The sequence below is a fragment of the Thunnus albacares genome, chromosome 16 (assembly GCF_914725855.1).
Source record: "Thunnus albacares chromosome 16, fThuAlb1.1, whole genome shotgun sequence".
NCBI lineage: Eukaryota > Metazoa > Chordata > Actinopteri > Scombriformes > Scombridae > Thunnus > Thunnus albacares.
The window spans coordinates 30,244,426-30,388,604 of NC_058121.1; the positions used below are offsets into that span (position 1 = coordinate 30,244,426).

Sequence of the window (144,179 nt, forward strand, 5' to 3'; positions counted from 1 at the left end):
CGAGTAGACTCTTCCTCAGACAGACGACACAGAGACACTGAGGAACCAAGAGACCAGAACCTAAACCCAGCATACAGAGGCTGAGTGAATGTGGTGTTGAAGGTGTGGAGGTGGATCAGTGTGTCAGAGGAGACTCTGTAGAAGGACAGAGTGCCAGCAGGACAGTCCACATACACTGCTACTCTGTTAGAGACAGAGGAGGAGGAGGAGGAGGAGGAGGGGATGAATGTTTCTCTGCTATTGTGAATGACAGAGTAACGATCATCAGAGCAGTTCAGACTCCAGGACTGATCATTAAATCCAAACCTACAGTCAACACTGCCTCCTTTCCTGCTGATTCCTCTGTAAGTCACTGATATATAAACTCCTCTTCTCCACTCGACCTCCCAGTAACAGCGACCAGTCAGACCATTTCTACACAGCAGCTGAGGCCAGTAGTCAAATCTGTCTGGATGATTAGGATATGACTGATTCTCTCTCACATATGTCACCTTCCTGTTGTTGTCAGACAGTTTGAGGTTTCTGTTTACTGTGTTTGTGTCCAGTGTGAGTTCACAGAAATCTGATGAAGAGAAGAAGAAACAACACAGCAGCAGTTTATCATCTGACACACCTGATGGATTTATTCTCTGTTTAAGTTCTGATCTGTTGTTCATTTCTATAAAGTTTAATGACACATTTTGTCAGTAATGTTTTAATGAATAAAAACCACAAAGACCAACTTTGTATTTAAAGAGAAACTGACTGTGTGCTGTTTAGTTGTCATGAATCAAATTAAATCCACACTTACACTTCTTCAGACCAGGTTTTAACCACTGCTCTCCACCATGGTCCAACCTGGAGGAAGAAACACAGTCAGAATGATTTTCTATCCAACATGAGTCCTAACTGCTGTTCAACATGAAGCAGTGTTCCTCAGTTTGTCAGAGTGACACAGAAACAGGCTGCAACTCATCTGTCTCAACTGTCTGCTGGATTCTTTCACTGAAGTCTGAGAGGAAAAGACGTGAAGAGGAAGATGTGATGTACAAATATGTCCTCAGACATGATGAATCAGAATATTAAATATTGACCTCTGCATGTTGTGCTGAGGATAGAGCCAGTCATGACTTCAATATTAAAGGAGACTTTACTTCAAGGTCAGCAAAACACGGCCAGCAAAATAACCGCTGAAGTTTAGCGCTACCAGCTAGCCACTCCTTGCGAACATAATTTTCCTCATTGAATGTCTGAATCCCTCCTTTTTTCCTCTCCATACGCAGCTCTAGTTTGGGTGTTGGCCTGCCGTCAGATATAATTTTGAGTTGCTGCTGTAGTGGTAGTTTAGTAAAATTGTTTTTTACTAAAAACTCCAAATCTCCACCCTCTATAACTACACTTGCTAATGTTGCTAACGGTGATATCAAATGGCTAACGGTTATCAATGACGTTGATAACATGCTATGATTTGATTGGTGAGCGGCCAAAGGTTGGCTGGCTTCCCTTGGTATAGTCCTGACTAATCACAGATTGGCAGTGGCACGAGGGTAGCCTCATCTGATTGGCTAATCCTTCAATTCTTTTTTCACCAAGGGATGCCAATTTCAGTCTGGCCTCCCCACGGACATGACATTAGTCTACAGTAGAAGTGCAATATAGTGTTTCACCACACATTCACCACATAACATTTAGAGGGGCGCTGTTTCACTCATTGTAAAATACTCAATGAGAAATGGGGAAGAGATGACAACAACAGCACAGAATAACCGAAACTGTTGTAAGGTTTAAAAGTGGAGTTAATTTATACATTCAAGTTAATTCACAAAATATGTATTTACAATGTTTACACAGTTAATTATTTATATATTGATGCTGTATTATTTATATATTTACGGGTTCAAATATTTTCATCAGCATCCTGTGAAGGTTGAAACAGTATTGAATCTGCTTCTGTGGTTTTACCTCATTACAGTTGGATCTGCCTCAGTCTAGCCTATGATTGGTTGGTTTAGTCACATGTGCAAAAGACGAGGAAGTGTTGTTGTTATGTCTCTGATGCCGGGAGCTAGAGTAAAGTGCTGCTTAAAAAGTCACCTGTCTCCATCCTGCTATTTTCTCTCATGAAGAGTGTCAAATTACCACCTACCGAACCCTCACGTTACATTTGGTGGCAGCGTGGTGCTATTTTGGTGGTTTGACGCATTTGGTGAGTTTTATTCCCCTAAACGGCGGATATCGTCACTTTTTGCTAGCGGGATTTTTTTTGCCACTGTTTGAGAGCAGCGGATGAACTGTAAACGGAAGTTTTGGAGATATTAAGGACTTTACCTGTTTCTTTTCTACATTTTCACGCTTTTTGTGATTTTTGAGCCGGATATTTTTCTCCTACAATGTCGGCTGATGAAGGTGAATCTGTGCATGAGCCGCAGCCTGCTCCCGCGCAACATCAAAGGTCAGGGGACGATGTCACGAGGTCCAGCGCTGCACATGTAGCCCCACATACTGTCTCCAGCGCCTTAAAAATTGACCTTCCACCAGTTTTTAAAGGAGATGGGACAGAATCTTTCACAAGTTGGGCTCGACGTTTTGAAGTTTCAGTGCAGGCTATGACTCAACCAGATGCAGATTTATCTACACTGATGGCCTCCATCCTCCCAACTCGCCTGGCGGATGCTGCATTTCTGTACTGGGACAGCTTGCCCCCTTTAACCCAGAAGAACTATGGTTTAGTCAAAGACAAACTCAGGGATGTTTTTGGGCCAAAATACTCCCTGCCCTTCTTCCAAACAAATGTGAATGCTCGCCCGTGTAAACCAGGTGAGAGTTTGGATGTGTACAGTGCTGACATCACTCGTCTTGTGCTTGAAGCCTTTCCCAGCTATGACCACAATGCAATAGAAGGCGAAAAATTCTGCCGCTTTGTAGCTGGCTTGGACCCCGCCTTACAATCAAAGATTCATGAGATGGGTGCAGACAACCTTGATGATGCCCTGCTTATTGCCAGCCGCTGTGAGAGAGCACGTGCAGCGCTGCAACTGACCACTGCAGGATCCCCATACACTCTGCCTTCAGAACAAGTAGCTATGGTACGTCCTAACCCTGTTAATGACAAACTCCTGCAAGCAGTTGAGCAGCTGACTCTTACTGTGACTAACTTGAAACATGAAGTACAGCATTTACAAGAAAAACACAGTTATCTTGCTCAGCGTTTGGACTCCAGACCTGACAGATCCCCCTCCTGTGATACTCGTTACAGTGCACGCAGCTCCTCTCCCTCACCTTATCATACCAGACAGCACCCCAGAGACTATTACTCGCCTGAGCAGTATTACAGGCATGATTCAGAGTCCCACTATGAACATTGTCCTCCACCCCCTGTGCATCAGAGACGCAGTGAGCGTTGCAACAAGGACGAACGTGACCGGTATCACTCTCCGTCACGCCCATCCTATCAGTACACCAGGTATGGTCGTCATGACAATGACACTAACGGATACAGACGCAGTCCTAGTCCAGCTCCACAGAGAAACAGAGATGGAAGTCCACACACTAGGAGCAGTGTTCGATTCCAGTCACCTGAAAGACCTGCACACTCCAGCTCCAACCGACAGGGAAACTTCCATTAGCTGCTGTTGAGGGGCAAACAGCAGCTACTGCATCACAGCTCCAGGATGATTCCCCACAGTCAATGCTGGACGGCAGTGACTCACAAACTGATAACTCTGTCTCTTCCAACATCTTTGCTATTGTTGAGGGCATTGAAGTGTGTGCATTAATTGACTCAGGCTCATTTGTCTCCATTGTGAGCGAAGATTTTCGAAACTCTCATCCAGCTTTAAAGAAACGCCCTCTGACAGCCTCCTCTCTGCCAGCTCGTGCAGTCAATGGACAACGCCTGGACATCCTAGGCAAGTTAACCATTGGAATCAGACTTGGAAAACAGGTATGGCAGCAGGAATTTGAAGTTCTCAGGGGTGCTTTCCAGCCAGTCATATTGGGCTGGGATTTTCTAGAAAAACACCATGCCCTCCTTGATCTCAAACAAAAAGTACTGCAACTATGGGACATGAAAATTCCCCTATTGCCCAAAGGACATGAAGTGGCCGCTTGCTGTAATGTGTCTGTGCTAGCACCCACTACGATACCAGCTATGAGTGAAACCCTTATCACAGCTTGTGTGTCAGCAGCTACACCCGCCTCACCTATGCCAACTGATTATTGTGGCGTTCTCATGCCCAACCCATCCTGTGCCATCATTGTGGCACACTCTCTCAGTGAAGTTCAAAATGGCACCACTGTGGTTCGACTCCTCAACCCTTCCAGAGATGACATTGAGCTGCATCCTGGACAACATCTTGGTGAGTTTCATTCTGCCTCATCTGTTGACATCGTACCAGTTGAAGAGACATGTTGTGCAACATCTCCGGTACACGATGAAGCTCCTCCAACTGTACAGATTGATGAACAAAACCTGTCAACCTCTCAAGTTCAGTCACTGAAATTATTGCTTCACAAGTACTCAGCAGTATTCAGTACACACTCAGAGGACAGAGGTCGAACAGGCATAATCAGGCATCACATTCGCACTAACGAGGCCATGCCAATTAAACAGCGAGCCTACAGAGTAACACCAGAACAGAGAGCAGAAATACAGACTCAAGTTCAAAACTTGTTAAAAGCAGATGTCATTGAAGAAAGCTACAGTCCTTGGGCTGCGCCAGTTGTTTTGGTGCGCAAGAAGAACGGCACATGGCGTTTCTGCCTGGACTATAGGAAACTCAATGCAGTGACAATCAAAGATTCACACCCTCTTCCCAGGGTCGACGACGCACTGGATGCACTATCAGGCTCTGCCTGGTTCTCCACAATGGATCTTCAGCATGGATACTGGCAAGTTGAGCTGGAAGAGAAAGACCGTGAAAAAACAGCGTTTACGACAGGCAGCGGACTCTATCACTTTAAAGTTATGCCGATGGGACTCACAAATGCTCCAGCCACATGCCAACGTTTAATGGAGATGGTACTTTGAGGTCTCCCCTGGAAAACCTGCCTTGTCTATTTGGACGATGTTCTCATTTACAGCCGCTCCTTCAGTGAACATCTCGAGCACCTGGAAGAAATACTCTCCAGATTCCAGTCAAGTGGCCTCAAGTTAAATCCATCAAAATGCAGTCTTGTCAGAGACCAAGTGACCTTTTTGGGCCATGTTGTATCCAAAAACGGCATTCAGCCAGACCCACGAAATGTGAAAAGTGTTCAGGACTGGCCTGTTCCACATTCAGCAACTGAAGTCAGAGCATTCTTGGGACTTTGTTCATACTACCGCAAGTTCATCAAGAGCTTTGCACATCACAGTGTTTCACTACATGCACTCACTGAGAAGAATGCACTCTTCCAATGGACTTCTCAGTGTCAGGATGCATTCACTTACCTGAAACATGCTCTTTCAAGCCCACCAGTGGTTGCATTTCCTGATTTCACGTTACCATTCTCCCTCTACACAGATGCTTCAGGCTCTGCTATTGGTGCTGTGCTTGCTCAGAGACAGGGACATCAAGAGAAAGTAATTGCATATGCCAGCCATGTTCTAACCAAAGCAGAAAGGAAATGGTCAACCTATGATAGAGAACTCTGGGCTATTGTCTGGGCTGTACGTCATTTTCGCCACTATCTCTACAAACAGCCCTTTAGTATTGTCACAGACCACAAACCTCTCTTGGGTCTCAGAAAAATACCCATTGACAATGACAGAACTGGTCGTCGCGCACGTTGGGCTCTTGAGCTTGATCCTTTTGAGTGGACTGTAATTCACAAGGATGGCCGCAGCCACCTCAATGCAGATGCACTGTCACGTCGCCCTGCTGACACCAGATACACAGAGCAGAGCACCTCCTGCACCGCTCCTCCCAGTCCACATCCTGATGAGAGACACTCAAGCCCTGTAAGTACATCTTGTCCTATCAGTTCTGTATGTCACCACAGCTCTTGCAGTACTGATCCAAAACCTGTTCCTTGTAATGAGACTTTGCCACAGCCTTCTGGTCCAGACTTACAGTGTGCTACACAAGCTGTCTCCTCCACATTTGTGCTGCAACTCCCTGAAGAAGATCTTAGAAAGGAACAGCAACAAGATTTCATACTGTCAGAGGTCATTAAATGGACAGTCAAAGGTCAGAAACCACCATACTGGTGCATGAAAAAACGCACGCCTGCTGAAAGAACACTTTGGCAAGAGTACCACAGACTTACCTTTCATAATGGCTTGCTCTGTCGTGAAGTTTTCAACGCATCCACTAAGTCAATGTTGCACCAAGTCGTTGTCCCTCAAGCCTTAAAAGACACTGTTTTACAGCTGCTGCATGGAAATCCAGTAACTGGTCATCTGTCTGCAGATAAAGTCCTGAAACGTGCTCAGCAACTGTGCTACTGGCCATTCATGTCACGTGACATAAAGATGTGGTGCAAGCAATGTACGCCATGTGATGCAAGACGGAGTCCTACACCTCACCACAGGGCTCCGATGAAGACAATTGTTGCTACGGAGCCATTCCAAAAGGTCGCAGCTGATATACTTGAGCTTCCCATCACAAGTCGTGGCAACAGGTATGTGCTTGTTGTTCAAGATTATTTCTCAAAGTATGTCAACCTCTATGCCATTCCGGACCAGCGCTCCACAACAGTTGCAAAATGCCTGTTTGAAAGCTTCATATGTGAACATGGTATTCCAGAAACGCTGCACACAGATCAAGGACGTCAATTTGAGTCTGACTTGGTGAAACACCTGTGTCAACTGCTGGGCGTCCAGAAAACACGCACCAGCCCATATCATCCTCAATGTGATGGCATGATTGAGAGATTCAATAGAACACTCATTGATCAGTTAGCCAAGTTGCTTCTTCAGCAGCCTGGTGAATGGGATGACTGTCTCAACCAAGTCGCTTTGGCTTACAACACCAGCCCTCACTCTACAACAGGTTTCACTCCATTCTTCCTCACACACGGTCATGAGGCCAGGATGCCTGCAAACCTGCTGTTGCCTAACAACACACCATCTCCATCTACTCCAGGTTCTCCTGCTGACTATGTTGCACAGTTGACCCGGAAACTTCGGTCAGCTTTCAGTGTGGCTTCATGGAACAGAGACTGTGCCCATAACCAACAGAAACAACAGTATGACAGAAGTGTCAAACACACTCCCTATGTCTCTGGAGACCTTGTGTGGTTAAGTGACCCCACTACATCAAAACAGAAACTCGCTCCTCACTGGAAAGGCCCCTTTGAAATATTGGAGTGCCTTGGATCTGATGTGGATTCTCCTGGAGTGACATACAGGATTCACTATCTCCTGGACCAGTCTGACAAGTCTCAGATCGTCCATTACAATCGTCTCAGACCTTACAATGCTCCTGTGCCGGATCATGGACAAAAGACACCTGATTGTGACTCACCATTGCAGCCTCAACTCCCCTGCTTGACTGCATTGTCAGGTGCTTTGCCCTTTAAACCTTCAAGGTCTGCAGCACCAAAGAGCTACAATTTACCTGACTGCAGCAGTGCCCCTTCAGTGGCCCCTCGGATCTCCCAGCCCCAGCCTCAGCCCCAGCCCCAGCCCCAACACCAACCCCAGCCCCAGCCCCAGCCCCATTCTCAGCCCCATTCTCCCCCATCCCCTGCCCCTTGGACTCAGTGTTTCACTGCTCCCCCTTCTACCACTCTGGGTCACTCTGATTCTTCACTGCGCCCCAGCAGGCGTCAGGTTAAACCTCCCAGATACCTTATGGACTATGTTTTGAAGTGAGACTGTTGCTTTGTTTTGCCCAGTAGCAGTTACTTGTTTTGTTTCCTTATATGAAACGGGGATGTTTCTTTTGTGAGAGGGGGAGGAAATGTAAGGTTTAAAAGTGGAGTTAATTTATACATTCAAGTTAATTCACAAAATATGTATTTACAATGTTTACACAGTTAATTATTTATATATTGATGCTGTATTATTTATATATTTACGGGTTCAAATATTTTCATCAGCATCCTGTGAAGGTTGAAACAGTATTGAATCTGCTTCTGTGGTTTTACCTCATTACAGTTGGATCTGCCTCAGTCTAGCCTATGATTGGTTGGTTTAGTCACATGTGCAAAAGACGAGGAAGTGTTGTTGTTATGTCTCTGATGCCGGGAGCTAGAGTAAAGTGCTGCTTAAAAAGTCACCTGTCTCCATCCTGCTATTTTCTCTCATGAAGAGTGTCAAATTACCACCTACCGAACCCTCACGTTACACTGTTAAACAAAGTGTTTTTATTGAAATGACAACTGCAGTCTAAAAAAGCAGGGGAAGCCTGGCTTCCTTTGGCTTCTGGGAGAAAACACCACTGATAAGAGACAGACTCTCTGGATTCCTAAGTTTGTAAGAGCGGACCCTCGGCCTGCAGAACTGACCTTTGTAACCCTCCAAGTGGGGGTTCGATCAGTGAAGCTCAACAGACTCAGGAAGACCTCCTTGAAACCATTTCGATAAGTTCAATTACGACACGAACTAAAAGTATGAAATGACCCTAAAGGCCACTTGGACCGGAGGAAAACAGCTCCCACCTTATAGATGGAAGACAGGCTCTTATCAACAAAGCCATAAACTAATCCACATTCCTGAGGACTTTGTGAAGCCCCCTTTGCAAATCTGAGGCAAACCTGAAATTCATGTAAATTAAATGTCTAATCATTATGCAACTTATATCATGTTATTTGTCGTGTAAATACAAGAAGAATGGTATAACTTTCATATATGTATGACTATCTACTAAAGAGATATAAGACTTCAGGTCAGACTACAGGTAACAATACTGCCCTCTATTGACAAGAGTTAAATTTCCTTATGTGAAGAGTTAATGAATGTTTAATAACCATGTATTTGTACTTTAAGTGTTTAACTTGTGATCTATTAACCTCATAGACAATCATATTTTAGTAGTTAAATTAGACGAGTAGTTTGGCTCAAAGATTGAAGTTTCTAAAATAATAGGAATGTAAAGATAATATTTGAAGGATCTGAGTTTAAAGTTTTCTTTTATTGTTAAACAATAGTCACATTGAATGCTTTTATATTATGAAGTAAGAGTTATGTCAACTTATATTTAAATATGTTTCTGAAAGTAATCTAATCACATAAGTGTTGCAGAACTTTATTTCCTTTCACTTTATTAAACTTTATTTCAGTAGATGGTTTAATATGTGTAGATAGTTTGAGAAAGTTGAACTAATGAGGGTTGTATGCTTAGACATCATGAAGTGTTAATATGAAGGTTAATGTTTGTTATTAGAAGAACTGACTTATCATGAATTGCGTAAACTGCTCAGCTGTTTCTTTAATGGTTTTATAAATATGATACAAGCTGACAGGACCGTTATTAATCAGAAATATCATGAATGCTTGGACATTATGACAGGAATGTGTTTACAGCTTAATGTGAAATAATAGGCAACAGTGACTTGAAGGGTGAGTTTTTGCATGTAAAAACTCAGAATTAGATTTTCCCAAATTCCTTTACTTCAGGAGACGCAGGCTGCAGACCACCAGCCACACCTAAAGCCCCTAGTACAAAGAAATTAAATATTCATCAATAATTCGGCGCGAACCCCTTTAGAACATCCCTAAAACTCCTCCCATCTTATTCTAACTTATAAAAACAGCCTCAAAGAGATTCCTCTTTGAGGGTGTTTTTAAAGAAGAAGAAGAAGAAGAAGAAGAAGAAGAAGAAGAAGAAGAAGAATGCTTGAAACTGAACCTGCTCTCTGAGAGCAATATTGAAAACCAGAAGTGAAGCCGGCCTAAAGACTCTTTCAGAGCAGCCTGAAACAGCCTGATTCTTTACCGGCATTCAACGCCTCTGCATCCACTGAGATGCGCCACAGCCCACAGCTGATCCGGACTCTTCCACTGCAACACCACTGGTGATGCTGCACCAACAACGCTGGACCTGCCAAGATGACGCCTCTACCTCGACGACACACCTCAACAGTAAGGCATAACATGGCTTTGTGATCAAGGGTTGATGTCGAATAACGTTAAAATGAAAGAATTTATTTAGAGAAGTTGAATTAGCTTTTCCCCTCAGCATTCCCCGGTACCACACGTTAAGCCTCGAGTCACGCACTTCGAGCCACTCTTGCTGAATAACTTTCTTTATTAATTTTTATCATTCTTAGGCCTTATTTATTTTACTTTCTTTTTATTTATTATGTTCTGTATATTATCTGTATATATTATATTATCTATGCTTTATCATGTATCCTCAAGACGTTTAGCTATTAATAAATGTCTTCATTTATCCTAAAAGTGTTTGGTTGTTTCTTTGAGCTGCAGTAAACAGAGGTCACTGTTTGGGACAAGAACTTACGACTGTAAGACTGATTCACTGATTAAACTGAACAAGAGTTAGTGCTTCCTCCTGGCACTAATAAATCCTAACCAAAAAGGAGGTGGTGCCCTAATGACGAGGTAATTCATTAATAAAGTATTAACGCTCCTACAACACCATGAGAACATGAAAGTTTAACAAAAGAATAACTTTATGTCAACTTACTAGCTTTTTCCAGAGGTTTCACTCACATTACATAACCTTCACACTATTACATCCATGATCAAGAATGAACTTTTATGTTCAGCATAAAAGTTCTTTACCTGAGAGTGTCCACCTATCTGTCCATACCTGAGAGTAACCAACTGTCTGTCCATACCTGAGAGTAACCAACTGTCTGTCCATACCTGAGAGTCTCCAGTCTCCAGTGTGGATCCTTCAGTCCAGCAGACAGAAGTTTTTCTCCTGACTTTCCTGGATGATTGTAGCTCAGGTCAAGCTCTCTCAGATGGGAGGGGTTGGAGTTCAGAGCTGAGGCCAGAGAAGCACAGCCTTCCTCTGTGACCAGACATCCTGACAGACTTGAAATATAAAAAGATTGATAACACAATGTTTTTTAATCATAAGTACCAGAGCCCTACAGATGTTGTGCAGAATAATTGACATTGATCTGAATATAAAGCAGCATGCAAATAATCAACTGTAAAAATCTCTCTCAGAGTCAGCTTTATTCTCATTGTTCAAGATAACAAAATTATAGATGCTGTATCCTGACCTGAGAGTTTCCAGTGTGCAGTGTGGACTCTCCAGTCCAGCAGACAACAGCTTGACTCCTGAATTTTGCAAGTTGTTGTTACTCAACTCCAGCTCTCTCAGACTAGAGGACTGGGAGCTGAGAACTGAGGACAGAGCTGCACAGCTTCTCTCTGAGAGGTTACAGCCACTCAGCCTGAAGAAGAATGAGTGATTAACATAATAAAGAAATGTTATTTCCCTTCCATAAAATATTAAAGGTTTGTTGATATTTTTGGCTGAACCTGCCATGGACCAACCCTATAACCCAGAATGTCTATCACTGACTTACTGACTGAGTGATGAAGTAGCAGTCACATGTCACTCTCGGCGCAGCCCCAAAATAAGTTTTAAAAACACACATTTACCAAGCACCTCACATGGAGGCTCTGACACCAACAGGAGCACAAACCCATGGATAGATCAAGGACGTCAATTTGAGTCTGACTTGGTGAAACACCTGTGTCAACTGCTGGGCGTCCAGAAAACACGCACCAGCCCATATCATCCTCAATGTGATGGCATGATTGAGAGATTCAATAGAACACTCATTGATCAGTTAGCCAAGTTGCTTCTTCAGCAGCCTGGTGAATGGGATGACTGTCTCAACCAAGTCGCTTTGGCTTACAACACCAGCCCTCACTCTACAACAGGTTTCACTCCATTCTTCCTCACACACGGTCATGAGGCCAGGATGCCTGCAAACCTGCTGTTGCCTAACAACACACCATCTCCATCTACTCCAGGTTCTCCTGCTGACTATGTTGCACAGTTGACCCGGAAACTTCGGTCAGCTTTCAGTGTGGCTTCATGGAACAGAGACTGTGCCCATAACCAACAGAAACAACAGTATGACAGAAGTGTCAAACACACTCCCTATGTCTCTGGAGACCTTGTGTGGTTAAGTGACCCCACTACATCAAAACAGAAACTCGCTCCTCACTGGAAAGGCCCCTTTGAAATATTGGAGTGCCTTGGATCTGATGTGGATTCTCCTGGAGTGACATACAGGATTCACTATCTCCTGGACCAGTCTGACAAGTCTCAGATCGTCCATTACAATCGTCTCAGACCTTACAATGCTCCTGTGCCGGATCATGGACAAAAGACACCTGATTGTGACTCACCATTGCAGCCTCAACTCCCCTGCTTGACTGCATTGTCAGGTGCTTTGCCCTTTAAACCTTCAAGGTCTGCAGCACCAAAGAGCTACAATGTACCTGACTGCAGCAGTGCCCCTTCAGTGGCCCCTCGGATCTCCCAGCCCCAGCCTCAGCCCCAGCCCCAGCACCAACACCAACCCCAGCCCCAGCCCCAGCCCCAGCCCCATTCTCAGCCCCATTCTCCCCCATCCCCTGCCCCTTGGACTCAGTGTTTCACTGCTCCCCCTTCTACCACTCTGGGTCACTCTGATTCTTCACTGCGCCCCAGCAGGCGTCAGGTTAAACCTCCCAGATACCTTATGGACTATGTTTTGAAGTGAGACTGTTGCTTTGTTTTGCCCAGTAGCAGTTACTTGTTTTGTTTCCTTATATGAAACGGGGATGTTTCTTTTGTGAGAGGGGGAGGAAATGTAAGGTTTAAAAGTGGAGTTAATTTATACATTCAAGTTAATTCACAAAATATGTATTTACAATGTTTACACAGTTAATTATTTATATATTGATGCTGTATTATTTATATATTTACGGGTTCAAATATTTTCATCAGCATCCTGTGAAGGTTGAAACAGTATTGAATCTGCTTCTGTGGTTTTACCTCATTACAGTTGGATCTGCCTCAGTCTAGCCTATGATTGGTTGGTTTAGTCACATGTGCAAAAGACGAGGAAGTGTTGTTGTTATGTCTCTGATGCCGGGAGCTAGAGTAAAGTGCTGCTTAAAAAGTCACCTGTCTCCATCCTGCTATTTTCTCTCATGAAGAGTGTCAAATTACCACCTACCGAACCCTCACGTTACACTGTTAAACAAAGTGTTTTTATTGAAATGACAACTGCAGTCTAAAAAAGCAGGGGAAGCCTGGCTTCCTTTGGCTTCTGGGAGAAAACACCACTGATAAGAGACAGACTCTCTGGATTCCTAAGTTTGTAAGAGCGGACCCTCGGCCTGCAGAACTGACCTTTGTAACCCTCCAAGTGGGGGTTCGATCAGTGAAGCTCAACAGACTCAGGAAGACCTCCTTGAAACCATTTCGATAAGTTCAATTACGACACGAACTAAAAGTATGAAATGACCCTAAAGGCCACTTGGACCGGAGGAAAACAGCTCCCACCTTATAGATGGAAGACAGGCTCTTATCAACAAAGCCATAAACTAATCCACATTCCTGAGGACTTTGTGAAGCCCCCTTTGCAAATCTGAGGCAAACCTGAAATTCATGTAAATTAAATGTCTAATCATTATGCAACTTATATCATGTTATTTGTCGTGTAAATACAAGAAGAATGGTATAACTTTCATATATGTATGACTATCTACTAAAGAGATATAAGACTTCAGGTCAGACTACAGGTAACAATACTGCCCTCTATTGACAAGAGTTAAATTTCCTTATGTGAAGAGTTAATGAATGTTTAATAACCATGTATTTGTACTTTAAGTGTTTAACTTGTGATCTATTAACCTCATAGACAATCATATTTTAGTAGTTAAATTAGACGAGTAGTTTGGCTCAAAGATTGAAGTTTCTAAAATAATAGGAATGTAAAGATAATATTTGAAGGATCTGAGTTTAAAGTTTTCTTTTATTGTTAAACAATAGTCACATTGAATGCTTTTATATTATGAAGTAAGAGTTATGTCAACTTATATTTAAATATGTTTCTGAAAGTAATCTAATCACATAAGTGTTGCAGAACTTTATTTCCTTTCACTTTATTAAACTTTATTTCAGTAGATGGTTTAATATGTGTAGATAGTTTGAGAAAGTTGAACTAATGAGGGTTGTATGCTTAGACATCATGAAGTGTTAATATGAAGGTTAATGTTTGTTATTAGAAGAACTGACTTATCATGAATTGCGTAAACTGCTCAGCTGTTTCTTTAATGGTTTTATAAATATGATACAAGCTGACAGGACCGTTATTAATCAGAAATATCATGAATGCTTGGACATTATGACAGGAATGTGTTTACAGCTTAATGTGAAATAATAGGCAACAGTGACTTGAAGGGTGAGTTTTTGCATGTAAAAACTCAGAATTAGATTTTCCCAAATTCCTTTACTTCAGGAGACGCAGGCTGCAGACCACCAGCCACACCTAAAGCCCCTAGTACAAAGAAATTAAATATTCATCAATAATTCGGCGCGAACCCCTTTAGAACATCCCTAAAACTCCTCCCATCTTATTCTAACTTATAAAAACAGCCTCAAAGAGATTCCTCTTTGAGGCTGTTTTTAAAGAAGAAGAAGAAGAAGAAGAAGAAGAAGAAGAAGAAGAACGCTTGAAACTGAACCTGCTCTCTGAGAGCAATATTGAAAACCAGAAGTGAAGCCGGCCTAAAGACTCTTTCAGAGCAGCCTGAAACAGCCTGATTCTTTACCGGCATTCAACGCCTCTGCATCCACTGAGATGCGTCACAGCCCACAGCTGATCCGGACTCTTCCACTGCAACACCACTGGTGATGCTGCACCAACAACGCTGGACCTGCCAAGATGACGCCTCTACCTCGACGACACACCTCAACAGTAAGGCATAACATGGCTTTGTGATCAAGGGTTGATGTCGAATAACGTTAAAATGAAAGAATTTATTTAGAGAAGTTGAATTAGCTTTTCCCCTCAGCATTCCCCGGTACCACACGTTAAGCCTCGAGTCACGCACTTCGAGCCACTCTTGCTGAATAACTTTCTTTATTAATTTTTATCATTCTTAGGCCTTATTTATTTTACTTTCTTTTTATTTATTATGTTCTGTATATTATCTGTATATATTATATTATCTATGCTTTATCATGTATCCTCAAGACGTTTAGCTATTAATAAATGTCTTCATTTATCCTAAAAGTGTTTGGTTGTTTCTTTGAGCTGCAGTAAACAGAGGTCACTGTTTGGGACAAGAACTTACGACTGTAAGACTGATTCACTGATTAAACTGAACAAGAGTTAGTGCTTCCTCCTGGCACTAATAAATCCTAACCAAAAAGGAGGTGGTGCCCTAATGACAAGGTAATTCATTAATAAAGTATTAACGCTCCTACAACACCATGAGAACATGAAAGTTTAACAAAAGAATAACTTTATGTCAACTTACTAGCTTTTTCCAGAGGTTTCACTCACATTACATAACCTTCACACTATTACATCCATGATCAAGAATGAACTTTTATGTTCAGCATAAAAGTTCTTTACCTGAGAGTGTCCACCTATCTGTCCATACCTGAGAGTAACCAACTGTCTGTCCATACCTGAGAGTAACCAACTGTCTGTCCATACCTGAGAGTCTCCAGTCTCCAGTGTGGATCCTTCAGTCCAGCAGACAGAAGTTTTTCTCCTGACTTTCCTGGATGATTGTAGCTCAGGTCAAGCTCTCTCAGATGGGAGGGGTTGGAGTTCAGAGCTGAGGCCAGAGAAGCACAGCCTTCCTCTGTGACCAGACATCCTGACAGACTTGAAATATAAAAAGATTGATAACACAATGTTTTTTAATCATAAGTACCAGAGCCCTACAGATGTTGTGCAGAATAATTGACATTGATCTGAATATAAAGCAGCATGCAAATAATCAACTGTAAAAATCTCTCTCAGAGTCAGCTTTATTCTCATTGTTCAAGATAACAAAATTATAGATGCTGTATCCTGACCTGAGAGTTTCCAGTGTGCAGTGTGGACTCTCCAGTCCAGCAGACAACAGCTTGACTCCTGAATTTTGCAAGTTGTTGTTACTCAACTCCAGCTCTCTCAGACTAGAGGACTGGGAGCTGAGAACTGAGGACAGAGCTGCACAGCTTCTCTCTGAGAGGTTACAGCCACTCAGCCTGAAGAAGAATGAGTGATTAACATAATAAAGAAATGTTATTTCCCTTCCATAAAATATTAAAGGTTTGTTGATATTTTTGGCTGAACCTGCCATGGACCAACCCTATAACCCAGAATGTCTATCACTGACTTACTGACTGAGTGATGAAGTAGCAGTCACATGTCACTCTCGGCGCAGCCCCAAAATAAGTTTTAAAAACACACATTTACCAAGCACCTCACATGGAGGCTCTGACACCAACAGGAGCACAAACCCATGGATACAAACAAATGCAGTAGATCCATTTTACCAGCCTGCACTGCAGCTAGCAGCTAATTAGCATGCCTAGAATTGCTCTGTCGTGCTGTGTGTGTGTGTGTAGCCTATAGACTGTATAAAAATAAGTTGTTGCAGTGGTGTTTATAGTTTGACAGCACTGTGCTGGGTAGGTGACGGGTGTGTTTACAGTGTTTTTGTGCTCTGAAAGACGTCACAGCGGAAGTCACAAGATGATAGACTGTTAGCTCAGCATGCTAATCCTACATTAACATATGAATAAGACCATATGTTTACAGACATCCGAAGATTGAAACAGATGAAAGAGAAAATAAAAATAATTAGAATAGTTACAATTGATGTTGAAATAAGTTATCTTTCAAATGAAACATCCCAAGATATGAGTGGAAAGTAATGTTCTTACAACTGCATTTATACCTTTTTTTTACTCAAATGTAGCTTAACCATGTCATGTGATATGCTACTTCAGTACCGTTTAACAACAAATATTACTGGGACCACCACAGAAAATTGCAGATGGACATTTAATATCCAGGAATTCACATTATAGACACTACCACTGACTATGACTGTAAAAGAATTGGCCACAGTTTCACACATTGACCATACACAGTGCATCCATATACCAGTACTAGTCTTGTTTATAATCAAATAGCGTATAAGTACTTTTCTAGTCATCCATCCACTTACAGAGCTTTATTTGAAGCTTTGACCACTGGCAGCAGCCTCAGAAGAGCCTCCTCTGAAGCAGAGTATTTCTTCAGGTCAAACACATCCAGATCTTTTTCTGATGATAGTAAGATGAAGACCAGAGCTGACCACTGAGCAGGAGACAGTTTATCTGTGGAGAGACGTCCTGAACTCAGGTACTGTTGGATCTCCTCCACTAGAGAACGATCATTCAGCTCATTCAGACAGTGGAACAGATTGATGCTTCTCTCTGAAGACAGATTCTCACTGATCTTCTTCTTGATGTACTCGACTGTTTCCTGATTGGTCTGTGAGCTACTTCCTGTCTGTGTCAGCAGACCTTGTAGGAGAGTCTGATTGGTCTGCAGTGAAAGACCCAGGAGGAAGCGGAGGAACAAGTCCAAGTGTCCATTTGGACTCTTTAAGGCCTCATTCACAGCACTCTGGTAGAGATGGTTTAGTTTAGGTTTGTCTTTAAAGACTTTAGAAAACTGGGTTGTTGTTTGTTCTTCTGCCAGCAGATTGACTCCAGAGTTGATGAATGTCAGATGGACATGAAGAGCAGCCAGAAACTCCTGAACGCTCAGATGGACGAAACAGAACACCTTGTTCTGGTACAGCCCACTCTCCTCTTTAAAGATCTCTGTGAACACTCCTGAGCACTTTGAGGCTGCTCTGATATCGATGCCACACTCTGTCAGGTCTGATTCATAGAAGATCAGGTTGCCTTTCTGCAGCTGCTCAAAAGCCAGTTTTCCCAGAGACTCAATCATCTTCCTGCTCTCTGGACTCCAGTGTGGATCTGTCTCAGCTCCTCCATCATACTTGACATTCTTCAGTTTCAACTGAACCACCAGGAAGTGGATGTACATCTCAGTCAGGGTCGTGGGCAGCTTTCCTCCCTCTCTGCTTTTCAACAGATCCTCCAGAACTGTAGCAGTGATCCAGCAGAAGACTGGGATGTGGCACATGATGTGGAGGCTTCGTGATGCCTTGATGTGGGAGATGATGGTGCTGGCCTGCTTCTCATCTCTGAATCTCTTCCTGAAGTACTCCTCCTTCTGTGGGTCAGTGAACCCTCTGACCTCTGTCACCATGCCGACACACTCAGGAGGGATCTGATTGGCTGCTGCAGGTCGTGTGGTTATCCAGAGGTGAGCAGAGGGAAGCAGTTTCCCCCTGATGAGGTTTGTCAGCAGCACATCCACTGAGGTGGACTCTGTAACATCAGTCAGGATCTCATTGTTGTGGAAGTCCAGAGGAAGTCGACACTCATCCAGACCATCAAAGATGAACACAACCTGGAACTCTTCAAACCTGCAGATTCCTGCTTCTTTGGTTTCAGTAAAGAAGTGATGAACAAGTTCCACCAAGCTGTACTTTTTCTCTTTCAGCATATTCAGCTCTCTGAAAGTGAATGGAAATGTGAACTGTATGTCCTGGTTGGCTTTGTCTTCAGCCCAGTCCAGAGTGAACTTCTGTGTTAAGATTGTTTTCCCAATGCCAGCCACTCCCTTTGTCATCACTGTTCTGATTGGTTCATCTCTTCCAGGTGAGGCTTTAAAGATGTCTTCTTGTCTGATTGTTGTTTCTGGTCTGTCTGGTTTCCTGGATGCTGTTTCAATCTGTCTGACCTCATGTTCATCATTGACCTCTGCAGTCCCTCCCTCTGTGATGTAGAGCTCTGTGTAGATCTGATTCAGGAGGGTTGGGTTTCCTGCTTTAGCAATCCCCTCAAACACACACTGGAACTTCTCCTTCAGGTTAGACTTGAGTTTATATCGACACTCTGCAGCACGAGTTCCTGAATGAACAAACAAATGAAATTAATCAGTTGATTCTACAGTAAATTGGTAGAATGTAAACATCAAACTGCTAATGTTTATATTTTCCTCCATTATGAAATCTATTCAGCTCATCAGTTGAGGACAAACAGTTTCTGACTGTTTTCAGTTCAGAAGAATTCATAGATCTGATGCAGATGTGTGCATCATATTAACAGCAGAGATTGAAATATAAACCTATCCCATGTTGCCTCCATTTCCTCTCCATCATGTTAAATCTGTTAAAATCCTCTTACTGCTCTGCAGACAATCAGCCAGCTCCTCCTGCTTCATTCTCCTCAGGAAGTGCAGTGTGATCTTCAGAAATGCCTCTCTGCTGCTCCTCCTCTGCTCTTCATCCTCACCGTCCAACACCTCCTCATCCTCACTCTGACTCTCTAAGCATTCTGGGTAATCTGGACTCAGAACCTTCTGGATCTTCTTCAGCTCGTTCTTCACAAAACTGATGATGTTCTCCTCCAGCAGCTGGAACAGAATAAAATGTAAATTTAACTGGTAGAAGTCAAAATCAGATCATCTGTGACAGACTGAAAAGCTGCTGGTCTACAGAGTGCAGCATGGAGACTGTTAGGACCAGAATGGTAGTTTAGTATTTAGTCTGTGGCTGTTGTAGTTAGCAGTAGTAGCTGTGTTTTACATTTACACACCATAAATATAGAGTCCAGGTGTGTTTGATGCTGCTGGACAGACTGACCACTGAGAACCTCTGAGCTCTGCTGATGAACTCTGTGAAGAAAAGATGAAGTCTTAGAATAAATAATGACATCAGTGTTAAAGGTGTTGTGTTCTATCACAGTGGATCCAGTTAAAACACTCAGCTGTTCTGTCTTACCTCTGATCATTTGTCTTTGTAAAGACTTTGTACCTCTGTTTTAAAAAGTGTTATACAGATAAAGTTTGTGTTTTTTAGGAAAGCGTCTGTAGGAGGAGTGTGTGTGTTTGTAGTTATGAGGACCTTGTGTGTAAAAACAGTATTAGTCACTGAGGTCAAGAATTAATTTTTACATCAATGATATGTCTTCTTATGAGAGTTGGATAATAACAGACACAAACATTTTACAGTCTGACCTCTGATCAGCAGACTGATGTCCATGTTTGAAGTCAATAGGTCGCTCCATAGACCAGTCACTCTTCATGGACACACAGCTGGGTTCAGGAGAATCTGGTCTCTGCTGATGGATCCTGATGGAAACAGAGAAATGATAAAAAGAAGTGTAACTTACAGTGTTGATCCTGAAGATTGTGTGTTTTGTGTTTTTGTGTTTTGACACATCAGGTGTGTTTACATAAAGCTGCAGTAAGAAACTGATCCACACAGCTACAACAAACTGGTATTGTTAGCGTGGCGAACTAGCTTAGAGACCACAGAGCCATCTCGATCTTGTCACACCCTGCCTGGACTTTGTGTGTTTTTTGGTCTTTTTATGTTCTTGTGTTCTTTGGGGTCTCCTGGTTTGCACTTCTGTTTAGTCCTTCTGTTCATATGGGTCTTGTTATATTTGGGTGGTGGGTTTGGACTGCCTTTTGTTGTTTAGCCTGGTGTGTTGTGTACTTAAGTTTAGGTTCATGGTGGTTCTTGGACAGGTTGGTGTGGGTTGTATTTAGAATATTGTGTTTTCTGGGTTTTAGTTTTGTTATTGTGTTTCCCTTGTGTGTTCATGTACTCCTCCTCACCTGCCCTGCTTCACCCTCGTTAGCCCTGCTCTGCTTCCTGTGTTTCCTCAGCCAATCACTCCCAGCCTGCCCTTGTGTCTCGTCACCTGTTCCCCATCCCTTGATTAGTTTAGTCTGTATTTAAGGTCTGGTTTTGAGTTGAGTCTTCCTGGGATCATTCGTTTAGTTTCGTCTGCTAGTTTTGTTCAGCTCTGTTTGCCTGTTCTTGACCATCCACAATTAAAGGAGATTTTCATCAAATCTGCATTCCGACCTCTGCGTTTGGGTCCACTCCTGCTTCCCCAACCTGACAGATCTGATCTTCCCTGGACACAGTCTGCTCACACATGATCTCCTGCTATGAAGCCTTTGACAGCAGGACACCAGGCCTCAGTGATGTTGGTGGAGACCAAGAAAAACAACATGACAGAGGCCTGTACTACAAAGAAAGTTCAACATACCCAGGATATCTTTTCATTACCTAGCTTCACTGAACCTAACATTAGCTGTCCAGATAACCAGTACTACGAAGCTGGTTATCAACTGCTCAGTCAACCCGGGGTTTTCCTGCTACGAGGGCGATCATGTGACAGAGGTGGAGTTTTTAATCATGAGTGACATCATCAGAACCATGAATGAAGTACTTCATGATATGAGATGAAACGATGAAACCAAAAACCTACAGAAAACTTCTGTTTTACCAACAGCCAAAGGTCATATTCAACAAAGTGAAATGTAAACGATCTTGTAATCATACAACAGAATAAGAAGATGTAGAAACACTAGCAATAATTTCTACATATTAAAAGTGGGCTATGGCTTAAAATACATGTAGGAATTATTATATATGACTTAAGTATAGAGAGAGTATTTTTTGCTATTTAGTTGGATGATGAGGAAACCATCTGAATATGTCACATAAAAAAACTTAAAAAGTAACATCAGACTGTTTCTGCTACTGAAGCAAAGAGTGTAAAAGTAGTTAATAACTGATGAGTCTATCTGACTGAAATGTTGCTTTATAATCATGGAGCCAATTAACAGTGTTGATTATTTCTTTTAATAAAAGACAAGCTTTGGTTTTTATTTCCAACTATCATCACACAGGTGTCTCATGTTATTCTGAGCTGCAGTGATAGAATCAGAGTGTAAAATCATCCACACTGTCAACTGTCACTCCAGGGATAAAGTCAACTTTGTACAATTAACACGCAGCTAAAATCATCATCAGGTGTTTAGTGTTTTGAACGATCTCTCCGTTTGTTAGAAGCTCTGTTTTAAAACCAGAGTGGAAACAGAAAGTCTGAAACTATAAAATGTTTCTACTGACCTATAATAATGTATATATTGTTCTTTTTTACTTGTCACTTTATTGTAACTCAGGACTTTTGTCCATGTCGGGATCCTGTAGGAATGATGACTCCATTGATCTGATTGGTCAGTGGTCGGAGTGTTGACAGGTTGTGATCCGATCATATAAAGTTAACTGCTCAGCATCAGTTACCATGGTGATGAACCCCGGTAAGAAGTGAACCGGCGACGTAGGACTGAAAACCCAGACTTAAACCTGAAGTTACCTCGATAACCCCAAATCCTGCTTCATAGTACAGGCCTCTGGTCACAATGTCAGTCACCAACAACAACCTGTAGTTAGTTTGAGTGACAGCTGCCATCTAGTGGTCGTAGTAACTGTGAGGTGGAGCAGTGGTGCAGTTCAGCTGATGTTTATATATGTGGACAGATTTCCTCATTCAGAGGAGGAGGCTGGATGGAGGCTTTAACCCAACAATGGACTTTGACACAGGAGACCATAACTACGATGGTTATGATGGTTGCCATGACGACAAAGGTGGTCTAACTTTAAGGAAGTAGTAACTTTAACCCACCACATGTTTCTCTATTCTTAAAAAAGTGCTTATTTTAACCCAAACCATCATCTTTCCTTAAACCTAACCAGACCTGAACCATGAAATATCATTATAGTTTAACAGTGATGTGTGACGGTTTTATAAAACACAGACAGATGATGTCGTCCTGCTGATTACTGCTGATAGAGACGCCAGATTAGAAAACACTGCTATGTGTCGTTCTGGAGTCACATGATCAAACCACTGGTTGTTTAATTTGGAGGAGTTGTAAAAACAGTATTAGTCACTGAGGTCAAGAATTAATTTTTACATCCATGATATGTCTTCTTATGAGAGTTGGATAATAACAGACACAAACATTTTACAGTCTGACCTCTGATCAGCAGACTGATGTCCATGTTTGAAGGCAATAGGTCGAACGATAGACCGGTCACTCTTCATGGACACACAGCTGGGTTCAGGAGAATCTGGTCTCTGCTGATGGATCCTGATGGAAACAGAGAGATGATTAAAAAAAAAAACAAGTGTAACTTACAGTGTTGATCCTGAAGATTGTGTGTTTTGTGTTTTTGTGTTTTGACACATCAGATGTGTTTACATAAACCTGCAGTAAGAAACTGATCCACACAGCTACACCAAACTGGTATTGTTAGCGTGGCGAACTAGTTTAGAGACCACAGAGCCATCTCGATCTTGTCACACCCTGCCTGGACTTTGTGTGTTTTTTGGTCTTTTTATGTTCTTGTGTTCTTTGGGGTCTCCTGGTTTGCACTTCTGTTTAGTCCTTCTGTTCATATGGGTCTTGTTATATTTGGGTGGTGGGTTTGGACTGCCTTTTGTTGTTTAGCCTGGTGTGTTGTGTACTTTAGTTTAGGTTCATGGTGGTTCTTGGACAGGTTGGTGTGGGTTGTATTTAGAATATTGTGTTTTCTGGGTTTTAGTTTTGTTATTGTGTTTCCCTTGTGTGTTCATGTACTCCTCCTCACCTGCCCTGCTTCACCCTCGTTAGCCCTGCTCTGCTTCCTGTGTTTCCTCAGCCAATCACTCCCAGCCTGCCCTTGTGTCTCGTCACCTGTTCCCCATCCCTTGATTAGTTTAGTCTGTATTTAAGGTCTGGTTTTGAGTTGAGTCTTCCTGGGATCATTCGTTTAGTTTCGTCTGCTAGTTTTGTTCAGCTCTGTTTGCCTGTTCTTGACCATCCACAATTAAAGGAGATTTTCATCAAATCTGCATTCCGGCCTCTGCGTTTGGGTCCACTCCTGCTTCCCCAACCTGACAGATCTGATCTTCCCTGGACACAGTCTGCTCACACATGATCTCCTGCTATGAAGCCTTTGACAGCAGGACACCAGGCCTCAGTGATGTTGGTGGAGACCAAGAAAAACAACATGACAGAGGCCTGTACTACAAAGCAAGTTCAACGTACCCAGGATATCTTTTCATTACCTAGCTTCACTGAACCTAACATTAGCTGTCCAGATAACCAGTACTACGAAGCTGGTTATCAACTGCTCAGTCAACCCGGGGTTTTCCTGCTACGAGGGCGATCATGTGACAGAGGTGGAGTTTTTAATTATGAGTGACATCATCAGAACCATGAATGAAGTACTTCATGATATGAGATGAAACCAAGAACCTACAGAAAACTTCTGTTTTACCAACAGCCAAAGGTCATATTCAACAAAGTGAAATGTAAACGATCTTGTAATCATACAACAGAATAAGAAGATGTAGAAACACTAGCAATAATTTCTACATATTAAAAGTGGGCTATGGCTTAAAATACATGTAGGAATTATTATATATGACTTAAGTATAGAGAGAGTATTTTTTGCTATTTAGTTGGATGATGAGGAAACCATCTGAATATGTCACATAAAAAAACTTAAAAAGTAACGTCAGACTGTTTCTGCTACTGAAGCAAAGAGTGTAAAAGTAGTTAATAACTGATGAGTCTATCTGACTGAAATGTTGCTTTATAATCCTGGAGCCAATTAACAGTGTTGATTATTTCTTTTAATAAAAGACAAGCTTTGGTTTTTATTTCCAACTATCATCACACAGGTGTCTCATGTTATTCTGAGCTGCAGTGATAGAATCAGAGTGTAAAATCATCCACACTGTCAACTGTCACTCCAGGGATAAAGTCAACTTTGTACAATTAACACGCAGCTAAAATCATCATCAGGTGTTTAGTGTTTTGAACGATCTCTCCGTTTGTTAGAAGCTCTGTTTTAAAACCAGAGTGGAAACAGAAAGTCTGAAACTATAAAATGTTTCTACTGACCTATAATAATGTATATATTGTTCTTTTTTACTTGTCACTTTATTGTAACTCAGGACTTTTGTCCATGTCGGGATCCTGTAGGAATGATGACTCCATTGATCTGATTGGTCAGTGGTCGGAGTGTTGACAGGTTGTGATCCGATCATATAAAGTTAACTGCTCAGCATCAGTTACCATGGTGATGAACCCCGGTAAGAAGTGAACCGGCGACGTAGGACTGAAAACCCAGACTTAAACCTGAAGTTACCTCGATAACCCCAAATCCTGCTTCATAGTACAGGCCTCTGGTCACAATGTCAGTCACCAACAACAACCTGTAGTTAGTTTGAGTGACAGCTGCCATCTAGTGGTCGTAGTAACTGTGAGGTGGAGCAGTGGTGCAGTTCAGCTGATGTTTATATATGTGGACAGATTTCCTCATTCAGAGGAGGAGGCTGGATGGAGGCTTTAACCCAACAATGGACTTTGACACAGGAGACCATAACTACGATGGTTATGATGGTTGCCATGACGACAAAGGTGGTCTAACTTTAAGGAAGTAGTAACTTTAACCCACCACATGTTTCTCTATTCTTAAAAAAGTGCTTATTTTAACCCAAACCATCATCTTTCCTTAAACCTAACCAGACCTGAACCATGAAATATCATTATAGTTTAACAGTGATGTGTGACGGTTTTATAAAACACAGACAGATGATGTCGTCCTGCTGATTACTGCTGATAGAGACGCCAGATTAGAAAACACTGCTATGTGTCGTTCTGGAGTCACATGATCAAACCACTGGTTGTTTAATTTGGAGGAGTTGTAAAAACAGTATTAGTCACTGAGGTCAAGAATTAATTTTTACATCCATGATATGTCTTCTTATGAGAGTTGGATAATAACAGACACAAACATTTTACAGTCTGACCTCTGATCAGCAGACTGATGTCCATGTTTGAAGGCAATAGGTCGAACGATAGACCGGTCACTCTTCATGGACACACAGCTGGGTTCAGGAGAATCTGGTCTCTGCTGATGGATCCTGATGGAAACAGAGAGATGATTAAAAAAAAAAACAAGTGTAACTTACAGTGTTGATCCTGAAGATTGTGTGTTTTGTGTTTTTGTGTTTTGACACATCAGATGTGTTTACATAAACCTGCAGTAAGAAACTGATCCACACAGCTACACCAAACTGGTATTGTTAGCGTGGCGAACTAGTTTAGAGACCACAGAGCCATCTCGATCTTGTCACACCCTGCCTGGACTTTGTGTGTTTTTTGGTCTTTTTATGTTCTTGTGTTCTTTGGGGTCTCCTGGTTTGCACTTCTGTTTAGTCCTTCTGTTCATATGGGTCTTGTTATATTTGGGTGGTGGGTTTGGACTGCCTTTTGTTGTTTAGCCTGGTGTGTTGTGTACTTTAGTTTAGGTTCATGGTGGTTCTTGGACAGGTTGGTGTGGGTTGTATTTAGAATATTGTGTTTTCTGGGTTTTAGTTTTGTTATTGTGTTTCCCTTGTGTGTTCATGTACTCCTCCTCACCTGCCCTGCTTCACCCTCGTTAGCCCTGCTCTGCTTCCTGTGTTTCCTCAGCCAATCACTCCCAGCCTGCCCTTGTGTCTCGTCACCTGTTCCCCATCCCTTGATTAGTTTAGTCTGTATTTAAGGTCTGGTTTTGAGTTGAGTCTTCCTGGGATCATTCGTTTAGTTTCGTCTGCTAGTTTTGTTCAGCTCTGTTTGCCTGTTCTTGACCATCCACAATTAAAGGAGATTTTCATCAAATCTGCATTCCGGCCTCTGCGTTTGGGTCCACTCCTGCTTCCCCAACCTGACAGATCTGATCTTCCCTGGACACAGTCTCCTCACACATGATCTCCTGCTATGAAGCCTTTGACAGCAGGACACCAGGCCTCAGTGATGTTGGTGGAGACCAAGAAAAACAACATGACAGAGGCCTGTACTACAAAGCAAGTTCAACGTACCCAGGATATCTTTTCATTACCTAGCTTCACTGAACCTAACATTAGCTGTCCAGATAACCAGAACTACGAAGCTGGTTATCAACTGCTCAGTCAACCCGGGGTTTTCCTGCTACGAGGGCGATCATGTGACAGAGGTGGAGTTTTTAATTATGAGTGACATCATCAGAACCATGAATGAAGTACTTCATGATATGAGATGAAACCAAGAACCTACAGAAAACTTCTGTTTTACCAACAGCCAAAGGTCATATTCAACGAAGTGAAATGTAAACGATCTTGTAATCATACAACAGAATAAGAAGATGTAGAAACACTAGCAATAATTTCTACATATTAAAAGTGGGCTATGGCTTAAAATACATGTAGGAATTATTATATATGACTTAAGTATAGAGAGAGTATTTTTTGCTATTTAGTTGGATGATGAGGAAACCATCTGAATATGTCACATAAAAAAACTTAAAAAGTAACATCAGACTGTTTCTGCTACTGAAGCAAAGAGTGTAAAAGTAGTTAATAACTGATGAGTCTATCTGACTGAAATGTTGCTTTATAATCATGGAGCCAATTAACAGTGTTGATTATTTCTTTTAATAAAAGACAAGCTTTGGTTTTTATTTCCAACTATCATCACACAGGTGTCTCATGTTATTCTGAGCTGCAGTGATAGAATCAGAGTGTAAAATCATCCACACTGTCAACTGTCACTCCAGGGATAAAGTCAACTTTGTACAATTAACACGCAGCTAAAATCATCATCAGGTGTTTAGTGTTTTGAACGATCTCTCCGTTTGTTAGAAGCTCTGTTTTAAAACCAGAGTGGAAACAGAAAGTCTGAAACTATAAAATGTTTCTACTGACCTATAATAATGTATATATTGTTCTTTTTTACTTGTCACTTTATTGTAACTCAGGACTTTTGTCCATGTCGGGATCCTGTAGGAATGATGACTCCATTGATCTGATTGGTCAGTGGTCGGAGTGTTGACAGGTTGTGATCCGATCATATAAAGTTAACTGCTCAGCATCAGTTACCATGGTGATGAACCCCGGTAAGAAGTGAACCGGCGACGTAGGACTGAAAACCCAGACTTAAACCTGAAGTTACCTCGATAACCCCAAATCCTGCTTCATAGTACAGGCCTCTGGTCACAATGTCAGTCACCAACAACAACCTGTAGTTAGTTTGAGTGACAGCTGCCATCTAGTGGTCGTAGTAACTGTGAGGTGGAGCAGTGGTGCAGTTCAGCTGATGTTTATATATGTGGACAGATTTCCTCATTCAGAGGAGGAGGCTGGATGGAGGCTTTAACCCAACAATGGACTTTGACACAGGAGACCATAACTACGATGGTTATGATGGTTGCCATGACGACAAAGGTGGTCTAACTTTAAGGAAGTAGTAACTTTAACCCACCACATGTTTCTCTATTCTTAAAAAAGTGCTTATTTTAACCCAAACCATCATCTTTCCTTAAACCTAACCAGACCTGAACCATGAAACATCATTATAGTTTAACAGTGATGTGTGACGGTTTTATAAAACACAGACAGATGATGTCGTCCTGCTGATTACTGCTGATAGAGACGCCAGATTAGAAAACACTGCTATGTGTCGTTCTGGAGTCACATGATCAAACCACTGGTTGTTTAATTTGGAGGAGTTGTAAAAACAGTATTAGTCACTGAGGTCAAGAATTAATTTTTACATCCATGATATGTCTTCTTATGAGAGTTGGATAATAACAGACACAAACATTTTACAGTCTGACCTCTGATCAGCAGACTGATGTCCATGTTTGAAGGCAATAGGTCGAACGATAGACCGGTCACTCTTCATGGACACACAGCTGGGTTCAGGAGAATCTGGTCTCTGCTGATGGATCCTGATGGAAACAGAGAGATGATTAAAAAAAAAAAACAAGTGTAACTTACAGTGTTGATCCTGAAGATTGTGTGTTTTGTGTTTTTGTGTTTTGACACATCAGATGTGTTTACATAAACCTGCAGTAAGAAACTGATCCACACAGCTACACCAAACTGGTATTGTTAGCGTGGCGAACTAGTTTAGAGACCACAGAGCCATCTCGATCTTGTCACACCCTGCCTGGACTTTGTGTGTTTTTTGGTCTTTTTATGTTCTTGTGTTCTTTGGGGTCTCCTGGTTTGCACTTCTGTTTAGTCCTTCTGTTCATATGGGTCTTGTTATATTTGGGTGGTGGGTTTGGACTGCCTTTTGTTGTTTAGCCTGGTGTGTTGTGTACTTTAGTTTAGGTTCATGGTGGTTCTTGGACAGGTTGGTGTGGGTTGTATTTAGAATATTGTGTTTTCTGGGTTTTAGTTTTGTTATTGTGTTTCCCTTGTGTTCATGTACTCCTCCTCACCTGCCCTGCTTCACCCTCGTTAGCCCTGCTCTGCTTCCTGTGTTTCCTCAGCCAATCACTCCCAGCCTGCCCTTGTGTCTCGTCACCTGTTCCCCATCCCTTGATTAGTTTAGTCTGTATTTAAGGTCTGGTTTTGAGTTGAGTCTTCCTGGGATCATTCGTTTAGTTTCGTCTGCTAGTTTTGTTCAGCTCTGTTTGCCTGTTCTTGACCATCCACAATTAAAGGAGATTTTCATCAAATCTGCATTCCGGCCTCTGCGTTTGGGTCCACTCCTGCTTCCCCAACCTGACAGATCTGATCTTCCCTGGACACAGTCTGCTCACACATGATCTCCTGCTATGAAGCCTTTGACAGCAGGACACCAGGCCTCAGTGATGTTGGTGGAGACCAAGAAAAACAACATGACAGAGGCCTGTACTACAAAGCAAGTTCAACGTACCCAGGATATCTTTTCATTACCTAGCTTCACTGAACCTAACATTAGCTGTCCAGATAACCAGAACTACGAAGCTGGTTATCAACTGCTCAGTCAACCCGGGGTTTTCCTGCTACGAGGGCGATCATGTGACAGAGGTGGAGTTTTTAAATACGAGTGACATCATCAGAACCATGAATGAAGTACTTCATGATATGAGATGAAACCAAGAACCTACAGAAAACTTCTGTTTTACCAACAGCCAAAGGTCATATTCAACGAAGTGAAATGTAAACGATCTTGTAATCATACAACAGAATAAGAAGATGTAGAAACACTAGCAATAATTTCTACATATTAAAAGTGGGCTATGGCTTAAAATACATGTAGGAATTATTATATATGACTTAAGTATAGAGAGAGTATTTTTTGCTATTTAGTTGGATGATGAGGAAACCATCTGAATATGTCACATAAAAAAACTTAAAAAGTAACATCAGACTGTTTCTGCTACTGAAGCAAAGAGTGTAAAAGTAGTTAATAACTGATGAGTCTATCTGACTGAAATGTTGCTTTATAATCATGGAGCCAATTAACAGTGTTGATTATTTCTTTTAATAAAAGACAAGCTTTGGTTTTTATTTCCAACTATCATCACACAGGTGTCTCATGTTATTCTGAGCTGCAGTGATAGAATCAGAGTGTAAAATCATCCACACTGTCAACTGTCACTCCAGGGATAAAGTCAACTTTGTACAATTAACACGCAGCTAAAATCATCATCAGGTGTTTAGTGTTTTGAACGATCTCTCCGTTTGTTAGAAGCTCTGTTTTAAAACCAGAGTGGAAACAGAAAGTCTGAAACTATAAAATGTTTCTACTGACCTATAATAATGTATATATTGTTCTTTTTTACTTGTCACTTTATTGTAACTCAGGACTTTTGTCCATGTCGGGATCCTGTAGGAATGATGACTCCATTGATCTGATTGGTCAGTGGTCGGAGTGTTGACAGGTTGTGATCCGATCATATAAAGTTAACTGCTCAGCATCAGTTACCATGGTGATGAACCCCGGTAAGAAGTGAACCGGCGACGTAGGACTGAAAACCCAGACTTAAACCTGAAGTTACCTCGATAACCCCAAATCCTGCTTCATAGTACAGGCCTCTGGTCACAATGTCAGTCACCAACAACAACCTGTAGTTAGTTTGAGTGACAGCTGCCATCTAGTGGTCGTAGTAACTGTGAGGTGGAGCAGTGGTGCAGTTCAGCTGATGTTTATATATGTGGACAGATTTCCTCATTCAGAGGAGGAGGCTGGATGGAGGCTTTAACCCAACAATGGACTTTGACACAGGAGACCATAACTACGATGGTTATGATGGTTGCCATGACGACAAAGGTGGTCTAACTTTAAGGAAGTAGTAACTTTAACCCACCACATGTTTCTCTATTCTTAAAAAAGTGCTTATTTTAACCCAAACCATCATCTTTCCTTAAACCTAACCAGACCTGAACCATGAAATATCATTATAGTTTAACAGTGATGTGTGACGGTTTTATAAAACACAGACAGATGATGTCGTCCTGCTGATTACTGCTGATAGAGACGCCAGATTAGAAAACACTGCTATGTGTCGTTCTGGAGTCACATGATCAAACCACTGGTTGTTTAATTTGGAGGAGTTGTAAAAACAGTATTAGTCACTGAGGTCAAGAATTAATTTTTACATCCATGATATGTCTTCTTATGAGAGTTGGATAATAACAGACACAAACATTTTACAGTCTGACCTCTGATCAGCAGACTGATGTCCATGTTTGAAGGCAATAGGTCGAACGATAGACCGGTCACTCTTCATGGACACACAGCTGGGTTCAGGAGAATCTGGTCTCTGCTGATGGATCCTGATGGAAACAGAGAGATGATTAAAAAAAAAAACAAGTGTAACTTACAGTGTTGATCCTGAAGATTGTGTGTTTTGTGTTTTTGTGTTTTGACACATCAGATGTGTTTACATAAACCTGCAGTAAGAAACTGATCCACACAGCTACACCAAACTGGTATTGTTAGCGTGGCGAACTAGTTTAGAGACCACAGAGCCATCTCGATCTTGTCACACCCTGCCTGGACTTTGTGTGTTTTTTGGTCTTTTTATGTTCTTGTGTTCTTTGGGGTCTCCTGGTTTGCACTTCTGTTTAGTCCTTCTGTTCATATGGGTCTTGTTATATTTGGGTGGTGGGTTTGGACTGCCTTTTGTTGTTTAGCCTGGTGTGTTGTGTACTTTAGTTTAGGTTCATGGTGGTTCTTGGACAGGTTGGTGTGGGTTGTATTTAGAATATTGTGTTTTCTGGGTTTTAGTTTTGTTATTGTGTTTCCCTTGTGTTCATGTACTCCTCCTCACCTGCCCTGCTTCACCCTCGTTAGCCCTGCTCTGCTTCCTGTGTTTCCTCAGCCAATCACTCCCAGCCTGCCCTTGTGTCTCGTCACCTGTTCCCCATCCCTTGATTAGTTTAGTCTGTATTTAAGGTCTGGTTTTGAGTTGAGTCTTCCTGGGATCATTCGTTTAGTTTCGTCTGCTAGTTTTGTTCAGCTCTGTTTGCCTGTTCTTGACCATCCACAATTAAAGGAGATTTTCATCAAATCTGCATTCCGGCCTCTGCGTTTGGGTCCACTCCTGCTTCCCCAACCTGACAGATCTGATCTTCCCTGGACACAGTCTGCTCACACATGATCTCCTGCTATGAAGCCTTTGACAGCAGGACACCAGGCCTCAGTGATGTTGGTGGAGACCAAGAAAAACAACATGACAGAGGCCTGTACTACAAAGCAAGTTCAACGTACCCAGGATATCTTTTCATTACCTAGCTTCACTGAACCTAACATTAGCTGTCCAGATAACCAGAACTACGAAGCTGGTTATCAACTGCTCAGTCAACCCGGGGTTTTCCTGCTACGAGGGCGATCATGTGACAGAGGTGGAGTTTTTAAATACGAGTGACATCATCAGAACCATGAATGAAGTACTTCATGATATGAGATGAAACCAAGAACCTACAGAAAACTTCTGTTTTACCAACAGCCAAAGGTCATATTCAACGAAGTGAAATGTAAACGATCTTGTAATCATACAACAGAATAAGAAGATGTAGAAACACTAGCAATAATTTCTACATATTAAAAGTGGGCTATGGCTTAAAATACATGTAGGAATTATTATATATGACTTAAGTATAGAGAGAGTATTTTTTGCTATTTAGTTGGATGATGAGGAAACCATCTGAATATGTCACATAAAAAAACTTAAAAAGTAACATCAGACTGTTTCTGCTACTGAAGCAAAGAGTGTAAAAGTAGTTAATAACTGATGAGTCTATCTGACTGAAATGTTGCTTTATAATCATGGAGCCAATTAACAGTGTTGATTATTTCTTTTAATAAAAGACAAGCTTTGGTTTTTATTTCCAACTATCATCACACAGGTGTCTCATGTTATTCTGAGCTGCAGTGATAGAATCAGAGTGTAAAATCATCCACACTGTCAACTGTCACTCCAGGGATAAAGTCAACTTTGTACAATTAACACGCAGCTAAAATCATCATCAGGTGTTTAGTGTTTTGAACGATCTCTCCGTTTGTTAGAAGCTCTGTTTTAAAACCAGAGTGGAAACAGAAAGTCTGAAACTATAAAATGTTTCTACTGACCTATAATAATGTATATATTGTTCTTTTTTACTTGTCACTTTATTGTAACTCAGGACTTTTGTCCATGTCGGGATCCTGTAGGAATGATGACTCCATTGATCTGATTGGTCAGTGGTCGGAGTGTTGACAGGTTGTGATCCGATCATATAAAGTTAACTGCTCAGCATCAGTTACCATGGTGATGAACCCCGGTAAGAAGTGAACCGGCGACGTAGGACTGAAAACCCAGACTTAAACCTGAAGTTACCTCGATAACCCCAAATCCTGCTTCATAGTACAGGCCTCTGGTCACAATGTCAGTCACCAACAACAACCTGTAGTTAGTTTGAGTGACAGCTGCCATCTAGTGGTCGTAGTAACTGTGAGGTGGAGCAGTGGTGCAGTTCAGCTGATGTTTATATATGTGGACAGATTTCCTCATTCAGAGGAAGAGGCTGGATGGAGGCTTTAACCCAACAATGGACTTTGACACAGGAGACCATAACTACGATGGTTATGATGGTTGCCATGACGACAAAGGTGGTCTAACTTTAAGGAAGTAGTAACTTTAACCCACCACATGTTTCTCTATTCTTAAAAAAGTGCTTATTTTAACCCAAACCATCATCTTTCCTTAAACCTAACCAGACCTGAACCATGAAATATCATTATAGTTTAACAGTGATGTGTGACGGTTTTATAAAACACAGACAGATGATGTCGTCCTGCTGATTACTGCTGATAGAGACGCCAGATTAGAAAACACTGCTATGTGTCGTTCTGGAGTCACATGATCAAACCACTGGTTGTTTAATTTGGAGGAGTTGTAAAAACAGTATTAGTCACTGAGGTCAAGAATTAATTTTTACATCCATGATATGTCTTCTTATGAGAGTTGGATAATAACAGACACAAACATTTTACAGTCTGACCTCTGATCAGCAGACTGATGTCCATGTTTGAAGGCAATAGGTCGAACGATAGACCGGTCACTCTTCATGGACACACAGCTGGGTTCAGGAGAATCTGGTCTCTGCTGATGGATCCTGATGGAAACAGAGAGATGATTAAAAAAAAAACAAGTGTAACTTACAGTGTTGATCCTGAAGATTGTGTGTTTTGTGTTTTTGTGTTTTGACACATCAGATGTGTTTACATAAACCTGCAGTAAGAAACTGATCCACACAGCTACACCAAACTGGTATTGTTAGCGTGGCGAACTAGTTTAGAGACCACAGAGCCATCTCGATCTTGTCACACCCTGCCTGGACTTTGTGTGTTTTTTGGTCTTTTTATGTTCTTGTGTTCTTTGGGGTCTCCTGGTTTGCACTTCTGTTTAGTCCTTCTGTTCATATGGGTCTTGTTATATTTGGGTGGTGGGTTTGGACTGCCTTTTGTTGTTTAGCCTGGTGTGTTGTGTACTTTAGTTTAGGTTCATGGTGGTTCTTGGACAGGTTGGTGTGGGTTGTATTTAGAATATTGTGTTTTCTGGGTTTTAGTTTTGTTATTGTGTTTCCCTTGTGTTCATGTACTCCTCCTCACCTGCCCTGCTTCACCCTCGTTAGCCCTGCTCTGCTTCCTGTGTTTCCTCAGCCAATCACTCCCAGCCTGCCCTTGTGTCTCGTCACCTGTTCCCCATCCCTTGATTAGTTTAGTCTGTATTTAAGGTCTGGTTTTGAGTTGAGTCTTCCTGGGATCATTCGTTTAGTTTCGTCTGCTAGTTTTGTTCAGCTCTGTTTGCCTGTTCTTGACCATCCACAATTAAAGGAGATTTTCATCAAATCTGCATTCCGGCCTCTGCGTTTGGGTCCACTCCTGCTTCCCCAACCTGACAGATCTGATCTTCCCTGGACACAGTCTGCTCACACATGATCTCCTGCTATGAAGCCTTTGACAGCAGGACACCAGGCCTCAGTGATGTTGGTGGAGACCAAGAAAAACAACATGACAGAGGCCTGTACTACAAAGCAAGTTCAACGTACCCAGGATATCTTTTCATTACCTAGCTTCACTGAACCTAACATTAGCTGTCCAGATAACCAGAACTACGAAGCTGGTTATCAACTGCTCAGTCAACCCGGGGTTTTCCTGCTACGAGGGCGATCATGTGACAGAGGTGGAGTTTTTAAATACGAGTGACATCATCAGAACCATGAATGAAGTACTTCATGATATGAGATGAAACCAAGAACCTACAGAAAACTTCTGTTTTACCAACAGCCAAAGGTCATATTCAACGAAGTGAAATGTAAACGATCTTGTAATCATACAACAGAATAAGAAGATGTAGAAACACTAGCAATAATTTCTACATATTAAAAGTGGGCTATGGCTTAAAATACATGTAGGAATTATTATATATGACTTAAGTATAGAGAGAGTATTTTTTGCTATTTAGTTGGATGATGAGGAAACCATCTGAATATGTCACATAAAAAAACTTAAAAAGTAACATCAGACTGTTTCTGCTACTGAAGCAAAGAGTGTAAAAGTAGTTAATAACTGATGAGTCTATCTGACTGAAATGTTGCTTTATAATCATGGAGCCAATTAACAGTGTTGATTATTTCTTTTAATAAAAGACAAGCTTTGGTTTTTATTTCCAACTATCATCACACAGGTGTCTCATGTTATTCTGAGCTGCAGTGATAGAATCAGAGTGTAAAATCATCCACACTGTCAACTGTCACTCCAGGGATAAAGTCAACTTTGTACAATTAACACGCAGCTAAAATCATCATCAGGTGTTTAGTGTTTTGAACGATCTCTCCGTTTGTTAGAAGCTCTGTTTTAAAACCAGAGTGGAAACAGAAAGTCTGAAACTATAAAATGTTTCTACTGACCTATAATAATGTATATATTGTTCTTTTTTACTTGTCACTTTATTGTAACTCAGGACTTTTGTCCATGTCGGGATCCTGTAGGAATGATGACTCCATTGATCTGATTGGTCAGTGGTCGGAGTGTTGACAGGTTGTGATCCGATCATATAAAGTTAACTGCTCAGCATCAGTTACCATGGTGATGAACCCCGGTAAGAAGTGAACCGGCGACGTAGGACTGAAAACCCAGACTTAAACCTGAAGTTACCTCGATAACCCCAAATCCTGCTTCATAGTACAGGCCTCTGGTCACAATGTCAGTCACCAACAACAACCTGTAGTTAGTTTGAGTGACAGCTGCCATCTAGTGGTCGTAGTAACTGTGAGGTGGAGCAGTGGTGCAGTTCAGCTGATGTTTATATATGTGGACAGATTTCCTCATTCAGAGGAAGAGGCTGGATGGAGGCTTTAACCCAACAATGGACTTTGACACAGGAGACCATAACTACGATGGTTATGATGGTTGCCATGACGACAAAGGTGGTCTAACTTTAAGGAAGTAGTAACTTTAACCCACCACATGTTTCTCTATTCTTAAAAAAGTGCTTATTTTAACCCAAACCATCATCTTTCCTTAAACCTAACCAGACCTGAACCATGAAATATCATTATAGTTTAACAGTGATGTGTGACGGTTTTATAAAACACAGACAGATGATGTCGTCCTGCTGATTACTGCTGATAGAGACGCCAGATTAGAAAACACTGCTATGTGTCGTTCTGGAGTCACATGATCAAACCACTGGTTGTTTAATTTGGAGGAGTTGTAAAAACAGTATTAGTCACTGAGGTCAAGAATTAATTTTTACATCCATGATATGTCTTCTTATGAGAGTTGGATAATAACAGACACAAACATTTTACAGTCTGACCTCTGATCAGCAGACTGATGTCCATGTTTGAAGGCAATAGGTCGAACGATAGACCGGTCACTCTTCATGGACACACAGCTGGGTTCAGGAGAATCTGGTCTCTGCTGATGGATCCTGATGGAAACAGAGAAATGATAAAAACAAGTGTAACTTACAGTGTTGATCTTGAAGATTGTGTGTTTTGTGTTTTTGTGTTTTGACACATCAGATGTGTTTACATAAACCTGCAGTAAGAAACTGATCCACACAGCTACACCAAACTGGTATTGTTAGCGTGGCGAACTAGTTTAGAGACCACAGAGCCATCTCGATCTTGTCACACCCTGCCTGGACTTTGTGTGTTTTTTGGTCTTTTTATGTTCTTGTGTTCTTTGGGGTCTCCTGGTTTGCACTTCTGTTTAGTCCTTCTGTTCATATGGGTCTTGTTATATTTGGGTGGTGGGTTTGGACTGCCTTTTGTTGTTTAGCCTGGTGTGTTGTGTACTTTAGTTTAGGTTCATGGTGGTTCTTGGACAGGTTGGTGTGGGTTGTATTTAGAATATTGTGTTTTCTGGGTTTTAGTTTTGTTATTGTGTTTCCCTTGTGTGTTCATGTACTCCTCCTCACCTGCCCTGCTTCACCCTCGTTAGCCCTGCTCTGCTTCCTGTGTTTCCTCAGCCAATCACTCCCAGCCTGCCCTTGTGTCTCGTCACCTGTTCCCCATCCCTTGATTAGTTTAGTCTGTATTTAAGGTCTGGTTTTGAGTTGAGTCTTCCTGGGATCATTCGTTTAGTTTCGTCTGCTAGTTTTGTTCAGCTCTGTTTGCCTGTTCTTGACCATCCACAATTAAAGGAGATTTTCATCAAATCTGCATTCCGGCCTCTGCGTTTGGGTCCACTCCTGCTTCCCCAACCTGACAGATCTGATCTTCCCTGGACACAGTCTGCTCACACATGATCTCCTGCTATGAAGCCTTTGACAGCAGGACACCAGGCCTCAGTGATGTTGGTGGAGACCAAGAAAAACAACATGACAGAGGCCTGTACTACAAAGCAAGTTCAACGTACCCAGGATATCTTTTCATTACCTAGCTTCACTGAACCTAACATTAGCTGTCCAGATAACCAGAACTACGAAGCTGGTTATCAACTGCTCAGTCAACCCGGGGTTTTCCTGCTACGAGGGCGATCATGTGACAGAGGTGGAGTTTTTAAATACGAGTGACATCATCAGAACCATGAATGAAGTACTTCATGATATGAGATGAAACCAAGAACCTACAGAAAACTTCTGTTTTACCAACAGCCAAAGGTCATATTCAACGAAGTGAAATGTAAACGATCTTGTAATCATACAACAGAATAAGAAGATGTAGAAACACTAGCAATAATTTCTACATATTAAAAGTGGGCTATGGCTTAAAATACATGTAGGAATTATTATATATGACTTAAGTATAGAGAGAGTATTTTTTGCTATTTAGTTGGATGATGAAGAAACCATCTGAATATGTCACATAAAAAAACTTAAAAAGTAACATCAGACTGTTTCTGCTACTGAAGCAAAGAGTGGAAAAGTAGTTAATAACTGATGAGTCTATCTGACTGAAATGTTGCTTTATAATCATGGAGCCAATTAACAGTGTTGATTATTTCTTTTAATAAAAGACAAGCTTTGGTTTTTATTTCCAACTATCATCACACAGGTGTCTCATGTTATTCTGAGCTGCAGTGATAGAATCAGAGTGTAAAATCATCCACACTGTCAACTGTCACTCCAGGGATAAAGTCAACTTTGTACAATTAACACGCAGCTAAAATCATCATCAGGTGTTTAGTGTTTTGAACGATCTCTCCGTTTGTTAGAAGCTCTGTTTTAAAACCAGAGTGGAAACAGAAAGTCTGAAACTATAAAATGTTTCTACTGACCTATAATAATGTATATATTGTTCTTTTTTACTTGTCACTTTATTGTAACTCAGGACTTTTGTCCATGTCGGGATCCTGTAGGAATGATGACTCCATTGATCTGATTGGTCAGTGGTCGGAGTGTTGACAGGTTGTGATCCGATCATATAAAGTTAACTGCTCAGCATCAGTTACCATGGTGATGAACCCCGGTAAGAAGTGAACCGGCGACGTAGGACTGAAAACCCAGACTTAAACCTGAAGTTACCTCGATAACCCCAAATCCTGCTTCATAGTACAGGCCTCTGGTCACAATGTCAGTCACCAACAACAACCTGTAGTTAGTTTGAGTGACGGCTGCCATCTAGTGGTCGTAGTAACTGTGAGGTGGAGCAGTGGTGCAGTTCAGCTGATGTTTATATATGTGGACAGATTTCCTCATTCAGAGGAGGAGGCTGGATGGAGGCTTTAACCCAACAATGGACTTTGACACAGGAGACCATAACTACGATGGTTATGATGGTTGCCATGACAACAAAGGTGGTCTAACTTTAAGGAAGTAGTAACTTTAACCCACCACATGTTTCTCTATTCTTAAAAAAGTGATTATTTTAACCCAAACCATCATCTTTCCTTAAACCTAACCAGACCTGAACCATGAAATATCATTATAGTTTAACAGTGATGTGTGACGGTTTTATAAAACACAGACAGATGATGTCGTCCTGCTGATTACTGCTGATAGAGACGCCAGATTAGAAAACACTGCTATGTGTCGTTCTGGAGTCACATGATCAAACCACTGGTTGTTTAATTTGGAGGAGTTGTAAAAACAGTATTAGTCACTGAGGTCAAGAATTAATTTTTACATCCATGATATGTCTTCTTATGAGAGTTGGATAATAACAGACACAAACATTTTACAGTCTGACCTCTGATCAGCAGACTGATGTCCATGTTTGAAGGCAATAGGTCGAACGATAGACCGGTCACTCTTCATGGACACACAGCTGGGTTCAGGAGAATCTGGTCTCTGCTGATGGATCCTGATGGAAACAGAGAGATGATTAAAAAAAAAAACAAGTGTAACTTACAGTGTTGATCCTGAAGATTGTGTGTTTTGTGTTTTTGTGTTTTGACACATCAGATGTGTTTACATAAACCTGCAGTAAGAAACTGATCCACACAGCTACACCAAACTGGTATTGTTAGCGTGGCGAACTAGTTTAGAGACCACAGAGCCATCTCGATCTTGTCACACCCTGCCTGGACTTTGTGTGTTTTTTGGTCTTTTTATGTTCTTGTGTTCTTTGGGGTCTCCTGGTTTGCACTTCTGTTTAGTCCTTCTGTTCATATGGGTCTTGTTATATTTGGGTGGTGGGTTTGGACTGCCTTTTGTTGTTTAGCCTGGTGTGTTGTGTACTTTAGTTTAGGTTCATGGTGGTTCTTGGACAGGTTGGTGTGGGTTGTATTTAGAATATTGTGTTTTCTGGGTTTTAGTTTTGTTATTGTGTTTCCCTTGTGTGTTCATGTACTCCTCCTCACCTGCCCTGCTTCACCCTCGTTAGCCCTGCTCTGCTTCCTGTGTTTCCTCAGCCAATCACTCCCAGCCTGCCCTTGTGTCTCGTCACCTGTTCCCCATCCCTTGATTAGTTTAGTCTGTATTTAAGGTCTGGTTTTGAGTTGAGTCTTCCTGGGATCATTCGTTTAGTTTCGTCTGCTAGTTTTGTTCAGCTCTGTTTGCCTGTTCTTGACCATCCACAATTAAAGGAGATTTTCATCAAATCTGCATTCCGGCCTCTGCGTTTGGGTCCACTCCTGCTTCCCCAACCTGACAGATCTGATCTTCCCTGGACACAGTCTGCTCACACATGATCTCCTGCTATGAAGCCTTTGACAGCAGGACACCAGGCCTCAGTGATGTTGGTGGAGACCAAGAAAAACAACATGACAGAGGCCTGTACTACAAAGCAAGTTCAACGTACCCAGGATATCTTTTCATTACCTAGCTTCACTGAACCTAACATTAGCTGTCCAGATAACCAGAACTACGAAGCTGGTTATCAACTGCTCAGTCAACCCGGGGTTTTCCTGCTACGAGGGCGATCATGTGACAGAGGTGGAGTTTTTAAATACGAGTGACATCATCAGAACCATGAATGAAGTACTTCATGATATGAGATGAAACCAAGAACCTACAGAAAACTTCTGTTTTACCAACAGCCAAAGGTCATATTCAACGAAGTGAAATGTAAACGATCTTGTAATCATACAACAGAATAAGAAGATGTAGAAACACTAGCAATAATTTCTACATATTAAAAGTGGGCTATGGCTTAAAATACATGTAGGAATTATTATATATGACTTAAGTATAGAGAGAGTATTTTTTGCTATTTAGTTGGATGATGAAGAAACCATCTGAATATGTCACATAAAAAAACTTAAAAAGTAACATCAGACTGTTTCTGCTACTGAAGCAAAGAGTGGAAAAGTAGTTAATAACTGATGAGTCTATCTGACTGAAATGTTGCTTTATAATCATGGAGCCAATTAACAGTGTTGATTATTTCTTTTAATAAAAGACAAGCTTTGGTTTTTATTTCCAACTATCATCACACAGGTGTCTCATGTTATTCTGAGCTGCAGTGATAGAATCAGAGTGTAAAATCATCCACACTGTCAACTGTCACTCCAGGGATAAAGTCAACTTTGTACAATTAACACGCAGCTAAAATCATCATCAGGTGTTTAGTGTTTTGAACGATCTCTCCGTTTGTTAGAAGCTCTGTTTTAAAACCAGAGTGGAAACAGAAAGTCTGAAACTATAAAATGTTTCTACTGACCTATAATAATGTATATATTGTTCTTTTTTACTTGTCACTTTATTGTAACTCAGGACTTTTGTCCATGTCGGGATGTTGTAGGAATGATGACTCCATTGATCTGATTGGTCAGTGGTCGGAGTGTTGACAGGTTGTGATCCGATCATATAAAGTTAACTGCTCAGCATCAGTTACCATGGTGATGAACCCCGGTAAGAAGTGAACCGGCGACGTAGGACTGAAAACCCAGACTTAAACCTGAAGTTACCTCGATAACCCCAAATCCTGCTTCATAGTACAGGCCTCTGGTCACAATGTCAGTCATTAACAACAACCTGTAGTTAGTTTGAGTGACAGCTGCCATCTAGTGGTCGTAGTAACTGTGAGGTGGAGCAGTGGTGCAGTTCAGGTGATGTTTATATATGTGGACAGATTTCCTCATTCAGAGGAGGAGGCTGGATGGAGGCTTTAACCCAACAATGGACTTTGCCACAGGAGACCATAACTACGATGGTTATGATGGTTGCCATGACAACAAAGGTGGTCTAACTTTAAGGAAGTAGTAACTTTAACCCACCACATGTTTCTCTATTCTTAAAAAAGTGATTATTTTAACCCAAACCATCATCTTTCCTTAAACCTAACCAGACCTGAACCATGAAACATCATTATAGTTTAACAGTGATGTGTGACGGTTTTATAAAACACAGACAGATGATGTCGTCCTGCTGATTACTGTTGATAGAGACGCCAGATTAGAAAACACTGCTATGTGTCGTTCTGGAGTCACATGATCAAACCACTGGTTGTTTAATTTGGAGGAGTTGTAAAAACAGTATTAGTCACTAAGGTCAAGAATTAATTTTTACATCCATGATATGTCTTCTTATGAGAGTTGGATAATAACAGACACAAACATTTTACAGTCTGACCTCTGATCAGCAGACTGATGTCCATGTTTGAAGGTAATAGGTCGAACGATAGACCGGTCACTCTTCATGGACACACAGCTGGGTTCAGGAGAATCTGGTCTCTGCTGATGGATCCTGATGGAAACAGAGAAATGATAAAAACAAGTGTAACTTACAGTGTTGATCTTGAAGATTGTGTGTTTTGTGTTTTTGTGTTTTGACACATCAGATGTGTTTACATAAACCTGCAGTAAGAAACTGATCCACACAGCTACACCAAACTGGTATTGTTAGCGTGGCGAACTAGTTTAGAGACCACAGAGCCATCTCGATCTTGTCACACCCTGCCTGGACTTTGTGTGTTTTTTGGTCTTTTTATGTTCTTGTGTTCTTTGGGGTCTCCTGGTTTGCACTTCTGTTTAGTCCTTCTGTTCATATGGGTCTTGTTATATTTGGGTGGTGGGTTTGGACTGCCTTTTGTTGTTTAGCCTGGTGTGTTGTGTACTTTAGTTTAGGTTCATGGTAGCACTTGGACAGGTTGGTGTGGGTTGTATTTAGAATATTGTGTTTTCTGGGTTTTAGTTTTGTTATTGTGTTTCCCTTGTGTGTTCATGTACTCCTCCTCACCTGCCCTGCTTCACCCTCGTTAGCCCTGCTCTGCTTCCTGTGTTTCCTCAGCCAATCACTCCCAGCCTGCCCTTGTGTCTCGTCACCTGTTCCCCATCCCTTGATTAGTTTAGTCTGGTATTTAAGGTCTGGTTTTGAGTTGAGTCTTCCTGGGATCATTCGTTTAGTTTCGTCTGCTAGTTCTGTTCAGCTCTGTTTGCCTGTTCTTGACCATCCACAATTAAAGGAGATTTTCATCAAATCTGCATTCCGGCCTCTGCGTTTGGGTCCACTCCTGCTTCCCCAACCTGACAGATCTGATCTTCCCTGGACACAGTCTCCTCACACATGATCTCCTGCTATGAAGCCTTTGACAGCAGGACATCAGGCCTCAGTGATGTTGGTGGAGACCAAGAAAAACAACATGACAGAGGCCTGTACTACAAAGCAAGTTCAACATACCCAGGATATCTTTTCATTACCTAGCTTCACTGAACCTAACATTAGCTGTCCAGATAACCAGTACTACGAAGCTGGTTATCAACTGCTCAGTCAACCCGGGGTTTTCCTGCTACGAGCGCGATCATGTGACAGAGGTGGAGTTTTTAAATAAGAGTGACATCATCAGAACCATGAATGAAGTACTTCATGATATGAGATGAAACCAAGAACCTACAGAAAACTTCTGTTTTACCAACAGCCAAAGGTCATATTCAACAAAGTGAAATGTAAACGATCTTGTAATCATACAACAGAATAAGAAGATGTAGAAACACTAGCAATAATTTCTACATATTAAAAGTAGGCCACAGCTTAAAATACATGTAGGAATTATTATATATGACTTAAGTATAGAGAGAGTATTTTTTGCTATTTAGTTGGATGATGAAGAAACCATCTGAATATGTCACATAAAAAAACTTAAAAAGTAACATCAGACTGTTTCTGCTACTGAAGCAAAGAGTGGAAAAGTAGTTAATAACTGATGAGTCTATCTGACTGAAATGTTGCTTTATAATCATGGAGCCAATTAACAGTGTTGATTATTTCTTTTAATAAAAGACAAGCTTTGGTTTTTATTTCCAACTATCATCACACAGGTGTCTCATGTTATTCTGAGCTGCAGTGATAGAATCAGAGTGTAAAATCATCCACACTGTCAACTGTCACTCCAGGGATAAAGTCAACTTTGTACAATTAACACGCAGCTAAAATCATCATCAGGTGTTTAGTGTTTTGAACGATCTCTCCGTTTGTTAGAAGCTCTGTTTTAAAACCAGAGTGGAAACAGAAAGTCTGAAACTATAAAATGTTTCTACTGACCTATAATAATGTATATATTGTTCTTTTTTACTTGTCACTTTATTGTAACTCAGGACTTTTGTCCATGTCGGGATCCTGTAGGAATGATGACTCCATTGATCTGATTGGTCAGTGGTCGGAGTGTTGACAGGTTGTGATCCGATCATATAAAGTTAACTGCTCAGCATCAGTTACCATGGTGATGAACCCCGGTAAGAAGTGAACCGGCGACGTAGGACTGAAAACCCAGACTTAAACCTGAAGTTACCTCGATAACCCCAAATCCTGCTTCATAGTACAGGCCTCTGGTCACAATGTCAGTCACCAACAACAACCTGTAGTTAGTTTGAGTGACAGCTGCCATCTAGTGGTCGTAGTAACTGTGAGGTGGAGCAGTGGTGCAGTTCAGCTGATGTTTATATATGTGGACAGATTTCCTCATTCAGAGGAGGAGGCTGGATGGAGGCTTTAACCCAACAATGGACTTTGACACAGGAGACCATAACTACGATGGTTATGATGGTTGCCATGACGACAAAGGTGGTCTAACTTTAAGGAAGTAGTAACTTTAACCCACCACATGTTTCTCTATTCTTAAAAAAGTGATTATTTTAACCCAAACCATCATCTTTCCTTAAACCTAACCAGACCTGAACCATGAAACATCATTATAGTTTAACAGTGATGTGTGACGGTTTTATAAAACACAGACAGATGATGTCGTCCTGCTGATTACTGCTGATAGAGACGCCAGATTAGAAAACACTGCTATGTGTCGTTCTGGAGTCACATGATCAAACCACTGGTTGTTTAATTTGGAGGAGTTGTAAAAACAGTATCAGTCACTAAGGTCAAGAATTAATTTTTACATCCATGATATGTCTTCTTATGAGAGTTGGATAATAACAGACACAAACATTTTACAGTCTGACCTCTGATCAGCAGACTGATGTCCATGTTTGAAGGTAATAGGTCGATCGATAGAGCTAGTTCTCTAGTTAAAAAGTTTGGTCTGTGGTGCTGGATCCTTGTGGTATTTTGACCAAAGCATACAGCATACATTTTATTATTATTTGTGTTAACTTGTGGAAAAGGGTATAATATGGCCCCTTGAAAATCTAAAAAAAAAGACCTTTAGATAAAATAACGCTGAAAAGAATTTTACATTTTAATGTTGATAACAGCTGCGTTAGGAAGAGAAAATCAATGACTGCTCTATTCTTACCATCGATCAGCTGAGGGGTGTTCATGTTTGAAGGTATCAGATCGATCCATAGACCGGTCACTCTTCATGGACACACAGCTGGGTTCAGGTCCAGCAGAGTCTGGTCTGTGCTGCTGCTCTGGGCTTCAACACAACACACACAGAGCTTTGAGTGTGAATAATGATGGTGGAGTGATGTGAGTGGAGAACAGTGATGGACAGTTAGAGATCCTCATCTCACCTCTGAGCTTTGGTCTGGCTGTCATGTTCCCCACACAGAGAGCTTTTAGAGGGAGGGACTCCCTCCTCTCTGTCCTCACACTGATCCATAGCAGAGAAACACCTTCACACAAACACAACAACAAGCTCATTCATTACAACAAGCTGCACATCACAGAGCCACACTGCTGTCTATCACACTGTCATTCTTTATTCTACCACCAGATGGAGCCAAAGTCAGTAATTACTTTAAGATTTCCACTGTGGATACATGTTGAAGAAACTGCATTAACTATATTCCTTTTTATACAGTTGTATTTTTGTCCACTAGAGACTCATATGCAGCAAGTTATAGTTCACTTCTGTTTAAAAACTGATGACATGATATATTTTTATTCAGCTGTGTGGCAGAAAGAAGAAAATACTCACCAGGTGAATTCAGATCCACATCTGGTCACAGAGTCGTTCTACCTTCACCTGTAGAGGAAACACAGAGAGAAGCTGCAGCTGATTCTCCTTCATCAGTCCTTCATCATCAATCTGAGGACGCTGTCACGCTCTCATAACTTCACAGTCAAAGTCCAAAACCATAAAGATGATATTAAACCAGTGAACCTTGCAGCAGAGTTCAGCTCCAAACACACAGGAGGAACCTGCCAAGACTCTCTGTGAGGACATTAAACAATCTCACAGTGCCGCAGTATTCTGATTTACCTGGAAACTGATGTTCATCTGTCCACAAACTAATGTCATTGTTGTCTGTCTGATGTGGACAAAAAGGAGCAAAACATGTGGAATATTTAAACAACTGAAAGCTTTAACCCTTCCTTCACCAAAATACATTATCTCCACTTTGTCATGAAACTGCTGCCCAGCAATACTGTTGCTGATGTATTTGCAGCAGATTTTACTGTTTTATGATCAATTAATTAACTGACTACAAAGCATTTATTTAAACAACATGATTTACTTTTAATGATATTTTTAAAGGTAAATATTTATTAATATAACATGTAAAAATCAGTATCATTGTACATTAACCCTTTAACACCCAGTGTCAGTTGTGTTCTGTACTTTATATTTGGGGAAAGTTTTCTGTTTGAGAATGACTGTAATGACCAAACACATGAATCTGATCTATTGATGAACATATTACATGTTTTATTCATTAATATTCATTAATATTTTCATTAAACCAGAAGTCTGAGCTGGATATTATTCTTCTCCATATTCTTATGTAAAATAGACTAATTATCTCGTTAATTAAGCATAATTAACAGACCACCACAAAGTGGAGCCTCAACATGAACCACAGAATTAAACAAACAAACATTTGAAGAGGTTGAATTTCAGTTTCAGCAAAACGAAGCTTTTCTTGTTTTTTCTGTAGTTTTGTTCATTCCACCAAAGCACAGAGTTTCAACAAGTTTAGACCTTTTTTGGACCAATAAGATGCAATTTAAGATCTATTTCACATCCAAACTGACAAAAAGTACAAAGGATATGAAGGAAAATCAAAGTCCCAGAATTACTTGTAAAGTTAATCAGTTAATTAACCTAATTTAAGTGTTTTCTACTGCGGTCAAACCAGCCGCCACGTTACTTCCTCCTGCGCAAACACGTGTTTTATTACGGTAATGAGGTTTTTCCACTTTGAGGAACTGAAAAATGCGTTGATAAAACACAGTTTGCTGTCGCTTTAAAAACAAACAAACAAACAAACTCTATTTATCGTTCTAAATACCAAACCAGTTTCACTGGCTCTGAATTTCCAGAATGTTTCACTGATGAATAAAACAGAATAAAATCCCTTCAAACATATTAAACACTAAAACAAGATGTTCAACTCAGAAGTTTATTGAAAGGAAACTGAATGTTTCTAATCACTAACTCAACTTCAGACACTCTACAGCAGTAAACTGATGCACATCAGCCTGCAGACCCGTATTTGATGAGATGTGGTCTCAGGGATCCCCATCAGGTTTCCATCAGGTTTTCATAATAAACTGAGTGTGAAACCTTGTTAAGAGACGTCAAACAGTTTCTATAAATTAAACAGTTTTACAAAACATCACAATATGATTTAGATCATTAAAGCTGGTTAAACAATGTTAAACCTGAGTTCTGCTGTTCTAAAACTCACAAAACCACCTTCAAAGTCTAACAACTCAACACAGAACAAACAGTCTGGATGAATGAAATGTCCTCACAACAACTATCGAACTCCAGTCCCACCAGTTTGTGTTACACACTGGTTCTAGTGGGAGTTATTCTCAATAGCACCACTAGCTAGATAGTTGTAATGTTATACAAGAATAAATAATCATAACTTCAAAAGCAGATTATTTAACCAACATTATCTCAAATCAAGCACTATTTTAATGCAGAAGGTGATTTTTGTTCCTCGAGACTTAAAAGGACCATTTTAGTGGAGACCAGATCTGACTGTGACCCCCCTCAGAGTAAACCTGCACCTCTCTGGATGAGACAATAATCATAATAATGAAAGCAGAGATCATTACACAGTGATGCGTCCTCATATTTAAAATTAATTCCATCTAAAGTCTGACTGGAACTGAAACTAAAGTAAAGTATTCTGTAGAGTCTGAACGACATTTAACTGTTAGTTAATCAGACTCTTTGGTTCTGTGAGGAGAAGCTTCGCTCTGATCCATCAATCAAATCTCTGATCTTTATCACTTGTTTTAGCAGTTAATGAGAATATTAATGATTATTGATATAAGCTGCTTAAATATACTCACCTGACTGACTGTACGATGATAGTTTATTTGCTCTAAATGAATAATAACGATGCATCGCTGCATTGATCAGGTTCCTACACATGTTGGTTTCGTTTTGTAGTTTTGTTGCCGCGTGATCAATATAAATACTTCACAAAAACACATTTAAAAGCGAGACTGAAGTTAATAAAAGTAATGTCCTTTTAAAACATTTTAAGGCCTAAAATTCAGATTATTGGACTTCAGACTTTTTAATGAACCCGGAAACCCTGAATGCAGCCAACAAATCAACATAACTCATCACTATAACAACCATCTCTACTGTTATCAAATCATTTTAACACAAACATGATGAAAACTGTTGGTTACGTTACCTTTAGATGCTGAAAATCATCTGAATCAAGCTGATGAGTGAAGATGACGTTAATCAGCAGCTTCAACAGGAAACTAACCAGAAGAGGAACAAACATGTAACTGACAGGAAGTTTTTTTTAAACCTTTATTTAACCAGGAAGTCTCTTGACATTAAAATCAGGGAGACCTGGTCATGATAACACAACATTAGAAGGTTACAAACATTATAAAATACAGCATGTCAAAAACAGATGAGATTTTTAAGTACTTAGGGTCTGTTGATTCTCAAACAGTCTCAACTCTCTGTATTCATCTTTAATCTGAAGTGTCTTTAAGGAAATCTGATCACAGAACAGCAGCTCTGAACTTTGGAACAAAGAATCTGGAACAAAAGTCAAATATTAACAGTTTGAATCTTTATCAGTTGGATCATAAAGTCTGATGTTTGTCTTTTATTCCAACAAGGAAATAAAAAGTGTTGAGATGCATTAATGCAGTCTGTTGTATCTCTGTGATATGTGCAAAAATAAATTGTTCTTTCTGTTCTTCATTATTATGATTCATTATTATAACATCTGTGTCCTCAGACACACTGGAGACAAACATTAAACTCTGTTTAACCAGTAAAACCATTGAAATGAAAAACCTCTTTTTAAGAGTCCTGGCTGAGAGCGGCAGCAACAACGATGATTACAGACAAACAACATAAAACACATAACACATAAATATATCATGTCTCATAAATACATCACAATATGAGAGTGAAAACACTGCAGTACAGTCATATAAAATATTACATCCTGAAGAAAACAACCCAACAGCTGTCTGGATAAAACTAAGAGAAATAAAATGAATAAAATCAACCTGAAACAACGACTCAATGAGACACATTCAGCTGTAAAATTCCTCTAAAACAGCAACACACAGATTGTGCAGCAATTATTTTAATTCCTGAGGAGGAAACAAGTTTTACTGTTTGAAAATCAAGTTGCAGAAGATTCATACACATAAAATAATAAATTAATAAATATGAGTCCTGGGAACAAAGAGCAGCTGTAACCCAAGAATGACTTTATAGAGGTTAAAGAGGAGCAGCCGACCCGGGTATAGAGCTCCATGATATACAGTATCCAGGGAATCTATACTGAGAAGTTGCATGTATGTACAGTTCATCCTGACAGCTAAACAAAGGAAGGAAAACATCCAGTCATGTCATGAGTCAAAGATAAAGTGTTTATAAGACAATAAAAACAACAGCAGGGATCCACTAGTTTCTTCTTAGAATATGTTAATACCATAAAACCTTTTTAGCATCAAGACGAGTTTTACGTCATGCAGAGGTTTTTGGACAGTGTTTAAAGTGAATTAAGTTTGGTGCAGTGCAGTAAATAACAGCATATCTGTGTAAAAATATTGACAAAGACAGTTTATATAAATACAGAACAACAGCGGTCCCAGGACTGATCCTTGAGGAACACCGTTAGAAACTAGAAGCCGTCAGTTTGGACTCACTGACAGATAACTGTCATCACTGTCTGGTTCAGTGAGCACTTCATGTCAGAGAAGCAGACGCCAAACCTGCTAAATGTAATTATGGAAATCACAAACCTCCTTAATACCACATGGTGAAAAGTACATTTACTCAAGTATTATGCTCACAGTTATGAGGTTCATGTACTTTACTTTAATATTCCCATTTTATGCAGCTGTGTACTTCACTGTACTGGTCATTCTACTACATTTATCTTACAGCTTGTTACTTTACAGGTTAAGATTTTACACACAATTTATACAATCAACAAACAAAATATGTGTTACTATAGATTAAACTATCCAGCAGTTGATCCACCTTGAACAGGCATTAAGTTATGTAGATAGATTGTACGGATGATATATCTGCACTTTTACTTTAGTACATGTTTGAATGCAGGACTTTTTCTTTAACAGAGTATTGTTAGTGTGGTATTAATACTCTATAATTTTATTTATAAAGCGCCAAATCACAACAAAAGTCATCTCAGGGCTCTTTCTACATAGAGCAGGTCTAGACTGAACTCTTTAATCTACAGAGACCCAACATTCCTCCATCAGCAGCAGGAAAACCTCCGTTTTTCCTCCAGCGGTCAGAGAAAACTACCACCATTGCCAATACCAACATTCTCAATTAGAGAAAGGATGAAAATAAGGCACAAAGGAGGTTTGAGTTTGAACCCAAATCACTAAATCCAAGATGTCTGAGATGAAATATGTATTCCAACAAAAGCAGGACACATCATCCTCCAGAGAAGTTTTTATAACTTATATTCTGAGACTAAAAACATGTTGAGTTGATCAGTTTGAACCTGTTAGAAAAGCAGCCGGTCGATGACTGAAAGTTGATGGAAACATGCAGACCAGCAGAGATCTGATGTTGTGTTTGAGTTCAGTGATGTTTTCAGTTGATCAGGTTTCTAATATTCAATTTGTTTTTGTGATAAAGTGGGTGAGAATACACCATTTGTCCCTACTTTCACCATCAATGCCACACAGCTTACAAATGTAACCATGCTTGTTAATTGTTTGTTTAGCGATGATCAATCTGTAACTTGCAGACTCATACTATCCCGGGTTTGTTTGTGGTTTGTTTGGTTACAGTTCACATACCAGCAACATTTTTGGTTAAAGTAAAACACAGACAAGTATTGTTAAGTTTAGTTATTGTTTATTGGGTTAAGTCAGCATTTCATAATTCAATTCTATTCTTTCTGTGCTAATTACCATACTCACCATGTGCTCCACAGACAAAAGGAAGAGGCACCCAACAATGGCCTGTATTTATACACTGGGTGACATCATTGGTGATGTCAACAATAATAATAATAATAGAAATGTTACTAATAATAATAATAGCAGGTGTGGGCATCAAGCAGGACCACATCAGCACAGGGTCTGCAGCCACAGTCCATGGAAGCCCGCAATCCATGACCAGGATCCACAGGTACCTGCAAGACAAAAGCAGAAAAACGAGGAAGAAGCAAAGTTAGTGACATGCATTGATGTTACATGAATGCATACAGATGGAGAGGAGGAGGAGGAGAGAGGAGCTCAGTGCATCATGGGAAGTCCCCCAGCAGTCTAGGCCTATAGCAGCATAACTAAGGGCTGATCCAAGGCGAGCCTGGTCGGCCCTAACTATAAGCTTTATCAAAAAGGAAAGTTTTAAGCCTACTCTTAAACATAGAGAGGGTGTGTGTGTGTGTGTGTGTGTGTGTGTGTGTGTGTGTGTGTGTGTGTGTGTGTGTGTGTGTGTGAGAGAGAGTGTGTGTGTGTTGGAGTCTCACCTGGAAAGCTATTACATGATCCCCCGAGGCTCCGCCCACATCGGAGTCACAGGTGTTCCATCGCTGTGATTGGCTGAGATGGCAGAACACCTGTGACTCAGATGTGGGCGGAGCCTCGAGGGATGATGTAATAGCTTTCCAGGTGAGACTCCAACACACACACACACTCACACAAACACACACAGAAGAACGTGTGTGTTTGTGTTGCACGTCAGTCGCCATGGTAACACAACATGAAGTCACACCAACAGACTCCATTAAACTTGATGCTGTCTGAAGTTTTTAATTAACTTCAAAGTATCAAGTTAAGTTCGTCTTGTTTTGCTTTTTCTTTATTTTATTGATCGTTGTGATTTTAACTTGTTGCTGTTATTGTGTCGACCGCAGGAGAAAAGATCCCAATAAACTAGTTTCCTGAAAGCTGAAATAAATAAAACATTGATGAAAACACTGCAGACTTGTTCAGCATCTGTAGTTTTATCACTGTGGAATATTTCATTACAGAGATTTGACGGTTAATAAATAGTGTGATGGTGTTTTATTAATGACCACATGGTGGAGCTGTTGGTGCCGTGATGTCTGCAGATTCTCATGGAGAACTTATGTACCGAGTTTCATTTGATTAAAGACAACAGAACTGCAGAAATATCATGTTATGATGTTAGTTTAGCTCCTGAATGAACAACAATCCAAAAGTTTCAATCCAGTTCAGTACTGAGGAGTTCTGACCTGTTAAATGCATCAATTAGTTTAGTAACTAATTACAGACAAACAGTGATTGATACCAAAAACAAACTCATCGACTGTCCATCACTGATCAATACTGCAGCACTTTCAAACATTCCTCCAAAGACTTTCCATTATACATTTAAATACTTTAGAAAATTATATAAAATCACTGGAATATGCCAGAAAGAAGAAAAATAACAGCATGAATGTCCTTAAAGAGCTGTCAGTGTCAACGTCAACAAAACCAAGCAGCTGATTGTTGATTTTAGGGAAAAGGAGGCAAAGACACACAGTCGTGTCTTCATCAGTGGAGCTGAGGTGCAGCAGGTTTTAAGTTCCTGACAGAGAACCTGTCATGGACATCACACATCTCCACCCTGTAATAAAGCTCAGAAACAACTTCATAATGAAACTTAAGAAGCTAAAATTCCATCTCAAGTTCTTGTGAACTTTAACAGCGGAGCAACATCCTGACTGGAAACATCACAAACTTTACCTTTCGCTTGATCTTGTCTGTTTGTTATCGTGTCTCGTTCTGTAATCTCAGGAGAGTTGAGTTGTTGTTGAAATCAGCTCAATATTCAGCCATGACTCTGAAAATCTTTTAGATAACATTAAGCTTTCTGTCCTCCAACATAAAAACTCCTCCCAGCGCTCCTCTGTCCGTCTCTGTCATGGCTGAACGTGTTGAAGCTGTTCTATCAGTCGACGGAGGTCCTTTCCTTGGTGGTTGTTTGCTGGACAGCAGCATGAAACTTGCAGACACCAACAGGGTAGACAGACTGCTGAGGAAGGGGGGTCTGTACTGGGGACCAGTGTGGACCCAGTGAATGTGGTGGCTGAGAGGAGAGTGTTGGTCCAACTGGTGGCCACCAACACCTCTCATCCACTTCATGACATGTTGGCCAGGGTTAGGGTTCAGCAACACACTCTTTATTCTCCTGTTGTTTTTCTATTCTGTGTATTGTTAGCATCCCTACCTGGATCAGGTGGAGAACCTGTGTGCTGGTTCCAGGCTCACCATCTCTCTCTCTGCATGACCAAGACCAAGGAGATAGTGGATTACAGATTACAGGACAAACCAGACACCTCTCTGCATGAACAGGTCCTCAGTGGAGAGAGTGAGATGATACAAACACCTCGGAGCTCACTGAGGACCTCACAGTCAGACAGCTCACTCAGTCAACAGCAACAAACATCCAGGCAGCGTCTGTACCGCCTCAGACAACTGAGAAAACTCAAAGCATCACCAGCTTCTCTAAAACCTTTGACACTGCAGCCATCCAGACCATCTTGTCTGGGAGCATCTCTGCCTGGTACGACAGCTGCTGCAGGACATAAACACACCAGACAGGTACTGACAGACTCAGAGGATCAACTGGACTCCTCTCACTACCAGACTGTTTACACTGCTGACACAAGCTTCAGCACATAAAGATCAGACAGAAGCTGAGGAGCAGATTTCATCCTCATGTACAGGCTGCCAGAGCAAATACAGTGTATATAAGTATATAGTATATATAGTATATATAGTGTATATAGTATATAGTATATAGTATATATAGTGTATATAGTATATAGTATATATAGTGTATATAGTATATAGTATATATAGTGTATATAGTATATAGTATATAGTATATAGTATATATAGTGTATATAGTATATAGTATATAGTATATATAGTATATACAGTGTATATAGTATATAGTATATATAGTATATAGTATATATAGTGTATATAGTATATAGTATATAGTATATATAGTATATACAGTGTATATAGTATATAGTATATATAGTATATAGTATATATAGTGTATATAGTATATATAGTATATATAGTGTATATAGTGTATATAGTGTATATAGTATATAGTATATATAGTATATACAGTGTATATAGTATATAGTATATATAGTATATAGTATATATAGTGTATATAGTATATATAGTATATATAGTGTATATAGTGTATATAGTGTATATAGTATATAGTATATATAGTGTATATAGTATATATAGTATATAGTATATATAGTGTATATAGTATATAGTATATATAGTGTATATAGTATATAGTATATAGTATATATAGTATATACAGTGTATATAGTATATAGTATATATAGTATATAGTATATATAGTATATAGTATATATAGTGTATATAGTGTATATAGTGTATATAGTATATAGTATATATAGTGTATATAGTATATATAGTGTATATAGTATATAGTATATATAGTGTATATAGTATATATAGTGTATATAGTATATAGTATATATAGTGTATATAGTATATATAGTGTATATAGTATTTAGTATATAGTATATATAGTGTATATAGTATATAGTATATAGTATATATAGTGTATATAGTGTATATAGTGTATATAGTATTTAGTATATAGTATATATAGTGTATATAGTATATAGTATATAGTATATATAGTGTATATAGTGTATATAGTATATAGTATATATAATGTATATAGTATATAGTATATATAGTGTATATAGTATATAGTATATAGTATATAGTATTTAGTATATAGTATATATAGTGTATATAGTATATATAGTGTATATAGTATTTAGTATATAGTATATATAGTGTATATAGTATATAGTATATAGTATATATAGTGTATATAGTATATAGTATATATAGTGTATATAGTATATATAGTGTATATAGTATATATAGTATATAGTATATATAGTGTATATAGTATATAGTATATATAATGTATATAGTATATAGTATATATAGTGTATATAGTATATAGTATATAGTATATATAGTGTATATAGTATATAGTATATATAATGTATATAGTATATAGTATATATAGTGTATATAGTATATAGTATATAGTATATATAGTGTATATAGTATATAGTATATATAATGTATATAGTATATAGTATATATAGTGTATACAGTATATAGTATATATAGTGTATATAGTATATATAGTATATAGTATATATAATGTATATAGTATATAGTATATATAGTGTATACAGTATATAGTATATATAGTGTATATAGTATATATAGTATATAGTATATGTAGTGTATATAGTATATAGTATATATAATGTATATAGTATATATAGTGTATATAGTATATAGTATATATATTGTATATAGTATATAGTATATATAGTGTATTCGACACAGTCAATCATGATGTTTAATATCAAAACTCTCTAAATGTAACTAAACACTGATTTGGAGACAAACTCTGCAGTTCTGCTTAATGACACCTAACATGAACAGTTCAGGCTGGCGGTGAGAACAGTGAGACAGGTTGTCAATATGTGTGATTGATTATTGATTGATGATGAAATACTGATGAAGGAGAATAAAAACAGAAAGTTTCATCAGTGATGTCACATCGTTCACGTCATGTTTGAGTTTCTAACTTTGTTCACATCAACACCAAAACAACAGTGTTTTTGTGTTTTTGTGATTTCAGAAACAGGAAGCTGAAGGTGAAGAAACTCTTCTTCTGTCCTCCCGTCTCCTCGCACACAAAGCAGTCATGGCCGCCGGCCGCCGGTTGCCTGGTAACCGTCCTGGCAGAGCGGCGGCGTCAAGAGGCCCGGCGCTCAGATGAACGAGGAGACCGTGAACGCTGCTGCCAGCAGGCTTTGTTCAAACACACTAAACTTTATTTAACATTCAGATCACAGACGCACAGACTCACTCGGTGATGTCATCGACCCCCCAAAACAGCCTCAGAGGGACCAAGATGGCGGTCGACCCCTCCCACCCCAGAAAGATTTATCCCAAAATTCATAAACTCTGAATCAGAAACAACTTTATTGCTGAAAATGTTTTCACGTAAAAGGAAAAGATAATAAATCCTTCAAAAGTCACGTGATCTAAATATAAAACAGAAATTTATAATAAAAATATGTCAAATGTTTTCTAAAGTGAAAAAATCTGACAGAGAAAATACAAACGTTCATAATATCACTAACCGAACACACGACTCATGATCACAGTTCACAGGTTTACACGAGGATCGAATATTCACATACATGCAGACGTTCCACACGAGGTTCTACAGTAGCGGAGGGTTCTCACAGGGTTCAGGTAGGTTCTCCACAGGGGGTCTTTATGAGGTTTCTGGGGCTCCACCTTTGCTCTTGAGATGCTCCAGGAGGTCTTGCCAGTGTTACTGAGACGGATTCAGGCGTTCTTCAAAGGGTCCAGAGGTTCCTGACAAAGTTCCAGGGTTAATAAGAAGGATTCAGAGGTTTATGAAACGATTCTTTAGAAGGGTTTTAGAGGTTCCTCGTAGTTTCAACAGACTTCCAGTTCTTCCCAAGGAGGTTCCAGGAGTTCTTAAGGGGTTAATAAAAAGAATTTTGGGGTTCTTTACAGGTTCAGAGTCTCTATAGAAGGTCCCAGAGGTCCTGACGTTCTTCACAGAGTCCAGGGTTCCAGCACTAGAAATAGGGTTCAGGTCGATGTAGGAGCAACACAACACTGTTAATGTTGCTTTGAGCCAGTTTTATTGTTATTTTGATTTTCCTGTTGGGTTATTGACCCAAATGAAAGCTTGTTATAATCTGCTCTTTTTAAACTGACATGTCAGGGTTTCTCATTGATTGGTAATAACTTGTGTATCTGCTGAATGTCGTCTGCACGTCGTTTTATACAAGAAACAAAACATTTGTGACAGTTTTCAGTGAAGCTTGTTGTGTGTAACGCTGGTCAGAAACAACAGATTGTTAAATGAAAGCTGATATTGAGTCGCTGCTTTATAACATATGAACCCAGTGATTATTGAGTGTGACGAGGTTCGTGGGAAGGGTTCAGTGGTTTTAGAGGCTCCGTGTGTGTCGTTGCTTTCAGCCTCCAGCAGTCTGCTCTGGTCTTTATAATTTCTGCGTCTGTCCACCAGGTGTCTCCAGACTCCTTCCTGCTCACCTGTTCCCACTCAGCAACTGTCTGCACCTGCTCTCATTCATCGTTTCCTGTCTTCTTTTGAAATACTCCCTTCTTCTCCTGTTTCAGGTTCTTCACTTCCTGTCTGTGTGGTTGTCGACCCGCCCTGATCAGTTTCACCTGTCTCTCATTGTCTTTCCCTCTCTGGTGTATTTAATCTGTGTTCCTCTCTCAGTGTCAGTTCATCTTTGTATTCAGTATCAAGTGTTTCTTCCCCGTGTCTGGTCCTTCTTTGTCTCCTCGCTGGATTTTGTTTCCTTGATCTCCTGACTGACTTCCTGTGTATGAACCTTTGCTAGTAACAACAGTTTTTGATCAGGATTCAGTCTCTGAGTCGTGTGATTGAGTCTTATTTCACCTGCAGTTACAGTGTTTTACAGGTTTCTATGTAGAACTTCAGTAGTCATGGAGGGTATTTTGTATTTCGGAGGTTCCAGCAGTTCTTTAAAGGTTTCCAGGCTCAGTAGGAAGAGTTGGAGGTCTTTACAGGTGTCCATGGTTCTCAGAGATCTTTAAGAACTTGCTGAGGAGGTTTTCATTGACAGAGTTTCAGTCCTTACAGCTGTAGTTCCTGAGTTCCTTTATTAAATGAAATATTTCAGTTCTTCGTTAGATGTGCATTTATTTCAGATGAGAACAAACAAAGTAAGTCGACCTTTAAAAACTCCTGAATTATTTAACATGAGCCATCAATCAATGAACTCTTTATTCCAGAGGACAAAACAGCCCCTGAACGCATCACAGCAGCCTTGTTACCATGACGACCGACATGTTATTAGATTAATTTAGGAACTTCTTAACTGAAACATGAGTTTAACTTCATCCACACGGAAACATTTCAAACATTAAACACTGAACCTGAAGCAGTTTCACCTCAAAGTTAATAAAATAACATTTCTGTTATTACCCTTTATATATATATATATGTGCACACACACACATATATATACACATATATGTGTGTGTATATGTATTGTACACGTACAATTCAGGAGTCACTTCCTGTGTGTGTGTGTGTGTGTGTGTGTGTGTGTGTGTGTGTGTGTGTGTGTGTGTGTGGTTTGAGGACAGTCAGTTCAGTTGTGTTTACATACTGCTCGTGCTTTAAGAACAGCTGTCAGGTGAAACTATTTATTTTCATATAATTGTAAATTTTCCATTTTTAAATGAAATAATGAAAACTGAAATCATCCAGATGTTCCTGATCTGATCAAATGTTTACATGTTTGGATGTTTGACCTGATAAGTTCAGTTTGCACAGCTGTGACTAGTAAAACAGAGATAAACTTTATCAATCAGGAAAAGGATGTAAAAGATACCCAAAGAATTGATCACCATCAATCAGTGGTGACACTAGTGTTGCCAGGGAGACTGTTCAGGTTGCAAAGTAAAACCCATCACGCAGCTTCAGCTGAAATACGTCTCTGCAAAAACCTCCTGCAGCTGTTTCAAGATGCACAATAAGGAGGAACTAGAACAGAAACGGGCTGCAGGGTCGAGTTAAAAAGCCGTTACCGTAGCAACGCCACAAAACAACCTGTTTACAATCTGCCAAACAACCATAAACACTATGAAGAGTTGACACAGATAAACCACCTTTACTGCAATACTATAACTACATCAAGCTCATAATACTGATGTACTTTTAAGGAAATGACCATAATGATGAACACCGGTGGACTCAACAACAAGAAGGAAAATATGTGATTCAGGGTTCTCTGACTCTAACATACTGATCAGGTTCCCTGTAACGTGAACTGTTTGGGAGAAAAACAGAAGTGGGGGCCCATTGAATGTTTCAGGTTCCCCGGCCCTGCGACAGCCTGAGTCCACCACTGCACTCCAGCAGAAGGATGGAGGATGAAGCCCTGCTCTGATTGGCTGGATGGATGCAGAGCTCAGAGATGCTACAGAAAGTGAAAGTGTTTGAGAAAAGATCAGCTGAGATGCTCTGAAACTGAAACTGCTTCACTGCAGCAGCAGCAGGTTCATCTGCATCACCGGGTCCTGTTTGCTCTGGATCCTGGTCCTGATGAGTCCGATGTGGTCCTCCTTTGTGTCCAGCAGGAGTCAGCAGAGCAGCAGAGGTGAGCTCATCATGATGGAAAATTACCGATAATCAATCATCCATCCGTTTAATTTATTAGTTTAAATACGTCAGCAACGACAGAAAAAACAATCAATAACCTGATATCACGTGACGATGAGGAGGCGATCTTCCTCCATTAAAACCAGAACCAGGTCGGTCTGTCTGCGGCTGTAAACAGACAGGTGACTCCGCCCCCCCGGGAGGCGCCGTCAGGGAATCAAATGACGGAGAGATGAGAGGTAGGAAAGCTGCTGGACCAGTTTAAACTGCAGGACCAGTTTAAACTGGGAGAGCTTCGGTTTATTGTGGTAGTTTTGTTGTGCAGATTATTTCACTGTTTTCTCTCTGCTGAATGTTTACAGACGGTAAAGATTCTTTAAACGTCTGAATTTATTTGTAAAAACGCTTCGTGATTCTTTAACAACCTGTTAAACTTCAGATTCATGAAGGTAAAATCATTTAATTTGATCCTAAAGTTAAGAGTTCAATGACGTCAGTCTGCTGCCTGATGGACGCTTTATTAATCTCACTGTGACGTCACAGACATGGAGGGTTAAACGTCACATTACCGTTTATTTACCGGAACAGCGAGCAGAGACATGAAAGACTCTCACAGTGCGTTATTATTATTATTATTGTTGTTGTTGTTGTTGTTGTTGTTGTTGTTATTGTTGTTGTTGTTATTAATAATAATAATAATATAACAAACATGTTGTGATGTGTCTGAATGTTCAGCAGGAGGCGATGAAGAGGAGAACCCAGGAGGAGACAGGAGGAGGCTGCCCAGACTGAAGATCCCTGGAAAGATCTGGAAGAACAGCAAACAGAAGAAGAACCCTGCTGCAGGTCAGAACCACAGATAGAACATAATCAGGTCAGAACCAACAGAACCTCAGGTCAGAACCAACAGAACCACAGGTAGAACATAATCAGGTCAGAACCAACAGAACCTCCTGTAGAACCAACAGAACCTCCGGTAGAACTCCTGTTGATCTGAATCAGCAGATCATTTAGAACTCAGAACGTTATGTGCAGATTTTTCAGAGAACTTCCAGACTTCACCGTTTCTGCTTCTGCTTTGCTGTGATCAGAGCTGCAGGTTCTGCCAGAACCCTCAATAGAACCCTCATTAGAACCTTCATTAGAACCTTCATTAGAACCTTCATTAGAACTCTCATTAGAACTCTCATTAGAACTCTCATTAGAACCCTCATTAGAACCTTCATTAGAACCTTCATTAGAACTCTCATTAGAACTCTCATTAGAACCCTCATTAGAACCTTCATTAGAACCTTCATTAGAACTCTCATTAGAACTCTCATTAGAACTCTCATTAGAACCCTCATTAGAACCTTCATTAGAACTCTCATTAGAACTCTCATTAGAACTCTCATTAGAACCCTCATTAGAACCTTCATTAGAACCTTCATTAGAACTCTCATTAGAACTCTCATTAGAACCCTCATTAGAACCTTCATTAGAACCTTCATTAGAACCCTCATTAGAACCTTCATTAGAACTCTCATTAGAACTCTCATTAGAACCTTCATTAGAACTCTCATTAGAACTCTCATTAGAACCCTCATTAGAACCCTCATTAGAACCCTCATTAGAACCCTCATTAGAACCCTCATTAGAACCTTCATTAGAACTCTCATTAGAACTCTCATTAGAACTCTCATTAGAACCCTCATTAGAACCTTCATTAGAACTCTCATTAGAACTCTCATTAGAACCCTCATTAGAACCCTCATTAGAACTCTCATTAGAACCTTCATTAGAACAGAGATCTGCGACATGCTGTGATTTTCTCATGTTGATTTCTTTAATCAGAACAAAGAGTAACCTGCTCTGCTTCACCTGTCCTGCTTCATGCAGAGGAGGAGCAGGAGGAGGTGCAGGAGGAGCAGGAGGAGCAGGAGCAGCTGGAGGAGACCAGCAGGAGGCTGATCATCAGGGAGGAGCAGCTGTTCTGTCAGGACTGTGTTGATGAGGAGGAGGAGGACCAGCTGCAGAGAGAGCTGGAGGCTCTGCAGCTGCAGATACTGATGGTCATCCACAACACCTTCACCTCCTCCTCCTCCTCCTCCTCCTCCTCCTCCTCGGGGCAGGTGGGCGCCCTGCGGAGCGCCGTGGCCTCCATCCAGCAGCAGGAGGAGCAGGACCGGCGGTGGGCGGGGCGTCCTGCGGGCCGAGTGCCGGCGTGGCGTCCTCAGAAGTGTCTCAGCAGTCACAACACGCTGCTGTGTAACATGGTGGAGTCCAGACTGACGGAGGCTGCAGACGACGAGTCAGGAGGAGCCGACCAGCTGTCCTCACCTGTGAAGAGGGAGGTAAGTCCTCGGTATTTGGTCTGACAGGATTTCACAAAGCGTTTTAGCACCAAAGGCAGCTCCTCCGTCTGAGAGACGATAGAGGACGTCCAGGTGATCCTGAGTCAGTCACATGATGCAGGTAAAGACTCTGCTGTAATAATAATCAGCTGTCTGTGAGATTGATTCCTCAGACCAGAAGTATCAGACCCCAGTTTGTTTGACAGTTAATTAATACTAACAATAATAATAATTTATGTGAACATGGTGCCATTAGTCTGATGACTCTAACACATCATAAAACATCATTATATTTAACAAACACATCAAAACACATGAAGATACGAAGAGCAAAAGACGACAGAAGGAGCCTAAATATAAATAATGACTGACACTGATAATGTTTATTAAAATACAGACTTGTTATATATTATTATATTACTGAGGTTTTATTTGGTGTCGTGTTTCATTCAATAGAACTGCAATTTAATAAATCAGCAGTTATAAAAATGTGTAAACTGTGTCGTTAAGACAGACGAACGTTATCTGGAAACATCAAGTTTATTCACTTTACATGGAGCTAAAACACCAAATTATGTTAAATGTTTGCTGAAAGAGTTTATGAGTCGTAAGAAATCATAAATAATGTGAAAAGCAGCAGATGCTAACCGGTAAACTCTGTTAAATTCATCAGTATCAGTATTCATCATCCTCCGACAGAGGGAAGATGTCCTGCATCGTCATACGTTCTGATTTACATCATGATTTATATGTTATCTATTGAGCAATAATTGATTCTGGCAGATAAAACTCGGCTTTGTTGTTGTTTGGTTGTTCTGTCTTAAAATCTGTGACAAAAGGTTGAAATATGAATGAAATGTGTCTTTATATATCTGTGTATCTGTGCTGATGAAGTACTAAAAGAGTCTCAGCAGCTTTGTGAAAACCTTTCAGCGTCGTTTAGTTTGACTGCTGAGATTACAGACGTGAACGCGGCCTCTCAGGACTCCCGCTATCGTACCTGTGCAGGTGTGTCGTTTGGGGAAGCGTGTGAAGGAGGACCTGCTGACGGTGGTGAGGATGGTGAAGGACTGTTACCCTCCTCAGATGGACATCCTGAACGTGTACGCCGGACTCTACCAGCAGAGATTCTCCGCTCGGCTGATCCGGCTCGCCGCCTCGGGTCTGGAACCAGACGACTGCAGCTACCTGCTGTTCTGGGTCAACCACTGCTACCCACAGTGAGACGCTGACACACACCGACTGTAGCTGTGATAGCCTCCTGCTTTAAACTCGAACCATGATGTAAATACTCTGCTGGCTGCCAAGATGCATTAAAGGACAGTTTCACCATTTTTCTGTCTATCTTAAACCAACAGTCAGGAGCCCAAATGAACCTTGAAACAGGTTTAATGCTGTAATTATTCCTCTTGTTCATACCGACCATTAGAAGATCCCTTCATAGTTTGATTTCAATGGAAGTGATGGACGACAGAATCTACTTTCCTTCTGTGCAAAAATATATTTAAAGGTCTATCTGAAGTTAATATGAAGCTTCAACTGAATTAGTCAAATGAACCAGATTTCTTCCTGGTTGAGCTGCAGCAGGCAACCAGGCGGCTCCACATCCTGATCAACAGATAATAATCTGATGCAATAATAGATTAAACTGCATCATTCTCAGTGAATCAGAGATGCAGGCAGTGATTCATTGGTCTGAAACCAGCTTCAAACTGATGCCTCAGAAGTCTGGTTCTGATTATTGTGGGCCTGATAAAAACCAGATGCTTCAGTCTAATATCCAGCTGTGTGTTTTTGCTCCTTCAGTGACATATTAAAACATGAAGAACTGGAGGGAAAGATAAAGACGGCCTGTCTGGGTTCTCTGCTGCTGCAGGACGATCTGACCCGGCTGGAGGAGCAGTATCTGACCCACACAGAGGTGACCAGACCAGCAGACAGCTGGGTACTGGTGTGACATCACACTGTCCCAGTTTGTGTTTATGTTGCATTCATCATGTTGAACATTGAAATTATTTTGTTTATGTTGTCACAGTGTTTATTTCACAAGAATAATCCATTCAGGATCCGTATGAGAACAAACTGTAAGACACTTAAACACATCAAACGACTGGAACAAGCTGGATTTCCACATTAATGTCTATCAGAACTTTAAAAGTCTGTTTGTCTGATGGAAATCTAAAGTGATGATCAATTACTCATATAGAGCTATAAAAATGTCACATGTCTGCTTTATATTTTGCTGCTTCTAATGTTCCAAGCGGTCTTAAAAGGAAATGATGGTGCTAAACTAAACATTCAAACTCAGGACTCTTTCTTCTTTATTTCTGCGTCATTGTGTCAAATGGAAAACTGCAGTTTTGTACAGAAATTGAAAGTATTTTGATGCTGTAAAGTGGCGACAAACATGTTGAGCTGTTTTTCTTTCCTTCAGGACAAAGTGAAGTTGTGGCTCAACACAGCGCTGAAGAAAGAAGAGGAGAGCTGGCTGAGCGGCAAAACACCTGAGCTCATCGACCACTACTACTTCAGTCCACTGGCTATAGACGTCATACAGGTGAGACGGGGTCATTACAGGTGTGATACAGGTGAGACACGGTCATTACAGGTGTGATACAGGTGAGACACGGTGATTACAGGTGTTATACAGGTGAGACGAGGTCATTACAGGTGTGATACAGGGTGATTACTGGTGTCACACCAGTGGAATAACGCTAGTACAGGAGCTCCGTATGAAACACCTGTAGTTTAAACAGGTGTGCAGCAGGTTTACCTTTATATTCCAGTTTGGGGTGATGGATATATCCTGGTGTTTGTGTTTCCAGGTGTTAGACGGCTCCCTGAATGAGTTCAGGTGTGTGATCAGAGAGCAGAGCAAAGCTGAGAGGATCACAGCTCACCTGGAGAGCTTCCTCAGCAGGTAGACCCGCCCCGAACACGCAGCACATGTTTGTATGTAAACACTGCCAGTCTCCACCTGTGACAGGTGTCCTGTGTTTCAGCTATAAGAAGTCTGTGGAGGACTTTGTGAAGGGTAACCACGGTAACGTCCGTTCAGTGATGAAAGCTCACCTGGTCTGCGGGGAGCAGTTCAGGTGAGATTACCTGCTGCACCTCTCATGGAGCCACCTGCAGAGTATTGAACGATAAAATCTACCTGTATGTGCACCTGTCCTCAGGGATTACATCACAGGAACATGTGTGACGGAGCAGCAGAGACGCCGTTGTCTGGACACTCTGTCTGCCCTGAAGGATTGTGGGTACAGGTGTCTCACCTGTCCCAGCCAGCTGAAGGTACAACTCTGCTCACGCTGGTTCAACATGATTACACAGAAAATATCAGTTTCACTCATGAATACAAACATTATTACTGACAACAAGTTTTAAACTTCAAACTGAAGAAATGACATGTAACCATGGCGACAGGGATCAAAATATAATAATATTAATAATAATAAAATAAAGTCAATAATGTCTATAAATCGCTGTTAATCTAAAGCTGCTGACAGCTGATTCACATGAATGTGTATGTGTATGCGTGTGTGTGTGTGTGTGTGTGTGTGTGTGTGCGTGTGTGTGTGTGTGTGTGTATGTGTGTGTGTGTGTGTGTGTGTGTGTGTGTATGTGTGTGTGTATGTGTGTGTGTTCAGGTGTGTTGCAGTCAGCTGTGGACGTCTGGTTGGTTGGACGGGTCACTTCCTGTCGTGGACTCTCTGCTGGACTCTCTGAACCAACACCTGAGTGACCTCAGTGACCTGAAACCAGCCTGCAGACAGGTGAGATACCTGTCTGTCTGTTTACCTGTCTGTCTGTTTACCTGTCTGTCTGTTAACCTGTCTGTCTGTTAACCTGTGTGTCTGTGAACCTGTCTGTCTGTTAACCTGTCTGTCTGTTTACCTGTCTGTCTGTTAACCTGTCTGTCTGTTTACCTGTCTGTCTGTTAACCTGTCTGTCTGTTTACCTGTCTGTCTGTTAACCTGTCTGTCTGTTTACCTGTGTGTCTGTTTACCTGTGTGTCTGTTTACCTGTCTGTCTGTTTACCTGTGTGTCTGTTTACCTGTCTGTCTGTTAACCTGTGTGTCTGTGAACCTGTCTGTCTGTTAACCTGTCTGTCTGTTTACCTGTCTGTCTGTTAACCTGTCTGTCTGTTTACCTGTCTGTCTGTTAACCTGTCTGTCTGTTTACCTGTCTGTCTGTTAACCTGTCTGTCTGTTTACCTGTGTGTCTGTTTACCTGTGTGTCTGTTTACCTGTCTGTCTGTTTACCTGTGTGTCTGTGAACCTGTCTGTCTGCAGGCTGTGCTGTCTGTCCTCCATCAGGATGTGGCTCTTCAGTATGTGAAGAGGATGATGAAGACCAGGAGGAAGAGCAGAGAGCAGCAGGTGGGCGGAGCTCAGCGGATGATCGAAGACTCCCGAAAGATCAATGATTTCTTTGCTGAGGGGGTGAGACACGTGCACACTCACACACGTGCACGCTCACACATGTGCACGCTCACACACGTGCACACTCACACACGTGCACGTTCACACACGTGTGCACGCTCACACACGTGCACGCTCACACATGTGCACGCTCACACACGTGCACGTTCACACACGTGTGCACGCTCACACACGTGCACGCTCACACATGTGCACGCTCACACATGTGCAGGCTCACCCACATGCACACTCACACACGTGCACGCTCACACACGTGCAGGCTCACACATGTGCAGGCTCACACATGTGCACGCTCACACACGTGCACACTCACACATGTGCACGCTCACACACGTGCACGCTCACACATGTGCACGCTCACACACGTGCACACTCACACACGTGCACACTCACACACGTGCACGCTCACACACGTGCACGCTCACACACGTGCACACTCACACATGTGCAGGCTCACACGTGCACACTCACACATGTGCAGGCTCACACATGTGCACGCTCACACACGTGCACACTCACACACGTGCACGCTCACACACGTACACGCTCACACATGTGCACACTCACACATGTGCAGGCTCACACATGTGCACGCTCACCCACGTGCACTCAGTATGAAGGTAGTTTCAGCTCTGATGAGGTTTGTTTGTTCATCATGTGTAAACAAAACAACATTGATACGACTGTAAACATGTCAGTATGTGTGTAGTAGTACTGCAGTATCAGTACAGCAGTAGTACTGCAGTAGTACTACTGTCTATCTGTAGTAGTACCACTGTAGTACTACAGTGTAGTATGTGTGTCCTCAGGGCTGCAGTGACTCCTCCTGGCTCGGTTCGATGCTCTGCAGCATCGCTGAGATTCTGCGTCTGCAGGATCCTGGAAGTGTTCAGCTGGAGGTCGTCTTACTGACCAGGACGTTCCCCGACTTCAGGTAAGACAGACAGAGACAGAGAGACAGACAGGCAGAGAGAGACAGACAGGCAGAGAGACAGAGAGACAGACAGAGAGACAGACAGGCAGACAGAGAGACAGACAGAGAGACAGACAGGCAGAGAGACAGAGAGACAGACAGAGAGACAGACAGGCAGAGAGACAGAGAGACAGACAGAGAGACAGACAGAGAGACAGACAGGCAGAGAGACAGAGAGACAGACAGAGAGACAGACAGAGAGACAGACAGGCAGGCAGAGAGACAGACAGACAGACAGAGAGAGAGACAGACAGGCAGAGAGACAGACAGACAGGCAGAGAGACAGACAGACAGGCAGAGAGACAGGCAGACAGGCAGAGAGACAGGCAGACAGAGAGAGAGACAGACAGAGAGACAGACAGGCAGAGAGACAGACAGGCAGAGTGATAATTAGGAACATGTGTGTGGGTCGTTGTGTCGCCCTGAGTGCGGACTGTCAGGTCTCCTCGTTATGATCAAACCTGTCATCTCTCATGTTTCTCCTGTTCTGTTGTTTTTATTCTTTCTTCATCACATGACCTTTGACCTTCCAACCAGGAAGCTGCTTATTATAAATAAAGAGGAAGTGTTTGTTTACAACACGCTGGCTTTCACCTTCAGACAGGATGTCTGTACCTGTGCACACCTGTTCCTCCTCGTACCACTCTGTGTTGTACAGGCTGCAGGTCAGTGTGTGCTCTCATATGCAAACACTGGACCTGTGGCCTGAATCAGCTGTGTGAGAACCACCTGGTTGCCATGGGAGACAGCAGGTGCAGCAGGCGGGACTCAGGTGTCACAGGTGTGAAGTGATCGGAAAAATACTGAGGAGTCGGGTTAACAAAACCCCTGCAGCACCATGAACACACACACTCACCTGCCCACCAGGTGTGAATCAGACGACGCTTAGTGTTATTGTTTTAAAGACATTCAGAACTCAAAGAGAAAAATAAAAACTTGGTCGTCTCTCCTCAGTGACGCTCACGTGTCGGCGCTGCTCTCTCTGAAAACCGGCCTATCAGCTGCTGACGTTCGCTCCATCAGGCGCAGCGTGGAGGAGAACCGCCCCCTCGATGCCTCCTCCAATCACGGCCCGCCGTTCTTCTCCATGGTCAAAGTCAAATGGATCAATAACAAGATCAACCAGATGGGGCTGAAGACCTGAAGAATGTTAGCGTGTTAGCATGTTAGCACGTTAGCACATCAGCACATCAGCACATCAGCATGTAACCAGCATCAGTCAGTAAACAGTGTTTCTGTTTGTCGTGTTGTAAAGTTCATGTTTACGGTACAGACTGGACATTTTATTTGAAAGAGGTTGCCGTTAGTAACAGGCGGCCATGTTGAAGGCGAGACACGTGAAACATTCAGAAAAAAGCTTCAAGTGTGAAATATAAAGACGTGGAATTCCTCAGGGTTCAACTCTGGGTCCCTTTTTGTTCCTTTTCTTTATCAAACTGTAAGAAAACTGTTTGAATGGTCGTGTTTAATGTGCTGTAACATAGCTGGCTACCAATCAATCAATCAATCAATCAATCAGTCAGTCAGTGACTTTATTTATCCCCAAATCATTTGTGCAGCAGTGAAACACACAAACACATCTTATAATAAGTTCAAACATTGAGTGAAAGTGTGAATATAAATATGAAGTATTGATCAGCTGATGACCTTTAAGAACAAACGTCATCGTGAAACTTTGACTTCAAACAACAACAATCAGATGGATTCTGAGGAAAGAATAAACCAATCAGATCAATCGATCGATCGATCAGCTCAGTTTGAGGTTCAGACGTCCTGCTGATGTTTGTTTGTTTGTTTGTTTGTTGTTTATTTTAAGTCCAACGTTTCACTGTGATCTGAATCAATATGATGATTGATCTGATGTATCAATAACGTTGAAAACAACAGACGGGAAATAAAAGAGGAAACTGAGTTTGTGTTTGTTTTTCTTTGAAACACGAGCAAAGAAAAATAAAATCTGATGAAGTCAGGTGATGATGATGATGCTCGGCGATGACGTCATGATGACATCACTGTGACATCTGTAGAGGGTTCAGATGTCAGCTGGGAGTCACGTGACCTCCGGCCGTTTGATCAGCTGACACATGAAAACATTGATCCTCCTCTTCCTCATCATCATCATCATGTTCCAGATGTTTCACTTTAAACTACAAATGTTGATTTAAAATAAAAAAAACTACAAGATAAATAGATTCAATAAAAACAAGACAAATAAATAAACAAAGAAGAAAAACGTAACATAAACAGATCAACCTGAGCATACAGATTCACAGAAACTGATACAGAAAAACAAATAAATATGAATAAATATAAATAAATAAATATAAATACATATTATATGCCATAGCCGCTGCCACCACCGCCTGCAGGCATCCGGGCAGGGCTCTGCTTACTGGGTCAAGTCTGGAGGAATAGAACGCAACAGGTCTTAATTTATCCCCATACTCCTGTAACAGGACAGATGTCATAAAACCATTTTTGCAATCCACTGTTTGTATGAAATCCTTTTTCATGTTAGGTAAGGCAAGTACAGATGAAGAAGCTATCCACTGTTTTAACTTTGTGAAAGCCTGCTCGCCCTCCTCAGTCCACACCACCTTATCTGAAGCAGCCATTGCTTTACCATAAATCATATTCTGTAATGGTTGTGCAATTTCGGCATAATTAGCAATCCATAACCTGCAGAAGTTGCAAGTACCAAGACAAGACATCATCTCTCGCTTTGTTATAGGCTGTGGTAACTGCAGAATAGTTGTTTTTCTCTGCTCATCCAACACACGGCCTTCAGGAGTTAGCGTGTAGCCTAAATATTTCACCTCCTGACTCCACAGCTGGAGTTTAGACTTAGAGACTTTAACACCAGCTGCAGCTAGATATCTCAACAAGGCCAAAGTCAAAGTCTCCTCTTCAGGAGGTTCAAAAAGGTCAATACATTTTTAATTTCTTGTGAAAAGATAGTAGGGCTATCTTGAAACTCTTGAGGAAGTCTTGAATACGTCAGTCGTCTGTGTTTAAACGTAAAGGGCTCAAAGGAATGGTAACAAATGCGTTCGTCAAATCAATCACTGAGTACCAGACATTCAACATTACTGAAAAACCAGTTACTGGATCAGTTAGTTTTGTTTTTTCTGTCAATCTCTCCGACACATGATGTCCTGAAGCTGACACTACTGATAGTTCTTGTTTTGTCAACCGACTACTGTCAGGCAACTCTTTTTTCTTCATCACAGTCATGCAAGCTCCTGAATCTCACAAAAAGGTTCACTTCTCTCCCCTCACCAGCAGAGTCACAAAAGGTTTATCATCCCACTCAGCTAACATTACTTCAACAGATTCCAAATTTAGCACTTCTCCTTGTGATATAAACTCTGATCCCTCCACTTCCTCAGAATCATAGTCAGCATCTTCAGTTTTTGTTTTCTGTTCTGTATGTGTGTGTGTGATTGCATGACCTGATTCTGCAGGGGAAGCTGGTCAGAAGTCCTGCTCCTCATCCTTCTCTCTGTCATCATGTTCTCTTTTCTCCCTCCGACCGCCTCCACGGCCCCCGCGCCCTCTCCTGCCCCGCCCACCACCTCGACCTCCGCCCCGCCTGGTGTCCGCAGCTGGAATGAGACTTCTGCATTCTCTGGCGATGTGGCCTCTTTTCCCACAGCGATAGCAAATCATTTCCTTCCTGCGGGACTCAGAAGAGAAAAAGCAACCATCATCATTCTCACCGTCATTATAAAACACCTCTACTTTTTTATGTTTCTTATCTACATTTTCCTTTTTGCTTTTTGAGATACAGAATATGATTCCACTTATCTGTTCCCAAGCTGCGGCTCCTTCCTGGTACGGTGGCGGGGTGCGCTGTGTGGTCGGAGGCGAGGATGACGCGAGGCCGGGGATCGGAGCGGTTTCCTGTACCTGTTTAACAACAACAGAGTTTGCCACAGCATTAGTTCCATCATCATCTTGTTGTTTTACTTGGCCCATAGACAAAAGTTTCTCCTCGTCTTCTGCACTCACTCCTTTTCTTTGCCTGTTCTAGCCACAAGTGTGCCTGTAACAGTTTTTTACAGTCGTCTGCACACAGTCCCCCTTTAAACTTATATTTCTTCTTCCATTTGTCAAGGTACTGCACGCTCTCTTCATTCATCGTGTACATAAATTTTGCATCCCCCGTCAACCCATTTTTCGGGGTTTTGCTTTGATTTGTACAAATACTTCACCCCCTTTTTTTTCTGACTTTATCTCACTATTTCCCCTTAACAGCAACTGGTCCAATCAGTGAAATGTAGACTTTTGTTGACACCGTTAGGTTACCCTTGTCTGGTTATTTCACTGAGACACTGTTAATAACTACCTCCTATACCAAGATCCCAACCTACGTTTGATATAAAAGGAACATTTTGTAGTTTTTTTTGTTGTTATTTGTTTTTTGTTGTTTTTGTTTGTTATTTGTTTTAATGTAAGACTACTACTTACCCCCCCCCCCCCCTTTTTTATTTTTATATATTTTATATATGTCTTTTTAGATTGACACTCTTCACACTTCTAACCTAGGTAGACACACCTCTTCTCCCTTCACTCTCCCGAGGGTTGCCAGTCTTATACAGCTGTTTAAAATCACCACTAAACTCTCTCCCACATAGCTTGAGGCTGGGCTTACAGATTCAGGCCTTTTACACAACTCAATTGTTGATTAAAGAGACAAACTTCTCACCTCACAAAGGAATCCGTGGGGCTCCCGACCCTCTCCAGCCCGCAAGCGCCTTTATCTCTGAACGTAGCAGGAAAAGGATTTTGTAACCTATGTCGACTCCACTCCGCTCCGGCTTGGAAAGAGGTCCGAGAAGCACATCCAGGAATCCGGCTCGAAGGACCAAAATGATATTTGGTAAAAATGACCAAATAGACTGAGGTTGGTTGAAGTCAAGCGTCTCTTTAATTCAAACCAAACATATGTTGTAGACACGGAGAGTCCGCAGAGTCTCCGTGGAGAATTCTGACAAGACAAAGGAAAGACACTAGTATATATTGACGGCCTTGATGCCCTGGGAGGCACCTCTAGTTGTTTACAGATTCCTTCTAACAGACCCAGACAAAGCTTTACAGATCTCTCACTTTCCCATGATGACCATGATGTCTATTATAGTGTTCCCCTCAAGGCCCTGCCGCCAAACATATACATACATATGACCATATCTACTTAACTAATACATGAATTTTTCTATCAGACAGAGACACAACTTCCTGTCAAACATCATGTGAGCTGCGCTGCCACCTGCTGGTCATGTGACTCACCTGCACTGAGGATGTCAGTCCAGGTGTGTCAGTTACGCTCTGCTGCCCCCTGCTGGTCACATGCTGCACATCACTATTATTACTGTTGTAAGGATGTAATAATAAATATTAAAGGACCAGTTCCCAGTGTTTCCAGTGTTCCCAGTTAAACCAGCAGTCAGGTGTCTGTAATCATTCCTCCTGTTCATACTGGATATTAAAAGATCCTTCAAATGTGCTTTCAATGCATTTAAAGTCTGTGTGAAGCTTCTATTCAGCTTCATCAGTCTGAGTTAGTCATATCAAGTGGATATCTGACACATTTACAGTCTTTTTAGCATCAAATTCCCTCTTTGTGTTTCCTCGGACAGTGTTTCCCTGTTGAGCTGCAGGTGGAAGTATAGTAACAAAAAGAGGAACTTTGGCACTAAAAAGACTGTAACGTTGAAAGATATCTACTTGATTTGACTCATTTGGACGCTGAAGCTTCATATTAGCTTCAGACTGTGGATTTTGTCCTCCATCACTTCCATTGTAAGGTCATTATGAAGGGATCTTCTAATGGTCAGTATGAACAGGAGGAATGATTACAGCAAGAAACACACTGACTGTTGGTTTAATGACTGACTGTCTCATGTCTGATTCGTGATTCTTCTCAACAACATCAATAACAAATATGAAAAGTAAACTTGTTGAATCATCTGTTTTAAAATATTATCACATATCATATTTTATCATTTATATTTTATTTGACTTTATGTTATATGTGCTTTAATGTAGCATGATGTGATTTATAGAACAATGAAATGAAACCAGTGAGAATAACAATGACATCACACATAAATTAAAAATACTGAACAGGAACAATGAAGGTAAATACATAAAGATAAAATTAATAAATCTATTTATTTTAAGTCTTTCTACATCGTCTCTCTCTGAGCCCCTAAACAATGTACTATATAATCATATGTGTCTCTAACATACAACATAACAATGAAATGTTATAAATAATAAATAACTGATCAACAGTCCTGCAGTTATAAATGATTATGAATAATGAATAAAGGGTTAAATGAATAATGTTGAATTAAAGTAAATTATCTTGTGCGCACAAGATAAAAAAGTAGATATCTAACAAAACAGACTCATTATCTTTTTTTATTGTTTATATCATTTTTATAGTTTTAATCATTTTGATTGTTTTTTTTAAATAATTTTTGTCATTTGTATTATTTTCGTTGTTTTTATCTTTATTTTTAGATCGTTTTAATGTTATTTTTAATCGTTTTTATTGTTTTCTGTATGTCATCCTTGGATATAATAAGAACTTATTATAAGGTCTTATTATTCATCCATGAGTCACCCTAGCAACAACAGACGCCGCTGCTCGGCCCGTTCAGCCAATCACGTGGCACGCTGTCTCTGAGGTCACTTCCCGTCAGCGCGCAGGGTTTGGTTGCTCCGCCATCTTGGATGTGGCTAGCGGAGCGGCTAGCAGAGAGTCTCCGGAGAGACCGAGCCGAACCGAACCGGGACCATCTCAACGAGCCGAGACGCGCCGGACACCAGCACACAGACCCGGACCCGCTCTGCTCCGGAGTCACAGACAGCCGGTCCCGCCGGGCCGCCAGCGACATATCCGGCTAACTTAGCCCGCAAAGAGGAACTGTTGCTCGGCTGCACTCCGGGTCCATGTCCGGTACAAACTGCCGGAAAACAAGCCGAGCTGCGCCGCGCCGGGCCGGGTAACGCTCCGGTCCTGCTGCCCGGGCTGGAACCAGGGATGTCGGCTGATATCCTGCTCAGATAAGTCCGACCTGAAGTCACCGCAGCCCGCAGAAGTTCAGGCAGGTGTTCCGGGGCGGACCAGCGGCTTCATGCCCGGACCTGCCTCACTCTGACCCGGGTAACATGTCCGCCAGGACCCCGCTGCCCACCGTCAGCGAGCGGGACGCAGAGAGTGTGAGTTTACCTCAACATGTAACTTCCTAATGCTTTAATTAAGTTACACAAGACGAAACTAGCATGTTATTCTATCTGTTAAATCATCATTAGCACATTAACATTGAAGAATAAGATGGAGGATTACAGGTGTCCTGGTAGATATTACAGCGCTCCTACAGTGGGTTCTTGGTGCCCTGGGGGGCCACTGAAGGCCCCTGAGGGCCCCGGAGGTTCCACATGGTCTTTGGGAGGTTCTGGATGTTCTTGAGAAGTTTTGAAAGCCTGAAGAGGATCCAGTGGATCTCTTTGCGAAGGTTTGTCAGGTGTTCCTGACTGAGGAGATAAGATCTGGGTGACACTTGATTTATTTTATTCTTTCTGGAAATGTTCAGGGTCATCTGCAGGTATTTAACGTCTCATGTTTAGTACGTTTTACAGAGAGGTGCTGCAGTTTAAATAACTTTCTGTTAAGTTGATCATTTTTCTCTAATGTGTCAAAGGATATATTAGCATGTAAAGTTCATTTCCTGTAAAACCAAATTACACAAAACCTTCAAAGTAAAGTCCTGAGAATGAACAGTTACACAGCAGCTACTTCTAGGAAATTATTGAAACTATCTAATATATTATGATATAGTTTGACATCACTTGATCATTTTGCTTTCGACAGACCGAAGTTGTGACGTTAGCTTGACTTTGAGCTCATGTTTCTCCTCCAGATGTTCTTCAGTGTGTTTAGTCACAGTAGCTCTTGATGGCATATGAATATAAATAATAATATAAATATAAGACGATCCTGATTATTAGATGATCTCACCTTGTCCAACAGCTGTTTTTCACAAATAACGTTACTTTTGAATATAACTCACATCGTAGTTTAGGTACATAACATTACTCACACTCTCCTTCCAGCCTCCTGGCAGCGGTAAGAAGGATTTCCTGCAGCAGTTAACATTAATACGACTGTCTGTTGGTCTTTTTGAGCTGCTCATCATCTGTCTCGGTGTATTTGGCAGCTTGATATATTCAGTTTCTGCAGCAGAGACGTTGACGCTTTGGACTCGTTAGACGATGTTTCAGAAAGTGCTGCAGGTTAAACTGGACTAATGACACACTCACTATAAACAGACTGTAAGACACTCGCTAGCCTAGCAACATTAATGCTACACACAACCCATAATGCAACACTCCGTGTAGAAGTCGGTTTTACACTGATACTTTATCCGTTCAAAAACAATATATGATGTGGTGAACACGTAACCGTCTGGCCGTTAGCAGAGCGTGTATACATATTGACCTGCAGACCGACATGTGTAACTGGTTAACCAAGTAAACTGTTGACATCTCTACTTGATACACAAAACTACTGACAACTGTGAAGGAGTTAAGAGTAATTTATTAAGAAATGTATCATTAATCTACGTATGAACCCAAACAGCTTATAATGAATGGGTTCTTATATCTGAACACTTTTTCAGTTTTATCTTATAATTTGTACCAGTTGTCCTAAAAATCAACCATTAAATACCTGCAAATGTCTGAAACACCTTCCAGGAAGTTAGTATAAAATTAGGGGATCTAAAATAAAGTGTTATCAAGAAAAGCTCCTTATTTACCTTCTGCTGGCCCTTTACGTAGACCCTCAGTTAAACCTCAGTCTCCAACAGGAAGTCTTAGCTCCTGTCTCTTTAAGGCCCGCCTCCCGATGAGCCCACTCTGTTTGTGATTGGCCAGCTTTCAGGAAGCCTGCCGAGGGGCAGCCTATCAGAGTCGTGTTAAGTTACCGTTGATGCAAACCCAACATTTGCTGCTTTATTGCTTCATATTAAAAGCTCTTAAATGACCAAATAACGTGAGACTTTTATTGTGAACTATTTACAGGAAGTGAAATGTCTTCCTCACTGAATTAGCGGAGCTTCGTTAGCGGCGCTAAAAACCAGTTGACAGAACAACCGTGGAGATATTTGTAGCTGTTTGTTGAGCGGATCAGTTAGAAATAACACAGGCAGGAAGAGTACAAGCAGAAACAGCCACAGTGATGATGATGACCTGTCTGCAGGTGTGTTTACCTGTCTGCAGGTGTGTTTACCTGTCTGCAGGTGTGTTTACCTGTCTGCAGGTATGTTTACCTGTCTGCAGGTGTGTTAGCCTGTCTGCAGGTGTGTTAACCTGTCTGCAGGTGTGTTTGCCTGTCTGCAGGTGTGTTTACCTGTCTGCAGGTGTGTTTACCTGTCTGCAGGTGTGTTTACCTGTCTGCAGGTGTGTTAGCCTGTCTGCAGGTGTGTTTACCTGTCTGCAGGTGTGTTAGCCTGTCTGCAGGTGTGTTTACCTGTCTGCAGGTGTGTTTACCTGTCTGCAGGTATGTTTACCTGTCTGCAGGTGTGTTAGCCTGTCTGCAGGTGTGTTAACCTGTCTGCAGGTGTGTTTGCCTGTCTGCAGGTGTGTTTACCTGTCTGCAGGTGTGTTTACCTGTCTGCAGGTGTGTTTACCTGTCTGCAGGTGTGTTTACCTGTCTGCAGGTGTGTTAGCCTGTCTGCAGGTGTGTTTACCTGTCTGCAGGTGTGTTTACCTGCCTGCAGGTATGTTTACCTGTCTGCAGGTGTGTTTGCCTGTCTGCAGGTGTGTTTGCCTGTCTGCAGGTATGTTAACCTGTCTGCAGGTATGTTAACCTGTCTGCAGGTATGTTAACCTGTCTGCAGGTGTGTTTACCTGTCTGCAGGTATGTTAACCTGTCTGCAGGTATGTTAACCTGTCTGCAGGTATGTTAACCTGTCTGCAGGTGTGTTTACCTGTCTGCAGGTGTGTTTGCCTGTCTGCAGGTGTGTTAACCTGTCTGCAGGTGTGTTAGCCTGTCTGCAGGTGTGTTTACCTGTCTGCAGGTGTGTTAGCCTGTCTGCAGGTGTGTTTACCTGTCTGCAGGTGTGTCGGTGTTCATCACATGAAGCTTCCTGTCCTGTGCCGAACACATGCTGCTTTCCGATCAGCCGATCAATTGAAAATATAACTGTCTGTCTGTTTTTTACCCAGCATGCCTCAGTGGACGATGGCCGTGTTAACACATCGTCCCGCTCCGCCCGCGGTAAAAACTCCTCGTCGTCCGCCGCGGACGAGACGCCGCACGTCGGAAACTACCGGCTGCTGAAAACCATCGGGAAGGGAAACTTCGCTAAAGTGAAGCTAGCGCGACACATCCAGACAGGAAGAGAGGTGAGACAGGTCCCCGAGAGACAGACAGGCAGCTGTATAACCTCAGGAACAGAAATATTGATCATGTCTCCCTGACAGGTGGCGATCAAGATCATTGATAAGACTCAGCTGAACCCGACCAGCCTGCAGAAGGTGAGAAACTCAACAACCAATCACAGATTGATACAGTGTGACATCACTCAGCTGCTCATGTGATTGATTAGTTACTGATACCTGTCTGTCTGACACACACCTGTCTGTCTGACACACACCTGTCTGTCTGACACACACCTGACTGTCTGACACACACCTGTCTGTCTGACACACACCTGACTGTCTGACACACACCTGACTGTCTGACACATACCTGTCTGTCTGACACACACCTGTCTGACAAACACCTGTCTGTCTGACACACACCTGTCTGTCTGACACACACCTGTCTGACACACACCTGTCTGTCTGACACACACCTGTCTGACACACACCTGTCTGTCTGACAAACACCTGTCTGTCTGACACATACCTGTCTGACACACATCTGTCTGTCTGACACACACCTGTCTGTCTGACAAACACCTGTCTGTCTGACACATACCTGTCTGACAAACATCTGTCTGTCTAACACACACCTGTCTGTCTGACACACACCTGTCTGTCTGACAAACACCTGTCTGTCTGACACATACCTGTCTGTCTGACAAACACCTGTCTGTCTGACACATACCTGTCTGACAAACATCTGTCTGTCTGACACATACCTGTCTGTCTGACACACACCTGTCTGTCTGACACACACCTGTCTGACACACACCTGTCTGTCTAACACATACCTGTCTGTCTCTCAGCTCTTCAGAGAGGTCAGAATAATGAAGATCTTAAATCATCCAAATATTGGTGAGTAACAACACAAACCTGAGCCTGTCTGTCTCACCTGTCTGACCTGTCTCACCTGTCTCACCTGTCTCTCTCTCTGTTCGACCTGCCTCACCTGTCTCACCTGTCTGACCTGCCTCACCTGTCTCACCTGTCTCACCTGTCTCACCTGTCTCACCTGTCTGACCTGTCTCATCTGTCTCACCTGTCTCACCTGTCTCACCTGTCTGACCTGTCTCACCTGTTTCACCTGTCTGACCTGCCTCACCTGTCTGACCTGTCTCATCTGTCTCACCTGTCTCACCTCTCTCTGTCTCACCTGCCTCACCTGTCTCACCTGTCTCACCTGTCTCTCTCTCTGTCCGACCTGCCTCACCTGTCTCACCTGTCTCACCTGTTTCACCTGTCTCACCTGTCTGACCCGTCTGACCCGTCTGACCTGTCTCACCTGTCTCACCTGTCTCACCTGTCTCACCTGTCTCTCTCTCTGTCCGACCTGCCTCACCTGTCTCACCTGTCTGACCTGTCTCACCTGTTTCACCTGTCTCACCTGTCTCACCTGTCTCACCTGTCTCTCTCTCTGTCCGACCTGCCTCACCTGTCTCACCTGTCTGACCTGTCTCACCTGTTTCACCTGTCTCACCTGTCTCACCTGTCTGACCCGTCTGACCTGTCTCACCTGTCTCACCTGTCTGACCCGTCTGACCTGTCTCACCTGTCTGACCTGTCTCATCTGTCTCACCTGTCTCACCTGTCTGACCTGTCTCACCTGTCTCACCTGTCTGACCTGTCTCATCTGTCTCACCTGTCTCACCTCTCTCTGTCTCACCTGCCTCACCTGTCTCACCTGTCTCACCTGTCTCTCTCTCTGTCCGACCTGCCTCACCTGTCTCACCTGCCTCACCTGTCTCACCTGTCTCACCTGTCTCACCTGTCTGACCCGTCTGACCTGTCTCACCTGTCTGACCTGTCTCACCTGTCTCACCTGTCTCACCTGTCTGACCCGTCTGACCCGTCTGACCTGTCTCACCTGTCTGACCTGTCTGACCCGTCTGACCCGTCTCACCTGTCTGACCTGTCTGACCCGTCTGACCCGTCTCACCTGTCTGACCTGTCTGACCCGTCTGACCCGTCTCACCTGTCTGACCTGTCTCACCTGTCTCACCTGTCTGACCTGTCTGACCTGTCTCACCTGTCTCACCTGTCTCACCTGTTTCACCTGTCTCATCTGTCTGACCTGTCTGACCTGTCTGACCTGTCTCACCTGTCTCACCTGTCTCACCTGTCTGACCTGTCTCACCTGTCTCACCTGTCTCACCTGTTTCACCTGTCTCATCTGTCTGACCTGTCTGACCTGTCTGACCTGTCTCACCTGTCTCATCTGTCTCACCTGTCTCACCTGTCTCACCTGTCTGACCTGTCTCACCTGTCTCACCTGTCTCACCTGTTTCACCTGTCTCATCTGTCTGACCTGTCTGACCTGTCTGACCTGTCTGACCTGTCTCACCTGTCTGACCTGTCTCATCTGTCTCACCTGTCTGACCCGTCTGACCTGTCTGACCTGTCTGACCTGTCTCATCTGTCTGACCTGTCTCACCTGTCTGACCCGTCTGTCTCCAGTGAAGCTGTTTGAGGTGATCGAGACAGAGAAGACTCTGTATCTGGTGATGGAGTACGCCAGTGGAGGTGAGTCGCCCCTTTTCTTTACCTGTAAACTGAATCCAGGTGAAGTCGTGACCTCTGACCTCTGAGGTGTGTGAGCTGTCACATGACTCGTGTGTGTGTGTGTGTGCGTGCAGGTGAGGTGTTTGACTACCTCGTAGCTCATGGGAGGATGAAGGAGAAGGAGGCCAGAGCTAAATTTAGACAGGTAACGCACACACTGCTGCTACCATGGTAACACACATTTACACACTGCCGTTATCATGGCGACACACGCACAGCTGTTACCATGGTTACACCCTTGCATCCCATAATACAGTAGTGTCTGTAGTTCTCTGGTCTGTTCCTGTCTGTCTGCAGATCGTGTCAGCGGTTCAGTACTGTCACCAGAGACACATCGTCCACCGAGACCTGAAGGTAGCACCGATCCAACTCACATTTACCAGCTGACAGTAAACGCACCATCACAATACATTAACTACTGCTCTTCCTCCTCCTCATCCTCCTCCTCCTCCTCCTCCTTCTCCTCTTCCTCTCTCTCTCTCTCTCTCCTCTCCTCCTCCTCCTCCTCCTCCCTCTCCTCTTCCTCTCTCTCTCTCTCCTCTCCTCTCCTCCTCCTCCTCCTCCTCCTTCTCCTCTTCCTCTCTCTCTCTCTCTCTCCTCTCCTCATCCTCCTCCTCCTCCCTCTCCTCTTCCTCTCTCTCTCTCTCCTCTCCTCTCCTCCTCCTCCTCCTCCTCCTCCTCCTCCTCCTTCTCCTCTTCCTCTCTCTCTCTCTCTCCTCTCCTCCTCCTCCTCCTCCTCCTCTCTCCTCTTCCTCTCTCTCCTCTCTCCTCTCTCCTCTCTCTCCTCTTCCTCCTCCTCCTCCTCCTCCTCCCTCTCCTCTTCCTCTCTCTCTCTCTCTCTCTCCTCTTCCTCCTCTCTCTCCTCTCTCTCCTCTCTCCTCCTCCTCTCTCTCTCTCTCCTCCTCCTCTCTCTCCTCCTCCTCTCTCTCCTCCTCTCTCTCTCCTCTCTCTCTCTCTCTCTCTCCTCTATCTCCTCTCTCTCCTCTCCTCCTCTCCTCCTCCTCTCCCTCTCTCTCCTGCTCCTCCTCTCTCTCCTCTCTCTCCTCCTCCTCCTCTCTCTCCTCCTCCTCCTCCTCCTCTCTCTCCTCCTCCTCCTCTCTCTCCTCTCTCTCCTCCTCCTCCTCTCTCTCCTCTCTCTCTCTCTCTCTCTCTCCTCCTCCTCCTCCTCCTCCTCCTCCTCTCTCTCCTCCTCCTCCTCTCTCTCCTCTCTCTCTCTCTCTCTCTCTCCTCCTCCTCCTCCTCTCCTCCTCCTCTCTCCTGCTGCTCCTCCTGCAGGCAGAGAACCTCCTCCTGGATGCAGACATGAATATTAAAATCGCAGACTTCGGCTTCAGTAACGAGTTCACTGTCGGTGGGAAACTGGACACTTTCTGTGGTTCTCCTCCGTACGCAGCACCTGAGCTCTTCCAGGTACGAACTCGTGCACTCGTGCGCTCGTGCACTCGTGCGTCCATCAGCTGACAGTCAGCATGTATTTATGTGCGCTCGTGTTTCAGGGTAAGAAGTACGACGGTCCGGAGGTGGACGTGTGGAGTCTGGGAGTGATTCTCTACACGCTGGTCAGTGGCTCTCTGCCGTTTGACGGACAGAACCTGAAGGTAACAGATGACATCAGACCCTCCAGGATCTCAGAGCGCTCTGCTGATCATTGAGGCCACAAATGTTTCAGCTGAAAGTTGCTTTTCTCAGAAGTTGTGATACAGTTGTTTAATGTTTATGTCTCTCTTTGCAGTAAAATTGGAGGAACTGGGAAAGTAAAATAATGTGATTTATTTAAACTGGAACCAGTGAAGAGTCACATGTAACGACTTTTATTAAATAAACTTTCAGCAGCAAATAAAATCATCAATAATGTTATTAAAATAAATCTAGTTGGATGTTGATGTTTGAGGCATCAAACCTCATCTGGGAACGTTTGGGAACATTTGGGAACAGTTTTGCTCGTCTATGACATCGTGTTTGTTCGCAGGTGAGATTTGCCGCCACACCAAACGCCACGATTGGTCCAAACCACAAGCAGCTGCTGATTCAGACGTTTCATTCAGAGAAGTTTCTGTAATTTAGTGAAACTGAAGCTCGAACAGTTTTCTGGAGGAAGTTGTGTAGATTTAAAGGAACAGTCCTGCTCGTGGAGTCCCTCAGGGAGGCGTCCTGGAGCCTCTGATCTTTATATTTTACTCTCTTTGTGTCCAGCAGCGTGTCTGACGTCTCTGGTGTCTTTACTTCCTGTCTGCAGGAGCTGAGAGAGCGAGTGCTGCGTGGTAAATATCGAATTCCCTTCTACATGTCGACCGATTGTGAAAACCTGCTGAAACGTTTCCTGGTGCTGAACCCGGGAAAACGAGGAACTCTGGAGGTCAGAACAACCCGACACATCATCATCATCATCATCATCAGTACAACCAGCATGTTTCATATGATTATAAACCGTTAAGACTGTCTGATCCTTCATCTCACTGTCTCCTCTTCAGCAAATCATGAAGGATCGCTGGATCAACGCCGGCTATGACGAAGAGACCCTGAAGCCCTTCCTGGAGCCGGAGCAGGACATCAGAGACCAGAAGAGGATCGGTACTCAGACTCACATTCATACAAACACAGTCAGGTGTAAAGTAGACCTGCTGCCAGAACTCACAGCAGTCTGATCCAGAACCAGTTCATCAGGTCCAAGCTGAGGAACCTTAAAGCTCCACCGACAGCTGCTAGGAAGTGGTCCTGGTCTCAGTCTACATCCAGGTCCTCTAATAAGTCTGCTGAAGTTAATTCTCCGTTAATAAGATTTGAAGACTTATAGTTGCTTTACGTTACTTTAGGTATTGTTACTCGATACGATACCAGCCCTGTTAGCACAGTTTAGCTAACGTTGCTAACGATAGCCTAAGTGGGCTGGGCCCAGTGTTCCCAGTAAGCATTAGCTTCAACAACCCTGCGCTCCTTATCTGGAAGCTTCGGGGCTTCAAACCGGCGGGTGACGTCACTCCTCGCCACGTCTGTCCGTACATGGAGGTTCCTGAACTTTCCTCCTGTATCACATGGTCTTCCTCAGATGGACGTTGCTCAGTTGTCGTGGAGCTGTAGATGTTCAAACGTTCTCATTGGTTCAGTATGTCGGCGAGGACCATGTGCTCACTGCTGAAAGCTCCGGAACAGTGTAGCGTGTGGTATTTATATAACAGAACGTCGAAAATAAGAGATTTGATCAAGAAAATCCAAATTTGGAGCCGTCTCGTCTCTCAAATACGAGTTATTGATCAGATTTATTGTGAATAAACACGAGTTGATCCTGCTGAACTTCTGAGTAAGAGTCCGTTGAGTTTAATGTCCTCTGGTTGTGTTTCAGACGTGATGGTGGGGATGGGTTACTCCAGAGAGAAGATCAATGATTCGCTCACTAAGATGAAGTACGATGACATCACCGCCACCTACCTGCTGCTGGGACGCAAGTCAGCCGAGGTCAGAGGTCGCCGTGGTAACAGGAGAGTAGAGCTTCCTAATGTAGAGCAGCCGTGATAACGTGATGTTTCCCGCAGGTTGAGGCTCGTCCGCCCGGTAGCAGCCCGTCTCCGGCGCACCTCCTCGCCCAGCGCTCCTCCTCCTCCTCTAAACAGAGGAGGTGCAGCGACCAAGGTACAAGCCGGGACCAGGACCAGGATCTGACCCAGAATGCAGGTGGCTGTTTGTTAAACTCTTCCTCTCCGCTCCGACAGGTTCCTCGGCCGGCCCCCCCAGGAGGTCTCAGACGGCAGCGGAGGAGGTGAAGAAGGAGGTCGGAGGTCACAGTAGGAGGTCCAGTCCGGTGGAGGGGGGCAGTCCACTTCTTGCGAACGCCAACAACCCCAACATGGCCGACATCCCCGAGCGGAGGAAGAAGTCATCCACGCCCACCGTGAGTATCAGACGGTCTGACCCAGATCCTTCCAGACCTGTGTGTTTCAGGGCAGGTCCCAGTCTCTAACGGGTCCTGGACTAATGGGTCCTGGACTAATGGGTCCTGGTCTGTGTTTCAGGGTGGGTCCAGCATGACGAGGAGGAACACGTATGTTTGCAGCGAGAGGAACTCTGCAGTCCAGAACGGGAAGGAGTCCAGGTACCAGAGGAAACAGGTGAATCTGGATCTGAGGTCAGAACTGACTCAGTGAGTAACCCCTCCCCCTCTCTCTATGCCCCTCCCCCCACAGCGCGACAACCACGCCCACGCAGAGGTCGGTGGGCGGAGCCTCTACCCACAGCGTGAGCGGTGGAGCCACGCCCCCGGACCGGCTGCGGTTCCCTCGTGGGACGGCGAGTCGCAGCACGTTCCACGGCGGCCAGCTGAGAGAACGCCGCTCCGCCACCTACAATGGCTCACATGACCAATCACGGACCAGAGGGGCCAACTACCTGTTCTCCAAACTCACCTCCAGACTCAGCCGCAGGTACGCCTCACAGCCAGCACCGGTCCTGGTCCTGGGCCTGGGCCTGGTCCTGGTGTCCTGGGGTCCTGGTCCTGGGCCTGGGCCTGGGCCTGGGCCTGGGCCTGGGCCTGGTCCTGGGCCTGGTCCTGGGGTCCTGGGGTCCTGGTCCTGGGCCTGGTCCTGGTCCTGGTGTCCTGGGGTCCTGGTCCTGGGCCTGGTCCTGGTCCTGGTCCTGGGCCTGGTCCTGGTCCTGGTCCTGGGCCTGGTCCTGGTCCTGGTCCTGGTCCTGGTCCTGGCTGTGTGTCACAAACCAGAACACCTTCCTCCAGTTTTTGCTTCTGACTCTGTTTTTATTCCTTGTTTCCTCCTCGTATGATGTGGTTCAGGGCTTCACCGTGATGGTCGGTGTTACTGGTGTTACTGGTGTTACTGGTGTTTGGTACCCGGTTACATGACGTGCCGTTATAGACGGACCGTCTGCAGCAACAGCAGAGTATCAGAGTGAGACGTCTGTTCTCCGTCCTGCTGCTGTAAACAAACGTAACGCCGGCTGTTAGCCGGCTGTTAGCCGGCTGTTAGCTAGCTGTTAGCTAGCTGTTAGCCGGCAGCTGCTCTCGGTGTGTCTCTCCAGATGGCGGGCGAGTTGCTCCGGTTCTGGTTCTGAGCGGCGGTCGGCTGAACGCGGAGGACGAGCTGCTGGCGGCAGCCTGAAACCGCCGTCACTAACTCTTAAAGACCGGGAAGATCTAAGAGTCTGATGTTGCAGATCAAAGGAAGCATCACTGACCAATATCTTAGTTTGTAAAATGTCCAGTGTAACCAGTAACACCAGTAACACCAGTGTCCTAACCGTGTCATCCTTAGTGTTTTAATACCTGCACCCACCCGAGCTGATACGAGACCCGAACCCAAACCAGAACCCAGTAATAGACGGTAGTGATCAGATGTTCCTCCAGCTGTTACTGGAGGTGGATCAGCTCTGGTCATTAACGGTCTCTTCTTCTCCTCCTCTCAGTCGTCCGGTGTCCGATCAGAGGGAGGAGCCTGCGTCTCCTGCACCTCCTCAGCTGAAGGAGTCGAAGCCTCGCTCCCTGCGCTTCACCTGGAGCATGAAGACCACGTCGTCTCTGGAGCCGGCGGACATGATGAAGGAGATCAGGAAAGTTCTGGACGCCAACAACTGCGACTACGAGCAGCGCGAGCACTTCCTGCTGCTCTGCGTCCACGGCGACGGGCATGCCGACAGCCTCGTCCAATGGGAGATGGAGGTGTGCAAACTGCCCCGCCTCTCGCTCAACGGCGTCCGCTTCAAACGGATCTCAGGGACGTCCATCGCCTTTAAGAACATCGCATCCAAGATCGCTGACGAACTCAAACTGTAGAGAGAGAGAGACGGGTAGAGAGAGAGAGACGGGTAGAGAGAGAGAGAGAGAGAGAGAGAGAGAGAGAGAGAGAGAGAGAGAGACGGGTAGAGAGAGAGACAGGTAGAGAGAGAGAGAGAGAGAGAGACGGGTAGAGAGAGAGACAGGTAGAGAGAGAGAGACGGGTGGAGAGAGAGAGACGGGTGGAGAGAGAGAGAGAGAGAGAGAGACGGGTGGAGAGAGAGAGACGGGTGGAGAGAGAGAGAGAGAGAGAGAGACGGGTGGAGAGAGAGAGACGGGTGGAGAGAGAGACGGGTAGAGAGAGAGAGACGGGATGAGAGAGAGACGGGTAGAGAGAGAGAGAGAGAGAGAGACGGGTGGAGAGAGAGAGAGAGACGGGTGGAGAGAGAGAGACGGGTGGAGAGAGAGAGACGGGTGGAGAGAGAGAGACGGGATGAGAGAGAGACGGGTAGAGAGAGAGAGACGGGTGGAGAGAGAGAGACGGGTAGAGAGAGAGAGACGGGTGGAGAGAGAGAGACGGGTAGAGAGGGAGAGACAGGTGGAGAGAGAGAGACGGGATGAGAGAGAGACAGGTAGAGAGAGAGACGGGTAGAGAGAGAGAGACGGGTGGAGAGAGAGAGACGGGTAGAGAGAGAGAGACGGGTGGAGAGAGAGAGACGGGTAGAGAGGGAGAGACAGGTGGAGAGAGAGAGACGGGATGAGAGAGAGACAGGTAGAGAGAGAGACGGGTAGAGAGAGAGAGAGAGACAGGTGGAGAGAGAGAGAGAGACGGGTGGAGAGAGAGAGAGACGGATAGAGAGAGAGAGAGAGACGGGTGGAGAGAGAGAGAGAGACAGGTGGAGAGAGAGAGAGAGACGGGTAGAGAGAGAGAGAGACGGATAGAGAGAGAGACGGATAGAGAGAGAGACGGGTAGAGAGAGAGACGGGGAGAGAGAGAGAGAGAGAGACGGGATGAGAGAGAGACGGGTAGAGAGAGAGAGACGGGTGGAGAGAGAGAGACGGGTAGAGAGAGAGAGACGGGTGGAGAGAGAGAGACGGGTAGAGAGGGAGAGACAGGTGGAGAGAGAGAGACGGGATGAGAGAGAGACAGGTAGAGAGAGAGACGGGTAGAGAGAGAGAGAGAGACAGGTGGAGAGAGAGAGAGAGACGGGTGGAGAGAGAGAGAGACGGATAGAGAGAGAGAGAGAGACGGGTGGAGAGAGAGAGAGAGACAGGTGGAGAGAGAGAGAGAGACGGGTAGAGAGAGAGAGAGACGGATAGAGAGAGAGACGGATAGAGAGAGAGACGGGTAGAGAGAGAGACGGGGAGAGAGAGAGAGAGAGAGACGGGTAGAGAGAGAGACGGGGAGAGAGAGAGAGAGAGAGACGGGTAGAGAGAGAGAGAGAGACGGGTGGAGAGAGAGAGAGAGACAGGTGGAGAGAGAGAGAGAGACGGGTAGAGAGAGAGAGAGACGGATAGAGAGAGAGACGGATAGAGAGAGAGAGAGAGACGGGTGGAGAGAGAGAGAGAGACAGGTGGAGAGAGAGAGAGAGACGGGTAGAGAGAGAGACGGATAGAGAGAGAGATGGGTAGAGAGAGAGACGGGGAGAGAGAGAGAGAGAGAGACGGGTAGAGAGAGAGAGAGAGAGACGGGTAGAGAGAGGCAGAGAGACAGGTATAGAGAGAGAGACGGGTAGACAGCTGTCTCTCTCTCTCTCTCTGTCTGTCTTTACCTGTCATAGATGATGACTGATTATTGGTTATTGATTCTGCACACTGGTGATAAAAGTGATGATGTCACAGTCTGTGTGTACGGGGTTTCCCTCACCTGCCTCCAACACAGCAGGGGCAGCTCTGAATGAACATGGCTGACTGCTGCTGCAAAGCATCATGGGACTTTGAGTCACATGTTAACACATGTAAAGATGCAGGAAGTGTTCTGCTGTGATGTATATTTGTTTCTCTGCTGTTACTGTGGTGATTTGGCCCCGCCCACAAGAGGACTGACAGGGGCGGGGTCTGAATAACACGGGCGGGACCATATGCACAGTGGGCGGAACCAGATGGATAGTAGGCGGGGCTATGTGGACACAGGTTGGATCAGTATTGTCAGTGGATGTAAATAGTTTGTTCACCTTGTTTTCATGTTTGTTTTTTTCTCTTTTGTACCTGCGAGCGATCAGCTGACGGTCAGCTGGTCGACAGCTGATAGTCAGCTGATTGACAGTTGATGGTCAGCTGATCGACAGTTGATTGACAGCTGATAGTCAGCTGATCGACAGCTGATTGACAGTTGATTGACAGCTGATTGACAGTTGATTGACAGCTGATTGACAGCTGATCGACAGCTGATCGACAGCTGATGGTCAGCTGATTGACAGCTCACTGTTTTGTTAACTGAACTGCTCAGGTTCACCTGTGTCTCATTAAACACCTTGAACGCAGCACAGCTTCCTGTCTCCATGTGGTTAACTGAGTCTGCTCTCTGACGGCGTCGTCAAGGATCAATCACATTCATTAATGACTGATGACGAGTTTATGAATGTAAAATAGATTCATGGTTCAGATGTTTGGTGTAGAGACTAATCATGAGTCAGAATGTGAAGAGGATGTAGTGATGAAGAATCTCTTCAGTTCTGGCAGGACAGGAAGACGCTGCTGAGCATCATCTCTGGGCTGAACAGGATTCAGAGACCAGGTTTACTGTATGTGCTGCATCCGCTCACCGATCAGCTGTTCAGTCAGACGGTTTTACTGAGTAGCAGCAAAATATCAAATCGCTCCTGAAGAAAAGTTTCAGTTTGTTTGTCTAAAGTTGTGGAAAAGATCTCCACAGAGACCCGCCCGACGCCGACAGTAGAAGTCAGTGATGAAGCAACCGTCAGGTGTGCAGTCGTCACCTGGTTTAACTTAAACTCACCCAGTATGAACCAGTAGAGGTCAGCCGGACCAGTAAACTGTCCACAGAGCAAACACACAGCTACATTACAGAATCATTTAAAAGCTCAGGTCAAGGGTTCAGGCTGGGGGTTCAGGTCGAGGGTTCAGGTCGAGGGTTCAGGCTGGGGGTTCAGGTCGAGGGTTCAGGTCGAGGGTTCAGGCTGGGGGTTCAGGTCGAGGGTTCAGGTCGAGGGTTCAGGCTGGGGGTTCAGGTCGAGGGTTCAGGTCGAGGGTTCAGGCTGGGGGTTCAGGTCGAGGGTTCAGGTCGAGGGTTCAGGCTGGGGGTTCAGGCTGGGGGTTCAGGTCGGGGGCTCAGGTCGAGGGTTCAGGCTGGGGGTTCAGGTTGGGGGGGTTCAGGTCGGGGGTTCAGGTTGAGGGTTCAGGTCGAGAGTTCAGGTCGAGGGTTCAGGCTGGGGGTTCAGGTTGGGGGGGTTCAGGTCGGGGGTTCAGGTTGAGGGTTCAGGTCGAGAGTTCAGGTCGAGGGTTCAGGTGGGGGGGTTCAGGCTGGGGGTTCAGGTCGGGGGCTCAGGTCGGGGGTTCAGGTTGAGGGTTCAGGTCGGGGGTTCAGGTCGAGGGTTCAGGTCGAGGGTTCAGGTCGGGGGTTCAGGTTGAGGGTTCAGGTCGGGGGCTCAGGTCGAGGGTTCAGGTCGAGGGTTCAGGCTGGGGGTTCAGGTTGGGGGGGTTCAGGTCGAGGGTTCAGGTCGGGGGTTCAGGTCGAGGGTTCAGGTCGAGGGTTCAGGCTGGGGGTTCAGGTTGGGGGGGTTCAGGTCGGGGGCTCAGGTCGAGGGTTCAGGTCGAGGGTTCAGGTCGGGGGTTCAGGTTGAGGGTTCAGGTCGGGGGCTCAGGTCGAGGGTTCAGGTCGGGGGCTCAGGTCGAGGGTTCAGGTCGAGGGTTCAGGTCGGGGGTTCAGGTTGAGGGTTCAGGTTGGGGGGGTGGACTTGGAGCCAGCCACCAAGTTTTCTCTAGTGTTGATTAGATTTTTGAGTATACTGGTATATTTATTACCTTTTTTTATTGTCATTGTTTATCATTGTTTATTGTTGTTTATCGTTGTTTATCGTTGTTTATTGTTGTTTATCTTCTGCTCAGCTGCACAAACATTTACAGACATTTAGAGACTGAAGGCTCATGTGACGGTTATGTATCATCTGTAAATGGAAGGATACAATACGATCAATCAATAATCATTATCATACACTGTGACTGACATTGATGATGACTGAACATCGGTGAAGCAGTGAGGAAGAGGAGCTCATCACTTCCTGCTGTGCTGTCTGTCGACCAGCAGGCGTCACCAGTGAAACACCTGAAATCTGGAGACATTTCTACACAGCTGGTTTAAAAACCTTCAGGAGGAACCGCAGACTGATCAGAGACTCAATGTGATCCAACCTGCCGCAGCAGCATCACGCCTGAGCTGGTTATTAGATTGTCACTCGGGTCCATCTACTGGACAGATGGTAGAACTACATAAACTTTGATCACTTTGAATCACTGTTTGACTACAGCTGAAATGTCTCTTGATGCTGATTGGCTGTTTAGATCATATGTATTTGATGTTTGCAGGTATAAATATTCTTAAGAGGTTGAACTACAGTTATTTCAGAAAGATTAACTTGTGGCGATACTGATCCTCCAGACCACAGCTGAGAACCAGACACATAAAAAACTAAAAACTTTGAGAAACCACCTCACAAGGTTCTGCACATTAGGAAACGTCCCCTTAATAAACAAATGCTTCTTCAACAATAATAAATAAACAGAATATAAAGCCTGCAGGTGTTTGGCTATCATGAGGAACAACCTCTTGCACAGGCAGCACTCAGAGACCCGACGCAGGTCACTCGGTTGAAAGGTTTATTTTGTAATGTTCCTCAAATCAGAAACCAAAGACCAGAGGGCTTTTGGGGGGGGGGGGGGGGGGGGGGGCACTTCTGCAGTAGATGTCACTGGACTCCAGAAGGTTTGAGGTGGAAACACTTTGGTCCATGATGGATATGAAGTCAGTGATGTGGTGCTCATAGAAAATATCACATTTATAACAGGACCCAGATGTTGTGCAGCTGGATAGCCAGCCTGGAAACATAGTGAGTACTGCCGAAAGGAAATCCACAATATGCACAGTTCCTGCTGTGCTAATCGAGGTGTTCGACAGAATTCACAAACTGTCAGACGTCTTTACACCAAACACCCAGAGACACAAACAGCCGGCAGATGTGAAGATTACAGTCTGCAGGAGCTGGACGTTGACATGGAAATCAAACAAAGACACTGAGGAAACTGGAAACCTGGAAATCCTGAAACTAGAGAGAGAAGTGATTGTGATGCACACTGTAAGCGTGACTGTAACACCGTGTATTAATCATTGTTCTCCTCCAGGATCCAAGCTGACCAGTGATGACTGCAAAATAAAAAGGTCAGAGCACATCGTGGTGTCAGTCACTATATAGTTACTGGTCCAGTGAAGTGAGACTATAATGTGGGAAGATTATACAATTATGAAACCTAACAACAAACTGTGTGCTACCAATTCCAAATAAAGTACATGTACACAGGGAAGAGTGACACACTGTCCTTTATTAGTGAGGGACAGACCTCATCAGCAGTCTAATCATCTCCACATGTGCAATAATAAACGTATTCATCAAACCTCTGACAGTAATAACGACTATCACATGAATAATTATAATAATGATAATGGTTACAATTAAAATAACAGTGGACCTACTTCACTGAATGGCAATGTATCTGTGGTATTTTAAAGCAGGCTAATAAAAAGAACATGGCTGATTGAAGCTGACTGATCAGATAGAACCCGGATCAATCAGGCCTGCTGGTCTGCCTGCTGGTCTGGAGCAGGATCGCTGCACAGAATAAACCTCCACAGTAACTTATGTGCTTCTGCTTTCGTGCAACCGAGTCACAGCTAATTTCAGCCGGGATAATCCTGACTTAATCCCCCATCTAGGTTTTGTGCAACAGCCCCCAGAAAGAAGACCGTAAAGGGCCTGAAGAGACCAGAACCTCTACAGATCAGAGACCAGGATGTGCAGTTCCTCACCTCTCTTAAACCCCAGAAAGAGGGCGTCGTCCCCCCCCCCCCCCCCCATCCCCCATCCTGCACACAGGTGATCTGAACAACCCTCCAATCAACCCAGAAGGATTTCCACATACGACATACGAAGCTTTGATCAGCTTCACTGATAATAACTGTTAATCCTGTTCAAAGATGTTCAAACATCTTCCAACACTGAGACTGACTCTGTTGAACTGAAGCTCATTTTAAACAGTTCATGTCTCAACTGTCCCAAAGGCTGCAGAATCCTTTCTAGATGGACCAGAACCAGCCCAGACTGGAAGAACTTAGAGGCTGTTTAGGGCCCGTCAGCCATCAGGGCCCCGAACCAACAGAACACACCTTTATCTCGTCAACAGTGTCGGACATTATAACAATGTTTTTGAGGATTTTAACACATTTTGAGGCAAATCATTATGTTTTGGTGAAAAATAATAGAACATATATAACAACATATTTATCTTTTTTTGGTTAAAACATAAAAATGTATTTTCGGATGTTGTGATAAAAACATCCTGGATGTTAAAATGTAACGATGATATTTCTGGACGCACTGCGACACGTTTTAACATCATAGACGTGGTCGTTTTAACATTTCAACAAGGTTCAGACCGAATGTTTGTATGTTTGTGTTGTTGTGTTGTGTTGTTGTGTTGTTGTGTTATTGTGTTTGTAGTGTCGTGTTTGTGTTGTTGTGTGTTTGTGTTGTTGTGTGTCTGTAGGGAACGTGACAGCTAACGAGGCCTCTGACTGTCCATCACTGTTGGTTTCTGTGTTATTGTGTTGTTGTGTTGTTGTTGTGTGTTTGTGTTGTTGTGTGTTTGTGTTGTTGTGTTGTTGTTGTGTTGTTGTGTTGTTGTTGTGTTGTTGTGTTGTTGTTGTGTTGTTGTGTGTCTGTAGGGAACGTGACAGCTAACGAGGCCTCTGACTGTCCATCACTGTTGGTTTCTGTGTTGTTGGTTCAGGTTATTTCTGTAAAGGTTTATAAAGTACATAAATAAAGAAAAGTCATATTTTAATATGTATTTGGCTTCTTAAATGTTTATTATTTATTGATAAAAGCAGCTGAAGTCATGTTCGTAGTTAATTGTACTCTTGTTGCGTGTGTCAGCAGAGACCAGACCTCCCAGTCTGAGGAGTGACTGGTCTATGAGACGTCCCACTGAGTTTACAGATGGACACGTCTCCGTCTATTAAGGCTCAGAATGTAAACTGCTGGTTGCTTCCTCTTTGAAATGTCACATCCAACAACAATGAGACCAGTATTTACAGTAGAAACCAGTTTGTGTTTCTACCAGGATTCATAAATAAACTGGTCTTAGTGGTCCGTCTGCCTCTGGACTCCAGGTTCATGGTGAGCACATTTCTGTAATCAATATTTTATTGTCTTATCAAATAAAACATTTCTAACATTTAACATAAAAGACACTCAGTGACCATTTTATTACGTCTGTTTAAACTAACGCAGCCTGTAACTCCGACCTTCATGACGGTCGACCTTCAGCTTCGGTTAAATGTCTTTCAGAGAGATGCTGAGTCAGCGGCGACGCTTCCTGGTCGACCGTCAGTGATGTCAGAATAAAGATAAAACAACCTCGTCTGTGCTAAATATCTCTGCTGATGATTCTGTTTGTTCATCACTGAACATTCACACACATTCACATTACACATATTGATTAGAGCAGCTTAAACGCACAAACACAGCGCCGCCGTTTGCATCTTGTGCGTGTTTCCTCTTTGGTAGAGGACGTATGACGAACGTCCGTTACTTTGATTGAATTACAGATTTCCGTACTGGTTCCATCAGGATCTCAACTTGTTCCAGCTGCTGGAGGAGAACATCATCAGGTTTGTGAAGAACACGCTGAAGAAGATCCAGAAGCTTCTGAGTCCAGATTACCCAGAATGCTTAGAGAGTCAGAGGGAGGATGAGGAGGTGTTGGACGGTGAGGAGGAAGAGCAGAGGAGGAGTCACAGTTAATCCTGTAGGTTCATGTGATTTATTGTCCACTGGCTTGAGCCACTTCATGTAACATCCAGTCATGTTCAGACGGGTAAACAGCTGTTCCAACCTGTCAGCTGCTGATACCTTCATGCAGGTGCTGTTTGCTGGACACACACTGTTTCCTGTTCTGGAAGATTTCAGCAGCTTGTGATGTTTTTGTGTTTCTCGTCCAGCTGCTGAGAGTCTCTTCGAGGGCCTGACTGAGCACTGTAACAGCGTATTAACTCACACGTATCGCTGGTGATATCACACGGTTGGCTGCTTAGTTTGCTGTTATGCTGAATTTGTGTGAATTCTTTTGTATCGACATTGATCAAAAACTCAGTTAATGTAGCAGACAAGCTAATGTTTGGCAAATAATAATAATAATAATAATAATAATAATAATGATAATAATAAACTTTATTTGTATAGCATGATGCATGATGCTGTCTTGCTTTTACAAAAGACAGAAACACCGGAGATACATAAATTCTCCTTATTAACGGATGCTTTTCTAGTCCACCGACCACTGAAAGTGCTTTAGAACATTCACACGCTGGTGCGAGCAGCCCGTCGGCTCATCAACAGTCGCTCGAGGTCTTGCTCAAGGACACATCAGCACTCTCTAGTGAGAAACCAGGGATCGAACCGGGAACCCTCCGGTCACTAGACAACTGCTCTAGAGCCATGCCGCCCCTCAAGGACTGAACTGGTTTTGGTCTTACCTGGTGGTGTTGGGATTGTTTTGGGGTTCTCCTGTTAGCTTACTGCAGATTGAGGTTCCAGCAGAGTCATTTTGTAAATGACGGTGGCTTCAAATGCATTCACTGGGGTCACGGGTAGCACGGTGTGTCAGGCAGTACAGGTAAAAGAATTAGTTTTTAGGTCTAGGGGATTAAATAGATGCAGGCCTTACCTGAGACCCGGTGGACTCCACGTTACCTGCAGAGCTGCTCCCTGATTGGCTGGGCTTGCAGTGATTTGTGTTGAGGGTTTTGTGGGAGCCATTTATGTGTATTGTTGATATGTTGTATTATTTTGTTTAAATATATCTTGCAGTATTGTTTTGGACACTTGGTGGCATCATTAGATGCGCAGGTTAGTATATATAGGTGACAGGAAGTCTGGCTTCTTTTGATAAGTCTCGCTAATTTAAAGTGAGAGTTCGTTCCATCACTGCGGCGTATATGATTCCCAGCTCAGTAACCATGGCAACCATGGTAACTTATACTGCAGCACTAGCTGCTCCGTGGCGGGTTAACAGTCGAGCTTAATGTAGCTGCGCGTCAAAGAATGTCCGACGGGCGGAAACAGACTCTCAACAGACGGTTCCAGCAAGTGTCTTTTCACACTCGCATCACTTTTCTACGGAAGCCCTGAAAGGCAAACAAGAAAAAATATTCCTGGTGATCCAATTTCTAAGTTTGATCTAAAATCTTTTCTCTGTCGTATTTATGAGTTAAGAACGAGTGAAAAAAATGTTTCTGTCAGGATGTCAGGCTAATCTGCCGTTAGCATTAGCACCTGTTTTTGATATTAATGATGGATGGGCGTTAGCGCCCGCTAGCTAACGGCTAACGTCAGTAAAGCTAACACTAACAGCAGATTAGCGACAGTAATGTTACAGAATATATGTAGCTTGTGTTTAGAGGCTTTTAAAACTCACCTGGAGGAAAACATGAATGAACATGGTGGTGGTGCACTTGTGGCCCCTTGTGGCTGAAATGAGTATTACAACAACAAACACATAAAAAAAAAAAAAAAACTTGATCCTGGCAAAACTTTTCACTTGTTCTTAACTCATAAACACAAGAGAGAAAAGAATTTAGATCAGACTTAGAAACTGGATCTGAACTGTGAGGGACCTTTACGAAAATACATGTTTGAGTTAATCCCCATTTTATTCGTGGTCACCTTTGTTTTGGAGTGAATCCTTTTGTTTCAAAGCTTCACTCATTTTATTCAATCTGAGAAGACAAAAAGAAAATGAAATAAAGTCCAAACTACAATCTTCTGCTGGTTAATTAAAGCAGCTGTTTGCTAACGAGACGACGACGTGTCAGATTGTGTTCACGGCTCGTTTCTGATGGAACATCAGTTCCTGCATGTTGGCGAACTGTTGGCTCCTCCTCCCTGACTGCGGTGGTCAGAACGCCGTGTCGCTCGCCTTCACAGCAGATAATAAGACAACACAGACAGAACAGAGTCACTAGTGATGATCACGTTCGTACGTGTCTATACGTTGTTAACCTGCAGTGTTAGACGTTAATCTGTTATCAGTTCCTGCAGGTTTCAAGTGACTGAATGTGTTTTTGGTTTGATGAATCCTTCTGACAGTAAATCGTCATCTCTGCTGTTACTGTGTTTTAATATTTGAACCCTCTGGATGGATCCTTATGATCCGTCATTAGAAGTTAAATGAACCTGCTGCTTGTGAGCAGCTCAGGATCGTCTCACTGACGAGTCCTGAACGTCAGACGGACACGTTTAGCTTCAGGATGTTTGGTGAAATCGAGCTGTGACTGTGTTAATAAAGTTACTGTTGAATGAAGACAGCGCGGCAGCAGCAGGTAGTTTGGGGCCACAGAGACTTTATTAGATATTTCAGGTGTTAGATGCGTCCAACAGGTCGAGACAGGAAATAGAAAATCCTTCACATGTTGGAAGACTGAAGTCTAACTGAGCAGCTCTACGAGTCCTGCAGCTTCAGGACTGTTTCTGTTACACTGAGGGGGGGGGTGAGGGGGGGGGGGTCGGTGAGGGGGTGAGGGGGGGAGGTGTCAGAGGTCAAAGGTTACAGTGACACAGTTCACTTCTGCTCGGGCATCAGGTCGTCGATGCTCTCGCCAGCCTCCAGACGCTTCTCCATGTCCACCAGCAGGTTGACTCCGTCCACCACCATCTGGACCAGCTCCACCTCCGAGAAGCCCAGCCGGTCTGCGTTCGAGATGTCGAAGACTCCGCCCACCGCCGCCGTGTCCACGCCACCTGCAGGCACAGACAGGAAGTGATGTCACGGGCCGAGGGACACCTTCAGAGTTCACAGCATCTGATTGGCTTTTAATTCATTTTATTTATTTGCACAAATAACAAGAAACAAAAAACAATAATTGACTGAAGTAAAACATCTAAAACTGATGATTAGAATAAAGTCACAGTGACGCTTCATTAACAGCTTCATTAACAGCTTCATTAACAGCTTCATTCACATATAAATTATGATTTGTTGCATTGACGATGACGTCTGTTGTATTAACAGTGTTTTCATATTTTTGTGTCTGCGGCTGCATTTTAATTCTTTATTTGGAATAAATAAAGTTTCTGTTTGTCTCATATAAACTAATCTGCATATTTAATTAGTTTGTCAAACATTTTACAGAAGAAATTATAATAAAGTTTATGTTTTATTTTTTTAAAGAAACACAAAACTATGAAAAGAGTTTTCTGTCTTCAAGGATTAACTGTCTGTCTACCTGTCTGTCTACCTGTTTCTACCTGTCTGTCTGTCTGTCTGTTCACCTGTCTGTCTACCTGTTTCTACCTGTCTGTCTACCTGTTTCTACCTGTCTGTCTGTCTGTCTGTTCACCTGTCTGTCTACCTGTTTCTACCTGTCTGTCTACCTGTTTCTACCTGTCTGTCTACCTGTCTGTCTACCTGTTTCTACCTGTCTGTCTACCTGTCTGTTCACCTGTCTGTCTACCTGTTTCTACCTGTCTGTCTACCTGCCTGTCTACCTGTTTCTACCTGTCTGTCTACCTGTTTCTACCTGTCTGTCTACCTGTTTCTACCTGTCTGTCTACCTGTCTGTCTACCTGTTTCTACCTGTCTGTCTACCTGTTTCTACCTGTCTGTCTACCTGTCTGTCTACCTGTTTCTACCTGTCTGTCTACCTGTTTCTACCTGTCTGTCTACCTGTTTCTACCTGTCTGTTCACCTGTCTGTCTACTTGTTTCTACCTGTCTGTCTACTTGTTTCTACCTGTCTGTCTACTTGTTTCTACCTGTCTGTCTACCTGTCTGTCTACCTGTCTGTCTACCTGTTTCTACCTGTCTGTCTACCTGTCTGTCTACCTGTTTCTACCTGTCTGTTCACCTGTCTGTCTACTTGTGTCTACCTGTCTGTCTACCTGTCTGTCTACCTGTCTGTCTACCTGTTTCTACCTGTCTGTCTACCTGTCTGTCTACCTGTTTCTACCTGTCTGTTCACCTGTCTGTCTACCTGTTTCTACCTGTCTGTCTACCTGTTTCTACCTGTCTGTCTACCTGTCTGTCTACTTGTTTCTACCTGTCTGTCTACTTGTTTCTACCTGTCTGTTCACCTGTCTGTCTACTTGTTTCTACCTGTCTGTCTACCTGTCTGTCTACTTGTTTCTACCTGTCTGTCTACCTGTCTGTCTACCTGTCTGTCTACTTGTTTCTACCTGTCTGTCTACCTGTCTGTCTACTTGTTTCTACCTGTCTGTCTACCTGTCTGTCTACCTGTCTGTCTACTTGTTTCTACCTGTCTGTCTACCTGTCTGTCTACTTGTTTCTACCTGTCTGTCTACCTGTCTGTCTACCTGTTTCTACCTGTCTGTCTACCTGTCTGTCTACTTGTTTCTACCTGTCTGTCTACCTGTCTGTCTACTTGTTTCTACCTGTCTGTTCACCTGTCTGTCTACTTGTTTCTACCTGTCTGTCTACCTGTCTGTCTACCTGTCTGTCTACCTGTCTGTCTACCTGTTTCTACCTGTCTGTCTACCTGTCTGTCTACCTGTCTGTCTACCTGTCTGTCTACCTGTTTCTACCTGTCTGTCTACCTGTCTGTCTACCTGTTTCTACCTGTCTGTTCACCTGTCTGTCTACCTGTTTCTACCTGTCTGTCTACCTGTTTCTACCTGTCTGTCTACCTGTCTGTCTACTTGTTTCTACCTGTCTGTCTACTTGTTTCTACCTGTCTGTTCACCTGTCTGTCTACTTGTTTCTACCTGTCTGTCTACCTGTCTGTCTACTTGTTTCTACCTGTCTGTCTACCTGTCTGTCTACCTGTCTGTCTACTTGTTTCTACCTGTCTGTCTACCTGTCTGTCTACTTGTTTCTACCTGTCTGTCTACCTGTCTGTCTACCTGTCTGTCTACTTGTTTCTACCTGTCTGTCTACCTGTCTGTCTACTTGTTTCTACCTGTCTGTCTACCTGTCTGTCTACCTGTTTCTACCTGTCTGTCTACCTGTCTGTCTACTTGTTTCTACCTGTCTGTCTACCTGTCTGTCTACCTGTCTGTCTACTTGTTTCTACCTGTCTGTCTACCTGTTTCTACCTGTCTGTCTACCTGTCTGTCTACCTGTTTCTACCTGTCTGTCTACCTGTCTGTCTACCTGTTTCTACCTGTCTGTCTACCTGTTTCTACCTGTCTGTCTACCTGTCTGTCTACCTGTTTCTACCTGTCTGTCTACCTGTTTCTACCTGTCTGTTCACCTGTCTGTCTACCTGTTTCTACCTGTCTGTCTACCTGTCTGTCTACCTGTTTCTACCTGTCTGTCTACTTGTTTCTACCTGTCTGTCTACCTGTCTGTCTACTTGTTTCTACCTGTCTGTCTACTTGTTTCTACCTGTCTGTCTACCTGTCTGTCTACCTGTTTCTACCTGTCTGTCTACCTGTCTGTCTACCTGTTTCTACCTGTCTGTCTACTTGTTTCTACCTGTCTGTCTACCTGTCTGTCTACTTGTTTCTACCTGTCTGTCTACTTGTTTCTACCTGTCTGTCTACCTGTCTGTCTACCTGTTTCTACCTGTCTGTCTACCTGTCTGTCTACCTGTTTCTACCTGTCTGTCTACCTGTTTCTACCTGTCTGTCTACTTGTTTCTACCTGTCTGTCTACCTGTCTGTCTACTTGTTTCTACCTGTCTGTCTACCTGTCTGTCTACTTGTGTCTACCTGTCTGTCTACTTGTGTCTACCTGTCTGTCTACCTGTTTCTACCTGTCTGTCTACCTGTCTGTCTACTTGTGTCTACCTGTCTGTCTACTTGTTTCTACCTGTCTGTCTACCTGTCTGTCTACTTGTGTCTACCTGTCTGTCTACCTGTCTGTCTACCTGTTTCTACCTGTCTGTCTACTTGTTTCTACCTGTCTGTCTACCTGTCTGTCTACTTGTTTCTACCTGTCTGTCTACCTGTCTGTCTACTTGTTTCTACCTGTCTGTCTACCTGTTTCTACCTGTCTGTCTACCTGTCTGTCTACTTGTTTCTACCTGTCTGTCTACTTGTTTCTACCTGTCTGTCTACCTGTCTGTCTACCTGTTTCTACCTGTCTGTCTACCTGTCTGTCTACTTGTTTCTACCTGTCTGTCTACCTGTTTCTACCTGTCTACCTGTCTGTCTACCTGTTTCTACCTGTCTGTCTACCTGTCTGTCTACTTGTTTCTACCTGTCTGTCTACCTGTCTGTCTACCTGTCTGTCTACCTGTTTCTACCTGTCTGTCTACCTGTCTGTCTACCTGTCTGTCTGTCTACCTGTTTCCACCTGTCTGTCTACCTGTTTCCACCTGTCTGTCTACCTGTTTCTACCTGTCTGTCTACTTGTTTCTACCTGTCTGTCTACTTGTTTCTACCTGTTTCTACCTGTCTGTCTACCTGTTTCTACCTGTCTGTCTACCTGTCTGTCTACCTGTTTCTACCTGTCTGTCTACCTGTCTGTCTACCCGTTTCTACCTGTCTGTCTACCTGTTTCTACCTGTCTGTCTACCTGTTTCTACCTGTCTGTCTACCTGTCTGTCTACCTGTTTCTACCTGTCTGTCTACCTGTTTCCGCCTGTCTGTCTACCTGTCTGTCTACCTGTCTGTCTACCTGTCTGTCTACCTGTTTCTACCTGTCTGTCTACCTGTTTCTACCTGTCTGTCTACTTGTGTCTACCTGTCTGTCTACCTGTCTGTCTACCTGTCTGTCTACCTGTTTCTACCTGTCTGTCTACCTGTCTGTCTACCTGTTTCTACCTGTCTGTTCACCTGTCTGTCTACTTGTGTCTACCTGTCTGTCTACCTGTCTGTCTACCTGTCTGTCTACCTGTTTCTACCTGTCTGTCTACCTGTCTGTCTACTTGTTTCTACCTGTCTGTCTACCTGTCTGTCTACTTGTTTCTACCTGTCTGTTCACCTGTCTGTCTACTTGTTTCTACCTGTCTGTCTACCTGTCTGTCTACCTGTCTGTCTACCTGTCTGTCTACCTGTTTCTACCTGTCTGTCTACCTGTCTGTCTACCTGTCTGTCTACCTGTCTGTCTACCTGTTTCTACCTGTCTGTCTACCTGTCTGTCTACCTGTTTCTACCTGTCTGTTCACCTGTCTGTCTACCTGTTTCTACCTGTCTGTCTACCTGTTTCTACCTGTCTGTCTACCTGTCTGTCTACTTGTTTCTACCTGTCTGTCTACTTGTTTCTACCTGTCTGTTCACCTGTCTGTCTACTTGTTTCTACCTGTCTGTCTACCTGTCTGTCTACTTGTTTCTACCTGTCTGTCTACCTGTCTGTCTACCTGTCTGTCTACTTGTTTCTACCTGTCTGTCTACCTGTCTGTCTACTTGTTTCTACCTGTCTGTCTACCTGTCTGTCTACCTGTCTGTCTACTTGTTTCTACCTGTCTGTCTACCTGTCTGTCTACTTGTTTCTACCTGTCTGTCTACCTGTCTGTCTACCTGTTTCTACCTGTCTGTCTACCTGTCTGTCTACTTGTTTCTACCTGTCTGTCTACCTGTCTGTCTACCTGTCTGTCTACTTGTTTCTACCTGTCGGTCTACCTGTTTCTACCTGTCTGTCTACCTGTCTGTCTACCTGTTTCTACCTGTCTGTCTACCTGTCTGTCTACCTGTTTCTACCTGTCTGTCTACCTGTTTCTACCTGTCTGTCTACCTGTCTGTCTACCTGTTTCTACCTGTCTGTCTACCTGTTTCTACCTGTCTGTTCACCTGTCTGTCTACCTGTTTCTACCTGTCTGTCTACCTGTCTGTCTACCTGTTTCTACCTGTCTGTCTACTTGTTTCTACCTGTCTGTCTACCTGTCTGTCTACTTGTTTCTACCTGTCTGTCTACTTGTTTCTACCTGTCTGTCTACCTGTCTGTCTACCTGTTTCTACCTGTCTGTCTACCTGTCTGTCTACCTGTTTCTACCTGTCTGTCTACTTGTTTCTACCTGTCTGTCTACCTGTCTGTCTACTTGTTTCTACCTGTCTGTCTACTTGTTTCTACCTGTCTGTCTACCTGTCTGTCTACCTGTTTCTACCTGTCTGTCTACCTGTCTGTCTACCTGTTTCTACCTGTCTGTCTACCTGTTTCTACCTGTCTGTCTACTTGTTTCTACCTGTCTGTCTACCTGTCTGTCTACTTGTTTCTACCTGTCTGTCTACCTGTCTGTCTACTTGTGTCTACCTGTCTGTCTACTTGTGTCTACCTGTCTGTCTACCTGTTTCTACCTGTCTGTCTACCTGTCTGTCTACTTGTGTCTACCTGTCTGTCTACTTGTTTCTACCTGTCTGTCTACCTGTCTGTCTACTTGTGTCTACCTGTCTGTCTACCTGTCTGTCTACCTGTTTCTACCTGTCTGTCTACTTGTTTCTACCTGTCTGTCTACCTGTCTGTCTACTTGTTTCTACCTGTCTGTCTACCTGTCTGTCTACTTGTTTCTACCTGTCTGTCTACCTGTTTCTACCTGTCTGTCTACCTGTCTGTCTACTTGTTTCTACCTGTCTGTCTACTTGTTTCTACCTGTCTGTCTACCTGTCTGTCTACCTGTTTCTACCTGTCTGTCTACCTGTCTGTCTACTTGTTTCTACCTGTCTGTCTACCTGTTTCTACCTGTCTGTCTACCTGTCTGTCTACCTGTTTCTACCTGTCTGTCTACCTGTCTGTCTACTTGTTTCTACCTGTCTGTCTACCTGTCTGTCTACCTGTCTGTCTACCTGTTTCTACCTGTCTGTCTACCTGTCTGTCTACCTGTCTGTCTGTCTACCTGTTTCCACCTGTCTGTCTACCTGTTTCCACCTGTCTGTCTACCTGTTTCTACCTGTCTGTCTACTTGTTTCTACCTGTCTGTCTACTTGTTTCTACCTGTTTCTACCTGTCTGTCTACCTGTTTCTACCTGTCTGTCTACCTGTCTGTCTACCTGTTTCTACCTGTCTGTCTACCTGTCTGTCTACCCGTTTCTACCTGTCTGTCTACCTGTTTCTACCTGTCTGTCTACCTGTTTCTACCTGTCTGTCTACCTGTCTGTCTACCTGTTTCTACCTGTCTGTCTACCTGTTTCCGCCTGTCTGTCTACCTGTCTGTCTACCTGTCTGTCTACCTGTCTGTCTACCTGTTTCTACCTGTCTGTCTACCTGTTTCTACCTGTCTGTCTGCGTACCTGTGCCTCTCTTCTGCAGCCTCAGCCTCTTGAGGATCTCTCCGAACTTCTCATGCTTGCTGACGTTGGGCAGCTTGACGTGGACTCCGGCCCGCAGCCCGGTCCCCAGGTTGGATGGACAGGTGAGGACGTAGCCCAGGTGCTCGTTCCACATGAACTCATGACTTCGCTCCTTAAACAAGGCCTCGATCTGCAGACAGACAGAGAGAGAGAGAGACAGGTGTTCAGGTGAGGAGCTTCTGTTCAGAGATGTTTCATAAGAAGGACCTCTCCTGGAAACAGGAAGTGCGTGTCCAGGTGTTCACCTTGGTGAGTCCGGTGCAGAAGCGGGAGAACACCTCCCTCATGTTGCCTCCTTTCTGCATGCTGATGACACGCAGGTGATCCTCCTCGTTCACCCAGACCAGGAAGGTCTTGTTGTCGTTGTGCCTGCAGAGTGACGAGAGCAGAGTGTCAACATACAACAGGAAGTCTGTCAACAGCTGCTGAGAAACATGATTCAGCATCAGCTGAGGTTCAGTCAGGCGTCGGTATCTTCTCCTCCCGACCTCAGAAATATGATGGCTTCACTTTTTTACATCTTGCCTTTAATTTACTATTTTTTTAATGTTCAGGGTCTTTTGGCCATCACATTGCTGAGACTCAGCAGGTCAGAGGTCATACTGACCAGATGCCACGGCCGTCGGGCCAGTCGCGGGCCATGCCGGACGCCAGCAGCAGAGGGGAGACGGGTTTGTCAAACAGGAAGTGGTCATCGATCAGCTGCTGCTGCTCCTCCTCCGTCATGTTCTTCAGAGCGTAGTACTTCCCCTTCAGGTCTCCGTCCAGGATGTCCAGACCTGCAGATATCACACACAGGAGGTCAAAGGTCACACAACACATCCAAATCTGTGTTTTAATGTAGATTAAAAAATAATAATAATTATTAATTATTATTATTGAGAATAAAGGTACATTTAGGAGTTTCAAAGTAAAATAGCTGCTTATTTTATTTCACAGGTTTCTACTTATTGTTACATTTCTGTCTTTGACGTTTCTATGTGACAAACAATAAAGTTTATTAAATCTTGAAAAAGTGTGAAGTTGGGTTTAAACTGAGTGATTCTTTTAAGGAGATCAATAACTGCTGATTGTTGTGACCGAACATTAATATCTTCACTGCAAGTTTAATAAAAACTGATGTTTCTCTAATATTTTATTTTACATCTTGGCTTCATTTTCCGAGTGAATTAATAGATAATGATGGTTTTCTCTGTGAGAGTCGGTGCTGCAGTCTGCTGGTCTGGTCCAGTCCAGTTGAGTCCAGTTGAGTCTCATTTGAATATGAAAGGCTTGTTTCAGGCTCGGAGCTCTCGGCCTCATTAAGAGTCTCAGCAGGGCGACTCGGAGCTCTCGGTTATGTAACAGTTTGATCCGCTGCTGCATTTACCGCGACGCTCACTGAGGCTCACTGAGGCTCACTGAGGCATGATGGGAAAATATCTAAATAAAGACATTTTCTTTTCAGCTGAAATAAAACCAGACAGATGAAGGTCAGCTCTTCCTCTGCCTCTGTGACTCAGCAGCTCAGCTGCAGAACCAGCAGAGTTTAAACTGTGATGATGATGATGATGATGATGATGATGATGATGAGGAGGAGGAGGATGTGTCCACATAGTGAACTCTGCGGTCACCAACATGTAAAACCAGCTGTGTGAGATGAATCAGTGATGGTCTGTTATGTTATTGATGGTTTGACATCAGAGACACATTCATCCTGTTCAGAGTTGAACTAAAACCTTTAATGTCTAAAATCTGCTGCTGCAGCGTCAGCAGGGAGTCTACAAACTGAAACCAGATTATTTTCTGTCAGTTAAAGAATTGTTAAGATTCTAATTGATTAACTACAAATGAAGCTAAATATAATGAGCAGATATTTACTAACTAAACCAACACATTTCTGTTTTTTCTTATAATTTGTAATCGTTAACCAGACGCAGCAGACGGTGACGTGTTTGGAAACTGTTTGGAAAAGGGGGCGGGCACTTTCAAAAAACTACCTGGCAGGTGATTGGATGAACCATCCGTCAGTCACCGTCTTACCTCACGAGGCAGCTGGATATTCTCGAGATCACGCGAGAATCCTCGTGAGACGCCGATTGGTCGGAACCAGCGGAGGCTCAGACTCAAACGCTCAGCGTGACGCCTGACGGGACGGATTCTCATGTGACGTCATGATCTCGCGACTCGCAAGGTGACGTAATCGCACCAGCTGTGAACTACTCAGGAAATTAGTTTAATATTAAAGGACTTTGATTAACTCTCTTACAAAGAATTTAAAAAAAGAAACGACTTCTTAGAATATTACAGGAATATATTATAAGTTAAATTAATCGCATTTATTGCATCATTTTCTTTGTTTTATCACTTATTTTATACATATTTATATATTATTTAGTTGTTGTGTTGTGTACTTGCTGCCTGATGTGTTATTTTTATATAACTATATGTATCTGTCGCATCATATATTTTATTTACTGAGTCAGAGGTTCAGATTCTGGTCTTTGGTGCAGTAAATGATGTTGAGGTGTAGCGCAGCGTCCTGCAGGCAGGGGGCGGACTGACACCGCAGCAGTGACGGAAGGAAGGAAGTGATGTCATACTTTCAATGGAGAGGTTCTCGATGGCGCGGCGTTCTCCGCGGCTGCAGTGCGGCGGCAGACAGAACCCACGGATACTCCGTCCGGTCCGAACCCGAGAGCTCAGGACGTAGTTTGGATCCAGATCGTCCCCACCCTGAAACAGACAGATAAGAACCAATAGAATCAAAGCAGATCAACCGTCCAATCAGATCAATAAGAGCTGACAAGCTGCATGATGTCATACAAAGAGCCCAAACTATCGGACAAACAGTTGTGATTTGGCCAGTTTGTGATGGTTTACCTGCAGGTTTTCAGGGTTCAAGTCCGTCTTGTGTTTGTCTGATGGTTTGTATCCTCCATGGCGGTCTTCGATCACTGGGTCCAACAGCTCTTTGAACACCTCGTATGTCTCCTCGTCTCCAGCGACGCAGCCCACCGTCATGATGAACGGATGACCTGCAGGGACGCAAAACGTCTGATCAGTTGAAGTTGTGTGTTTTACTCCTGTAGTGTTTTCTTTTTGTAATTAGATTAATATGAAGTGTTTGTTTGTTGAAATGTTTTGCTCAACAAATGAACAGTCTCTGTGTGAAGGTGACAAACAACATGAGGGGTCACCTGGTCTAGGAGAGTTACCTGGTCTGGGGGAGAGTTACCTGGTCCAGGGGAGTGGTCACCTGGTCTGGGGGAGAGTTACCTGGTCTGGGGGAGTGGTCACCTGGTCCAGGGGAGTAGTCACCTGGTCTGGGGGAGAGTTACCTGGTCTGGGGGAGTGGTCACCTGGTCTGGGAGAGAGTTACCTGGTCTGGGGGAGTGGTCATCTGGTCTGGGGGAGAGTTACCTGGTCTGGGGGAGTGGTCACCTGGTCCAGGGGAGTAGTCACCTGGTCTGGGGGAGAGTTACCTGGTCTGGGGGAGTGGTCACCTGGTCTGGGAGAGAGTTACCTGGTCCGGGGAGTGTGAAGGTGACAAACAACATGAGGGGTCACCTGGTCTAGGAGAGTTACCTGGTCTGGGGGAGAGTTACCTGGTCCAGGGGAGTGGTCACCTGGTCTGGGGGAGAGTTACCTGGTCTGGGGGAGTGGTCACCTGGTCTGGGAGAGAGTTACCTGGTCCGGGGAGTGGTCACCTGGTCCGGGGGAGTGGTCATCTGGTCTGGGGGAGTGGTCACCTGGTCTGGGGGAGAGTTACCTGGTCTGGGGGAGAGTTCCCTGGTCTGGGGGAGTGGTCACCTGGTCTGGGGGAGAGTTACCTGGTCTGGGGGAGAGTTACCTGGTCTGGGAGAGTTACCTGGTCCGGGGAGTGGTCACCTGGTCCGGGGGAGTGGTCACCTGGTCTGGGGGAGAGTTACCTGGTCTGGGGGAGTGGTCACCTGGTCTGGGGGAGAGTTACCTGGTCTGGGGGAGAGTTCCCTGGTCTGGGGGAGTGGTCACCTGGTCTGGGGGAGAGTTACCTGGTCTGGGGGAGTAGTCACCTGGTCTGGGGGAGAGTTACCTGGTCCGGGGGAGTGGTCACCTGGTCTGGGGGAGAGTTACCTGGTCTGGGGGAGTGGTCACCTGGTCTGGGGGAGAGTTACCTGGTCTGGGAGAGAGTTACCTGGTCTGGGGGAGAGTTACCTGGTCCGGGGGAGTGGTCACCTGGTCTGGGGGAGAGTTACCTGGTCTGGGGGAGAGTTACCTGGTCCGGGGGAGTGGTCACCTGGTCTGGGGGAGAGTTACCTGGTCCAGGGGAGTAGTCACCTGGTCTGGGGGAGAGTTACCTGGTCTGGGGGAGAGTTACCTGGTCCGGGGGAGTGGTCACCTGGTCTGGGGGAGAGTTACCTGGTCTGGGGGAGTGGTCACCTGGTCTGGGGGAGAGTTACCTGGTCTGGGGGAGTGGTCACCTGGTCTGGGGGAGAGTTACCTGGTCTGGGGGAGTAGTCACCTGGTCTGGGGGAGAGTTACCTGGTCCGGGGGAGAGTTACCTGGTCTGGGGGAGGGGTCACCTGGTTTAAGGTGTTACCTGGGTTGTCGACTCCGGTCTGGATGACGTCGTCCAGGGTGAATCCGCTGGGCGTCTCCTTGTCGCGCAGGTTGGCGTACATCTCAGGTGTGAGCACCTTGGCCATGTGGTTGTTGTGCTGGCTGAGGTCGGGGTACTCCTGCTCCGCCGAGTAGTTCATCTTCAGCTTGTTGTGTGTGTTTCCAAAAGGCATGATGACGTCTGGGCTGCTGACCTGGACCAGTTTGAGATGAAATGAACATTTATTGATTAGCTTCAGATTGTCATCACAGATATCTGATCATCAAACATTTACTGATTGATTAATTAATTCATCAAATCTGAACAACGTTCACAAACTGAGTCACTTAATACTGACAGAAAGCAGTTAGTTCTTATCTTCTGTCCACCAGAAACATCGATGATCAATAGTTACGATCAACTGACATCAAATATTTATAAAGCAGGATTTTAGTTCAAATGTCAATAATATTAGTTTAGAGTCTGAAAGTATTTGTTTAATATTTGCTTCTTTAAACCTCCTTTAATTGTTCATGTTTAAAATCACAATTAAGTTCTTTTTGATCTTTTCCGCCAATAATCGATTATTGACTTTCTCTCCCAGCTCGCTGTTCAGGACCAGTAGCGTCACTGGGTCCTGACTGGGAGCTGCATGTAAATCACTGCAGATATCTTAAAGATAAAGATCAGATGCTTCTATCAAAAATAATATGAAATATAATCAATTATATTCAAACCAACTTCTAATTAAACACACGTGCGACAAAGAAAAATCTTCTAGTTTTTACAAACAGCAGCTTCTGATTATTTTTTTAACATTTTATAGTATTTATATTTGCAGAGATATATATTTATAATATATATTTGTGTATATATTATAAATATATATTATAAATATATATACACACAGATTCAGATTTAATGTGAAATTCTCTTCCGGTCTGTTTTGTTTCTCTTCTCAGACTTTATGATGTTAAATAGATTTACATATTTTATTTTATTTCTTATCTCTGAAGTGTTTTCTAGTTATTTATTGATGACTAAAGATAAAGTGATAGATTGTCTCTCTACAGTCTGAATCACATTCATTATTGATCTACAATCATTCCGTTAAATTCCTCTGCAGTCTAATTGAATCGTCCTGCAGCACAGACCCGGTCTGGCTCGGCTCGGCTCGGCTCAGGAAACCCTGAGGGGATCAGTGTGGAGTCTAAACCGGGACACAGAGGCTGATTATGATCAGCGGGAGGCCGCCGGAGTGACGCAGCAGCAGGCCGGGTTTAACCCTTCAGAGCGCGGCTGCTGCACCGCGACGCCCCGGTCACCTTCAACACGACGGACCCGGGAATCTAACGGCAATTAACCGGTTATTAACTGTCACTAATCAATGATCAAATCAGCAGAATGACAGACACAGTCTGTTAGAATAAAGTGGAAATATTCGAATGAAACTGAAATCTTTTGTTTGTTTGTTTGTTTGTTTACACAGTGAGATGCTGCAGCGCGTTTAGAGGAGACATCATGATGGAGACAAAATCCGAACTTGATTGAAATATGAAATCTTTCATGAACAATCAGGTGTAAATAATCAATAACCCTGTGTGAGTGTGTCGCAGTGTCTCGGCCTCATCCTGCAGATTAACGGTGGTTTTTTACGCCTGACTGGATTTAAGGTGGATTTATTTCTGGGCCTTTTGTTCAAAGCTGCAGAATTTCAGACGTCCAGTCGGCGATAAAGACGCATTTTATTGATATTAAAGCTTTAATGCATCAGATCAAAGATGATTATTGAGAAAAAGACACATTTTTATTTGTCCGCTGCGGCTGCGCAACACCTGCAGACAGGACGGACTGCAAGGTCGTTTGGATGCAGACAGACAGGCAGACAGACAGACAGACAGAGAGAGAGAGAGAGAGACAGGCAGAGAGAGAGAGAGAGACAGACAGGCAGAGAGAGAGAGAGAGACAGACAGACAGACAGACAGACAGACAGACAGGCAGACAGACAGACAGACAGGCAGAGAGAGAGAGAGAGAGACAGACAGACAGACAGACAGACAGACAGACAGACAGACAGACAGACAGACAGGCAGACAGACAGACAGACAGGCAGACAGACAGACAGACAGGCTCTCTGCGGGTGTGCAGCCAGTAAACAGTAAACCGTCAGTAAGTCTCTTTGTTCTGGGAACCAGCAGCTCTCTGGTTTGACTGGTTTGTCTGGTCACTGCAGAGAGCGCGCGCGCCTCTCTGCGCGTGATGAACTGATGGTGGATGTATCGATGAGGTGATCGGCAGTGCTGTGATTGGTCAGGGTTAAAGGTGTTCCTACCTGTCAGTCGGGTCTGGGATGTGGTCTGAAGCGGGTCCGGTGCTGCTGCTGCTGCTGCGGATTAAAGCGGCTCTCAGCCTTTTATACCCGCCCCCCGCTCCTCATTGGCTCCTATTTACAGTCCATTCATTCCATTGGACAGAGAGGCCGCGGCCGGTCACGTGACGTATCTCTCCCCCCCCCCCCTCTCTCTCTCTCTCTCTCTCTCTCTCTGCTGTCACAGGTTCGGATCCTGCCGCAGTGCCGCTGAGCAAAACACTGAACACGTCATCACCTGTTTCCTGACAGCAGAGCTTCTGTATGTTCCCCAAAACCACTGATTCACCTCTCACACAACAACAACAACAACAACAACAACAACAACAACAACGACAATAATAATAATAATAATAATAATAATAATAATAATAATAATAATAATAATAATAATACAGTTTATAGCAGTTTTATATTGAAGCAAAGAATCAGAACCTTCACAATAAAACAACAAAACAAGATAAACACAATAAAATGAGTTAAAGCTCGAAGAGAATAAACAACTACGATGTAAAAACACATCAAACGTTAAAACTATGTGTTAATATTCTGTCGACAGATTCAGAAGAAGCCAGTTCACCCGCTGGTGCTCAGATAACACAGGTTGATAGTGCAACGTGTTGGAGGAAGCTCTCGGTTTGAGCTGGAGGACGGTGGTGGTTTGGTTTGGTTTGATTGGAGCAGAGCTCTGCTAGACGTCCTCCCAACCTGCCTCCTCCTAACGAGCAACAATCACCTGATGAAATGAAGTCACATCATGAAGACGTCACATCTCCAGGACGTCTCACCTGCACACAGACTGGACTTTGGCGTTTGCACTGGAGTTATAAACCTGTTTCATCACTGGATATGATTCTGTATCATATGTCATCATGTTGAAGATGAATATGAGCCTTTTAAATCCTGATTCATGTGTGGTCCTGATCAATAGAACATATTAATAACTGAAGTAAAGAGACTCTGCTGCAGCCTCAGTCACGTCTTTGAGGAGGTGAACGTCACGCCGTGACCTCCTGACACGAGACGTACAGTTTTATGGTGCATTCACTGACCGCTGTTCCTCCAGCTGCACATGTTTGTTTCATCTCAGCTGTTTGTGACATAAAATATTAAAAATGTTCTGAACATCTGCGTTTGTTACTGCAGCCTGCATGTTTCTTATCATGATGTTTCCCACTACAATAACTGACCAGTGGCCAACATCAACCATCCACATTAAACAGAAAACAAAATAAAAATATAATTCTTGTTGTCGTCGTGTTTTTCAGGACAAATATAAAATCTGATGTGAAGCTTCAGCAGTTTCTGGTTTAGCTGAGCATCAATGAAACGACAGACTGACCTCAGTGACGGAGCACTTTCTCCTGCAGCTCTAAATTATTCATCACCTGCAGAGGTGTGTGTGTCTGTGTGTGTGTGTCTGTGTGTGTGTGTGTGTGTGTGTGTGTGTGTGTGTGTCTGTGTGTGTGTGTGTGTGTGTGTGTGTGTGTGTGTGTGTGTGTGTGTGTGTCTGTGTGTGTGTGTGTGTGTGTGTGTGTTCTTTCTGCTCCATCAGTCTAAAACCACCCTCACTGACTCTACAGCAGCTCTGTGAGGCTGAGCTAAGCTAAATGCTAACGTCAGCATTTTAACATGCTAACATGTAGCTGTTTAGCCATTTTTTTTATATGAATCCATCAGACAGTTGTTGAGATATTTCACTAAAAAAAACTGGAATATGAACCTGCAGGCGGTGTCCGTTGAAGAGAGGATCAGTCCGGTCGGCAGGTTTCATCCTCTGAGGATCATGAACGTCTGACAGCTGTGAGACGTTTCAGACTGGATCACAGAGTCTGATCCATGAGAAGCTTTTTATATCTTAAACAGGAAATAAACTCAAAAACATCTTTATGTCTGTTTCTGAGAGAGATCTACTGGACTGGTGGAAAGTACATTTATTCAAGTTCTGATCTTAAAGGGGACCTGTGATGCTTTTTCCTTATTTTCAGTCATGTATATAATGTTAAACATGTCAAATAATGAGGTAAAAGTATGTATCATTAATCCTTGTGAGCAGGAAGCAGCAGCTCTGTCGACGTCGTCTGGTGACGGATTTGTTTACCTGGTCGTCTGCTCCGTGCTGAGCCACGACGCCGTCACACAGCAGCAAGTACAACAAGTAGTTTACCTGTTGGAGGTGTGCTGGTCGTCTGCAGCTCTTCATCAAACATCATCATCATCACTGTGGCTGTTTCTGCTTGTACTCTTCCTGCCTGCGTTGTTTCTAACTAATCCGCTCAACAAACAGTTCAGAATATTTCCACGTGTTGTTCTCTCAACTGGTTTTTAGCGCCGCTAACGAAGCTCCGCTAATTCAGTGAGGAACATGTTTCACTTCCTGTAAATAGTTCACAATAAAAGTCTCCCGTTATTTAGTAATTTAAAAGCTTTTAATATGAAGCAGTAAAGCAGGAAATGTTGGGTTTGCATCAGCGGTAACTTAACACAACTCTGATAGGCTGCCCCTCGGCAGGCTTCCTGAAAGCTGGCCAATCAGAACAGAGCGGGCTCATCGGGAGGCGGGCCTTAAAGAGACAGGAGCTAAGACTTCCTGTTAGAGACAGAAGCTGAACTGAGGGTCTACGTAAAGGGCCAGTAGAAGATAAATAAGGAGGTTTTAACTGGAAATCATGCAAAGCTGCTCTAATGGAGTCCCAGAATAAAATATAGAGCTGGAAATGACCATAACAGGTTCCCTTTAAGTACAGTTTAGAGGTACTTGTACTTTACTTGAGTATTTCCATGTGATGCTACTTTCTACATCTCAGAGGGAAATATTGTACTTTCTACTCCACTACATTTATTTGACAGCTTTAGTTACTTTTCAGATGAAGATTTGAGACAATGGATAATATAACAAGCTTTTAAAATACAACACATTGTTAAAGATTAAGGATTAGGAGCTGGTGTTTAAAGATACTCACATCTACATACTGTTAATCTGTTGTACATCTGGCTTTCTGTGTCCAGTGTAGGAATTTGTGCACTCAAATATCTTTATGATTTTATGGGGGAATTATGAATTATTATTGTGCACAACTCCAACATGAAATTATTCGTCCAGTGTCATAACTCATATTAGAGTAGGTATAATAATAAGGAAATAATCCTCCTTGTTGGACACACAAGAGAGATCAATTAGAATTATGATTGTTATTAATCTTAATTATGATTTTGCAAGAGTATAAAGTCTTTTAAGGTTCAGTGACTGAGATGCACAAGAAAACACAAACAAGTTCACTTTAATTACATGCACATTTATTACTAATTTATTACTAATACTAGGACTACAACTGGTGCACAAGGCTGTGGGTAGTGAATGATGCAGAGTTATGTATTGTGTAGTTGGTATGAGAGACCTGATAAACAGATGAGATGACTGTTACCTGAGAAGCAGCGAGTCAAATCAACGGTACAACAGCTTAGTTCTGAATCACCAACTGAAGTTACAAATTCAAGCATCAGGGTTTAAGCACGTTGATGAAGGTTTTGTATGAATACTTGTTTGCTCTCTGGGGCGGCTTCTTGTGGAGAATGGAGTCTGATGTGCTGGGGTGAGGAGCTGGAGTCTGGATCTGGTAGTGATGAGTGAGTCGGCCGGTCCAGAGTTGAAGAGTTTCCATTGGAAGAGAGCTCCTGGTTCAGGCTCTCCTAGACTTGATCCTCAACTCATGACTCCAGATTCTGAGGTTTAATTTCCTGTTGTTCTGAGTCACATCTTCAGACTAGCGAAATGCAAACTTTCCAACAGCAAGAAGACAAAGCAGCAGCCTAAAAAAAATAGCACAGAGTCTCAGATAAGACTCTGTTTTTAAAGTTTCGGTCTGTCCGCCCAGAAGATGCATCCTGGTCAGTCCCAGGGGTTGCAGAGTTCTGGGGGAGCAGAGTCAGTCCCTTCCTGTCCACGGACTGGCTGGTTCAGTCCCTGAATACAGTTACTCCATTAATCAAAGTATTTACAATTTAGCAATTGCAGGATCCATAGTAGCTTTAGCAGAATGGTACCAAACATGATAGTGTTATGTGTGTTATGTTCATGTCCTGGCTTAAAGGCAGTGGAATAAAAGTCTAACTAAAGCACATAATGACACACATATGATGCACACACGTATCAACATACAACAATAATTAGACAAGATCTAAAACTACATCTGTAAGTCCATGGGCTTTACAGTCCTCTGTTCTTCTTGATCTGACTGTGAACGGCAGGGGTCCATGTCATTAGAGGGTGTGTGTGTGTGAGTGTGTGTGTGTGTGTGTGTGTGTGTGTGTGTGTGAGTGTGTGTGTGTGTGTGTGTGTGTGTGTGTGTGTGTGTGAATGGAGCATGGCATATAGTGCAGCAGGTCTTGTGTCTTATGCTGGTTTATCCAGTGATCAGTTCTTGGGTTGGTCCCTCAAGTCCTGAAAGTCAAAACCCACAGTGGGATTAAAGTTGGTGGCAGCTCGTCTCTGATTGGCTCTTAGAGGTGAGTTATGATAACCAGTGGTGGGGGTCGTTCATCCAAATGGTACCATCAGTTCATACTGGGCTGTGAACTGGTCTTCCCATCTTGCTGCTCTTGTAGTTTGAAGGATCAAAGGTGGTTTGGGTCAGTGGTCTGGTTTGGTGACCCTGCAGGAGATGAGGGTTCCTTATCTGATCCTTTCTGTGTGCAGGAGGTGGTTTAGATGGTCAGTGAGGAGTTTGAGGCTCTCAGTTGAATATCGTTGGCCTGCAGTCCTGTGGTGTTGAAGAAAGAGCCGGTCGGTTGTTTAAGGCCTTTGAAACATGCAGGGACGTTATGCTACACCAGACAGGTAATGTTGACACGGCTTGATACACTGTTTTTATTATTTATTTATTTATTTATTTATTGGGCGACTGGTTTGTCTCTGCTGGCGTGACTTTTAGTTATCACACTGATTTGTTTGCTTACATCTGGCTGAACTGTTGTACTGTTGTACTGTTGTACTGTTGCAGCTGTTGTACTGTTGTACTGTTGTACTGTTGCAGCTGTTGTACTGTTGTACTGTTGTACTGTTGTACTGTTGTACTGTTGCAGCTGTTGTACTGTTGTACTGTTGTACTGTTGTACTGTTGTACTGTTGTACTGTTGCAGATGTTCTCAGTTGTCTCAAAATTGTCTTTTTTTGTTTGTTTTTGTTCTGCATTTTGTTAAAGGCCTGTTGATTTGAAGGCTGTCCTTTTTTCCCAGTGGCTAATGGTTTCATCACTGCTTCTATCTCTGATGCAGATTGACCTGTGTGTGGACTATTAATGGTCTCTGCTTATATCGACTTAACTTGGCCTTCTCACGGAGATGCCTCGGCTTAGGATGGCTGCGGCTGCTGGGCCAGATTTGTGTATTTTGTGTTCTTGTTTGTTTTGTATTTATGTATTTTGTGTGTGTGTTTTTTTGTAAACCTTTACAACCTTAGATTGTTTGATCTACCAGGCTTCTAACTTTTACCCTAATAGTGCTGGTATCCCTGTGAACTCTTACTTTAAAACTGGATCATATTAAAGCTTAAAAATTATTCATTTGAACATAAGAAGTCTTTTGACAAAAATTGATTTACTCTGTGCAACATAATCTATAATCTAATATTATTACACTGAAACATGGCTTAGTAGCAAAATCTCTGACAATAAAATCAAACGTGTGAATTATGTATTATATACATACAGAGCTGATGGCGGTGTGGCTGCATATGTTTCCTTTAGCTTCTGAGCTAATTACACCTACAGCTGAACACATCAGAATAAATATATAACCACTGGAAACATATACAGACCTCCCTCAGTCCTCTGACTGTTTGATTTCCAACATGGATTCTATCTCATGTAAAAATGAAATGATTATTTTAGATTTAAACAAAATTCTGTGAGATAAGTCTATTATTATATATTTATAATTATATATTAAATCAGCCTCTCACAGTCTCATGTACCTACTTGTTGACTTGTTGAACATGTGTTTATCTACCTGTGATCCAAATCATTACAGATCTATATCGATGATCTGTTCTCTTGCTTAAGTATTTGAAAACTAATCTTTAATCAGTTATCACAGTATTTTAAGACTAATAATATCCTACTTAGACCTAATCAATCAATGTCTATACTGGTCATATTACAGGAGCTATTTTTATTGATCTCAATAAGACTTTTGATTTGGTTGATCACTACTTGCTCTTAGATAAGTTTTATGTCTTTCTCAAAATGCGATATTATGGTTGAAGTCTTATTTACATAATAGAAAACAATGTGTTGTCCTTGAAGGGAGTGAGTCTGATTTATCTGTTCAACAAAGAGGTGTACCTCAGGGTTCGACACTGTGTCCACTTCTTTTCTCTATTTTTATTAATGACCTTCTTGTAATCTGTTCTAATCCTTCTGTTCGACTATATGCAGATGATACTGTCATTTATACTTCTAAACCTCATTTACTGCGATCTCATTTCTGGCTCTGATGCTATAAATTACTGCTCAATCAAACTAAATCTTACATTACAGTCTTTGGTACAAGGCAGAGTCTAAATCTAATAATCTAATAATCTAATAACAACGAGTAATGATGGTACTTCTCTGCATAGACTTGATCAGATTTAATACTTGAGTTTACAGGTTGACTCTGAACCAACATTCACACTTCTGCAAAATTAACATCTGTGTTTTATTTCAATCTGGAAACTGTTCCACACTTAGTGTCTGAAAGAAACTTGCCTCACCATTTATATTTCCATCTCTTGACTATGTCAATGTTTTTCATCAATATGCATCCAGAACTAACCTTTGACCCCTCGATACAGCACACAATAATCTGCTCTTGGATGTTCCTTTAGTATCCATCCCTGTATAAAGTATAAGAATCTACTCATCTCTAAATGTGTACATTTCAATTATCTTCATTACCTACAACAGTTTTTGGTACCATATTCCTCAATTTATCAACTGAAGCTCTACACAATACTTCTCCACTCCTACAGTCGTTTATGTTTAAGGCTCCTTCAGACTGGAATAACTGGTTCATCTTCTTATTGTGAGATAAATTGTACCTGTTTCAGATGATGCTACACCTATATACAATATACAATACTCTGTATATTCCATATTCCTGATTCTTTATTATATTTTTGCATTTGCAAACCCAAAACATCCTCGTCTCTCTGATGTTTGTATGTTGATTGTCCTGCATGTAGTGAGTCTGTTGAATTGTTGATTGGTGTTTTGTTCTTGTCTTTCCTGTTACTTAATGTCTTTATTTTTATTTTTTGTTTTTCATGTTTGTTTGCATTGTATGTTAGGACCCCCTTTACAAAAAGCAGTGTGTAGTCGGGGTCACATTTCACATGTCTATGAGTTGTTAACAGCTCCACCAAATAGTGATTTTTCCCTCTAAACTTCTCACATGCTTTCATTTCAATAAATGTTCAAATGATCCAATATTTCAGCAAAAATCAAAGATTAGAGAAAAAGTCCAAAAACTGAAAACAGATTTGTGTATCAGAACTTTGTTTTTTCTTCTTTCCTCTCCCATTAATCATCTCACCACCCCTCAGATTTATCTGCTGACCCTTTGGAGGGGCCCGACCCCTAGGTTGGGAACCACTGGACTAAACTAGCTAACTGTATATAAAGTAGTGTAAACTAGCTCCACCTCCAGCAGCTACAACAGTAACATGCTGCTCTAACACTGATGCTTCACTATTAATAATCTAATGATGTCATATATAATAATATATCAGTCAGAGGGACCAAACCACTACTTTTACTGCAATACTTTAACTACATCAAGCTCATAATACTTATGTACTTTTACTGCAATACTTTAACTACATCAAGCTCATAATACTTATGTACTTTTACTGCAATACTTTAACTACATCAAGCTCATAATACTTATGTACTTTTACTGCAGTAGTGTTTTTCCTTCTACTTGTAATGGAGTATTTTGTAGTAGTATATTGTATTAGTACTTCTAGGATAATCTTGTATACGTCTGCATTAATCTGTCAGCAGTGAAATGATCAATAAATGAAGAAGAAGCTCGATGTTCCTTCCTGATAATCAGAACGCTGGTCTGGAGTCTGTCCCCCCCCGATGTCACCTCCTCAGTCTCCTGGAGGAGTTCAGCTCCTCAGAACCCCCCCCCCCCCCCCTCATTATTGATTGATGACTGAGCTATGGGAGGGAAACCTCGTATCTTCCTGTCGTTACAGGAAGTTTGTATCTGATGAGGAACCAGGAAGTCGTCACTGACAGCGATCACCCTCCTGCTGCCGGCAGCCAATCACAGTCCTGCTCAGCTTCCTCTTCCTCCTATTGGCTGAGCAGCATGCAGTCAGAAACAACATGTCTGTAAAATCAATCAATCAATCAATCAATCAATCAATCAATCAGCCCTTCAGCTGTTGTTTATTTACATCATCTACAGTAAACATGTGCAGAGGAACAGCCTGTTTTGGGGGGTCGATGACATCACCGAGTGAGTCTGTACGTCTGTGATCTGAATGTTAAATAAAGTTTAGTGTGTTTGAACAAAGCCTGCTGGCAGCAGCGTTCACGGTCTCCTCGTTCATCTGAGCGCCGGGCCTCTCGACGACGCCGCTCTGCCAGGACAGTTACCAGGCAACCGGCGGCCGGCGGCCATGACTGCTTTGTGTGCGAGGAGACGGGAGGACAGAAGAAGAGTTTCTTCACCTTCAGCTTCCTGTTTCTGAAAAAAAACACTCAGAAGTTCAAATGAATCTGAGACGTTGAGTGAAGATTATTGAACATAAAGATTCTGATGTTTACGACCTGCGGCGGCTAAAAACTGATCATTCACATTGAAAACGTTTCATGTCGGTTTGTCAGTATTTCATCATCAATCAATAATCAATCAACACATATTTATTATTAATTTTTTCCCTCTCATTGAATTTATTCTATTTTTTTAGCTTTATTTCATTATTATTCAGCTTTTTAATCTGTTTTATGTTTGTTACATTTTATAATTTGTGTTTCTCGTGTACATTAGGACGTAAATGTGGAAGATCAATCTGACTATTGATCGACTGTAGAAAGGTTCAGATGATTGGAGATGATTGAATCATTAAACCAACAGTCAGTGTGTTTCTTGCTGTAATCATTCCTCCTGTTCATACTGACCATTAGAAGATCCCTTCATAATGACCTTACAATGGAAGTGATGGAGGACAAAATCCACAGTCTGAAGCTAATATGAAGCTTCAGCGTCCAAATGAGTCAAATCAAGTAGATATCTTTCAACGTTACAGTCTTTTTAGTGCCAAAGTTCCTCTTTTTGTTACTATACTTCCACCTGCAGCTCAACAGGGAAACACTGTCCGAGGAAACACAAAGAGGGAATTTGATGCTAAAAAGACTGTAAATGTGTCAGATATCCACTTGATATGACTAACTCAGACTGATGAAGCTGAATAGAAGCTTCACACAGACTTTAAATGACTGTGTGGACACACTGTGGATTTTATCCTCCATCACTTCCATTGAAAACACATTTGATTACAGACATCTGACTGCTGGTTTAACTGGGAACACTGGAAACACTGTGTCCTTTAAGAATAAAGCTTGAGTAAAGGAATTCAACCCGAGCGTGTCTGACAGAGCGGCGGCCGTGTTGTCGGTGTGATTGTGTGACAGGTGAAACCAGCAGGCTGCTGTCTGATGGACTGGTCGAGGCTGATGGCAGATAATCCGGCAGATTATCGAGCAGGACGAGCTGCTGCTGCTGCTGCCAGAGGACACGGCGTCCTGCAGAGGGGGGACACCTGACTGCATCCTCCCCCGTCCTGTCAATCACATCTCCATGACGACGACCTGCAGCATCACGAGACCTCTGACCTCTGTGATTAAAACGTGTCAGCACCTCAGTGTACAATCCCACAATGCACTGCTTCAGGGATCACACACACACACAGAGTGAGCTGCTAAAACTGTGTGACTGTTCCTTTAAATGATTCTGATGTAGCTGTGTGTGTGTGTGTGTGTGTGTGTGTGTGTGTGTGTGTGTGTGTGTGTGTGTGCGCATTACATCTCATGCACTGACTGTTAACTGTTATGTAAGTCAGAACAAGCTGATCCCTCACACACACACACACACACACACACACACACACACACATTATTAGACTGCTAATAATGTGTGTGTGTGTGTGTGTGTGTGTGTGTGTGTGTGTGTGTGTGTGCTCTGATTACAGCCGTTAAGCTTCTTTGTGGCAGCAGCAGATTCATTAATTGAAGGTTGACGGTTTGATTCCCAGAAACACGTTAACAACATTAAAGGATCAATCAGCTGATTTTCGATCCGTTAACCGGCGTCGTGTTCGTATCGGAGCCGATACGTCTGATCGATTGTTGTCCAGAAACTATTAAACTGCTGCAGAAGAAGAAGTGATGTCATTAAAAGCTCCGACGATGGAAACATGACGTTTCTGTTAGTTTCATGTGTTGATGTGAGGAAGATTACAGCCTCCTCATCATCGCTGCTCACACAGGATTCATCCTCGTCATCGTTTATTCACCTTCATGTACGAATAAAAACAGCTGGATGGAAACGAACCGACACACTCGTTATGTTACGAACCATTACATCATCGTCCGTTGACCTTTGACACTTTACAGATATTCAGACGCTCACAGCTGAACTACAGCGTCAGCGTGTACTTCACTGCAGTACTGCAGTACTCGCAGCAGTACTGCAGTACTGCAGTACTCGCAGCAGTAGAGTATCCGTGTGTTCTGACATCACGCGCTCTGATTGGCCGAGCCGCTCGCACTCTCTCTGTTATGTAACAGTCTGTCACAGACTCCAGGTGCATTGTGGGACATGAAGAGGTGACCGCGGTCGTTTAGGAGCGAATGCAAATCTGAGCCCGTTTAATCCCCGTTGCCAAGGCGACCAACGAGCTCTCCCTCTCTCTCTCTCTCTCTCTCTCTCACAGAGTTTATTGATTCACTGTGAAAAAGACTGAATCTGTGATGTCATCGGCCGAGGAGGAATCCGATTGGCTGTTGAGGAAGAAACTGTTACATAACAGGAGACGAAGGAAGGAGAGAAGAAACAAAAAGAGGAGAGAAAGGAAGGAAGGATGAATAGATGAGAGGAAACTCAGGGTGGACATGGAAGAAAAGAAATAAGAAAGAGCAAGGAAACAAGGGAAGGAAACAAGGGAAGGAAACAAGGGAAGGAAGGAAGAAACAAAAAGAGGAGGGAGGAACGAAGGACGAGATGGAGAGATGAATAAGTAATAAAGTGAGGCGGGAAGTGAAAGAGAAGGGATGGATGGAGGGAAGGAAAAGAGGGCAGCAAGGACAAAAGGAAGGAATGTCAGATAAAAGGCAGAAAGGAAAGATCAGAGGAAGGAAAGATGGACGCAGGAGAAGAGGAGAGAGAAGAGAAAAGGAAACGAGGGAAGGAAGGATGAAAGACAAAGAAAAAGAGGAAGGAAAAATGTTTGTAGAAGAGAGGAAATGAAGGAGGGATGAAGGGCAGGAAAGGCAGGAAGACTGGAAGGTGAAAGAAGGAGTCAGGATGATTTATGGAGGGAAGTGAAGGACAAAGAGGAGGAAGAGGAGGAACGAAGGGGAGGGAGCTGATGGAGGACGAGGAACAAAGGAATAAAGGGGAGTGAAAGGAGGAAACAAAGAGGGGGGGGAGGGGTGGAGGAGGGCGGGCGGGGGGGTCAGCAGCAGAATAATCTGGGGCACTGAGGACCACGTGGTCGTCACCATGACAACCGGCTCTCCCTCTGTGATTGGCTGCTGGAGGAGCTGTAGCGCCGCAGACGACCAGCAGGAGGAGACAAAGAACCTGAGTCTGAATGACGCTCATAATGACAGAAGAAGAAGAAGAAGAAGTACTCAGATACTTTACTGCAGTAAAAGTACATAAGTATTATGAGCTTGATGTAGTTAAAGTATTGCAGTAAAAGTACATAAGTATTATGAGCTTGATGTAGTTAAAGTATTGCAGTAAAAGTACATAAGTATTATGAGCTTGATGTAGTTAAAGTATTGCAGTAAAAGTACATAAGTATTATGAGCTTGATGTAGTTAAAGTATTGCAGTAAAAGTAGTGGTTTGGTCCCTCTGACTGATATATTATTATATATGACATCATTAGATTATTAATAGTGAAGCATCAGTGTTAGAGCAGCATGTTACTGTTGTAGCTGCTGGAGGTGGAGCTAGTTTACACTACTTTATATACAGTTAGCTAGTTTAGTCCAGTGGTTCCCAACCTAGGGGTCGGGCCCCTCCAAAGGGTCAGCAGATAAATCTGAGGGGTGGTGAGATGATTAATGGGAGAGTACTATAGATATACTATATATAAATATATTTATATGTACTACAGTACTGTGCAGAAGTTTTAGGCAGTAAAAGTAAAATCTTTCAAAAATAATAGTTTTTATTTATCAGTTAACTTTCTGTTTATTCACATTAAAGAGAATCAACTTTTCACATAAACTGATGGAAGGAAAACATGAGAGACTCCAGAGAGAAGAGACGAGAATTCCTGGAAATCCAGAATAACATCCATCTAAATCCAGCCAGCTGTCACGTGACCAGAGTCCTGTCCTGTAGGTCACATGATCACACCTGAGCACACGCCACTCACTGAAGAAGGCTGTGGGACACAGCCAAAAGTTTTGGGAACAGCTAAGCTAAGCTAAGCTAAGCTAAGCTAGGATAAGATAAGATAAAATAACCTTTATTGATCTCTGGGGGGAGTTCAGCAGATTAATACATGTGCATCAGTTACCTCAGAATAGAAAATAAAATAAGGAAATAATCAAATAAATAAATAAGAGTAAACACCATTATGGGAAAGTAAACAAACAGAGTAAGTGACCCTTGAGTTTATAATATTTAATGATGAGGATAGTTGTGGTGTAACATGTAGTGGACAGTTTCAGCACCACAGACAGAGCTCAGTCACACTGATTGTGTCTGTCGCCCCCCGGTGGACAAACTCAGGAAGGACCAGAGTCACATTTTACACAGACAGAAAACCTCACTGAGATAAAACATCTCTGTCAGGAGTCCCGGCTGAGACAGGCAGCAACAAACATGAAACATAGAAATATATGTCCCAAAACGCAGCATATATAAAATACATAAGATACTACTACTCCTAATCTTAATATTACTACCACTGCTACTACAACCACTACTACTACCACATCCTGAATCACAACATCTGTTATCTGTTTACTGAAACTGTCTTATTACCTGCAGCTGTTTCATTCCTTCCTGAGCAGAGCTTCAGGAAACAACAGCTGTACCTGGAGTTACAGGTCATTAACTTCCTGTATCACCTGGATCCTGCCTCAGACGCAGCACGCAGGTGAGTATCAGGTGATCAGATCCACCAGCTGAATAAAACACTTTTAGATACCAGAACTGTGATAAACACCAATCAGTACATACAGCGTCGTACAGATGAGGTTCAATCAGCCGCAGTAGATCAACAAGAAGCAACTCTTCTTTCTCTGGAATATTCTGCTTTATCATCGTATTCAGAGTCGCATCAGACATACCTGGAGGTGTTGGACGCTTTCTTTGATGCAGATAGACTAACAGTTTCCCCCTGCTTCCAGTGTTTGTGCTAAGCTAGGCTAACAGTTTCCCCCTGCTTCCAGTGTTTGTGCTAAGCTAGGCTAATAGTTTCCCCCTGCTTCCAGGCTTTGTGCTAAGCTAGGCTAACAGTTTCCCCCTGCTTCCAGTCTTTGTGCTAAGCTAGGCTAACAGTTTCCCCCTGCTTCCAGTGTTTGTGTTAAGCAAGGCTAACAGTTTCCCCCTGCTTCCAGTCTTTGTGCTAAGCTAGGCTAACAGTTTCCCCCTGCTTCCAGTCTTTGTGCTAAGCTAGGCTAACAGTTTCCCCCTGCTTCCAGTCTTTGTGCTAAGCTAGGCTAACAGTTTCCCCCTGCTTCCAGTCTTTGTGCTAAGCTAGGCTAACAGTTTCCCCCTGCTTCCAGTCTTTGTGCTAAGCTAGGCTAACAGTTTCCCCCTGCTTCCAGTCTTTGTGCTAAGCTAGGTTAGCAATTTCCCCCTGCTTCCAGTCTTTGTGCTAAGCTAGGCTAGCAGTTTCCCCCTGCTTCCAGTCTTTGTGCTAAGTTAGGCTAGCAGTTCCCCCCTGCTTCCAATCTTTGTGCTAAGCTAGGCTAGCAGTTCCCCCCTGCTTCCAGTCTTTATACTAAGCTAGGCTAAACAACCTGGACCTGTCTCTGTACTGGATGCCCAGAGAAGAACCTGATATAAAGTTAATTCTAAACCAGAGACAGTTGGACCTTCGGTTCTGTTTAAACCAACAGCTACACATCCTGAACAAACATCATGAACCTTGATACGAAACATTTCAGAAGTGAAGAGCAGAGGAAGAAGGTTTGCAGACAGAAAATGGATCAAGGCATCAGGATTATACAGAGGAGGAAGTGAAGATGCAGATCTGACAGTTTCAGCTGTTGCCAGGCGACAGATTCTCTAACAGTTGGTAAAGTTTATTATAATCTGCTCGTCATTTTAATCAGAGTTATGTCAGAAGTTTCATTTATCTTTGACTGTTTACGACAGAAGAAAATATTTGCTTTGGCAGTTAATGTTCAATCAGAGAAAACTGTGTAAGCTGCTGCTTTTTCATTCTGGTTCAAGAACAAGAAGTGATTCTGAGTCTCAGTGTCGAGTCTGAAATGTCCTACGACGGCCACCGTACAGAGGATAAAGCTGTTTGTCCTTCTGGTGGAAAGGATCGTAGAAGAGAAACGTTTTCAAGTTTTCTGGTGTGTGATGAACATCGCAGCCTCGGCAGGAAACACAGATTTATGTTCCAGTGACATGAAGAGCCAATCACAGCCCAGTCTGCCTGGAGGAGTTTAATTCATCCACCAGGACGTCCCGCTCGCTCCAGCACCTCAACTGTCAATATGAGATCAATATGCAGAAATTATTTAGTAACAGTTTACACTTAAATTCATGTACAATTAATTAACACTTTAAACTATTAGTTAATTACTGAAAGAACAGAACCAACATAAAGGAGCAATGTATAATGTTTAAATAAAATTTTTAGTTCATGGATGATTTTATAAGAAACATATTTTTGCTTAATGAGCAGCGACAGACATGAAATGTAGAAGAAGAAAAGAAGCCTTTTGACTTCTGGACAAAAATAATAAAGTTACAAGAATGTTTTTTAAGAGTGATTCATGATTCAGTTATCTTTATCTTATGAATAAATATGATCAGCTGCTGTTGCTGTTTTCATTCCTGGTCCACACTAGTACACACTAGTGACGTCACCATACTACAATCACCACTGAAGCTCCACTGCTCCCAGTACCTGATGACACCAAAACCAGAGATCCCATTCAGGACACACTCCTTTATTTAAAAACTTTGTAGAAACATCAACCACTGAACAGAAACTTTATGTTTGTTTCTTTAAGCACACAGGCTGCGTTAGAATAAGAGTTACACATTAAATATCAGCCTGTAGCCTTCAAGTAGAAAGCAAAGCAGCCCAATAAACATCATTTCAAATCAGAGGAACTGTATGAAATGTGATGTAACAACAAACAAACTGTGTGATTCTGTGCTCTCATTCTGGTTTCTGTCAGTATGACTGAAACTTAGTGTTTCAGCATTTAAACAATCACACTCTGGCTATATTAGAATAATAACACGGAGTTATAGAGGCGTTGATACTACTGATAACTAAAAACATGCTATTAGTATCATTTTCTAAATGCTGGTATTGATTTGGTATCTATGTATTGATTCTTGTGACATCCCTAATTTTATCCACTTTGTAATGTGGTTATCAAATACCAAACTGGGATCTGCAGACCATCAGGGGTCCTTGAGAGGGCTGCAGGGGTTCCCAGCAAAAGCACAAATAGATTCATTTTACTTATATTACACTAACTTCCAGGGAACGTGTCTTCTTAGAGGAGAGTTTTTTCAGGCAGAATCCTCTCAAACATGGGTCTGTGGTCTAGTGTGCATCTATTCTGGAGCTCCTCAGCATGAAACCGTTTGAGATTTCCTGGTTTCTTAAAATCCCAACAGTTTCTAGCTTCCATTTATGTCCACTGCTCACTTTGTGCTCCTCTGTGAGGCGGAGCACAAAGTTATGTTATGTATGTTATGTTACATCATGTCATGTTATGTATGTTATGTTACATCATGTCATGTTATGTATGTTATGTTACATCATGTCATGTTATGTATGTTATGTTATGTCATGTATCATATGTTATGTATGTCATGTTATGTCATGTATGTCATGTCATGTATGTCATGTTATGTCATGTATCATGTTATGTATGTCATGTTATGTTATGTTACATCACGTCATGTTATGTATGTTATGTTATGTCATGTTATGTCATGTATCATGTTATGTATGTCATGTTATGTTATGTTACATCACGTCATGTTATGTATGTTATGTTATGTCATGTTATGTCATGTATCATATGTTATGTATGTTATGTCAGGTATGTGGTGTTATGTTACGTCCTGTCATGTATATTATGTTATGTATGTTATGTTATGTGTGTCATGTATGTTATGTTATGTCATATATGTTATGTATGTTATGTCATGTATGTCATGTCATGTTATGTTATGTCATGTTATGTTATGTATGTTATGTCATGTATGTTATATCATGTCATGTATGTTATGTCATGTCATGTCATATGTTGTCATGTTGTTATGTTATGTTATGTCATATCATGTCATGTTATGTTGTATCATATTATGTCATCATGTCATTTTATGTATGTTATGTCATGTCATGTATATTATGTAATATCAATTATGATATGTCATGTTGTTATGTTATGTCACATTATGTCATATCATGTCATGTCATGTTATGTTATGTATGTTATGTTATATCATATTGTTATGTCGACATGTCATTTCATGTATGTTATGTATGTTATGTCAGGTATGTAGTGTTATGTTACGTCATGTCATGTATATTATGTTATGTACGTCATGTTATGTATGTTATATCATGTCATGTATGTTGTGTCATGTCATGTATGTTATGTTATGTCATGTTATGTTATGTTTTGTCATGTTATGTTATGTTATGTCATGTTATGTTATGTTTTGTCATGTTATGTTATGTTTTGTCATGTTATGTCATGTTATGTCATGTTTTGTGATGTTATGTTGTGTGATGTCATGTCATGTTATGTTATGTTTTGTCATGTTATGTTATGTCATGTTATGTTATGTCATGTTATGTCATGTCATGTTATGTCATGTTAAGTTTTGTCATGTTATGTCATGTCATGTTTTGTCATGTTATGTTTTGTGATGTTATGTTATGTCATGTTATGTTATGTTTTGTCATGTTATGTTATGTCATGTTATGTCATGTTATGTTATGTTTTGTCATGTTATGTTATGTTATGTTATGTTTTGTGATGTTATGTCATGTCATGTTATGTCATGTCATGTTATGTTATATTTTGTCATGTTATGTCATGTCATGTTATGTTATATTTTGTCATGTTATGTCATGTCATGTTATGTTATGTTTTGTCATGTTATGTTATGTTTTGTCATGTTATGTCATGTCATGTTATGTTTTGTGATATTATATCATGTTATGTTATGTCTTGTCATGTTATGTTATATTTTGTCATGTTATGTTATATTTTGTCATGTTATGTTATGTTATGTCATGTTTTGTGATGTTATGTTGTGTTATGTTATGTCATGTTATGTTATGTTATGTTATGTCTTGTCATGTTATGTTATATTTTGTCATGTTATGTCATGTCATGTTATGTTATATTTTGTCATGTTATGTCATGTCATGTTATGTTTTGTGATGTTATGTCATGTTATGTTATGTTTTGTCATGTTATGTTATGTTTTGTCATGTTATGTCATGTCATGTTATGTTTTGTGATGTTATGTCATGTTATGTTATGTTTTGTCATGTTATGTCATGTTATGTTATGTTTTGTAATGTTATATCATGTTATGTTATGTCTTGTCATGTTATGTTATATTTTGTCATGTTATGTTATGTTTTGGCATGTTATGTCATGTTATGTTATGTTTTGTCATGTTATGTTATGTTATGTCATGTTATGTTATGTTTTGTCATGTTATGTTATATTTTGTCATGTTATGTTATGTTTTGTCATGTTATGTTATGTTTTGTCATGTTATGTCATGTTATGTCATGTTTTGTGATGTTATGTTGTGTGATGTCATGTCATGTTATGTTATGTTTTGTCATGTTATGTTATGTCATGTTATGTTATGTCGTGTTATGTTATGTTGTGTTATGTTATGTTGTGTTATGTTATGTTATGTTTTGTCATGTTATGTTATGTCATGTTATGTCATGTTATGTTGTGTTATGTCATGTTATGTTATGTTTTGTCATGTTATGTTATGTCATGTTATGTTGTGTTATGTTATGTCATGTTATGTTATGTCATGTTATGTTGTGTTATGTTATGTTATGTTTTGTCATGTTATGTTATGTCATGTTATGTTATGTTTTGTCATGTTATGCTATATTTTGTCATGTTATGTCATGTCATGTCATGTTAAGTTTTGTCATGTTATGTCATGTCATGTTTTGTCATGTTATGTTTTGTGATGTTATGTCATGTTATGTCATGTTATGTTATGTTTTGTCATGTTATGTCATGTCATGTTATGTCATGTTATGTCATGTTATGTCATGTCATGTTATGTCATGTTAAGTTTTGTCATGTTATGTCATGTCATGTTTTGTCATGTTATGTTTTGTGATGTTATGTTATGTTATGTCATGTTATGTTATGTTATGTCATGTTATGTCATGTCATGTTATGTTATGTTTTGTCATGTTATGTTATGTTATGTTGTTATGTTATGTTTTGTCATGTTATGTCATGTCATGTTATGTCATGTCATGTTATGTTATATTTTGTCATGTTATGTCATGTCATGTTATGTTATGTTTTGTCATGTTATGTTATGTTATGTTTTGTCATGTTATGTCATGTCATGTTATGTTTTGTGATGTTATATCATGTTATGTTATGTCTTGTCATGTTATGTTATATTTTGTCATGTTATGTTATATTTTGTCATGTTATGTTATGTTATGTCATGTTTTGTCATGTTATGTTATGTCATGTTATGTCATGTTATGTTGTGTTATGTCATGTTATGTTATGTTTTGTCATGTTATGTTATGTCATGTTATGTTATGTTGTGTTATGTTATGTTATGTTATGTCATGTTATGTTATGTCATGTTATGTTGTGTTATGTTATGTTATGTCATGTTATGTTATGTTTTGTCATGTTATGTTATATTTTGTCATGTTATGTCATGTCATGTCATGTTAAGTTTTGTCATGTTATGTCATGTCATGTTTTGTCATGTTATGTTTTGTGATGTTATGTCATGTTATGTCATGTTATGTTATGTTTTGTCATGTTATGTCATGTCATGTTATGTCATGTTATGTCATGTTATGTCATGTCATGTTATGTCATGTTAAGTTTTGTCATGTTATGTCATGTTATGTTTTGTGATGTTATGTTATGTTATGTCATGTTATGTTTTGTCATGTTATGTTATGTTATGTCATGTTATGTCATGTCATGTTATGTCATGTCATGTCATGTTATGTCATGTCATGTTATGTTATATTTTGTCATGTTATGTCATGTCATGTTATGTTATGTTTTGTCATGTTATGTTATGTTATGTTGTTATGTTATGTTTTGTGATGTTATGTCATGTCATGTTATGTCATGTCATGTTATGTTATATTTTGTCATGTTATGTCATGTCATGTTATGTTATGTTTTGTCATGTTATGTTATATTTTGTCATGTTATGTCATGTCATGTTATGTTTTGTGATGTTATATCATGTTATGTTATGTCTTGTCATGTTATGTTATATTTTGTCATGTTATGTTATATTTTGTCATGTTATGTTATGTTATGTCATGTTTTGTGATGTTATGTTGTGTTATGTTATGTCATGTTATGTTATGTTATGTCTTGTCATGTTATGTTATATTTTGTCATGTTATGTCATGTCATGTTATGTTATATTTTGTCATGTTATGTTATGTTTTGTCATGTTATGTCATGTTATGTTATGTTTTGTGATGTTATATCATGTTATGTTATGTCATGTCATGTTATGTTATATTTTGTCATGTTATGTTATGTTTTGTCATGTTATGTCATGTTATGTTATGTTTTGTGATGTTATATCATGTTATGTTATGTCTTGTCATGTTATGTTATGTTTTGACATGTTATGTTTTGTCATGTTATGTCATGTCATGTTATGTTTTGTGATGTTATGTTTTGTCATGTTATGTCATGTCATGTTATGTTTTGTGATGTTATGTCATGTTATGTTATGTTTTGTCATGTTATGTTATGTCATGTTTTGTCATGTTATGTTATGTCATGTTATGTTATGTTTTGTCATGTTATGTTATATTTTGTCATGTTATGTTATGTTTTGTCAAGTTATGTTATGTTTTGTCATGTTATGTCATGTTTTGTGATGTTATGTTGTGTGATGTTATGTCATGTTATGTTATGTTTTGTCATGTTATGTTATGTCATGTTATGTTATGTCATGTTATGTTGTGTTATGTTATGTTTTGTCATGTCATGTTATGTTATGTTTTGTCATGTTATGTCATGTTTTGTGATGCTATGTCGTGTGATGTTATGTCATGTTATGTTTTGTCATGTTATGTTATGTCATGTTATGTTATGTTATGTTATGTCTTGTCATGTTATGTTATATTTTGTCATGTTATGTCATGTCATGTTATGTTATATTTTGTCATGTTATGTCATGTCATGTTATGTTTTGTGATGTTATGTCATGTTATGTTATGTTTTGTCATGTTATGTTATGTTTTGTCATGTTATGTCATGTCATGTTATGTTTTGTGATGTTATGTCATGTTATGTTATGTTTTGTCATGTTATGTCATGTTATGTTATGTTTTGTAATGTTATATCATGTTATGTTATGTCTTGTCATGTTATGTTATATTTTGTCATGTTATGTTATGTTTTGGCATGTTATGTCATGTTATGTTATGTTTTGTCATGTTATGTTATGTTATGTCATGTTATGTTATGTTTTGTCATGTTATGTTATATTTTGTCATGTTATGTTATGTTTTGTCATGTTATGTTATGTTTTGTCATGTTATGTCATGTTATATCATGTTTTGTGATGTTATGTTGTGTGATGTCATGTCATGTTATGTTATGTTTTGTCATGTTATGTTATGTCATGTTATGTTATGTCGTGTTATGTTATGTTGTGTTATGTTATGTTGTGTTATGTTATGTTATGTTTTGTCATGTTATGTTATGTCATGTTATGTCATGTTATGTTGTGTTATGTCATGTTATGTTATGTTTTGTCATGTTATGTTATGTCATGTTATGTTGTGTTATGTTATGTCATGTTATGTTATGTCATGTTATGTTGTGTTATGTTATGTTATGTTTTGTCATGTTATGTTATGTCATGTTATGTTATGTTTTGTCATGTTATGCTATATTTTGTCATGTTATGTCATGTCATGTCATGTTAAGTTTTGTCATGTTATGTCATGTCATGTTTTGTCATGTTATGTTTTGTGATGTTATGTCATGTTATGTCATGTTATGTTATGTTTTGTCATGTTATGTCATGTCATGTTATGTCATGTTATGTCATGTTATGTCATGTCATGTTATGTCATGTTAAGTTTTGTCATGTTATGTCATGTCATGTTTTGTCATGTTATGTTTTGTGATGTTATGTTATGTTATGTCATGTTATGTTATGTTATGTCATGTTATGTCATGTCATGTTATGTTATGTTTTGTCATGTTATGTTATGTTATGTTGTTATGTTATGTTTTGTCATGTTATGTCATGTCATGTTATGTCATGTCATGTTATGTTATATTTTGTCATGTTATGTCATGTCATGTTATGTTATGTTTTGTCATGTTATGTTATGTTATGTTTTGTCATGTTATGTCATGTCATGTTATGTTTTGTGATGTTATATCATGTTATGTTATGTCTTGTCATGTTATGTTATATTTTGTCATGTTATGTTATATTTTGTCATGTTATGTTATGTTATGTCATGTTTTGTCATGTTATGTTATGTCATGTTATGTCATGTTATGTTGTGTTATGTCATGTTATGTTATGTTTTGTCATGTTATGTTATGTCATGTTATGTTATGTTGTGTTATGTTATGTTATGTTATGTCATGTTATGTTATGTCATGTTATGTTGTGTTATGTTATGTTATGTCATGTTATGTTATGTTTTGTCATGTTATGTTATATTTTGTCATGTTATGTCATGTCATGTCATGTTAAGTTTTGTCATGTTATGTCATGTCATGTTTTGTCATGTTATGTTTTGTGATGTTATGTCATGTTATGTCATGTTATGTTATGTTTTGTCATGTTATGTCATGTCATGTTATGTCATGTTATGTCATGTTATGTCATGTCATGTTATGTCATGTTAAGTTTTGTCATGTTATGTCATGTTATGTTTTGTGATGTTATGTTATGTTATGTCATGTTATGTTTTGTCATGTTATGTTATGTTATGTCATGTTATGTCATGTCATGTTATGTCATGTCATGTCATGTTATGTCATGTCATGTTATGTTATATTTTGTCATGTTATGTCATGTCATGTTATGTTATGTTTTGTCATGTTATGTTATGTTATGTTGTTATGTTATGTTTTGTGATGTTATGTCATGTCATGTTATGTCATGTCATGTTATGTTATATTTTGTCATGTTATGTCATGTCATGTTATGTTATGTTTTGTCATGTTATGTTATATTTTGTCATGTTATGTCATGTCATGTTATGTTTTGTGATGTTATATCATGTTATGTTATGTCTTGTCATGTTATGTTATATTTTGTCATGTTATGTTATATTTTGTCATGTTATGTTATGTCATGTTTTGTGATGTTATGTTGTGTTATGTTATGTCATGTTATGTTATGTTATGTCTTGTCATGTTATGTTATATTTTGTCATGTTATGTCATGTCATGTTATGTTATATTTTGTCATGTTATGTTATGTTTTGTCATGTTATGTCATGTTATGTTATGTTTTGTGATGTTATATCATGTTATGTTATGTCATGTCATGTTATGTTATATTTTGTCATGTTATGTTATGTTTTGTCATGTTATGTCATGTTATGTTATGTTTTGTGATGTTATATCATGTTATGTTATGTCTTGTCATGTTATGTTATGTTTTGACATGTTATGTTTTGTCATGTTATGTCATGTCATGTTATGTTTTGTGATGTTATGTTTTGTCATGTTATGTCATGTCATGTTATGTTTTGTGATGTTATGTCATGTTATGTTATGTTTTGTCATGTTATGTTATGTCATGTTTTGTCATGTTATGTTATGTCATGTTATGTTATGTTTTGTCATGTTATGTTATATTTTGTCATGTTATGTTATGTTTTGTCAAGTTATGTTATGTTTTGTCATGTTATGTCATGTTTTGTGATGTTATGTTGTGTGATGTTATGTCATGTTATGTTATGTTTTGTCATGTTATGTTATGTCATGTTATGTTATGTCATGTTATGTTGTGTTATGTTATGTTTTGTCATGTCATGTTATGTTATGTTTTGTCATGTTATGTCATGTTTTGTGATGCTATGTCGTGTGATGTTATGTCATGTTATGTTTTGTCATGTTATGTTATGTTGTGTTATGTTATGTTATGTTTTGTCATGTTATGTTATGTCATGTTATGTTATGTCATGTTATGTTATGTTGTGTTATGTTATGTCATGTTTTGTCATGTTATGTTATGTCATGTTATGTCATGTCATGTTATGTTATGTTTTGTCGTGTTATGTTATGTCATGTTATGTTGTGTTATGTTATGTTTTGTCATGTTATGTTATGTCATGTTATGTTATGTTTTGTCATGTTATGTCATGTCATGTCATGTTAAGTTTTGTCATGTTATGTCATGTCATGTTTTGTCATGTTATGTTTTGTGATGTTGTCATGTTATGTCATGTTATGTTATGTTTTGTCATGTTATGTCATGTCATGTTATGTCATGTTATGTCATGTTATGTCATGTCATGTTTTGTCATGTTATGTTATGTTTTGTCATGTTATGTCATGTCATGTTATGTTTTGTCATGTTATATCATGTTATGTTATGTCTTGTCATGTTATGTTATATTTTGTCATGTTATGTTATATTTTGTCATGTTATGTCATGTCATGTTATGTTTTGTGATGTTATGTCATGTTATGTTATGTTTTGTCATGTTATGTTATGTCATGTTATGTCATGTTATGTTATGTTTTGTGATGTTATATCATGTTATGTTATGTCTTGTCATGTTATGTTATATTTTGTCATGTTATGTTATGTTTTGGCATGTTATGTCATGTCATGTTATGTTTTGTGATGTTATGTCATGTTATGTTATGTTTTGTCATGTTATGTTATGTCATGTTTTGTCATGTTATGTTATGTTATGTTGTGTTATGTTATGTTGTGTTATGTTATGTTATGTTATGTTATGTTATGTTTTGTCATGTTATGTTATGTCATGTTATGTTTTGTCATGTTATGTTATGTCATGTTTTGTCATGTTATGTCATGTTATGTTATGTTTTGTTATGTTATATTATGTTTTGTTATATTATGTTTTGTCATGTTATGTTATGTTATGTTTTGTGATGTTATGTCATGTTATGTCATGTCATGTTATGTTATGTTATGTTATGTTTTGTTATGTTATGTCATGTCATGTTATGTCATGTCATGTTATGTTATGTTTTGTCATGTTATGTTATGTTGTTATGTTATGTTTTGTCATGTTATGTCATGTCATGTTATGTCATGTCATGTTATGTCATGTTATGTTATGTTTTGTCATGTTATGTTATGTTGTTATGTTATGTTTTGTGATGTTATGTTATGTTATGTTGTTATGTTATGTTTTGTGATGTTATGTTATGTTATGTTGTTATGTTATGTTTTTTGATGTTATGTCATGTTATGTTATGTTTTGTCATGTCATGTTATATTTTGTCATGTCATGTCATGTCATGTTAAGTTTTGTTATGTTATGTCATGTCATGTTATGTCATGTTATGTTGTGTTTTGTCATGTTTTGTCATGTCATGTTATGTCATGTTATGTTATGTTTTGTCATGTTATGTTATGTTTCGTCATGTTGTTTTGTGATGTTATGTCATGTCATGTCATGTTATGTTATGTTATGTTGTTATGTTATTTTTTGTGATGTTATATTTTGTCATGTTATGTCATGTTATATTATGTTATGTTGTTATGTTATGTTATGTTATGTTATGTCATGTTATGTTGTTATGTTATGTTATGTCATGTCATGTTTTGTCATGTCAAGTTATGTCATGTCATGTTTTGTCATGTCATGTTATGTCATGTCATGTTATGTCTTTCTATTTGGAACACTCAGAATTCGTAAATGTGAACACATGATTTGGAAGTTTTTCTTGTTTAATAGATTAAATTCTGAATGAGTTTCTTACAAAATGTTTTCATTGTTCAACACAGGCCATTTCGGTAAAGGCATTAAATATATAGAAATAGAATAGAAAGAATTTTGTTCTACTTTTGTACGGCACTTTGTAGTTGGAACGTTTTACTGGCGTCATTAAGGTCATTAAGGTCTTGATGTCGGGACATCATCCAGACATCACCCTGACATCACCCTGACATCATCCAGACATCAACCTGACATCACCCTGACATCACCCTGACATCATCCAGACATCACCCAGACATCACCCAGACATCACCCTGACATCATCCAGACATCATCCAGACATCACCCAGACATCACCCTGACATCATCCAGACATCACCCTGACATCATCCAGACATCACCCAGACATCACCCAGACATCACCCCGACATCACCCAGACATCACCCTGACATCACCCAGACATCACCCTGACATCACCCAGACATCACCCAGACATCACCCTGACATCACCCTGACATCACCCAGACATCACCCAGACATCACCCCGACATCATCCAGACATCATCCAGACATCACCCCGACATCACCCAGACATCACTCCGACATCACCCCGACATCACCCCGACATCATCCAGACATCACCCAGACATCACCCCGACATCACCCAGACATCACCCCGACATCACCCCGACATCATCCAGACATCACCCCGACATCACCCAGACATCACCCCGACATCACCCCGACATCACCCCGACATCATCCAGACATCACCCCGACATCATCCAGACATCACCCCGACATCACCCCGACATCACCCAGACATCACCCCGACATCACCCAGACATCACCCCGACATCACCCCGACATCACCCTGACATCACCCAGACATTTCAGACCACGAGTGTGAGCACCATACAGCAGGAGGGGGCGGGGGTGTGTGTGATGGTGGATATATATATGAATGAATATGAATTATAAATCATAGATGTAATTGGTTAAGATTTGAGTTGGCTTATCTTTTAAAATTTTGAATGTTTGAAAGGTTTGAATGTTTATGATGATGTGGATCCATAATCGATACGTGAAGACAGGATCATTAAACCCGGCATGGCCAGTTTCCTGTCTCCAAAATGTTCTTACACATGGGTTAGAGTTTCCGCACAGGTGCGCACATTCTCTCACCAAGTTTGCTTTTATAGATCACGACTTTTTCTTACAAAGTGACGTATGTATCTCAAAGCCCTGTTTTGTGCTGCAGGTAAATGAGGCCTCAGGACTGACAGGCGTCTGTAAAAGCTGGTGGCAGGCACTCACTTGCCCTTTCTCTCCCCTGGCTTCCACTCTGTTTGGTTTAGTTGTGTTTAGTTTCATTTATGTTTTGGTTATGTAAAATAAACCTATTTTTAGTTACAACTCGTGTGGCCTCCTCTCCAGCCTTGAGCAGGGTTGACACTAATAAAAGACAATGATCTTTATTCTTCATCTTTATTGTCTTGTCCCTGCAGGCTTCAGCCTGACTGGTATTCTCTTCATGGTGCATGTCAACATTTTCTAGTAATGTTCTAAGAAATGGAAAAGTACCACTGGTACTGTACCCCATGGGTACAGACCCAATTACTATATAGCACCCATTAAACCCCAAAACAACAATTAAATACAAGAAAGTTCATGACATCCAGAAGTGCCCCTGTCATGTTTTGTCTGAGTAATGCACTCTCGAGAATTAAAACGTTGTGCTCAGGCACGTCTTATTATAAGTTTAAATAAACAAATTCAAAAATTGTGCTGTACACTGACATTTTAAAAATGGTGGAGTTCCGTCTGAAGGCAAATCATTGCTGGTCCATCAGACCCGCAGCAGCTGGACTTCACATCTGGATATTAATCCAGCAGCAGAGTTAAGGATGCATCAACATCACTTGAGGCCTTGGAGGTATTGAACCTGAGGTGTTCCAGCTCATCTCAGGGTTTCAGCGGTCCATGACTCCTCAGGCTGGGTGTTAGCTGGTCACTGGGATCTGGACCTGCTGTGACGGCACCTCCTGCTCAGCGGCGGCGGTCGGGATGTTGATGTTTGGATCGTCGTCACCCTGATAACATTTCCCTAGATTCTTGATGATGTTAAAGTTGGACCGGGCTGTTTCTGCCAGGCTGTTCTCCAGAATCCAGCCGTCCGACTCTGAGTCCGGGTCGCCAAGCCGTAGAACGTTCTCCATGGCTGTCTGAAGGTAACGGACTCCCGTCAGAACCAGCAGCTTATGGGAGAACAAAAACATAGTATTTAGTGTATGAAATGTCAGGCCTCATGCAAGACGCACTCATAGAACAGATTTGTTCTTGTTGTGTCAGTAGTAAACAGCTGCCAGATGTTTGTGTCAGTAGTAAACAGCTGCTAGATGTTTGTGTCAGTAGTAAACAGCTGCCAGATGTTTGTGTCAGTAGTAAACAGCTGCTAGATGTTTGTGTCAGTAGTAAACAGCTGCCAGATGTTTGTGTCAGTAGTAAACAGCTGCCAGATGTTTGTGTCAGTAGTAAACAGCTGCCAGATGTTCGTGTCAGTAGTAAACAGTGGCCAGATGTTTGTGTCAGTAGTAAACAGCTGCCAGATGTTTGTGTCAGTAGTAAACAGCTGCTAGATGTTTGTGTCAGTAGTAAACAGCTGCCAGATGTTTGTGTCAGTAGTAAACAGTGGCCAGATGTTTGTGTCAGTAGTAAACAGTGCCCACATGTTTGTGTCAGTAGTAAACAGCTGCCAGATGTTTGTGTCAGTAGTAAACAGTGGCCAGATGTTTGTGTCAGTAGTAAACAGTGCCCACATGTTTGTGTCAGTAGTAAACAGCTGCTAGATGTTTGTGTCAGTAGTAAACAGTGGCCAGATGTTTGTGTCAGTAGTAAACAGCTGCCAGATGTTTGTGTCAGTAGTAAACAGTGGCCAGATGTTTGTGTCAGTAGTAAACAGCTGCTAGATGTTTGTGTCAGTAGTAAACAGCTGCCAGATGTTTGTGTCAGTAGTAAACAGCGGCCAGATGTTTGTGTCAGTAGTAAACAGCAGCCAGATGTTTGTGTCAGTAGTAAACAGTGCCCACATGTTTGTGTCAGTAGTAAACAGCTGCTAGATGTTTGTGTCAGTAGTAAACAGTGGCCAGATGTTTGTGTCAGTAGTAAACAGCTGCTAGATGTTTGTGTCAGTAGTAAACAGTGGCCAGATGTTTGTGTCAGTAGTAAACAGCTGCCAGATGTTTGTGTCAGTAGTAAACAGTGGCCAGATGTTTGTGTCAGTAGTAAACAGCAGCCAGATGTTTGTGTCAGTAGTAAACAGTGGCCAGATGTTTGTGTCAGTAGTAAACAGCTGCCAGATGTTTGTGTCAGTAGTAAACAGTGGCCAGATGTTTGTGTCAGTAGTAAACAGCTGCTAGATGTTTGTGTCAGTAGTAAACAGCGGCCAGATGTTTGTGTCAGTAGTAAACAGCTGCCAGATGTTTGTGTCAGTAGTAAACAGCTGCCAGATGTTTGTGTCAGTAGTAAACAGCTGCTAGATGTTTGTGTCAGTAGTAAACAGTGGCCAGATGTTTGTGTCAGTAGTAAACAGTGGCCAGATGTTTGTGTCAGTAGTAAACAGCTGCCAGATGTTTGTGTCAGTAGTAAACAGCTGCTAGATGTTTGTGTCAGTAGTAAACAGCTGCCAGATGTTTGTGTCAGTAGTAAACAGCTGCTAGATGTTTGTGTCAGTAGTAAACAGCTGCCAGATGTTTGTGTCAGTAGTAAACAGTGGCCAGATGTTTGTGTCAGTAGTAAACAGCTGCCAGATGTTTGTGTCAGTAGTAAACAGTGCCCAGATGTTTGTGTCAGTAGTAAACAGCTGCCAGATGTTTGTGTCAGTAGTAAACAGTGGCCAGATGTTTGTGTCAGTAGTAAACAGTGGCCAGATGTTTGTGTCAGTAGTAAACAGCTGCCAGATGTTTGTGTCAGTAGTAAACAGCTGCCAGATGTTTGTGTCAGTAGTAAACAGCTGCCAGATGTTTGTGTCAGTAGTAAACAGCTGCCAGATGTTTGTGTCAGTAGTAAACAGCTGCCAGATGTTTGTGTCAGTAGTAAACAGCTGCCAGATGTTTGTGTCAGTAGTAAACAGCTGCCAGATGTTTGTGTCAGTAGTAAACAGTGGCCAGATGTTTGTGTCAGTAGTAAACAGTGGCCAGATGTTTGTGTCAGTAGTAAACAGCTGCCAGATGTTTGTGTCAGTAGTAAACAGCTGCCAGATGTTTGTGTCAGTAGTAAACAGTGGCCAGATGTTTGTGTCAGTAGTAAACAGTGGCCAGATGTTTGTGTCAGTAGTAAACAGCTGCCAGATGTTTGTGTCAGTAGTAAACAGTGGCCAGATGTTTGTGTCAGTAGTAAACAGCTGCCAGATGTTTGTGTCAGTAGTAAACAGCGACCAGATGTTTGTGTCAGTAGTAAACAGCTGCCAGATGTTTGTGTCAGTAGTAAACAGTGCCCACATGTTTGTGTCAGTAGTAAACAGCTGCTAGATGTTTGTGTCAGTGGTAAACAGTGGCCAGATGTTTGTGTCAGTAGTAAACAGCTGCTAGATGTTTGTGTCAGTAGTAAACAGTGCCCAGATGTTTGTGTCAGTAGTAAACAGCTGCCAGATGTTTGTGTCAGTAGTAAACAGTGGCCAGATGTTTGTGTCAGTAGTAAACAGCTGCCAGATGTTTGTGTCAGTAGTAAACAGCTGCCAGATGTTTGTGTCAGTAGTAAACAGCAGCCAGATGTTTGTGTCAGTAGTAAACAGTGGCCAGATGTTTGTGTCAGTAGTAAACAGTGGCCAGATGTTTGTGTCAGTAGTAAACAGCAGCCAGATGTTTGTGTCAGTAGTAAACAGCGGCCAGATGTTTGTGTCAGTAGTAAACAGCTGCCAGATGTTTGTGTCAGTAGTAAACAGCGGCCAGATGTTTGTGTCAGTAGTAAACAGCTGCCAGATGTTTGTGTCAGTAGTAAACAGCTGCTAGATGTTTGTGTCAGTAGTAAACAGCTGCCAGATGTTTGTGTCAGTAGTAAACAGTGGCCAGATGTTTGTGTCAGTAGTAAACAGCTGCCAGATGTTTGTGTCAGTAGTAAACAGCTGCTAGATGTTTGTGTCAGTAGTAAACAGCTGCCAGATGTTTGTGTCAGTAGTAAACAGTGGCCAGATGTTTGTGTCAGTAGTAAACAGTGGCCAGATGTTTGTGTCAGTAGTAAACAGCTGCCAGATGTTTGTGTCAGTAGTAAACAGCTGCTAGATGTTTGTGTCAGTAGTAAACAGCTGCCAGATGTTTGTGTCAGTAGTAAACAGTGGCCAGATGTTTGTGTCAGTAGTAAACAGTGGCCAGATGTTTGTGTCAGTAGTAAACAGTGGCCAGATGTTTGTGTCAGTAGTAAACAGCTGCTAGATGTTTGTGTCAGTAGTAAACAGTGCCCAGATGTTTGTGTCAGTAGTAAACAGCTGCCAGATGTTTGTGTCAGTAGTAAACAGTGGCCAGATGTTTGTGTCAGTAGTAAACAGCTGCCAGATGTTTGTGTCAGTAGTAAACAGTGGCCAGATGTTTGTGTCAGTAGTAAACAGTGGCCAGATGTTTGTGTCAGTAGTAAACAGCTGCCAGATGTTTGTGTCAGTAGTAAACAGTGGCCAGATGTTTGTGTCAGTAGTAAACAGCAGCCAGATGTTTGTGTCAGTAGTAAACAGTGGCCAGATGTTTATGTCAGTAGTAAACAGCTGCCAGATGTTTGTGTCAGTAGTAAACAGCTGCCAGATGTTTGTGTCAGTAGTAAACAGTGGCCAGATGTTTGTGTCAGTAGTAAACAGCTGCCAGATGTTTGTGTCAGTAGTAAACAGTGCCCAGATGTTTGTGTCAGTAGTAAACAGCTGCCAGATGTTTGTGTCAGTAGTAAACAGTGGCCAGATGTTTGTGTCAGTAGTAAACAGCTGCCAGATGTTTGTGTCAGTAGTAAACAGTGCCCAGATGTTTGTGTCAGTAGTAAACAGCGGCCAGATGTTTGTGTCAGTAGTAAACAGCTGCCAGATGTTTGTGTCAGTAGTAAACAGTGGCCAGATGTTTGTGTCAGTAGTAAACAGCTGCCAGATGTTTGTGTCAGTAGTAAACAGTGCCCAGATGTTTGTGTCAGTAGTAAACAGCTGCCAGATGTTTGTGTCAGTAGTAAACAGTGGCCAGATGTTTGTGTCAGTAGTAAACAGCTGCCAGATGTTTGTGTCAGTAGTAAACAGTGGCCAGATGTTTGTGTCAGTAGTAAACAGTGGCCAGATGTTTGTGTCAGTAGTAAACAGCGACCAGATGTTTGTGTCAGTAGTAAACAGCTGCCAGATGTTTGTGTCAGTAGTAAACAGTGGCCAGATGTTTGTGTCAGTAGTAAACAGCTGCCAGATGTTTGTGTCAGTAGTAAACAGTGGCCAGATGTTTGTGTCAGTAGTAAACAGCGGCCAGATGTTTGTGTCAGTAGTAAACAGCGGCCAGATGTTTGTGTCAGTAGTAAACAGCTGCCAGATGTTTGTGTCAGTAGTAAACAGCTGCCAGATGTTTGTGTCAGTAGTAAACAGTGGCCAGATGTTTGTGTCAGTAGTAAACAGCAGCCAGATGTTTGTGTCAGTAGTAAACAGCGGCCAGATGTTTGTGTCAGTAGTAAACAGCGGCCAGATGTTTGTGTCAGTAGTAAACAGCTGCCAGATGTTTGTGTCAGTAGTAAACAGCTGCCAGATGTTTATGTCAGTAGTAAACAGCGGCCAGATGTTTGTGTCAGTAGTAAACAGCGGCCAGATGTTACATGGAGTCTTATATGGATATTTTATCTCTGCCTGCTTACAAGAGAAGAAATTATTTTCTTTGTTAAGTTCCTCAGAGGTCACACAGATGTGTGGTGAGTTGTGTTATTATATAATAATAGAATAAGATATAAAAGGGCCACATAGAAGATCAAACCATTTGCTTAAAATATAAACATGACTGTTTTCTGGTGTTTGTTCAGTTTTTGCCCTTCTAGTGGAAAGAATCATAGAATAGAAACATTTTTAAATTTCGATGATGCCAACGATGAAATCTCAGGAACGTTCAGCTTCTCATCAAAAGGTGACGTTCATCAGGCTGAAACCAGAGATTTACAAAAACTTTGTGATGTTCAGAGAGTTTGTTGATTCTGACTTGAAACACTCGAACAAACAAACCTCACAGAGAAAAGTCAGAGAGTTCTAGTATAAGAATACATCTCCCTCATGCTTCCTGCTTCCATCTCTGAATGTACAGACATAAATGGATTTGACTGTTGTATTTTAACCTGAATCAGCACGGACGTTCAGTCTGTGAGTCAACAGCTGAAGCAGACGGCTGCAGTACCTCGAACAGCCAGATGAGGAGCACAGTGAGGCCGATGGACTGCATGATGCCGGTGTAGTGGTCCAGCAGCGCCTGGCGGCAGCCCCTCCTCCACAGGTTCAGCTGCTGGCTCTGCTGGTCGTAGTTGAAGTGGGCCGAGCTGTTGCTGACCTGCTGCTGGATGCAGGGTCGCGGGGAGAAGGTGCTGCAGCAGCTGAAGGGAACGCCGTCCATTAG

At 42.0% G+C, this 144,179-nt stretch overlaps 6 protein-coding genes and 1 long non-coding RNA gene across 12 annotated transcripts in view; 2 read left to right on the forward strand and 5 right to left on the reverse strand.

Moving 5' to 3' along the window:
• Window positions 1-19,779, reverse strand: part of LOC122999437 (NLR family CARD domain-containing protein 3-like) — a 41,704-nt gene extending 21,925 nt beyond the window's left edge. The window contains exons 1-5 of the mRNA XM_044376368.1: window positions 19,557-19,779; window positions 19,146-19,374; window positions 17,066-18,869; window positions 15,924-16,097; window positions 11,104-11,277 (exon numbers count right to left, since the gene is read on the reverse strand). Coding sequence (XP_044232303.1) covers window positions 11,104-11,277; window positions 15,924-16,097; window positions 17,066-18,869; window positions 19,146-19,374; window positions 19,557-19,751 — 2,576 coding nt within the window. The 5' untranslated portion in view covers window positions 19,752-19,779. The remainder of the gene's footprint in view (window positions 1-11,103; window positions 11,278-15,923; window positions 16,098-17,065; window positions 18,870-19,145; window positions 19,375-19,556) is intronic.
• Window positions 1-39,846, reverse strand: part of LOC122965689 (NACHT, LRR and PYD domains-containing protein 3-like) — a 162,662-nt gene extending 122,816 nt beyond the window's left edge. The window contains 7 exon segments of the mRNA XM_044329866.1: window positions 22,804-22,917; window positions 25,629-25,742; window positions 28,454-28,567; window positions 31,278-31,391; window positions 34,101-34,214; window positions 36,923-37,036; window positions 39,741-39,846. Of these exon segments, the coding sequence (XP_044185801.1) occupies window positions 22,804-22,917; window positions 25,629-25,742; window positions 28,454-28,567; window positions 31,278-31,391; window positions 34,101-34,214; window positions 36,923-37,036; window positions 39,741-39,808 (752 nt within the window). The 5' untranslated portion in view covers window positions 39,809-39,846.
• Window positions 39,847-45,975: 6,129 nt separating this feature from the next.
• Window positions 45,976-49,094, reverse strand: LOC122999501. The gene is made up of 3 exons (XR_006407742.1): window positions 48,991-49,094; window positions 46,305-46,352; window positions 45,976-45,999 (listed from the first exon to the last, which is right to left on the reverse strand). It is a non-coding gene; the product is annotated as an uncharacterized LOC122999501 (long non-coding RNA).
• Window positions 49,095-59,207: 10,113 nt separating this feature from the next.
• Window positions 59,208-69,742, forward strand: LOC122999356 (tumor necrosis factor alpha-induced protein 2-like). Of its 5 annotated transcripts, none has more exons than XM_044376203.1 (13): window positions 59,208-60,078; window positions 60,816-60,926; window positions 61,959-62,413; window positions 63,422-63,633; window positions 64,220-64,334; window positions 64,848-64,970; window positions 65,239-65,333; window positions 65,416-65,508; window positions 65,593-65,707; window positions 66,064-66,189; window positions 66,709-66,858; window positions 67,668-67,792; window positions 68,786-69,742. In XM_044376203.1, the coding sequence occupies exons 1-13, from the start codon at window positions 60,024-60,026 to the stop codon at window positions 68,973-68,975; spliced, it is 1,965 nt and encodes a 654-aa protein (XP_044232138.1). In that variant the 5' UTR covers window positions 59,208-60,023; the 3' UTR covers window positions 68,976-69,742. The 5 variants fall into 5 exon arrangements, with proteins under 5 accessions (XP_044232138.1, XP_044232142.1, XP_044232140.1 ...); XM_044376207.1 differs by lacking the exon at window positions 59,208-60,078 and adding an exon at window positions 60,188-60,319; XM_044376205.1 differs by lacking the exon at window positions 59,208-60,078 and adding an exon at window positions 60,336-60,445.
• Window positions 69,743-74,514: 4,772 nt separating this feature from the next.
• On the forward strand, window positions 74,515-86,966 carry LOC122999984 (MAP/microtubule affinity-regulating kinase 3-like). Of its 2 annotated transcripts, XM_044377395.1 has the most exons (18): window positions 74,515-75,061; window positions 78,071-78,250; window positions 78,329-78,382; window positions 79,078-79,126; window positions 80,726-80,791; window positions 80,905-80,975; window positions 81,128-81,184; window positions 82,106-82,240; window positions 82,327-82,428; window positions 83,067-83,186; window positions 83,302-83,401; window positions 84,171-84,283; window positions 84,361-84,457; window positions 84,538-84,716; window positions 84,838-84,917; window positions 85,009-85,245; window positions 86,240-86,622; window positions 86,905-86,966. In XM_044377395.1, the coding sequence occupies exons 1-17, from the start codon at window positions 75,011-75,013 to the stop codon at window positions 86,604-86,606; spliced, it is 2,058 nt and encodes a 685-aa protein (XP_044233330.1). In that variant the 5' UTR covers window positions 74,515-75,010; the 3' UTR covers window positions 86,607-86,622; window positions 86,905-86,966. The 2 variants fall into 2 exon arrangements, with proteins under 2 accessions (XP_044233330.1, XP_044233329.1); XM_044377394.1 differs by lacking the exon at window positions 86,905-86,966 and having other exon boundaries at window positions 86,240-86,678.
• A 10,193-nt stretch (window positions 86,967-97,159) lies between these two features.
• On the reverse strand, window positions 97,160-111,016 carry LOC122965728 (creatine kinase B-type). Its single transcript, XM_044329917.1, has 8 exons — window positions 110,913-111,016; window positions 108,581-108,794; window positions 106,882-107,036; window positions 106,602-106,734; window positions 104,627-104,798; window positions 104,265-104,388; window positions 103,960-104,149; window positions 97,160-97,576 (listed from the first exon to the last, which is right to left on the reverse strand). The coding sequence occupies exons 2-8, from the start codon at window positions 108,771-108,773 to the stop codon at window positions 97,398-97,400; spliced, it is 1,146 nt and encodes a 381-aa protein (XP_044185852.1). The 5' UTR covers window positions 108,774-108,794; window positions 110,913-111,016; the 3' UTR covers window positions 97,160-97,397.
• Window positions 111,017-136,586: 25,570 nt separating this feature from the next.
• LOC122999352 (photoreceptor outer segment membrane glycoprotein 2-like) overlaps window positions 136,587-144,179 on the reverse strand; it is a 17,593-nt gene continuing 10,000 nt past the window's right edge. The window contains exons 3-4 of the mRNA XM_044376198.1: window positions 143,964-144,179; window positions 136,587-138,839 (exon numbers count right to left, since the gene is read on the reverse strand). The exon at window positions 143,964-144,179 is cut by the window's right edge and continues 31 nt beyond it. Coding sequence (XP_044232133.1) covers window positions 138,585-138,839; window positions 143,964-144,179 — 471 coding nt within the window. The 3' untranslated portion in view covers window positions 136,587-138,584. The remainder of the gene's footprint in view (window positions 138,840-143,963) is intronic.

Excerpts from the sequence above, each read along its gene's own strand:
- LOC122999356 (XM_044376203.1), top strand. The coding sequence starts at position 60,024 with ATGAGTCCGATGTGGTCCTCCTTTGTGTCCAGCAGGAGTCAGCAGAGC. Across the intron at positions 60,079-60,815 it reads GAGTCAGCAGAGCAGCAGAG|CAGGAGGCGATGAAGAGGAG; the intron begins GTGAGCTCATCA and ends CTGAATGTTCAG. Across the intron at positions 63,634-64,219 it reads GTCAACCACTGCTACCCACA|TGACATATTAAAACATGAAG; the intron begins GTGAGACGCTGA and ends TTGCTCCTTCAG.
- LOC122965728 (XM_044329917.1), bottom strand. The coding sequence starts at position 108,773 with ATGCCTTTTGGAAACACACACAACAAGCTGAAGATGAACTACTCGGCG. Across the intron at positions 107,037-108,580 it reads GACCGGAGTCGACAACCCAG|GTCATCCGTTCATCATGACG; the intron begins GTAACACCTTAA and ends GCGTCCCTGCAG. Across the intron at positions 104,799-106,601 it reads CGAGAACCTCTCCATTGAAA|GTCTGGACATCCTGGACGGA; the intron begins GTATGACATCAC and ends TGATATCTGCAG.
- LOC122999984 (XM_044377395.1), top strand. The coding sequence starts at position 75,011 with ATGTCCGCCAGGACCCCGCTGCCCACCGTCAGCGAGCGGGACGCAGAG. Across the intron at positions 81,185-82,105 it reads TCGTCCACCGAGACCTGAAG|GCAGAGAACCTCCTCCTGGA; the intron begins GTAGCACCGATC and ends CTCCTCCTGCAG. Across the intron at positions 84,918-85,008 it reads CAGAACGGGAAGGAGTCCAG|CGCGACAACCACGCCCACGC; the intron begins GTACCAGAGGAA and ends CTCCCCCCACAG.